Here is a 144179-nt window from a genome sequence, read left to right on the forward strand (position 1 = left end):
AGGGGATCTTTAATGGCCTAAAACCTACTTCATTATTGGTTCTTTTGGCGGAAACACCGGTGGGGCGGGTGCAGCGAGGCAGCTGGTTGCCGCCAAGGGTTGCTGGGCTAGAGACCTGCCACCGCTTTCACAAACGCGAGATCGCCTCGACCCCGTGCCCCTGGGACAGCAAAGCAGGAGACGCAGCATCCCCCCGCCCCGCGACCAAACACCTCCACTGCCACACCCCAGAATAAGCCAGACCCCTGTACACGGTGCAAGTGCATCCGGCCCGCGCGGCCGTGGAGCGGTCTGGCTGCTCCGCAGCGGGGAGGGGCGCCTGGACCCCGGGGGCAGGGAGCAGCCGGCCCCTTTAAATCTCGGGGCGGGGCGGGCTCTGAGCGCCCCGCCCCGCCGTCTCCCTAGCGATTAGAACGCACCACAGTTGGCGTCACAAGGGCCCGGGAAGGGGCTCCTCACGTGCAAAGGGGTCGCAGCCCCGCGGGCAGCAGCGCGCCATGGAGGGAGCGGGCAGTGCGGGGCGGAAGCGGGGTGGGTCCGCCGAGCCGGGGCCCGGAGAACAGCCGGCCTCGCGGGGAGCAGGGACGGGTACGTGGCCCCCGGGGCAGCGGGGTCACGGGGATGGCGCGGCCCAGCGTGACACTCCTCAGCGGGGACTGCCGGCGGGTTGTGTGTCTGGAGGTGGCCGTAGCGGAACTAGGGCGCTGGGCCCTGCGCTGTGCTCTGGGGCAGGGGGTCACAGGCCAACCGGGGCTTCCCAGCAGAAGCAGGTTTTTAAAGGCCTTTAGCTACAGCTGCTCCTCGAGCTACTCTAGATCCAGTAACCTCTGCGCTTGACTATCCTCCTGACAGCAGTGTGGAGTCCCTTGTTGGACAGGCAGAGGGGAGATCCGCCTTTCCCATTTTCCAGCTGCATCTCCCCTTTACCAACATCATCTCATTTGTAAGACTGAGCCCGAGCATGCTTCCCTTTGTTTACACCCGTGTCTCATAAAGAGCCTGGCTTATTCTTTCTGCTGCATCAGCTGGGTCAGGTAGGTGGGGATGGAGCAGTGGGTGCCACCAGCACACTGCAGCCAGCCCATATCTCCTCATTAACATTTCCAATGGCCATAGAGACAGTGACGTTTACAAAAGACAGGTTTCAGAGGGGTAGCTGTGTTAGTCTGTATCAGCAAAAATTTACAAGAAAAACCTCAGAGTAGCCTGGCTCACAGAGAGTCCTTTGGCTGGAAAAGCGATTTTCTAAAACTACCCTTTAGGACTTTCCCCAAAGATCCCTACTAGCAACCACAGCAGTACCAGCAAAACCTCATGGCCACAAGCATCAAGGACTTTGAGATTTTAAGAAAGCACCATGGATATTCAGTCTTTATCCATTGCTAAGACAGCCACAGAAACAAGTGCATATAGACAGGTATTTGGGCCTGTTACATCAGCTGCCTCCTGAGCACCCTCTTGTGGTCAAGGGTGCCTGTCACACTATCTCAATAACTTACAGAAAGACTTTTCTCTGTTCAGTGACTAGCTTAGAGACTAGTTTTATTGGCATAAAAATAAACACAAAAATATCTTATGCTGGTCATAGCCCCTCCTACCTGAGGTATGGTTTCAAACCTCCTCTGGTATCTCAGCATCTTCTCTACATTAGCAGACCACACCCAGCCCAGCCTAGCCTAGCCTAGCCTAGCTGAAGCAGCTCCCCTAGTTTGAAGGTCTGTCCCTGCAGGTTCTCTATAGCTTGCTCTGGCTTTCTGGCCCAAACTCTTCCCCTTGGTCAACAGTATCCTGCAGAAGCCTCCAACTCATTGCAACCTCTATCAGAGAGTCCTCACTCCTCTAACTCTTTATAGAGATCAGTTCCTCTGTCACACCCAATCAAGAGACTGTTAATGAGGCATAGGTGGGCTGGAGCAGTTTCCTCTTAAAAGGGCAGTCCAGTCTGTGATAGGGTCTAAAGTGTGATAGACTAAGATAATGAAATACAAGAACCGCAGAAAGTACCAGAGTTGCCCTGTCACCTCCTTTTCAATGATCTCCCAAAACAGAAAAACGAGATACGAGTCAATGGTTAGCAAGAGCCTCCTTAAGGACTCCAGGCACTCTGCAGTCCTCTCCTTGTAGGAAAATGACAGTCTTAATCAACAAGCTCAGTACTTCCCACAGGTCTTCCACCCAGCCAAGAAGAACATACAGGTTGTGACCCAAAGCAAACCCACATCATCTGAAAGTCAAGAAGAGAGCACTCAGTATTGGTCCCCTCAAGACATCACTCTGTTGCCACAGAGGCAGACCTCTCAGTCCAGATCCAACCTGGTACCTGCAAAGTAATTTGAAATTTCTTCATAGAGAAGAAAACCCTAACTCTGTAACTGAGTGGGGGCAGCTGAGATTAACAAGATTATCATCTATCCTGACCAGTCCTGCTGTGTGATACTGTTGATGCCCAGGGTGGAGAAAAATAAATGTTTTGCTTTTTGCACCGCAATGGCGGAATGTGTCAAAATAATTTCTGTTCAGACGTGGGGCATAAGACTTCTGCCCCTGATGCTCTAGCCATTGCCTCATTGTGTCATTTGTTTTATCACTTACGACATCATCTGGGGTGGGAGCTGGTTAGAAATTTCACTTGTGTTGAAATGTTCTGAGCAGCTCTAGAGTAAAGCATAGTGACTGGAGCGTGAATTGGGAGAAAGCACATGTTGGGGCCATGCCGTTGATAGCTGAAGCCAAAGAGTTATAAGAACCTGGCTTCTTGGCAAAACTTTATCCCTTTGAGTCCTTCACATGGAGTATCCTTTCTCTTCCCTCCTCCCCTGCTGTGGGGACAATAAAGAGAATGGGAGATGCTGTATACACAGCCTTAATACCCTACCTTAAAATTCTTTACCTTTCCTCTAGTCCAGCTCACATACTGGGGGGTTATGCTTGCATGTTCGGATGCATATCTTGCAGTCCAACTAGCCTGTATATATTTGCATTCAACAGATGCCAAGGAAAATAGAAAAGAAACTTCATCTTCATCCTATGAGGGGCGAAGCAGGTAAGAAAATGGAAATATAATTTTGATTTGCTTTATTCTGGGCTGAGCAGTGTTATGCAGTTGCCATACGTGATCTTAGAGCTAGCAATTCAATATTCAGCACAATATTCTACTTGGGAATCTTCTTTGCTTTCACTGGCTTCCCTCGTGCCCCACCCGTCCTTACTTATATCACCTTAGAAACATTGGGTGTTTATGAAGCTCTCCAGTGGGTCATCTAGTCCATCATTCCTTGCATCATGGCAATATTGAGGTTTTTCCCCAAAACCATCCTTGATAGGAAGATGTCTAGCATCTAATGTAGCCAAGATGATTTTGTAACCTAGGTTACACCTACCAAATGGCCTGTATAACTTTCTTAGCATAGCACTTTACATCTGTTATGACTTGTTCTTTCCTCATTGATTGTCTCCTTATCTTTAGTTACTGTCCTCCTCCCTCCAGTTCCCCACTCCCAGATTGAATAAACCTAGCTGTATCCATTTTTCCTAGGTTAGCCTTATTTCAGTCTTTGTGCTTATTCAGTCCTTGAGCCTCTGCTGAGACGATCAGTGGAGGAGGAGGGACTGTATGAATACGTCTACTAGGAACAAGACAGAGTACACTAATGTTCTTCCTAATGTGTCATTTTCTTTGTGCAAGGAGAGGGAAATTGAATTCCTTTAGTGATAAAGCCATCTATTATAAACAGTGGTCATTAGTGAGACAATAATGCTTTGCAGAGACGTCTTTCCTCTGTAAGCTGAACATACTGTCTTTTCAACTTCCTTAGCTCATCTGAAGACAGAAGTTCCACAGAGATGGAATCAGAGAGCAGCCTCCAGGATGGGGCCACAGAACAGCCAGCTCCAGGCCCAGGTACAACTATGATGTAATTCCATCCTTGCTAGAGACTGGGGTTATAATGCCTTGGGCATATAGAGGGAAGAGAAAAATCAGTGCACACAAAAAGGGAGGAGGCAGTGATCTGGAGCATGTAGGAAAAGGAAGTAAATACCTTGGGGCAAGAAGGAGAGGTGCACTGAGAAATGGGGTATAGGGTCAGAGCAATATTTTCAGTTTTAGATGCCTAAACTTTGACACCTAAATCTATATTTATGCTCCTAAATATGTAGCCTGATTTTCCAGAGGTGCTGAGCACACAAATTCTCTATTAACTTCATTTAGGTACCTAGCTACAGATTTAGGTGCCTAGCTTTAGACATTGGATGGACTGGGGCAACCACCCCAGGCTCCGTGCTTTGCAGGGCCCCACACTTTGGGATGCGGGGTTCTGGGGGACTAGCGGGAGACCTGGTGCCGGCAGCAGCAAGCAACCCAGCCCCAGCCCGCCCGCCAGCTCCCAGTGTCGCTCAGGGGAGGGGGCAGAAGCCAGAAAGAGGCGGGGTGGGGGCTTGGGGGAAGGGGTGCAATAGGGACGGGGAGTGGGGCAGGGAGCAGGGGAGGGAAGAGGTGGAGGCTTGGAGGAAGGGGTGGAATGGGGGCAGGGCCTGGGCTGGAGGGGTGGGGGTTGTCCCGGGCCCTGCACCCCCCTGTGGATGGCCCTGGCTATCGGCACCCAAATTTGAGCACTTTTGCCTCAGTAATCTGGAGCATAAAATCACTGCTCAGGTGGGGAAGGGAAGGTGGTCACCCTTCTCTGAAGCCAGAAAAAGGAGTTTACTATCATTCTCATTTAAGAAGGGGCATTTGCTCTGTTGGTTGTATTTAATTCAGTAAAAAACAAGTTTTGTTTTTAATTTACATTCATGTGAATACATAATTCTTTAGTCTTTTATAGCAGGTCAGAATTATGCTTATTACTAGTTTACAGATACAATCTAGTGTAAATACTAGTGATTTTTGTATGCTACAGGTTCCAGAGTACTAGGAGAAATTAGAAGAGAAATTTCCACATCATTAGATACATTAAGCAGGTAAGGAAGGACCCACTCCAACTCCCATTTGAACTCAGTGGAATTATTTGCATTGATTTCAACGGGAGTTAGATGAGGCTCTAGCTGAACTATTACTTCAACATAAAACTTAATTTGTTTGTATTATTGTCTGAGCTGTGGCACGCTGTAACCATTCCTGACATGGGGACTGTACAATCAGGAAGTCAATACAATCAGTACAATTAACTGTCTTCTTTGCTTTCACTCTTCTCCAGATGTTGGTCCTTCATTATATTATGATCATTTTATTGGAAAGAACCATGATCAGTCATGTAGATTTCTCTCACCCTAATTTCACAGCAAAATTGGTTATTCATCAGGAGGGGTACCTACATATTAATATTCCCAGTGATGATGATTCCACAGCTTTCCTTACTCACATATTTCATTGTGAAACTTCACAGTGGTGAAATTCTGTCCCTGATAACTTGTGTGCAACTTTTCTTGCCTTTAGTGAAAGTTCTGCACATGTATCACAGGGCAGAATTAGGCCCTTATATGAGAAAGATTTTTTCTAATATTTAACTTAAGTTTTCCCTGCTACAGTATAAGCCTATTACTGTGTGTTCTGTTCCTGTTGATTAATGAGGACAGTTATGGGGCTGTTAGAATATGGATACCTATCCACTAGGAACTACATTAGGAGTACCCATTTATTTCATCTAAATCATTAAACAGCCAGCTAAGTGTAGCATTTTGTCTTTAACAACAGGGAATCTAAATTCCTTGGGAGATGGCAAGCCATCTGACTTAACCATGGGTATTAGTAAGGCACTATGGGTAAAAAGCCTTTACCCTAAAGTCTGATCATATTGCCTTTCACCTGCTTAGATCGCCTCAAGACAAGAGTTCAGCAGAAAAGTCTGATGGGGCCACAGAACCCAGAGCCGAGACCAGCCTCCAGAAGAGGGCTACACAGCAACCAGCTCCCAACATAGGTATTGTAGAATCAAATAAATGTAGGACTGGAAGGGACCTCAAGAAGTTAATGAGTCCAGCCCCCTGAATGAGGCAGGACCGAGTAAACTTAGACCTGATAGCATTAGCGGCGCGTGAGCTCCCCCTTTGGGGAGGCTAGCCACACAGCCCTGCCCCTTCTGCCCAAGGCCCCACCCCTACCTCATGTCCGTGGGAGCCCTGAGTGTCCACCCCACCCTGTCTACCAGAGCCCTAAGTGCCCCCCCTCCCCTGCAGCCAGAGGAGCCACAGCCAAACTGCCCCCAGTGCCAGCCCACTGGCCTCCAGCTGGCTGCATAGCTGAGTTCCTGCTGGCTTGGGCACCTGCAGGGGGAGGGCAGAGCATGGGCGGAGCCAGGGCTTGGCTTAGGGGAGACTTAACCTCCCTAGCCTATTATACCCGCCGCCTATGCCTGACAGGTGGTTGTCCAAACGGTTTTTAAAAGCCTCCAATGATGGGCATTCCACAACTTCCCCAGAAGCCTATTCCAGAGCATAACTCCAACTATCAGGGTAAAGTTTTTCCTAATATCTAACCTAAATCTCCCTTGCTACAGATTAAGACCATTACTACTTCTCCTACCTTCAGTGGACATGGAGAACAATTGATCATAATCCTCTGTATTGCAACTCTTCACATATTTGAAGACTATTATCGGGTCTCCTATCAGTCTTCTTTTCTCAAGACTAAACATAACCAGTTTTTTAACCTTTGTACATAAGTCAACGTTTTCTAAACCTTTTATCATTTTGATTGCTCTCCTCTGGACTCTCCAATTTGTCCACATCTTTCCTAAAGTGTGGTGCCCTTGAATTGAACACAGTGCTCCAGCTGAGGCCTCATGAGTGCCAAGTAGACTGGGACACTTGCCTCCCGTATCTTACATACTCCTGTTAATACACCCCAGAATGATATTTTTGCAGCTGCATCACAGTGAAGACTCATACTCAATTTGTTATCCACTATAACCCCCAGATCCTTTTCAGAAGTACTATCCTCTGTCCAGTTATTTCCCATTCTATTGCTGTGCATTTGATTCTTTTCCTCATAAGTGTAGTACTTTGCACTTGTCTTTATTGAATTTCATCTTATTGATTTCAGACCAATTCTCTGATTTGTCACAGTAATTTTGAATTCTAATCCTATCCTCCAGAGTGCTTGCAACCCCTCCTAGTTTGATGTCATCTACAGGTTTTATAAGCATACTCCCCACTCCATTATCCAAGTCATTAATGAAAATATTGACTAGTACTAGACCCAGGACTGACCTGTGCACTCTCAGTTTGAAAGCGACACATTGATAACTACTCTTTGAGTACAGTGTTTCAACTAGTTGTGCACCTACCTTTTAGTAATTTCACCTAGGCTGCATATCCCTAATTTTCTTATGAGAATGCCATGTAGGACTATGACAAAAGCAGGCCCGCTGACAGCAATTCCGGGCCCCAGGGCAGAACAATCAATGGGCCCCCACGCAAGTAAACCCCACGCCTGCACGGACGCGGTCCACCTGACGCTTGGGTGGTGCTGCTCCTGTGCTGGCTGGTGCCCATTAAGCTGCCAGCTGCACTGCTGGGTGCGCTCCTCCAGCACAGACAGGGCTTCCACATGCCTGCCTGGTAGGGTTGCCAACTGTCTAATTGTGCAAACCCAAAGACCCTTGCCCCATCTCCTGCCCCGCCCCTTCCCTGAGACTATGCCCCTGTCCCACCCCTTCTCCGAGGCCCCGCCACCTGCTGACTCCATCCCCCACTCCCTTCGTCGCTCGCTCTCCCTCATCCTCACTCACTTTCACCAGGCTGGGGCAGGGGATTGTGGGTGGGAGGGGATGCAGGGCCGTCTCTAAGTCCCTATGCAGAATATGCAGCTGCATAGGCCACCATGAAATTTGGGGCACCAAATTGCCCCAAATTTCATGGTGCCCTAGGCAGCTGCGTGCTGCATATGCGGCAGCACCAGCTCCAGCAACCAGCCCTATCCCTTGGCCGGCCCCCCGCGGGCTGCGCCCACTTCAAGGGGCAGGGCCATCCCTAGGGGAGTGTGGAGCCCCGGACAACTCCCTCCACCCAGCCTGTTAGCCTTCCCCCCAGTCCACCCTGCCCCCATTCCAGCTCTTCCCCCAGCGACCCCACGCTCACCAGCAGTGGCAGGAAGCGGAACAACCCAGCCCCAGCCTGCTCCACTCCGCCAGCTCCCAGCCGCGGCACTCCGCTTCCCACCGCTGGTGATTGTGGGGAAAGGACCGGGCCCCGCACCCACTGGCGGCGGGAAGCGGAGCAACACGGCCCCAGCCCGCTCCGCTCCCCCGACCCCGGTCCCAGCCGTGTCAGTCAGGTCGGGGAAAGGACTGCCCCCCGCACTCACCGGCGGCAGGAAGCGGAGCGCCGTGGCTCAGAGCTGGCGGAGTAAAGCGAACTGGCATAGGTGCCGGCTTCATGGGTGCTCCGGGACTGGAGCACCCACAGGGAAAAATTGGTGGGTGCTCTGCACCCACCAGCAGCTCCCTGCCCCGCACCCCCCCCAGCTCACCTCCACCTCCTCTCCTGAGCGCACCGCGACTCCTTCTCCCCCTAACTCCCAGCACTTGCTGCCTCAAAAAAGCTGTTTTGCACAGCAAGCGCTGGGAGGGAGGGGAGAGGAGGGTGAACGCCGCACTCTCGGGGAAGAGGTGGGGCGGGGATTTGGGGAAGGCGTTGGAATGGGGTGGGGCAGGGGTGGAGTTGGGGTGGGCCTGGAGTATTTAATGAGGCTCGAGCACCCACCAGTGCCGGGAAAAGTTGGCGCCTATGCGGGCTGGGGCCGGGCTGCTCCACTTCCCACTGCTGCCGGTGAGTGTGAGGGGACGGGGGACCCCTTCCCCCAAGCACCCTTCTCCAAGCGACACAGCTGGGGCCAAGGTGAGAGAAGCGGAGCGGGCTGCTCCTGCCCCCCCGCTAATCCCCTGAGCCACTGTGGGCCTGTGCGGCCCCCCAAAGTGCCTCCTCACAGCTCCTGCCTCCCAGGCCCCGCAGGCCTTGAGCACAGTCTAGACCCTGGGTGGGGGAGAGCAGGTGCCCCCCTCCCCTCGGAGGGCTGGGGCTGTGTAGGGCACCCAAATAGCTAGGGATGGCTCTGGTGGGGTGCAGGCTCTGGGAGGGAGTTTGGGTGCAGGGGGGGCAGGCTCTGGGAGGGAGTTTGGGTGCAGGAGGGGTGAGGGGTGCAGGGTCTGAGAGGGAGTTGGGTAGCAGGGTCTGGGAGGTAGTTGGGGTGCGGGCTTTTGGAGGAAGTTTGGGTGTAGGGTGCAAGCTGTGGGAGGGAGTTTGGGTGTGAGAGGGGGTGTGGACTCTAGGCTGGGGCAGGGGATTTACGCTTACCTCAGGTGGCTCCCGAAAGCTATAGGCACATCCCTCTGGCAGTGGCTCCTAGGCGGGGGGTCCAGGGGGTCTCTGCACACCGCTGCCCGCATGCACCGCCCCCGCAGCTCCCATTGGCCACAGTTCCCGGCCAGTGGGAGGTGTGGTGTCAGTGCTGGGGGCAGCGCATGGAGACCCTCTTTTCCCCCAGGGGCTCAGGGTCGTGCCGGCCGCTTCCGGGAGCAGTGCGGAGCGACCATAGGCGCTGATTTCCCCTGTGCCCCGTGGGTGCTCAAACCCCCCCCCCCCCCCGCCCCTGGCCCTTCCCCTGCACCACCCTTGCTCTGCCCCAATTCCACTCCCTTTCCCCAAGTCCCTGCCCCTGCCCCGCCTCTTTACCACCTCCTCCCCCAAGCATGCCACATCCCCACTCCTCCCACTCCCTCCTGGAAAGTCCTAAGCACTGCCAAACAGCTGTTAGGCGGCAGGCGGGAAGCGCTGGGAGGGGAAGGAGTGGGGACATCGCGCTCAGGGGAGAAGGACGGGGTGGGGGTGGGAGGAGCTTGGCTGACGGTGGGTGCAGAGCACCCACTAATTTTTCCCTGTGGGTGCTCCATCCCCGCAGCACCCACGGAATCGGCGCCTATGGATGTGAGGGCAGGCAGGAAGCCTGCCTTAGCCCTGCTGTGTTGCCGGCGGCGGCAGCCAGGAGCCCCTGGGCCCTTTTAAATTGCCTGGGCCCCTGGGCAATTGCCCTCTTTGCCCCCCTTGTTGGCGGGCCTGGTCAAAAGCCTTACTAAAAATCAAGATATGTCATATCTACTGCTTCCCTCCTATTCACTGTGCCAGTAACCCTCTCAGAAAAGGAAATTAGGTTGCTTTGGCATGATTTGTTCTTGACAAATCCATGTTGGCTATTCCTGATAACCCTGTTATCCTCCGGGTGCTTACAAATTGATTGTTTAATAATTTGTTCCAGTATCTTTCCAGGTATCAAATTTAGGTTGACTGGTCTATAATTCCCAAGGTCATCTTTGTTCCTCTTTTCAAAGCTAGGTACTATGTTTGCACTTTTCCAGTCTTCTGGGACCTCAGCCATCCTCCAGGAGTTCTCAAAGATAATTGCTAACAGTTCAGAGATTACTTCGTTGAGTACCCATGAATTTCATCAGGCCTTGCCGACTTGACTATCTCTAATTTATCTAAATATTCTTTAATCTATTCTTTCCCAGCTTTGAATTCCTTCCCCCTTGTTGTTAATATTAATTGTGTTGAGTAGCTGATCACCATTAATCTTTTTAGTGAAGACTGAAGAGAAATAGGCATTAAATACCTCAGCTTTCTTCTTGTCATCAGTTATTAACTCTCCTTCTCTGCTAAGTAGAGGACCTACACTTTCCTTTGTCTTTCTTTTGCTTCTAATGTACTGAAAGAACTTCATCTTATTGCCTTTTGTTTACCTTGCTAAATGTAACTCATATTGTGCCTTAGCCTCTCTGATTTTGTCCCTACATGCTTTTCTATCCTTTTGTACTCATTAGCAATTTGCCCATGTTTCCACTTTTTGTAGGATTCCTTTTTTATTTTCAGGTCATTAAAAAGCTCCTAGAGCCATATTTCCCTCTTACTGTTCTTCCCATCTTTCCTTAGAATCAGGATAGTGTGCAGTTGTACCTTTAATAGTGCCACCTTGAGAAACTGCCAGGTCTCCTGAACTCTTTTCCCTTAGATTTTCTTCCCATGGGACCTTAACTTATCAGTCCTCTGAGTTTATTAAAGTCTGCTTTTTTGAAGTCCACTGTCCTTATTCTACTGCTCTCACTCCTTCCTTTCCTTAGAATCATACTGGAAGCTGGCACATCATCTTGAAAAAGCACCAAAACTGGCAGTATCAAAGCGCATCATTTTTCCTTGCATAGAAAGGATTACGAATAAGCATTGGTCAGAGAATAAAAGCCAGATGCATATTGCATATGCACAGTGTAACTACTGGATTTCCCACCCTTCACAATCTGATTCCGGAGAGACGTGTCCTGCCTGCCTAGTTATCTGCCCTCTGAGAGGTGCTGTCTCATTAGATAGTTGGAAAATCTAATACAATTGCAATCTTAAAAAGAACAGTGTTCCTCCCTTCCACAGTGACTTCAGGCCCAACTAGGCTATTCAGTTTAATAGTAACCCTATTTTATGTTTCATGGTCTCTGTGTATATAATGTCTTCTGCAGTTTCCACAGGATGCATGCGATGAAGTGAGCTGTAGCTCACGAAAGCTTATGCTCAAATAAATTGGTTAGTCTCTAAGGTGCCACAAGTACTCCTTTTCTTTTTGCGAATACAGACTAACACGGCTGTTACTCTGAAACCTATTTTATGTAGTTTATAAGGTCACCTGCAAAGTATCTACTCCCCATTTAGAACAAAAACACTTTCTAGTGTAGGCACAGCTTCTACTAGCAAAAGAGCATTTTTACTGCTGTAGCTTTTCATAGTTCCCCAAAGAAAACAAGCTATGCCAGCAAAAACATATTTTTCCCCAATATAATTGTGTCCAGACTCGGGCTTTTCCTGATATAAAAATGTCATAAAAAACCTCAAATCCCTAAGTGACATTACTGTACTGGCAGAAGTTTCTAGTGTCGACCAGGCTTAAATTAAAAGTCATCTGGATATAACCCTGTAGGAGATCAGATTAGATGACCACAGTGGTTCCTTCTGGCCTTGGAATCTATGAAAGTGGAAATCTAAAAACCTTCAGGGAAGCACCCATCAACAAAAGGGATCAGTGTCCCATCTATATAAATAAAGGGGATGTTGTATTAATTATGATGGAGTATATGGGCCCAACAAGTTAGAGGTATTAACATAACCTGTAACTGTTCCACAGTAAACAGTTCTAAACAAAGTTTGATATATGAGACTTTAGCCAGATCAGTACCATGGAAAACACACTAGGAAATTTATACCAAAGGTCAGAAATTTATTGATTGAAACACACAAAAAAGAAAAGAATTAAAAGAAGGCAAAAAAAATTGAAACTGAGTGATTATGCAAAACAAAGTTAGTCTTTTTAGAGAGGGAATATTGGTTCGAGTACTGTGGACTGGGATGTAGGCAGTCTTGTCTAGTAGTCAGAGCAGGAGTCAGGTCTAGAGGCCTAGCAGGCACCCAGGTTGGGGAAACAAAGCCGAGGATCAGCACCATGGTCAACTGCTAATTACCAAAGCCAGGAATCAAGTCAGAGTCAGGAATCGAAGCTGAGGGTCAGAGCCGAGGTCAGAAACCAAATGCTAGAGCTAGGGATCAAGTCAGAGACAGGACTAGTAAGTGATGGTGGAAGCGAGGTAAGGGCAGGAAATGGAGGAAAGGCAAGAATCAAGCATGGTGCATGAGCCTGGTGGGAACAGGAGTGAAAGCAGGGGTGAGGCAGAAGCCAGGAGCAGAGCAGGAATTGGAAACAGGGTTGGGTGCAGGAAGCAGGGTCCCATGGAGCCGCAACAGGAAATCACCTTGTTGCTCAAACAACTTCTTGTACCACCGTCTTGCTTAAATAGCGTGGTTGGACCAATCGGTGGAGACTGGGCGCTCCTCTAATCAGCTTCTCAGCCCACCAGGTTTCAGCGAACATTGGAAACTTCAAGGCCTGGGACACCACAGTGAGTTTTATTCTATCAAACAGTCCTCCTTGATGAGGAAGAAAGTGGCTAGTTCTGTTTAATCCTGAGTCAGGAATGATAGTCACTTTCCTGCTTTTGACCTAGAAGGGAGAGAAGAGAGATAAGATGGGGAAATATGGCTTTTGTTGATGTTCTCAGGAAAGAGGGGGCTAGTGGGTCATAAATAGGTGCTTTGGGCTGGCACATCACCCACAACAGCTGTTGCTGTGGACCTTGGCTTGCCTCCCCAGTCAGGGACATCTGATGTGGTCAGGTCCCTCTCCTTCACTCGTCCTTCTCAGGCTGAGCAGAGCTGCTTGGGCTGTCTCATCTCATTGTGCTCCAGCTGTGCCGCGCAGTTTTATTTAGGCTCAAGTGAAAAGCCAAGAGATTGGGGGATAGAAAGAGAGACAAAAGGGAGAGGAAGACAGAGCAGGATCTCTCATGTAGCAGACTAGAGTCCTTGCTGGTGCAGCGGTGGTGGTCACATGTCCCTACTATGTGCCAACATCTGGGTATCATGATGAAAAATTTCATGGCAGTGGCTGTAGCAGTGGTGGTAGTAGTCCTTCCCTGCCCTCCCAAAATTTGTTTTTAAGGGCCCCAAAAAGGGGTGATTGGCTGAAATAACTCCTCCCCTCATTATTTTGTCCAGCAGTTAGGCCTAATTTCCAGTTCCACACTCCCCTTGTTTACTAAGCATGATTTTAACATAGTCCTTCAGTTTTATCAATAGGCCTTCTTGTTTAGATTAATGTAGTCTGTCTTTCTTTTGCACATTTTCCCACAAATAGATTATTATTATTATAGGTTACGGGAACATTTAATGACCTTTCAGTTGCTTTTCACAGGTAAGCTCACAGTTAGGATAAAGTTGTAGGTGCAATTATTACAAAAGGGAGCAAGAGGGGAAGGGTTAGTAGATTCAATAAAGCAGGGAGGGGGGCAACAAGCTATCTAGAACTAGCTAACCACAGTGAATGTGTCTTACCATGTGTCCGAAGGCAACTAAGGAAGAAATTTTGTCAACCTCTTCCAAGACTTAGTTCCACAAGCAAGTCTTTGACTGAGAAACTTGTGCTCTATGATCAACCAAAAAGAACACAGGGAATGAGAGCAGACCCAACACAGCCAAGGAGGGGTTTAGGGCAAAAGATGATCATTGAAGTATTTACGTCCTCGATTTGGATGGGCTTTATAAACAGACACATAGCATATTGGCAGGCAGGGCACTGTGAGAAGGGTGGGCATAAGTGACCCTCAGTGCTAGACAAAAGGAGCCCCTGAGTAGCTGAATTCTGCTGGGATTGGAATTGCCAGGTCAGAAGCCTGGGAAGCCCAGTGAGGATAGGTTTACAGTAGGTTTAGACTGCATGCAGCAATAATAATCCCTCAAAACCGATTCAGGAGTTAGTCCTCAACACTTCATCTTTTTGATCTAAGATAACAAATGTCTGCTTTTAAGAAGCAGCTTGCTATGGAACTACCATTTAAAAATAGGATATGTTTGAGTTTGGATTTTAACACATACAGTTCTCTCTCATGTACCTAGACCAGCAGATGCACTGAAGAGTCTGTGTGTTTAATCATTTAGTATTGTTTGTATTGTATGCATTGACTAGTTTGTTGTGTTCAACAGGTACAAAAGGCCTTCCTACAATACTAGGTGGAATTAGAAGAGAAACTTCCTCTCCCTCGTTACACAAGTTAAGCTGGTAAGCACATGCAAAGTTACCACAGAACTTAATATGACTTGGTGATGGTCAAACAGGATCATGAGCTGGGAAACTTAGAACCAGTGAAGAAAGCTACTTACAAATCTCCATTGCTTTCATTGTTTTTCCTGAATATAGTTCACGCCTGCTTTTAAGATGTAGGCCTTCTCAAAGGTGTCTGACAGCCACAGAGACTGCTGTCTTCTATTTATCCACAAAGCTGGTACAGCATGGGCCATGGTAGCATGGGCTACTTTTTGAATAAGCTTCAGCCTGGATTTGGAGGGAAAGTATCTGCGAGTGAAAGGGTAGTTCATTCTCTATGTCCATCCTGTTTTGGCTTCTACTTAAATAACCAACAAGGGTGCCGATTATTTGTGCTACGTCTGTCCGGTGGTTGTTTTTGCAATGCCTGTTCACTAGGATCTGTACTAGGACCACCAACATATTTCATATACATTACTTGTTCACAGCTTTGAGCAGGCTAAAACTTTCAACTCAACTGTTGAATTCACCTCTCCAAGGTAGTAGGACAGCTGCACTATGTAGTGGAAAAGGGAAGGGCTCTATGATGCTTTTAGTCTGTAAGGCTACGTCTACACTTAAAATGCTACAGTGGTCCAGCTGCAGCTGCACCACTATAGCTCTTGAGTGTGGACGAGTGGTTCTCAACTCACGGCTCGTGGGCCTCTTGCAGCCCAATCAGCACACAACTGGGGCCCATGTGACATCCTCAGGGCCATACAGGTAGTATATATATTATGTGGATGCGGCCCATATACTGAATAGAGAGCTGCATATGCAGCCCACAATGGTGAATAGCCTGAGAACCACTGGTATAGACACTTACTGCAGCAAAAAGGAGGAGTTTTCCCATCCCCGTAATAAATCCATCTCCCCAAGAGGCGGTAGCTAGGTTAATGGAAGAATTGTTCTATCAACCTAGTGTTATCTACATGGGGACTGAGGTCATTTTAACTATATCACTCAGGAGATGGGAGGGTGGATTTTTCACACCTGAGCAACGTTGCTGAGTCGATCTAATTTTCTAGTGTAGATCAGCCCTAATTTTAGATATGATGTTATGCTTTAACTATAAATTGGATGATACAGCTGATGTGGATTATAATCTTCTGCATATGAAAGGTGTTGGAAATTAAGGGGATATGCAAGTGGATTTGCAAATTTTAACTCACTGCTGTTTAAAATAGACGATACTTAAAGCTGATCATGCTTCACCTACTGAACGTTTTTTCCTTCCCCGTGCTTGCATCTATTTTTTTGCTGTTTTTAAGTTTGCTCATGAGTCTTGGGCCCTTGGCATTGATTTATAAATCAAAAAACCTTAGATACTTAACAGGGTCTTTGCGATCAGACACAAGAAGAGAAATGTCAAATATTGGAACAGTCAGCCTTGATGGTGGAGCACAGGAATTTTAAACGCTGGTTTGGTTAATCCTGGTTTCCCAGACTTGACATCTTTCATCTCAGTTCTTACCATGGAAGACAAGAATGTGTGTGTTAAAGTATTTAATGTATAAAACAAACCTAGTGTTCATTTACTACTTAATGCTTTGAGAGAGAAACTGGTCTGAGATTTTCATAGTTTAATCTCAAAGGCCTTTTTAAGGACATTTTCATTGTCTAGTCCATTGGAGACCTTCAGAGACTGACTTGGTTGAGAGTAAGTCTATAAATCTTAGAGATAGCAAAAATATGTTTCTAGGCCTTTATTCCTTCCTACATACATGTGTGACTCTCAGTTCTAATAGTGTATTAAATACTCAAGTTGGAAAAACCTCCTGCTTGAATAGATTTTCAAAAGCAACTTCTTTGCAGCTACCATACATGATTAATTTGCAATTTGTGTTTTATACGTAGTGAAAGAAAAACATCTGATAATGTTGATCACTCAACTCATGAGAAATCTTTAGGAATTTCAGTGTCAATGCAGACAGAAACAAGCTGGATTTATGAACATATCTACAGAAAAACCGGTAAGAAATGGCTTTGCTAGTTCAAATATCTGATGCTTACTGTATAAGAGCCAACATGTATAGTAGTAATTGCACATTTATAACATTTTTTATATAAGGTGCCTAGTAACCAAGGATTTGTGTAATTCCTTATTTTACACAAGGGTAAACTTGACACAGAAGTCAAGTGCAAGGTTCTACAGCAAGTCAATGTCAGACTTGGGAACAGAACCCAGGAGAGCTCATTGCTATAACTACTAGCTAGCACTTCTTCTAAATACAACTATTCTTAAACACGTGACAGAATGTTTAGCTAGTAAGAAGAATATACAGCAGTCTGTGGGGGAATGCTCAACAGATAACAGACCTCGTTGTGTATCATATCCCTATGGAAGGTAACTTTCAAAGCCTCTAAATAGAGTTGAAAATATATGGCCTCTTTCCTTCTGCTGCTCAACTGAGTCATCCAAATTGGACCAAATGTCAGGGCTTGTCCACACTGGCAATTAACAGCACTGCAACTTTCTCGTTCAGGGGTGTGAAAAAACACCCCCCGGAACACAGCAAGTTGCAGCGCTGTAAAGAACCAGTGTAAACAGTGCCCCAGCACTGGTAGCTACGCCCCCAGCGCTGGAAGCTACGCCCCTTGTTGAGGTGGTTTTTTGGAGCCCTGGGAGAGCTCCCTCCCAGCGCTGCGACCACACAAGCTACGTTAACATGGTGCTGCAGCAGTGCTTTAGCATTGCCAGTGTGGACTGGCCCTTAGAGAGGTGGATGACTGAGGTAATAATCTCACCAAATGAGGGTCAATCCATCCTCATCATCGTATCCGCTCATTAAACTCCACACCTGAGCATAGCCATTATATGAACATACCCTCATATCTCAATGTCTGTACTTTGACCCGTCAACCTTTTACCCCTAATCGGGGATATTGCAGATTATGTATTCCTTACGCCATCCGATCCTAAACCGAACTTCACACCCCTTGATAATCGGTACGTTATTCCCTGATTACCAGAAACTTCTACGCTTAAACTCTGTACCATTCACTTTTTTAAAATATCTTAATAAAATTTTTAAATCTGTTCTTTCACTGGATCAACTCCTGTTGGTGAGAGAGACAAGCTTTCGAGCCACACAGAGCTCTTTTTCATATCTGGGAAAAAGAAAAGGAGGACTTGTGGCACTAACGAGACTAACAAATTTATTTGAGCATAAGCTTTCGTGAGCTACAGCTCCCCACTCTGAACTCTAGGGTATAGACGTGGGGACCTGCATGAAAGACCCCCTAAGCTTATTCTTACCAGCTTAGGTTAAAAACTTCCACAAGGTACAAACTTTGCCTTATCCTTTAACCCTATGCTGCCACCACCAAGCGTGTTAAACAAAGAACAGGGAAAGAGCCTGCTTGGAGACAACTTCCCCCCAAAATATCCCCCCAAGCCCTACACCCCCTTTCCTGGAGAAGGCTTGATACAAATCCTCACCAATTTGCATAGGTGAACACAGACCCAAACCCTTGGATCTTAAGAACAATGAAAAAGCAATCAGGGTCTTAAAAGAAGAATTTTAATTAAAGAAAAAGTAAAAGAATCACCTCTGTAAAGTCAGGATGGTAAATACCTTACAGGGTAATCGGATTCAAAACATAGAGAATCCCTCTAGGCAAAACCTTAAAGTTACAAAAAGACACAAAAACAGGAATATACGTTCCATTCAGCACAGCTTATTTACCATTTACCAGCCATTTAAACAAAAGGAAATCTAATGCGTTTCTAGCCAGATTACTTACTAACAAGTTCTAATACTCCATTCCTGTTCTGTTCCCTGCAAAAGCATCACACAGACAGACAGACCCTTCATGCATCCAATGAAGTGAGCTGTAGCTCACGAAAGCTTATGCTCAAATAAATTTGTTAGTCTCCAAGGTGCCACAAGTACTCCTTTTCTTTTTGCGGATACAGACTAACATGGCTGCTACTCTGATATCTGGGAAAGGTACTCAGAGCATCACAGCTAAATGCAAGGTGGACAAGATTGTTTAGCATAAATAGTTAGCACATATTGTAAGGGACCACTCAAGATAGAGTGGCCCATTAACACTTCTGCAGTCACAGGACAAAAAGAGGGGGTTAGTGAATTACAGATCTTTGTTCGGTCCGTGATTTTTAGTGTCTAGCAAAGTAATGAATTTAAGCTCCCAGGCTCATCTTTTGAAAGTGTTGTGCAGGTTTCCATTGAGGATGAGGACTGATAGTGATCACTCTATATCCGACCTATGTGAAAAGTGTGATAGGGTGTTTTTATCTTTTATCATTTTCCTGTTTGAGTTCATTTGAGAACATAGGGATTGTCTGGTTTTACTCACGTCGTTATTGGAACATTTAATGCACTGGATGACAGTACACCATATGTTGTGATATGTATGTGCAGGATCCATGGATCTTGAAAGGTATGTTGTGGGGAATGTTGATCAGTGGATATATGTCTGCAGGTTTTGCATCGTTCTGGCAGGTCTGGTGCTGATTTGAGATGGTGTGTCCTGGTCTGTCAGGGGCTTGCTTCTGATGATAAGCTTGGAGAGGTGATGGGTGGGGGGGTTGTTTGAAGGCCAGAAGTCAGGGCTCAGGAAAGATTTCTTTCAGGATGGGGTCCCCATCAAATATGGGTTTGATAATATCCCATATGGGTTCCAATGTGGGGTGATAGGTGATAACTAGGAGTGTGCAGTTGGAGTGGGTTTATGTATTGAAGCAGGTTCTCTTGAAGTATTTGGGTGGCCCATTCCATGATCCAATCTACTTCTCTGGTGGAGTGTCCTTGTTTGGTGAAGGTGATTTTGAGTGTGTTAAGGTGTATATCCCAGACTTTCTCCTCTGAGCATATTCTGTGGTATCTGAGTGTTTGGCTGTAGATCGATTTCTTGGTTTGTTTGGGATAATTACTGGATCTGTGAAGATAAGTGGGGTGATCCATGGGTTTCTTGTATATAGATATCTGTAGGGTTCCATTGTTGAAGCTGATTGTGGCATCCAGGAAGCTGATGCTGGTGTAGGAGTGTTCTAGAGAGAGTTTAATGGATGGGTAGTAATTGTTGAAGTTGTGATGAAAATCTATGAGGGAGTTCAAGCCATCTGTCCAGAGGATGAAAATATCATTGATGTATCTCAGGTATATCGTTGGTTTTGTGGTACATTTGTCCAGAAATTCTTCTTCAAGGTGGCCAATGAAGAGGTTGATACATTGGGGAGCTATCCTAGTACCCACGGCTGTCCCCATGGTTTGGACAAAGTTGTTGAATGTAAAATTGTTAGGGGGGAGGATGAAATGGATGAGTTTGGCAATGTGTTTGGGGTGGATATCTGAGGGTTGTCTATTGTCTTGTAAATATTTGAGGCAGGCAGCTCTGCTGTTATTGTGAGGGATGTTGGTGTATAGGGAAGTGACATCCATGGTGGCGAGGACAGTGTTCTGAGGCAGGTGGTTAATGTTGCAGAATTTATAGAGAAAGTTGGTTGTGTCCTGAAGGAAACTGGCTCAAAAGCTTGTCTCTATATAAAAGATATTACCTACCCACCTTGTGTCTCTAATATCCTAGGACCAACAGAGCTACAACTACACTGCATCATCCAAATGTTATCTGGACAACCACTGTTGATTGGGGTATCGTGTGCAAAAGGGCTGCTCAATTAGACTTTAACGGATACTTATTTGTAAAATCCAATACAAACACTTCGCAAGAGGAAATACTGGAGACAAGACGGAGCACTGAATGCCTGGGGCTTGTAGTCTCACAGCACCACACCGCTATATTAAAGAGAGGCCCATCCACAGAGTAGCACTCAATGTATTTTGGTATCCCTCCCTGGTGTTTCCTCTCCTCCAGCTGTGCATTCCCTGCCGCTCTTTTCTTTGACGAGATCAAACACATTGTCAAAGCTTGGCTACTGCCTATGTTGACTGTGTATTTTAATTCTAGTTCAGAGAAAGACTGAAGAGCTCAAGAAAGACAGCATTCACATTGCTTCTGCTGATGAAAATGGTAAACTGATACCCAGAGGAGCTGCTTCTGCTTTCCGTCTTGGAGGGCTGCATTCTATTCTGCACACACCAGTACCTATCGGATAGTGACAAAGGGCAGGGAACTCAGAAAAGAGAAATAAAAATGGTTTGGGATTAGAAGGACTGGCAAGATTAAAAGAACTAGAAGTGTGGCTTCTCTGAGCCATAACTGGGGGATATGGCTGGTTGCAAGGTTGTGAAGGAAGTAAATAGTAAGGTGGAAGGTGAATTATGGCACACGGAAATATAACTGAGTAATGGGATTCATTGTGATTGGATATCAGGAAAAGCTTCCGGCCAACCATTTCTATTGGATTGGGAATAGATGTCTGAGGGGAGTGGTGCAAACCCCTTCACTTGGGATATTTATGTGTGGACTAAATATAGGAAACAGTCTTGCATTGGCAGTGGACGGATTAGAAGACTTAATAGAAGTTTCCCCATCTCTAGCTTCCAGTCTCTTGCTTCTCAAGACAGCAGAGGTGGGAACTGCTTTAGACACTGTAGCCCTGATCCAACACTTCACTTAAATGCTTAACTTTAAGCAGTGAGCTGTCCTGTTGACTTCAATGGGACTATTCCTTGTTTAAAATTAAGCCCATGCTTTACTGCACATGCTTAATTACAGTATGGGATCAGGGCCCATATGTCCCTTCCCACACCAAAGCGGGGAAGGGCTCCACACTGATGGACAGCAACCCTACCAATGGTTTAGGAGCAGCGAGTTGATAAACTCCAAAGATGTTCCAGCTAGCTGGCGTGTGTTAAGGAAAGGGAAGGGGGAGAAGAGGTGTTGAAAAGCCAGGGAGGGAATTCCTCCCAAGATGCTAGGAAGAAATGCTCTCCTAGAACACAACGCCTTCCCTAATTAATTCTCATTGCTGCTATTCAGATATACATGCAGTGCTGTCACAAGACCTCAGCAGTTTAGGCGTTTTGTGCGACATGGAGGTATGGTTCTCTGGTCCCTACAATTATACATTTTATTCTTAACAATTTTCCCTCTGAAAAAGAGCTGACTCTACATTGAATTTGCTGTTTTCAAATTTAAGTTTAATGAAGACTTCATAAGACTGTTTGAGGAATCTCTGCGCACACTGTCCCATATTGGGCCACCAACTATTCTAGCATATAGGCCAGAATCATCAAGAGAAGACGTGGAGATACAGGTGATGTTTCTTTCTGCTACATGGTAATGTGTTTGGATTAACCCCCAAGAGCTGCAGGAGGGAAAAATGAAATCTATGTAAGATGCTGCCATCTGTCAAACTCAACTTGCAAGGGTTTCATTAGCAGTGAGAGGTTGTCATTCACTAGGGCATTGAAATGTGTAATCCACATACCAAAATACATTAAGACTGTGCAAGCATCCCACACTATTTCATGCTGAGGATACATTTCTAGGGCAAAATCTAGTTCTTTCACTAAAACTGAGATATACAATCTTATTTTGGTTTATGTATAATGTTCTTGGTAGTACATAGTTCTGGTTAGCCCAAAGTGGTATGTGTTTATCTAATAGAGTCTATTAGAGTTTATCTAACACTGCTTCAGAAATGAGACAGTGGCCAAGCAATCTAAATATCATTCTGTAAGGGCTGGGAGCCAGAAGCAGACAGTGTTCCACTGACCAGAGCTGCCCTTGAAACACACCTGTTCGTTTATCTGAATTTGATCCAGGGTGCTGGGACTAAGAAACACCCTGTGAAATAAATAAATAAATAAGCCACAGGGGAAGGAGGAAAAACAGTCTCTGAAAATACTTTTTGCCAGGAACCCAGGCAACAAAAAGTTTGCAGCACTGCCCAGGGTCCTCTGTCACCACTTTGCAGAAGCTAGACAGCTCTTCAAGATCCCTGATGAAATAAGTTGGATAACTTACAGTGTTTGGCAATCGCCTTAGAAAGTAAAAGTGAGCCAATAGTCTTCAAACTGTCATGCTAATCATCTCAGAAGCTTGGTTGTGCATGCATAGACTGAAATAAAGGACTTTAAAACATGGCGTTTTTGAAGGTGCCTCCTTTTCCTAGAATAGGAGGATTATAGAAACATTACATCAACGTGCAAATCCTTGTTTTCCTCTCCGACCCCCCCCATTGTAGATAGAAGAGGAATCTCTTGCAACATGTGAGTACTGTGGCAGCTTGCTGAAATTATTTCCTTCCTATGAAGAGCTTGACCCAGCCTCTGAAGATTATGAATCAGTAAGCGATTGCAAAGAGTTAACAGAGCTTCTCCATGAATCACCCCCTACTGGAGTAACACCACTGCTTTGCTTTTCAGTTTTTCTGTTGTGAGCAAAATCAGGATCTCTATGAGTACATCATTACTGAAAAAAAGATTTATGAGAATGCTAGAAATGAGTCAATCTCCATTCACCCTCATGCAGCCCACGGCAGTGAGGTGGACAGGCAGAAAGCAAGGGAGAAAGAATATCAGAGGTACCATTTGCCGGTAAAATATAGCGAACTGTGCAGTTAGTTCTTTTTGGTAACAACATTCTAACCTGGGGGAGACAATGCAGAGAAATTCAAAATATAGCAAATGGGATTAAAAAAAGAATCTGCACCAAACAGGAGGAATATATGTCAGGAAAAGTCCACAGAGGACCTGGTCAGTATGTGTTAGCACATGCCCCACTTAAACTGTCTTCTCATTGATATTAGTGATATGACATCTTTGGCTTTAGTAATCTCCAGAAAGTAAGTGAAGCCAGACTCATAATCACAAACTGACAGCGTTAAGCCCCAAATGCTTAAGCCATATTTTTCAGTGAAAAGAACAGGAGTACTTATGGCACCTTAGAGACTAACAAATTTATTTGAGCATAAGCTTTTGTGGGCTACAGCCCACTTCTTCAGATGCATAGAATGGAACATATAGTAAGAAGATATATATATACATACAGAGAACATGAAAAGGTGGAAGTAGCCATACCAATTGTAAGAGGCTAATTAATTAAGATGAGCTATTATCAGGAGAAGAAAAAAAATTTGTAGTGATAATCAAGGTGGCCCATTTAGACAGTTGACAAGAAGGTGTGAGGATACTTAACATGGGGAAATAGATTCAATATGTGTAATGACCCAGCCACTCCCAGTCTCTATTCAAACCCAAGTTAATGGTATTTAGTTTGCATATTAATTAAAGCTCAGCAGTTTCTCCTTGGAGTCTGTTTCTGAAGCTTTTCTGTTGCAAAATTGCCACCTTTAAGTCTTTTATTGAGTGACCAGAGAGGTTGAAGTGTTCTCCTACCGGTTTTTGAATGTTATGATTCCTGATCTCAGATTTGTGTCCATTTATTCTTTCAGTGAGACACTGATTTTGGATGCCTTTGGTTTTTGGGGTAACCAAACTGAGAGACACTTCGAACCCACTTGTCAAAGGTGCTGAATACTCGCAACATTGACATGAATTTGGGTTGTGAGTGCTCAGCACTTCTTAAAAGTTATATTTGGTGTGCGTATGTAATGCATATATAGCAGGCCAGGTCCTTGGTATTAAGGTGGCACTCAAGATCAATGGCAACTACCCTGCAATCCCACATTATTACTACTTAGAGAAGTCTGTTTAGAGGGATGTATTAGATTGTTTTAGCAACAAGTGATACTTCTAGCAGTAGCAATACAGAAAAAAGCCCAAACCTTTCAGGTGTGCAAGACCGCAAGATAATGAGAAAACAGTAAAAGGTTTGTCTGTTCTCTCCAAACTCCATCTCTACCTACAGTAGCAACACTTTCCAGTACCATCAATCAAATGAATTGGTGACTATAGAAATCTCGCCTTCCTTAAAGAAAGAGAAAAGCAAAATAGGATGGAGCTACAGGGAGTGGTAGAAATAGGTTAATGCCAGTACTTAGCAGTACAAATTTTATTCTTAGGGCATGGCTACACTTGCAAATGTAGAGCGCTTTGAGTTAAACCAGCCCTCATAGAGAGCAGTAGGGAAAGTGCTGCAGTCTGTCCACACTGACAGCTACAAGCGCACTGGTGTGTCGACATTTGCGGCACTGGGAGCGGTGCATTGTGGACAGCTATCCCACAGAGGACCTCTTCCCATTCTGGCACTGTGGCTTATGCGGGGGCATTCTGGGTCCTATCCCAATGCCCCATGATGCATCGGTTTGCATCCCAGCAATCCCTCTGCTTCCATCCACAATTGGCGCCATGTTTCTACTTTTTTTGTACTGCATGCTCTGTCTTCCCTTTCAGTCTGCGGGAATGAAGCTCGAACTGCTGAGGAATATGCTGACGAGTCTCGCCAGCACATCACGTTTGGCAGTCAAGTTACTCCTTAAGATCCAAAGTGACAATGAGGACTCTGACGATGATATCGATGAGAGTAATGCATAAGACACGAGATTGCTTGTGGCATTCACGGACATGCTCACTAGTGTGGAACGGCGCTTTTGGGCTCGGGAAACAAGTACTGAGTGGTGGGATCACATCGTCATGGAAGTCTGGGATGACAAGCAGTGGCTACAGAACTTTCGGATGAGAAAAGCCACTTTCATGGGACTGTGAGGAGCTCGCCCCCACCCTGCGGCACAAGGACACGAGATTGAGAGCTGCCCTGATGGTGGAGAAGCGGGTGGCTATTGCAATCTGGAAGCTGGCAGATAGCTGCCGATCGGTCGCTAACAAGTTTGGAGTGGGGAAGTCGACCGTTGGAATCGTGTTGATGCAAGTTTGCAGGGCCATTAATTGCATCCTGCTCAGAAGAACCGTGACTCCAGGTAATGTGCATGACATTGTGGATGGCTTTGCACAAATGGGTTTCCCGAACTGCAGAGGGGCGATAGATGGGACACATATTCCAATTTTGGCACCAGCCCACCTAGCCTCCGAGTACGTTGATTGGAAGGGTTATTTCTCTATGGTTCTCTAGGCGCTTGTGGATCACAGGGGGCGTTTCATTGACATTAACGCAGGCTGGCCCGGAAAGGTGCATGACTCACACATCTTTCGGAACACAGGCCTGTTCAGAAAGCTGCAAGCCGGGACTTTCTTCCCAGACCAAAAGATCACCGTAGGGGAAGTCAAAATGCCCATTGTAATCCTCGGAGACCCTGCTTACCCTTTAATGCTGTGGCTCATGAAACCCTACACAGGGAGCCTTGACAGAAGCAAGGAGTGGTTAAACAACAGGCTGAGCCGGTGCAGAATGACTGTGGAGTGTGCTTTTGGCCATCTAAAGGGCCGCTGGTGCTCTCTGTATGGGAAGCTGGACCTGGCCGATAACAGCATCCACACAGTTATATCCGCGTGCTGTACCCTCCATAACATTTGTGAGGGGAAGGGTGAAAAATTCACTCAGGCATGGAACTCGGAGGTTCAACACCTGGAGGCTGAATTTGAACAGCCAAAGAGCAGGAGTATTAGAGGGGCCCAGCACAGGGCTGCAAGGATTAGGGATGCCTTGAGGGAGCAATTTGAGGCTGAAAGCCACCAGTAATGTCTGGTGCCCTGCATGGGAGTGAAGTGCAGTGGTTCCAATGTTAGTAGGCATCTGTGTTTGCTACGTATGATGCACTGACTTGCAGTGCCTGCTGCTTTCCTGGGCTAAGGTATATTATTGTTATGCAATAATAAAGAATGTTTTCAAAGCAAAAAAATCCATTTAATGAAAAGAAAATGCATTTATTGAAAAGAAACACAACTGCTTGGGAAACAGAAAGGGCCAGGGGGTGGGGCGGGAAACGGTACAATCACAGGTTTGCATATGTCCTGTTATCATACTCAGCCTTCCTGTGTGGAGTGCTGTGCAATGAGTGCTGCTCTTCAGGATGGCTATACTGCATGGTGATGGGGGTTGAGCGCAGTGGGTAGGTGTCGTAGTTTTCAGGGCTGGGTGGTGAAGCTACAGGTGTTGGAGGCAGCTGGTGGCGATAAGAACCTGGATGTTGAGGAAAGTGGGTTGGAGGTGACATGGTGGCACAAGGGAAAGAGTTTTGGGACGAGGGCTGCGGGGGCAGGTGCGGTAGTGCTCCGCCTGCATGGCTACGAGCACCTGGATCTAGTCCGCTTGGTGCTCCATGATGCTTATCAGCCGCTCTGTGCTTTGGTGCCGGCGATTCACATTCTGCTGGCGGACCCTCCTTTCACTCTCCCGCCACTCCTGCACTTTTTGATTTTCATTAAGGGAGTGCTGCATGACTTCATGTAGCATGTCCTCTTTGCTTCTACGTGGGCTCTTCCTGATTCTTTGCAGCCTCTCGGCCGGTGATAACACGTAGGGCTGAGATCTCGAGGTTGCATCTGTAAAGGCAAAATGCAACACTTAACAGAGGCAGCATTGTTCACACCAGACAGAGCAATGATTCCCCCATACTTAAGGAGGGCAAGCACAGTCTACACAATTGCATAATTTGCCTGTCCCAAAGCGAGCGCACATAACCCCAGGGAGCTCCAAAATGGTGAATAAGCACAGGGTCAAGGGGGACTGATTGTTTCATGGCTGTACTGTCCTCTGGGTTTCTGTGCCTTGGGGAGAGCCAACAGCTGCAGGGTGCCCCTACACTGAACACTGTCCCCACATTTTCCACGGGAGTTCGTCCTGGAAGATATCTCGCTGCTGTGGGTGACCTGGGAAGCAAGGGAGGGTCTTCTACTACAATGCGGCTTCCACCCTGGCTCATATGCAGCTTGCCTGTGTGCAGCAATGGTCTCCCCGCCCCTAATGGCACAGTGGCACGGACAAGTTAGCCTGACTGGGACAAGGACCACAGTGGCTCTCCCACGAAACCTGCGCAAGTGCATTGCCCAAGTTCTGGCTGAGACCTTTGAAGAGATCACTGAGGCCGATTACTACGATGTGAGAGAGCACATCAAACCCCTATTCCGCATCTAGGCATGTATGCAGCCCTAACCCTCCTCACCCCAAGAGCCCGCACCAAATAACTTCCTTCCCAAAATAAAAGCCACATATCTCTGGTGTTTGTCCTTCCCCAAGCACCGTGACTGCCATGACTGGTTACCTTCCTCCTGGCTGCATGCATCTGGAGTGTCTTCCTCCTCCTCAGCACCCTCGCTCCTGCTTTGCTCCTCCTCCTCCTGCCTTGTTTAACTGGGCTCTGAAGTGTCCATGGTGGTCCCCAGAGTGGAGGTAGGGTCACCCCTAAGTATCGTGTCCAGCTCCTTGTAGAAACAGCAGGTCGTGGACGCAGCATCAGAGCGGCTGTTTGCCTCGCAGGCTTTGCGGTAGGCATTCCGCAGCTCCTTCACTTTAATCCTGCACTGCAGTGCGTCCCGGTCATGGCCCCTTTCCATGATGTCCCTTGATATCTGCCCAAAGGTATCGTAATTCCTACAGCTGGAGCACAGCTGGGACTGGACAGCTTCCTCCCCCCAAACACTGATGAGATCCAGCAACTCGCCATTGCTCCATACTGGGGCTCGCCTGGCGCGTGGAGGCATGGTCACCTGGAAAGATTCGCTGAGAGCACTCCACACCTGGCTGAGCAAACAGGAAGGGGATTTTCAAAATTCCCAGAGAATTTAAAGGGCGGGTCTGACGGCTGGTCACCTGAGGGCAGGGCAGTAGAGTTCAAAGTGATGACCATTGTGGGACACTTCTGCAGGCCGATCAGAGCGCACTAACAGACCAGGGCATCCACACTGGTGCCACGGCACTCCAGCAGAGGTGCATCAAACATTATTCCACTCGCTGGGGTGGAGTACCAGGAGCGTTCTAGCCGCGCAGCGCTCTACGTGCCTTGCCAGTGCGGCTGTGTCGTGAGTTAGAGCTCACTGGGTTGATTTAATGCGCTCTAACTTGCAAGTGTAGCTATGCCCTTGGAGAAGGCATTGGTAGAGCCTTTTTCCTGTCCAAGCTGAAGGCTAATAACCAGATAAATGAATTCTAGCCCTCTGCACAACTAATGAGTTATAAAAAGAGATTAGCTGGATAGTGGCATCCCCACTGCAGTATGGGCTGGTCGCTTACTGTGCATGTCCAGTTTCTTGGCCCTTAAAAGGAAGCCAAAAGCCCGTGCAAATATCTGCGCCCACTCCATAAACTTAAAGAACAAAAATAAAGTGGCAGGGGAAATGTTAAGAACATTTCTGTCCCTGAACACTCAGTTACAGTAGGAGTTCCATGCACTCCTGTAATGTAAGTATGCTGCACTATGTACCAAATTTAAAATTAAGACAAATACATTATAAACTTAGATAAAGAGAATAACCTCACAATAGCATTAAATAGCAGCCCCCCAATTATGTGTTTTGTTTCTTCCTAATCCATTCTTGCCACGGCTTGCCCAGCATTGGCTATTAGGACAGATTCTCGAGCAGGCTTTAGAAGTATGTTTAGCCAGCGTAACATACCTGAAGCTGTGCTGGATACAAAACTGCAAGAGAGAGGCCATTATTTTCTGTATTAAGAAATCTGCATAGTCTGGATAAATTCCAGTCATTCCATCTTGAAATCCAGTATTCCCACTGCCCTAGCTGTTTCAAAAGATGTTGCACATTCGAAGGCTGGGTCAGCTTGTCAAGATAACTGATGGCAGGGTAGAAGTCTTCACCGTGAAATAAAATGTGGCACACAGTCTGTTAATTTAGGGCTCATGAGACTTCACAGCCATTCAGCGCAAAATAAAACCAGATCTTCTGACTCAATCTTTTATTGGATCTCAGCCATTCTGAGCTTAGGAATTCTTTCTTTGTTTTCCAGCTCATCAGAGTTACTGGCAGAATTTTTGTTATTTTATCACCACAGTGAGTATCCTCATAAGCAAGAGAGGAAATTTCCAACTCTGCCACCATAACTCCATATTCTGTATTCTCTCTTATGTTCTGTCAGAATATCAGTTACAGAATATCAATTACAGAATCTTGCAAGATGTCAAATCTCTTCTATATAAGATGCATATTTACTAATGAGCTAAAAACTATAATGTATGCAGAGTTGGTCAAACAATCAAGTAACAGCCAAATTTTACATCATACAGTAATCTATACATGGGCCCAATTCTCCTTTTGTGCACAGATTTCATAGTGGCATCATTCTACTGGAGCCAATGGAGTTACTTGCAGTTGCATAAGTAAGAGGAGAATCAGGCCCAAATAGCCGTCAAACAGCAGCTAACTTGCATTACTATTGCAAGGACATCTGAATTGTACCTTTCAAAGCAAGATGTTTGGAATTTATGTCCTGTATGTTTTTGCTTTATAGGCAACAGGAAAGACAAATAGCAAAACAATTTGCCTTCATGGCTGCAGAGCAGGCCAGCTTCGTTGAATGTGAGTTGGATTTTTTTTATTGTTACGAACTTCAACTGAAAATTTGTGCCAGAGTTGGAACGGGTTTTCTCACTGAATGTGGATTTCAGTGCCTCCTCTCAAATTTATTATCAAGTGTGCCATGCCTTTTACGTTAAGGTGGCTCCTAGCATGAAAAAAGAAATAGGCACAGTTGTGTTACACCAGGTGGGTTCTCTCATTCAGACATCAAAGGCTTATGCTTGAACTGTTTGCTTTAATATACAATTTTACACACACACAAGCTACCTTAATAGAACATGAAGGTTGCAAAGTCAAGCCCTGAAAAGTTAGGAAATGCCAGAATTAAGATTGCCTGTGCAATCTTCATTTGGCCCCTTTGCACGTATGCATGATGACAGTCTGTAATTACGTGAGCACATACTGGTTCTTCCACAGGACCATGCTTCATTCAGTGCACAGGATGGGTGGTGCTCAGTTCATGAGAAGCTATTCAAACATTTTGTTTTATCTTCATTGTTCAATGTGTGGTCCTGGGCCTTTTTTGCTGCACATTATTCAAAGCCTCTCCTGAAGAGAGAATTACTAATTTCTTAATGGGCTCATCACTGCAGTGTCTAAGTGCTTCACAAATATTAACTTATCTTCACAAAACCCCTGTGACATGAGGGTTGGTATTATCCCCATTTTACAGATGGGGAACTGAGGCACAGAGATTAAGGTAAAAAGTATATACTTATTTGGGTCATGGTTTTTCAGTGTATTTATTATGTAGCACTTTATGTATTCAAGCACAACTCCCATTGACTTCAGTTGCAGTTGTGAGTGCTCAGCACCTCTGCAAATTGAGCCCCATGGTCTCAGGGTGAAAGGAAGAACACACAATTAGTGACCAACTGTGAAAAGTTTGATTTAAGTGACTTGCCCAGGATCACCTAGGAATGCTGTGGCAGAGGCAGGAATAGAATCCAGTTCTCCAGGACCACATTCAACTGCCTTAATCATGAGACCATCCTTCCTCTTCCTGCAATCCCCAACCTCGTTCACTAAACAGCTTCCAATTTTGGGGCAGTGGGAGGAGAGAAGAAGTAGGGGTCCTACAAAGAACAGTGTCCTTCACTGCATAACCCTGATTTATCCTCAAAGCAGGTCTAGCCTGTGCACTGAATGAGACAGGGGTCCTGTGGGGAAAAAAACATATGTGATCATGTAATTAAAGACTGTATCATAATACATATATACAAGGGCGGCAAATTAACCTTAATTCTGGCATTTCCTAACTTTGTAGTGCTTGACTTTGCAATCTTAATAATAATCATAGAATCATAGAATCATAGAATATCAAGGTTGGAAGGGACCCCTGAAGGTCATCTAGTCCAACCCCCTGCTCGAAGCAGGACCAATTCCCAGTTAAATCATCCCAGCCAGGGCTTTGTCAAGCCTGACCTTAAAAACTTCCAAGGAAGGAGATTCCACCACCTCCCTAGGCAACGCATTCCAGTGTTTCACCACCCTCTTAGTGAAAAAGTTTTTCCTAATATCCAATCTAAACCTCCCCCACTGCAACTTGAGGCCATTACTCCTCGTTCTGTCATCTGCTACCATTGAGAACAGTCTAGAGCCATCCTCTTTGGAACCCCCTTTCAGGTAGTTGAAAGCAGCTATCAAATCCCCCCTCATTCTTCTCTTCTGCAGGCTAAACAATCCCAGCTCCCTCAGCCTCTCCTCATAAGTCATGTGTTCTAGACCCCTAATCATTTTTGTTGCCCTTCGCTGGACTCTCTCCAATTTATCCACATCCTTCTTGTAGTGTGGGGCCCAAAACTGGACACAGTACTCCAGATGAGGCCTCACCAATGTCGAATAGAGGGGGACGATCACGTCCCTCGATCTGCTCGCTATGCCCCTACGTATACATCCCAAAATGCCATTGGCCTTCTTGGCAACAAGGGCACACTGCTGACTCATATCCAGCTTCTCGTCCACTGTCACCCCTAGGTCCTTTTCCGCAGAACTGCTGCCTAGCCATTCGGTCCCTAGTCTGTAGCGGTGCATTGGATTCTTCCGTCCTAAGTGCAGGACCCTGCACTTATCCTTATTGAACCTCATCAGATTTCTTTTGGCCCAATCCTCCAATTTGTCTAGGTCCTTCTGTATCCTATCCCTCCCCTCCAGCGTATCTACCACTCCTCCCAGTTTAGTATCGTCCGCAAATTTGCTGAGAGTGCAATCCACACCATCCTCCAGATCATTTATGAAGATATTGAACAAAACCGGCCCCAGGACCGACCCCTGGGGCACTCCACTTGACACCGGCTGCCAACTAGACATGGAGCCATTGATCACTACCCGTTGAGCCCGACAATCTAGCCAGCTTTCTACCCACCCTATAGTGCATTCATCCAGCCCATACTTCCTTAACTTGCTGACAAGAATACTGTGGGAGACCGTGTCAAAAGCTTTGCTAAAGTCAAGAAACAATACATCCACTGCTTTCCCTTCATCCACAGAACCAGTAATCTCATGATAAAAGGCGATTAGATTAGTCAGGCATGACCTTCCCTTGGTGAATCCATGCTGGCTGTTCCTGATCACTTTCCTTTCATGCAAGTACTTCAAGATTGATTCCTTGAGGACCTGCTCCATGATTTTTCCAGGGACTGAGGTGAGGCTGACTGGCCTGTAGTTCCCAGGATCCTCCTTCTTCCCTTTTTTAAAGATTGGCACTACATTAGCCTTTTTCCAGTCATCCGGGACTTCCCTGGTTCGCCACGAGTTTTCAAAGATAATGGCCAATGGCTCTGCAATCACAGCCGCCAATTCCTTCAGCACTCTCGGATGCAACTCGTCCGGCCCCATGGACTTGTGCACGTCCAGCTTTTCTAAATAGTCCCTAACCACCTCTATCTCCACAGAGGGCTGGCCATCTCTTCCCCATTTTGTGATGCCCAGCGTAGCAGTCTGGGAGCTGACCTTGTTAGTGAAAACAGAGGCAAAAAAAGCATTGAGTACATTAGCTTTTTCCACATCCTCTGTCACTAGGTTGCCTCCCTCATTCAGTAAGGGGCCCACACTTTCCTTGGCTTTCTTCTTGTTGCCAACATACCTGAAGAAACCCTTCTTGTTATTCTTGACATCTCTCGCTAGCTGCAGCTCCAGGTGCGATTTGGCCCTCCTGATTTCATTCCTACATGCCCGAGCAATATTTTTATACTCTTCCCTGGTCATATGTCCAACCTTCCACTTCTTGTAAGCTTCTTTTTTATGTTTAAGATCTGCTAGGATTTCACCGTTAAGCCAAGCCGGTCGCCTGCCATATTTACTATTCTTTCGACTCATCGGGATGGTTTGTCCCTGTAACCTCAACAGGGATTCCTTGAAATACAGCCAGCTCTCCTGGACTCCTTTCACCTTCAAGTTAGTCCCCCAGGGGATCCTGGCCATCCGTTCCCTGAGGGAGTCGAAGTCTGCTTTCCTGAAGTCCAGGGTCCGTATCCTGCTGCTTACCTTTCTTCCCTGCGTCAGGATCCTGAACTCAACCAACTCATGGTCACTGCCTCCCAGATTCCCATCCACTTTTGCTTCCCCCACTAATTCTACCTGGTTTGTGAGCAGCAGGTCAAGAAAAGCGCCCCCCCTAGTTGGCTCCTCTAGCACTTGCACCAGGAAATTGTCCCCTACGCTTTCCAAAAACTTCCTGGATTGTCTATGCACCGCAGTATTGCTCTCCCAGCAGATATCAGGAAAATTAAAGTCACCCATGAGAATCAGGGCATGCGATCTAGTAGCTTCCGTGAGCTGCCAGAAGAAAGCCTCATCTACCTCATCCCCCTGGTCCGGTGGTCTATAGCAGACTCCCACCACTACATCACTCTTGTTGCACACACTTCTAATCTTTTAATGTAGGTTGTGTGTAATGTCCTAGGTTTTGAAAAAAGCAAACTGAAAAAAATTCCATCATGTGGCATCATATTGTCACCCATATGGGTCATCAGCAGGGTTAGAACCTTTGGATTCACTGCACAGACCTCTGTCACTTGAGCTGAGTAACTGATAGTATTGAGGTTTGTCATCCTCTATGCAAACCAGCACAGAAGCATATAGGATATGCCCATTACCAGTGGGTTTCACAGAAATTCATTGATAGAGGAATGGTGAGATTCAGGAATCCTGAGTTTCATTCTGGGCTCTGAAAGTGACTGTGTACCAGTGTGCACAGACCCTTCTGCCCTCTGCCTCTGTCTTCTCTTGCCCACCACTGACTCCTTGTCCCAATCCCGTTCTGCTTTCCTACCCAGTCCTAGTCTCCATTCCTCTGCTCCATCATCCGAGTTTGTCTTCTTGCCCTGCCAGTCCTTTCTAATCTGTATCTCCCCTTGAATGATAATTGGGAATCATTTAAGAACACCTTACTAGGTGCCCAAAATCCTACAATTGAGGAAGAAGACCGTGCTGGTAAAAAAAACTGACCTGGTTTAGAGGAGAAGTAAAGACAGCTATGAAAAAATTATGTATAACAAAGAAAGGGAAGTAGATAGGAATGAAATAAATCAGAAGTTAGGAATTGTAGAATATTGATAAGGGAAGCAGACAGACACAAGGAGAAATCTGTGGCCAGAAGAGTACAGTTAAGGACAATAAGAATGAGTTTTTAAAACGTTAGGAACAAAAAGAATCCTGACAATGGTATTGGTCCATTACTAGATGGAAATGGAAGAATTATCAATAATAATGCAGAAAAGGCAGAAGTATTCAATAAATATTTTTGTTCTGTACTTCGGGAAAAAACAAATGATTTAATCACAGCCGGTGATAACACTCTTTTCATTCCATTTGTATCTCTGGAGCATGTTAAACAGAAGCTACTAAAGTTAGGTCCAGATAGCCAGCTCTTTTGAAATTCCTGGATGCAAGTTGAGAGCTCACTGGATTATTAATAATGCTTTTCAATAAGTGTTGGAGCACTGGGGAAGTTCCAGAAGACTGGAAGAAAGCTAATGTGCCATTTTTGAAAAGGGTAAACAGGATGACCTGGGAATTATAGGCCTGTCAACATTGATCCTGGGCAAGATAATGGAGCCACTAATAATTAAAAGAGGGTGGGTAATGTAGTAAATGCAAATCAACATGCATTTATGGAAAATAAATCCTGTCTAACTTGATATCTGTTTTTGTTGAGATTACAAGTTTGATTGATAAAGGGAATAGCATTGATGTAATATACTTAGACTTCTGTAAGGCATTTGACTTGGTATTGAATGATATTTTGATTTAAAACTAGAATGATATAAAATTAACACAGCACATAGTAAATAGATTAAAGACTGGCTAACGGTTAGGTCTCAAAATGTAATTGTAAAAGGTGAATTGTCATTGAGCGAGTGTGTTTCTAGTGTGGTGCCGCAGGGATCTGTTCTGGGCCCTACACTATTTAAAATTTTTTATCAATGTTCTGGAAGAAAACATAAAATCATCACTGAGAGCTTGCAGAAGACACAGAAATTGGGGGAGTAGTAAATAAAAAAGAGAACAGCTCGGAGGAGGGAGCATGCCCAGCGAGGACAGAATTTTCAGAGATTTTAGCTGTTAAGCTTTAGCAAGTCTCTAAAGAGACTGTGTGAATTTTTCAAATGCTTATAACTTGGGCAGATTTCCACAGGGATGGCAAAATGCACATCCTTGACACAAAGGCCATCCCTCTGCCAACTTTCAAGTCCCTGCTGCAAAGCGGGTAGGTGACAGAGCGTTTCAGAGAAAAGGTCTCAAGAATTTAACAACTTAGTTTTTCATAGCCACCTTCTCTGAAATCGCTAATCTGTTTTGGCTGAAATATTCCAAAAAATTTTCAAGCCGTGGCAGACACCCACCATGGAAAATTTCTGCTCCAAAAAGTTGAAGTTTGCAAGTTATAAGCAACTGAAAACAGGGTCTTCTAATGGGAAATGTTGGGCAAACTTAATAATACATGGTGCTACTATTGCTCCACCTATAAATATGTAACTCTTTTCTTTTCTCTATAGATTCAAAGCAACTCAAAACCATTTCCTACCAGCTCTCCCATGAGCCACCCTCCCCTGGAGGTTGGACTCTCATGCCTTATGAGACACTTGAAAGAGTAGAGAAAGAGGAAATTAACTACAGTACTACTTGTTGTGACTTTACCATTGCGGGTGGAAAGGTAACAGCTCCTGTACTTTCTCTGTGATAGATCCCCACTCTTGGGTCTGACCCTTCCAGGGTGACATTCACCTCTGTGCACAAGGCCATGCACCACTTAAGAAGGGCCTTAGTGGGACTTAAATGATGTGTAGGACTTTCACTGCCTCTGGTCATTGGGGTGAGTTTCACCCCCCAGTGTGCAATAGGCCAGCAACTCACAACACCGAGGAGTTTAGAGAGCTGGTCTCTCCACCCTCCACCATATTCTGACCCACAGTTCTGTGTCAGTTGCTTTATCAGAGATCATGGCCAGCAAAGGAGCTTCATTCATTTGCTGCTTTGCCTGCAGCCATTGAGACACTTTTAGCAACTTAAGCTTATAGTGTTTCTTGACAGTCAGAGTCTTGCTAATTTCCTTTTCTTTTTGCCTTTACCTGGTAGTCCTCTCCATCTTAGCTTATGCCTGAAATGGGAATACAGTGAAGTCCTTTTGTTGAGGAACAAAATGAGCTGTAACACGTAGCAGGGGAGTATGATCTAGTAATGAAAGCACTAGACAAGCGGTTCATGAGATCAGTGTTCTAATCCTAGCCCTTCAAACCTCTCTGTGCCTGTCTAAAGTAATTGTATGACCACCATTACCACAGTCATCTTGTAGACTTAGAAGATGTCTATACTAGCGAACTTACAGTCGCACAGCTGTACCGAAGCAGCTGTGTCGCTGTAAGATTGCTTGTGTAGCCACTCTACACCAATGGGAGAGAGCTCTCCTGTCAACATAATAAAACCACCTCCATGAGCGCTGTACGTCTGTTGGTGTAACTTATGTCACTCAGGGGTGCTTTTTCTATACTCTTGAGCAACATAAGTTATAAAGACAAAAGTGGAAGTGTAGCCATGGCCTTAGATTGTAAGGTCTTCAGGGCACAGATCCAAGTAACAGGTGGAGGGTGAGTGAAAGGAAAAAAAATCAACATCAAATTTTTTAACTCCAAGCTAGGAGCCAGGCTTTGCTGCAGTGGGTGTAATAAGGCACTAAGCTCTTAACAAGATAAACACATGAACAACTGGGAAATTGTGCCATTAATAGTGAGGTTTATGTGAAGATCCAACTCATCATTTTTTTTCTTCTTTTTAATATGTAGCTAGTGAAGCAACAGTTCTTGGAAAAATACTACAAACAAGGAGGAAAGTTCCTTACCATATTTCCAGACGGCACAGCACAATTATTGTATCCTTCACAAGGCTCATTTACCTGAGCAGTCCAGAAATTTAATCACATTTTAAAAGATTAGTTCCTTTTACCTCAGAATAACTTGATGTATCACTCACTTTTGCTATCGCAACCCAAACAAAATGATTTAGATTTTCAAGATCAACTAGTGACTTCTTAAATGGCCCCTGATTTTCAGGAAGGATTGAACATCTGCCCTGTGAAAGTCAGATCCCTTCCTAATGTCTCAAGTTAGGCACCCAAAAATGACTGCTTACGTGACAATTTAGGCTTTAAATCTTAACTAGTATTGTATGATGATAAAGGCATGTTCTACAAACGACGCCAGTCTCAATCTGAGAAGGCTGTTTCTGATTACCGGAATAACTTCTCTTTTCGCCAAGGAACTCCAGCTGCTCTAGAAGTACTAAGTGTAACTGCTGTGATAGGTTCAAGAATTGAACACTGTGCGTTCTTGACTGAGCAGTGCCTGATAATATTTCATGACAAGAGGATGTCTGTTTGGAGAACTAGACTGGATTTCTATGTAAGAGGGTGGCAGGGCAACACAATAATAGGAGCCGCTCATTTGCCCCCGCCCCTGCAGTAACAGAAGGCATGGAAATACTAATTTAGAATCAGTGGGGGATGGGGAAGCAAAGCTTCCCCAAACCTGGGAATGGCAAAGGACAAAACCTACCCTGAAGTCTTAGCTGTCACTGGGTTGATTGCTACAGAGATATCAAGAACAGACACAGTAAGCTCCTGATCCTTAATGATAGTGGGGTTACTGCCACACTGTAATGAAACTGGCTTGCATCAGGGCATACTCTATTTTAAAGCATATGCATTCAAAACAGAACAGAGCTTGGTTCGAAATAACAATACCTTTAATACCCTTAAGCATCCTAGAGCACTTTGCAAAGCCACAAGCTGGACGCTGGTCGTGCCACACTGAGGCTCCCAGTGCGCGCCCTGCAGCATGTCACACAGAGGCTCAGCGATTAGAACCTTTGTACTGTACTGACGGTTGGCCAGGGCACCAGGTAGATCTGCCACTCTCTTGGAAAGAGCACTGGGAGATCATTTACCTGCAGCTGGAGCTTCGGTCTAACAACCTCAAATGGAGTTGCACCTCTCACAGTGAAACAGCCTGCCCTGCCCGTGTAGCACTGGAGTGTCAATCATTTGGAGCAACTATGTGGCCAAGTTCACCCACAAGCTTCTTCAGGAGACGCAAGCACTTTATAACCTGAGCTATGCTGATATACCCCCACCCATGGGTGTCCATTCTTGAAAATGACTTTCAAATGGTAGATCTAAGATTAACCTTTTGGAGAAGTGTCCTATGTTTAAGAAGGAGCATGTAAAAGATACTAGAGACAGTTACAAGCCATGAATTTACAAGACATCAAGACCTGTTTAAACCCAACAGAAATAGAACATCTCCAAGTAACTGTCTAGTCCTGAAACTAGCTTTGCCATTGTCCATTTTTACCTCTAAGAGCCTCTTGTTGTTTTTCCTTTGCAGTAACATTTTTCTGACTCAGTGACACACCAGAGAGGATTTATTAAAATACTGCTCCCAAAGTGAACATGGGTTTGAGATAACTTCCCTGCCTTTGCTACCACCCCCACACCTACTCATTCCAGAGATAGAGCTATTAATTAATATTGTCAAATGACAAGATGCCATAAATGTGTATGATGCATGTTAAATCAAGTCTACCAGAGATAGCTTATCCCTGGGCTCATAAAGATACTCCTAAAGAGCAAATGTTTTCAGATTGCACCAAGTGTTTGGGGTTGTTGTTTTTTTTTGGGGGGGGGGAGGCAGGGGGGAGGGTTGGTTTTTTATTTGCATGATTATTTCTATGGGGAGGATACATCCTGACCCAGATTTCCTTACAGGGTTTCACTGCTTCCATTACAATTACACAGGTTGATTCAGTATACCCAGAACATTTTTCCAGATGTGTCCATAAGCACTGACTTTTATTTTCCTCTGTAGGTGCTCCAGCCTTCTCTGCCCTGCCCCATCCCCCGGGACCTTGCCCTCGCTCTGCCTCTTCCCACCCCTGCTCCACCCCCTCCCTGAGGCCCTGCCCACCTGCCACTCGCTTCTCTCCACCCTCCCCCAAACCCCTGCCTCAGCAGCCAATCAGCTGTTTGGCAGTACCCCCAGCCTATCTGATTGGAGTGCTGCTGAACAGCTGTGGCAGGTGGGTGCTGAGCACCCACTATTTTATTCCCATGGGTGCTCCAGTCCCGGAGTCGGTGCCCATGTATGTGTCTTTAGTGTATATTTGTTAAATGGCATTACCTGCCTCTTTGGTTACTGTTGTAAGGAATCATTTCTGTTTAAATGAGGGAACACGTTAATAGAGTCCTCCGTCCCTCACCACTCATTGCTGGTTGCATACAGACCACCTGTACACAGGGCTCCTCACAGGCTACAACAAGACATTTTTCTGGAAACCTGTAAGCAATTGCTCTTACCACCATTCATCCTCTGACATCAAGACACATTGTTGCAAGGGACTTGGCCTCTAACACCCCCTGGCGGCCATTTCCTTGGCCCAAAAATGGCCTCTCTCTGTCAGAGTCTTCTTCCTAACCTGGTCGTATCCCCAGGCCACTTAAAAGTTCAGTCCTCTCCCAACTATAATTCCACATAAATATTGAAACTAATAATTATTTTGCCCAGTTGGGTTGCACTGGAGTTCTCTCTTCTTGGCCACTAAGCCCAGGTCCTGAAAAGCATCTCCCAGGCTGGCTTCCGCCCAGTAAGTTTTCCCTCCACTCCTTCCCTTCCCTAGGAAGTGTGGTAGCTTCCCCCAAGGACAGCCCTGCTTCAACAGGCCCTGTCTCAGGACTGCCCCCACAGGAGCCTTACCTTTTCCTTGGGGGTCTCTTGCAACCTAACTCCCCCAGGGCCTTCCCCGAAAGAAAACACCTCTCCTAGGTCTCCCTCTGTTGAGCTGACAGTTCTGTGTAAGCAGTTGTCTCTCACCCCCTTAGAGCTGGGGTCAGTCATTATAATTAAGTCAGCATCATACTCAGCTGGGGGATAGCTGCCAGGGCCCAGGCAAGGCTGAGCCCAGCTTACCTTAAAAGGCCAGCCTGAGACAGAGCCCTTTGGTTAAAATGTTGGCAGCTCAGTCTCACAGGCTTTAAACAATATTCTAGCTGATGTGATAACTTTTGTATTATAAAACACTTATCAAAACTATTGAATGCTTGATAATAGGGCAGTTCTACTAGCCAAACAATGAGGCTTTGAACACCTTATCTGAGCACAGCTATCCATCTGGCAATCTGGCCATTATCGTTGTGCAAAAGCAGAGAGGTTATATTTGTATAGTACAGGAAGACAAACCAAAAAATGCAGACATCCAAGCAGTGTTTGAGTCCAGTGGCAAAGGTACTTGCTATCATCCAAACGGAACTGTATGGTACGTCCATGTAAATCACATCACCCTGGTTGTCTGGTTAGCATGTGCTGACACAGCTGTAGCTCAGCAGGGTTATTTTCCCCCTTTGTTTAAAAATGAGCATTTTAATAGCACCTTTTAAATAAATTCAAATGCCAAGCTATAGCATAGGTTGCGTGCTTTCCAACTTGAAGTTTTATTTATGTTCCGAGGCCATGATCATGCAGCCCAGTAATGTTGTGCATAAGCAAGCCCATTGAGGTGAATGGAACCACTCTTATGCTTAAAGTTAAGCACATATGAAATGTTTGCAGGATCAGGGCCCATTGTTGTAAAACATACAAAGCCAACCTAAATCACAGGTGAAGACTTAAGATGAAAACTGTAAATCCCTCTGAACTAGACGTGTAACAACCCTTGAAATGTAGAGTATTTGCAGAGCTGCATTTTGTGCACCGGGGACTCTTCCCTGGGAGCTGAGAAGCCTTGGAGGGGGATGATGTGTGGGGGAAACTGTTAACACCAATTCCACTTTTTACTCTCCACCCACACAAGCAATAAATTTGCCTAAAATACCCTACAGCAAAGTCAGTAACTGTAAAGCCCTGGAAACTGTGTAGTGAATTAAAGAGAAGAGAAAACAGTGGGGTGAAAGCCTCTCCTTTTTCTACTTCTGGGTATTTGGGTTTCAACTCTGTAAGGGACCAAAACCCCTGTGAGCAACTTTTGACTTGAATAGGAGTTGAGCATCTCTTAGGGTATGTATACACTACGGAATAAGGTCGAATTTATAGAAGTCAGTTTTTTAGAAATCGGTTTTATATATTCGAGTGTTTGTGTCCCCACAGAAAATGCTCTAAGTGCATTAAGTGTATTAACTCGGCGGAGTGCTTCCACAGTACCGAGGCAAGCGTCGACTTCTGGAGTGTTGCACTGTGGGTAGCTATCCCACAGTTCCCGCAGTCTCCGGAAATGAGATTCAAAAGTTCGCGGTTCTTTTCCTGTCTACCTGGCCAGTGCATTTCAGTTGAGAGTGCTGTCCAGAGCGGTCACAATAGAGCACTCTGGGATAGCTCCCGGAGGCCAATACCGTCGAATTGTGTCCACAGTACCCCAAATTCGACCCGGCAAGGCCGATTTAAGCGCTAATCCACTTGTCAGGGGTGGAGTAAGGAAATCGATTTTAAGAGCCCTTTAAGTCGAAAAAAAGGGCTTCATCGTGTGGACGGGTGCAGGATTACATCGATTTAACGCTGCTAAATTTGACCTAAAGTCCTAGTGTAGACCAGGGCTTAGAGGTGCTGAGTGCTTTAAACACTGTGTGAAGTCAAGCCCTTAGGGCTCTGTTTTATGACCTACCTCAGCAGGAGAAAGACTCCCACTGACTGTGGACTAGGTTTAGTAAGGGCCTGTACCTCCAGACCATTACTCGTGAGTAGTCCCTTGATTGCAGGACAGTAAAAGTTTGCAGGAGTGGGTCTACATTGTATTAGTAACAGCAAGGCATGATCTGTTATGTAAAGCACTAATTTATTTCCTTCTTGTTTAGGATAAACATAAATATTCAGGGAGGACATTATTCAGACCAAGCAGGCAACAGGGTGCGAATGTGGACCTGGCCAAGCAGTTTGATGGACTCTGTACCCCGCGTTTCATTTAAACCCATATTTATATCCTTGAACCAATATGTTGGTGTCAGGATAGTTGGACAAGACAAGATTGCGGTTTCTTTTCTTGCCAAGGGGGAACAAGCCAAATTCAATGTGGGAACAAAAGTGCAGGTACTTTAGCATACACACACACACACCCATCCCCATGGATGGCACGTCGCCTTGCCCTTAAACTTGTCTCCTTTTGTTTGGCCACAGGCAGCTTGGGCATTTTCTGTAATATGTTTGGCCATTTCCCCCACACCTCACTGGTATCATCATGGTCAATTTGTTCGTTGTCGAACCTCCGTAGAACCTCATCCTTAAGTGTCAAACTATTTTCCCTGTCCACAAACCGCAACAACTCAGCTTCTGTTCCGCACTAGCCTTTTCACACAGGAATCCATTACAAGCAATCTGTGTTGCTCTGCAATGTTCTCTCTTAGAATCACTTTACAGTCTCTCAGATTTTTTAGATTTCTTCTTCTTCTCAGGAAGTAATTGATCTGGACCCTGTTGGCCCTGCTCTTTACAAATACCCTTACAACTTTCAGCAAACATCTTTATATAAAATGAAACTTACAATTTCAGAGAAGGAGATTGAACTCAAAGGGACATGTGATATGTTTCAAAATAGAGATCATTCTGTCCCTCTATGCAGAAATTAGTCTGTCTGCAAGTTTGTGCCTATTTCCAGAATTGAACCTAAGAGCCCCTGCTAACTCCTCCCCCCCCCCAAATAGTCAATATATTGATCTGCAGCAGCCAAACGCAGCCCCTCTGTACAGATTATTCCTCTCAGAAGCACCAGTAATCTGCACTGGGAGCTATTTAGATTGTAGAGAGATGGGGAATGGATTAAATTCTTCAGAGCACCTTGTTTGTTGGAGTCAGGAAAGATGCAGGCAGAGGGGCATCTCCATCTTAATTTATTTCAAATATTTTATTTCAATCACTGAGCATTTTACCTGGTTCACATTGTTTCTAATATCACAAGCCAGCAATGAGAACAGCAAATTAAATCTTTAATTAGCAGGAGTACCGGACATGCAACCTACTACTACGAGAAAGAGAGCACCTCCCCCTCACAGGTTTGGATGGGAGAACCAGGCTTATGCTCCCATTGCTGGGTGTAGCTTTGCTTATGGGCACCTGTAGCTTGCAAGTTTTGCTCTCGTGTTTCTCTCTGCTCCTGTGAGTTTTGATCCTCGAGGAACTGTTGATTGCTGTTCTAAATATAAACATTTTATAACTCTTCCCCCACACCTTCTTTCCTTCAAAGGTAAGGCAGCCTGATGAACGTCCACCACCAAAACATGTACGCGAAGAAGACCTGCTGCTGTTTGCATGCAAAATAAAGATTCAGCGTCTGTTTGATAGACTACATGGATGTTTAAACTTCCCTTCTACTGAGCAGTGGGACAAAATCAAACCCCCTTCCTACCTTGCAACACAGGCTTTAAAATTAATGTACCTTTGTAAGAATTCTGACGTAAGTGATGATGTTGACTGTTCAATAAGAGCTATAATAAATGCACCTGTCTGAAGTCTCTAGCAGTGTGTGTGTTGCATAAAGACAATATTAGTTTAATTATTCTGAGAAATATTTGCAGCTGTGTGTGTACTGAAGAATTGCATTGTTGATACACATTCAAAAAAAGTAGCTTTTTTCCTTCTCTTACTCCAACACCTATCCAGGAGGCCAGTAACCCACCGTCCACCAAAGACAGTGCTTTCTCCCTTTAGTAGTCCCATTAGTATAAGTGGGATTATTCATGCATTATACCTGGTGGTAAGTGGTTACGGAATGGTGCCCTTCGGGATGCACTGATTTATGTTAACTGAGTCAAAGCATGCACTATTGGGGCATGAGTCAGAGATGCTGCCTTTGCTCATTTCTAATAGTGGTTGAGAGTAGAACCATTTGATCTGTATTTAAAAAAAGAACAACTGCCCCCAAACTATAAAAATAATGTTTTTAATCTGTTCATTTTCAGAAATGTAAAATTCCAGTGTGTGTGTCGCCTATATTAGAATAGTATATTTAATGCTAAGTCACAACTAGAAGGAGGTGTGCAAACAATACAGTGTATGTTTAAGGTTGTGACTAGTTAACATCAGTATTAGTAGAGAGGCGCACATAAGTGTGCTGTATTGAGTAGGAATTACACTCACCTTGTGTTAAAAAGAGAAAAGTTGGCCGGGGCTAGAGGTCTTGTTTGTTTTGTTCCCTCCTCACTGTAGTGGCTGAATCCACACAAGGATTTTGTGGACTTATCTTCACTCCCCTATCAGCAGCATGCAGAAGGGAAGCATTAATATCCCCATTTTACAGCTGGGGAATGAGGCACAGAGAGATTAAGTGACTTGACCAAGGTCTCTTGTACACAAAATGTCAATGAAAGAGCAAGGAACTGAATCCAGCTCCCTTAAGTTCCAGTCCAGTGCCTTAACCACATTCTCTGCACACCGCTAGCAACACTGCAGGCTTTCCTATTTTGTTCTTCAAGTGCATTCCTACCCTTAACTAGAAGGGATTTCTTATAGGGATGGTTCAAACTCCATATCCACCTGATTCTTGCTCCCACTGCTGAGATGACCAACAAAGATTGCCAAATGGTATTCATTCTGGTGGCCTGTGTGATATGGACACCAATCCACTGAGCACTACTTGGCTCAAGCTGAAGTCACATAAACCATCAGCCAGTCACTTGATAGGTGGCCGCAACTTTGGGCCACTGCCCTCTGACCACCGCTATATTTTAAAAGCTCAGGAATATATATTTACATATGGTAAAGCAGAATTGTGTTGTTTAGCTAATGCACAATATATTTTGATACAGAGGAAATACAGAGCCTGACTGATCTGGCTTTCACTTGGTGACAGCAGCTGGGTAGGATGACGGGTTCACTCATTCACAGAATGTGGCTGGCACAGAAAGATACGAAAGGACTTCACCAAACAAAGTAAAGATAAAGTAATAACCTGCTGCCGCTGGGTTTCTAAACAAGTGCAAATAGAGTCTCTTTGGCCCACACAGGAAATGATCCTGTGCGTAACTGCCCTTGATGAATACATAACTTCAAAAGAAGTTACTCCTGATTTACCCAGGTCTGAGCAAGAGTGCACAGCGTATGTTCAGGGTATGTTCAGGTTTATAAAACTGGTAGTAAAGTATTGCAGAGTTTAATTGTCCAAACAGAACTGTTACAGGCTATTTTTAAAAAACAATACCCCCACCATTTTGTGTCAAAGTTTTGATTTTTTTTCCCAGCCAGCTCAGCTACCTTTTACACAGAGAAGGACAAAAGGGAAAGTAGTAAATCTGGATACCAGTCAACGTGCTCCAGGTCCAGGTGGTTGGTTGGTTGTTACGCTAGAAAACTGTCAGTCTCACATTCCACTTCACTGGTGGTTCATGCAGAGCTTCTCTTCTGCTTTGGATCATGACACTGAGAAGACTATTTTGCAGGGGCTAGAACTGTTGAAGAAAGTAGTACTGGGGACTTGAACCCCAGATGAATTGGGTCTTTTAGCCTCTCCATTGGATAAACCATCAAGGGCTTGGATATTAAAGTGAACCACAGCCAGAGGCTTTACTTGGCCTTTCTTCTTGAACTTCATCAGTTTGGGCAGCTGGCTTCTTATATCTTTGCAGTACAGAGCATAGATGAGGGGGTTGATGAGGGAGTTGATTTCTCCCAGCAGGAATAAGACATCTGTAATCGGGTCAGCCAGGTTGCAGGAGTCACAAGTAGCTTGCACAAAGCCTGCAAGGTAATAAGGTCCCCAGCAGGTGGTGAAGCTGACAATCATTATAAGTACTGTCCGCAGTGCCTTGAAGTGGCGGAGGTGAGCAGTGAAGGGTTCTGCTTGCAGGCAGATGCGCCTGATTCGCTTGTGCTGCGAGTAGGCAATCCTCCCCATTGAGATGTGCAGGCAGATCATGACCAACAAGGAAGGGATGAAGATCCCAAAGCAGGTCACATATAGGTAGTCACTCTTGGCTGCATACAGGAGCCCACAGTAACCTGTGTAGTTGCTTTGCTGCAGGGAGGAAGAAATCAAAGGCATGTGCCCAAACAAGATGGAGACGGCCCACAGGATGGTGAGAGAGAAGACCACAGGTTTTTTGTTCAAGAGGGTAGGATAATAAAGGGGGCGCTTCACTGCCAAGTATCTATCCAGGGAAATCAAAAGCAAGGTGAGAATGGAGCCAATGCAAGGTGTCATGCTCATGCAGGTCCGCAAGAGACAAAAGGATAAATTCTTGTCAAAGTCTCCATCCAGAATATCATCAAGTGCCTCTGCAATGCACATCACTCCCACTAGCAGGTCTGCAGCAGCCAGGTTGAGGATGAAGATGTAGCTTCTTCTCTGCTGCTTCTTCATTAGTCTGTAGACAATCACAATTACCAGCAGGTTGGCTGAGGGGATGAAGAAGCCCAGGAGAGAATGTAACACTGCATAAAAGATGTGGCTCATCTTCCTTAGGAGGTGAGGATGGGAGACACATTGGCTCGAAGAGGCGTAACTGACTCCACAGTCTATATTGACTCCATCACAAAGAAAGCCAAGCTGGAAGGAAATGTGCAGCTGAAGTCTGGACTAAAAGAGCAGGACCCAATGCTTTCTGGGGTTTCAGCAGAAAAAAAATAAGACCTGGTGCCTTTAACTCTTGGCTGATTCTTCAAGAGACAGGTTGTTCTCTTGGAATGGCCATACTCTGTTCTTCAAGCCGCCATCAGTCTGCTGCAGTTTCCAGATCTTTCAGATTTTTCTCTTTGCCGGCAGAGATGTGCTGGGAGATGCAAAAAAAACCGAAGTCCTCAGCTGCTGGCAGCAGGAGGCTACTGGCAGAATAAACTCAATGGGTGGGAAGAGAAAGTGATTGGGGATGTTTGCTTGTTCAATCAGTTCCTGTATGTGTCTTTGACGCAGAAAGATAAGAAAGGTCTTTATCAAATAAAGCAAAGATAAATTATAACCCCTGACAGGTGTCTAGAATAAGTGCAAACTAGAAGAGTCTCCTGACCCATACAGGAAATGATCCCCCATGTATAACTGCTATTGTTAAACACACAGTGCTAATAATAGAGAGACCAGGATTTGTTCCAAAGAGGGAAATGTATCTCAGTTACTACAGAGAATCACAAAATATGCTCAGTGAGTGCTATGTGCCGAACACCAAACTAAGGTTATCAGTTAAATGGGTCTCTCAGAAATCTCTCTTCTATCGACTGTGAGAAACTCTTGGAACTATGGCAACCAATGAACATTAAACACAGTGCTTCTAAATTGAGACACAGCACCAAAATCCCAGCTAAAAACACCAAGGACAGCAGCAGCCTAGCACTAGGAAGAAGTGCCCAGCACAGCATATTGTTGTTTCAGATCTTGCATGTAACACTGACTGGAATGATAAAAAGAAGCTTCAGTGTAAAATAATTCACCTTTGTATAGCAGGCTAATCTTAGCCAAGTAACAGGAAAGTGTTATCTAGCAATGAGACTAATCACTAATAATAATACCTAACTCATCACTAGATCTCAAAGTGCTTTACAAAGGAGATCGATATCATCACCATTTTACTGATGGGGAAACTGAGGCACAACAAGGGGAAGAGACTTGCTCAAGGCCACCCAGCAGGCCAGTGGTAGAGCCAGGACTAGAACTTAGGTCTCCTGAGGCCCAGTCCAGTGATCTATCAGCTAGGCCGCACCACCGCACGCTAGGACTCTTGAATTCACCATTCACCATTGACATTTTTGCTGCCACCTAACCGAATAGGACTCCAGGCACCTAGGTTTCTGCTGATCACCATTCACAAAGCCATGAAAGTCCTAATGCCCCACATGCCCCTAATCCCACCCCACAGCTGATGTGCAGCACAGAGCCCTAGTTCAAGTGGAAATCATGGAGGCCCCAAAGCAGGCTTTTCAAACAAGGATGGGTAACACTTATCTCACCCACAGGCCCCACCCTGTAGGTGTGCTCGGAGCACAGAGACCTGTCAGACCCCACACCCAAAGGCCTGGATGCAGGCCACCAGTGAGGGGTCTGACATGTCATTCCATATTCTTTATGACAACATGCTTATGATATGAATATGCTCAACTACTTAAAATACACCTGTTATAGCTCAGAAATGTATTTCTGGTTTACAGTATAACCCAGTTTATGCGATTTCTAATGGGGGTGGGGGCAGGAAGAGAAGTTGTGCATACCCTCCTCCACATTGAGGGAGGAGATGAATTTCATATAATTTTGGGTTTATACTCCGTGTGTGTGTGTGTGTGTGGGAGGGGGTGGGAGGTGGTCATCTGGGTGCTGTGGCAAGCCCCTTAAGGTGAGCCTTCTCAGAGAGGATCTCTGTCTCTCTGTGAAACTGGGTGTGGCCCTGCCCATGTGCTTAGCTGGAAAAGGCAGGGGAGCCTAGTCCAGCAAGACCAGGTAAAAGGGGGCTCAGGCTGACAGAATAGTCTGCCTCAGGGGCACCCCAGCAAACCAGGTGACATCCCAGGGGGTCCAACCCGTCACAGGGGGCAGACCAGCACTCACACTGTAGGCACAGGGAAATGTAGGGCAAATATGAGAAAGGTATTGAGTGTGATCAGGAGATAAGACTGTTTCAACTGCTAGGGCATGTGCTACCTAAAGTGTCTGACCTAGCTTAGATGCCTAACTGCAGGAGAGCATTTGCAGCTAAGGATCCTGAGCAGACGGCTCAGCCAGGTTAGCTGCATAGGCTCCAATTCCCCTCTCCTTGGCATTTAGTTCCTGGCTAGCTTTGGCAGCTCCACACTTGGCTTGCTGGCATCTGGGGATCCCTTTCTCGCTCTCTCCACATGTTATATGAGGAGCCTAGGTGGCTAACTCAGGACTGAAGATTCCTACAGGTGGCAAGGGGAAAGAGAACCTCTGAAGTTGTGGGGAATTCCACAATTGGAGGGGAAGAGAAAGCATTTCTGGGGTACCTGCTCAGAAGGTCTGATTGGTAAAATCATTGCTAGGGGAGAAGAGTTGGTAGCCAGAGTGCAGGAGCAGTGATTAAAAGAACAGGATAAATAGTGGAATCAGGTGATAAATACCTATCACAACTATCACCAGCACACCACATCTGATGGATATGTATAATTTCATTGTGATTTATCCCCTTACTAAATCAGAACTAGCATATGAATATTCATGGTTATATATAGATGCAAGCAAGGAAACAGCATTATGTATCACCTGCACTATAATATATGTATAAATGCAGGATGACCTCTTAGAAGGAACTATAAAATCAATGAACAGAAGCCAAATTGTCCTCATTTAATGTTTTTGCACAGTGAGATTACAGAAAATGACCTTATTTATAGGGAAACAACTCAGAGAAGGAAATTAAACAAATATCCCCTCCAGTGCAGTTAAGATATAAAAGCATTTTGAAATCTCCATGAAAACATATGGTATTTTGGCCTGAGACAAGGAATGGGCCATATGTCTGATACATGTGTCGCAGATGTGACATGGTATCATTTACAGAAACCCTTTTGCCCCATGCCTCAAGCAAACATTGTCAGCATGTGTACTGCATAACCCTGGCAGCTGGTTTTGTTTACAGCTTTCCTGACTCTGGCCCACACACTTTCGAACACTCCAAATTCACAGTATTTTGAATCACCTTCAGAATAAGAAATGTGGCTGCAGGATGCTCCCAGTCATGTCATAGTTAACTGAACCTTGTTTTCTTTTTATACAGGAAAAAAACCCACATTTTTATTGAGCTCTAAAGTGCTATGCTTCCTCTGGCCCAGTAAATTAATCAGCCACAGCACCTCTCTTCGTAGGACTCTCATTGCCTAAACCATTGCTTTCAGATCTGCATAGCTATCCAGCAGCATGCATTAAGCTAGGAATAGAACAGCTGAGAGTATTATGATGTATTATTTGTATTACTCTAGTGCTTAGGAGCCCTAGTCATGGACCAGGATTCCATTGTGCTAGATGCTGTACAAACACAGAACAAAAGAATGGTTCCTGCTATCTGTCCCCAGAAATTAGGAGCACACCTGTTTGGTTCTTACATAAACCAGTATTTTGTAATACTGGAGTCTGGACTGCAGTCTGGTCATGTGAGGTAAGAAAGTGATGGATGAAGACATATGTGCCTGAATGAAACCTGTGTGAAAACCTTCCTTTCCCCTCTGCATGAGATACCCAATTCTGCACCTGTACTTTAACCAGGGTGGCAGGAAACATCCCTGAGGGAGACAGAATTTGTATCCCTTCTTTCATCACTTCCTCACCTGCCGGAACTTGCCCAAGCTACACCTCTGATCCTGTGTGTGCCCAACCTTAGAGGGGCCTGGTTTTCACTCTGGTTGATGTAGCTGGCACCAATCATGGGTCACAGATGGGCTTTGGTCTAGATACCAGGGGGCTTAATTACAAGAGATAGGACTGGGTTCAGCTCCTTCCCATGCTCTATCTAGCTAACATACATCTGTGACATCAGGTGAAGGTATCTTTAATATTTGCAGGGGGAATTAGAAGCAGTATCTGGCTGTTTGCTTCAGTGCATGTATACCCGCAATAACCACATGTGGCAGTTTCTTAATATGGTAGAGACTAGAAGGAAATGGGGAGTATTCATTTATAACAGCGCAGGGGACAAGTGCAGATGTGCTCCCAGGTTGGCTGAAGGACTATTAGCAATTTGCTAGAGTTGATTATTTGTGATGTTCATTAAAGTTGTGGCCTCATTTACTGAACAGTTTGCACTCATCAAATCATTTATACGAGGTTCATATCTTGTTATGGATTAGACATCATTTTATATATAGTCATCTTCACTTCTGTATGCCTGTACTTCACCTTCACAGAGTGAACTGGTTCACCTAAAAAAAATCCAATAATTAGTCAATTTAGCCTCTTGCCAAACATTCTATAATCATTTAGCTCGCCTTTATTACAGATTTTGATGCTAAGTCAACCAATCCAAGAAAGATATTATTTTCAGCCCTTGTTAATGACCAGTATGAGAGCTCCACTAACAGCTTTGCAAACACAGTTTTAATGGGATTTGTACCATTCCATTCTATCTAGGCAGTTCACATACAGTGTTTATCAACCTTTTAGGGACTAAAGCTTCTATCTATCTTGAGAAAATACTATTGCTTTTTCATGGTTAAACTAAGTATTGTTCATGTTCAATAAACTAAGATAAAGGATCTGATTTGGATTTCATTTACAATGATGTAAATCAGGAGAAATTACTGAAGTAATAAGAAAAGGAGGACCTGTGGCACCTTAGAGACTAACAAATTTATTTGAGCATAAGCTTTCGTGAGCTACAGCTCACTTCATCGAATTCAAGTACTCCTTTTCCTTTTGCGAATACAGACCAACGCGGCTGCTACTCTGAATACTGAAGTAATGGAAGTAAATCCAAATTTTCAGCAGTTTAATTGAGATATGAATCTGAGCCAAATATTTATCTACCATGTAATCCATAGAGCACCATCACATACTAAAAGCAGTAGAAGTGGCTTACCTGATACAGCATCAGGATGCATCCACTCACAGTTCCTTCTCTTGGTGGTTGGGTAATTTTAATACTTTCGCTCTTCTGCTACAACAATGCCCCCCACCCCCCATTTTCAGGGTAATAAGAGTCCCAAAAGCAAAATACATCCTTGACCCTCCTTAGGCCATGGAACTTTATCTCTGTGGCTTCACCAGTTGCTTTCACCAGGCTAAACAGTTGCTTGGCCTTTCCCAGGTTAGTTAGACCCTTGTTCTTTTATTCCTCAGTGCTAGCATCATAAGCCATTCTCCTCTGAGTTACAGGGGTTCCACACCAACCCTCAAAATGCATTATAAGTCCTCCCTCTGCTACACACTGCAGCTCTAGGACACTAAACTCTTAAGGACTACCACCTTCTTCCCAGAATCTGTGTCTTCCCATTTCACAGGATAACATTCCTCCACCCTCCCCCCCAAAATCTCTATATTGAGGCCTTCTCCCTAATCACTTTACAGTAGTCTTTTCCCCAGATCACCCTACAGAGCCAAGTCAGACCTCAGGTCTTCCCTCACCCCCAGTCTCTTCCCTCTAAGGTTACTGCTTTCACACCAGGCTCTGCTATCAGTCTCCTAGCACATGATCCATCTCAGTCGCTTGCTCCCTCAGGGGTTACAGCTCCCATGATTTGGGCAAAAACCAGGCACAGGTAAGGATTGGGATGGAGATGTATTTAAAAGCACAAAAGGCTTTTCAGAAAGCCTTTGACAAGGTTCATCACCAAAGACTCTTAAGCAAAGTAAGCTGTCATGGGATTAGAGGGAAGGTCCTCATGGACTGGTAACTGGTTAAAATAAAGGAAACAAAGGGTAGGAATAAATGGCCAGTTTTCAGAACGGAGAGAGTTGAATAGTGGTGTCCCTCAGGGGTCTGTACTGGTACCAGTGCTATTCAACGTATTCACAAATGATCTGGAAAAAGGGGCAAACAGTGAGGTGGCAAAATTTGCAGATAACTATCTTGAGTAGTTTTGTATGTCCCAGGCAGACTGTGAAGAGCTATAAAAGGATCTCTCAAAACTGGGTAACAAAATGGCAGATGAAATTCAATGTTGACAAATGCAAAAGTAATGCACATTGGAAAACAATCCCAGCTATACATATAAAATGATGGGGTCTAAATTAACTGTTACCACTCAAGGAAGATCTTGGAAGTCATTGTGGATAATTCTCTGAAAACATCGACTCAGTGTGCAGTGGCAGTCAAAAAAAGCGAACAGAATGTTGGGAATCATTAAGAAAGGGATAGATAATGAGACAGAAAAGATCATATTGCCTCTATATAAAACCAACATATGCCCACATCTTGAATACTGCATGCAGATGCGGCCACTCCATCTCAAAAAAGATATTAGAATTGGAAAAGGTTCATGTAAATACCTTTGAAAATCTGGGCCTTGGTGTTTCAGAGACAGAGACAAAGATTTCACTCAGTACTGCAACTTTGACTTCAATGGATTTACTCCTGATTTACACCATTCTGAGATGAGAATGAGACTTGATTTGTACCTCAAGCAGTTTACACAATAAGTGCCAGCTTCGATATTCACACTGGTATAAATCCAGAGTAACTCCCATAAGTCAGTGAAGCTACATCCACATAACATTAGAATAAATGGGCCTGATTCACCACTATGGGATGTTTTGTATCCTCATTTACACTTGTGCTAAGTGAACACCGAGTAAAAAGATTACGAAATTAGAGTTTGCCTCTTATAGTGCTATTAGAATTCTACATGCTCTTTGCATGTGGGTTCATGATAACTGATGAAGATTTCTAGGAGAACTAAAAATTAGATCCTATAAAATTGAACATTTTGGAGAAACATTATGTCAGAATAACCGGTTTCACATGAAAGATGAACTAAAACTGTAGTTCCAATGTTAAGATAACGCATAGATAAACCATACTGAGTGTTCATGTTTTTGACAGCAAATAATTAGGATCTGTAGGGGGGAAAATACTGCAAAGACCACCACAAAAACTGAAGATATGACTGAAAATTAGAACCGTTTCACAGAACTATCTTCTGAGTAAAACAAGTCACCCTGATTAAAGTACCACAAACTATTAAGGATTCTGATAACACTGTACAACTGTCTCTTAAGAAGGTGTGCATGTGACACTTCCTTTAAATGACTGCCAACATCTCTTTTCAACCACCTTTTTCTGATTGAAAACATTCTATAGAATTACTGTTTAATAGGTTTCAGTATAAATCATAAAAACAAAACTATGTGGTGAACTCTATGACCCAAGATTAAATACAGGACTGAGGCAATGGAAAAGCTGTGTGTCCATAACAAAAGCCAGTAAAAGAGGGTTATACTCTTTACATACTTAATAAACACCAGCATAGTTACCCATACACTGTACCTAACATTGTTTATAGTCTTGATCTGATAAGAAAACTGCTGAGCTCTAAGATTCTCTTTGGAAAGAGATCAACAATTATTTTAATATCAAAGTGGGAAGACTAGGTAAATATCAGAATTTTTTTGCTTGATAACTGTGTATGAAATTCATAGCCTAGCAACACACCTAAGCAGTCATATACATAGATGGAAAACAAGTAATTTCACCGAACCTGGCTGAAATATGTAAGTAATGACACTAGAAAACATTTTGATTCATCTATTTCACATGAAATTGTGTTTCACATGGGATGCTATGGGGTGGCCATGCTTATGGATCATCAGAAATACATAGTTATCCTTTAAAAAGCAAGCAAGGAGAATTTCAAATTCAGGTTATTGTATGCTGAAAGGCATACATGTGGTTTCACTGAAGAGTGGCTGGGTGGAATGTCTTGATGTTACTGCACTATTCAAATTAGTCCCTAAAAATCTTTGAGGAAGGCCCTAAAATAATTCCTATTTAAGGTGACAGATGCCTCCAGTTGATTATGGAACTCACTTTGTTTCTATTCAGACTGCCAAACTGTTAAATAGTGTCAGAAGCACCAGGTCTTAATATCCAATGGTAACATATGAAGGCAACAGGACCTGCAGGTGCTCAGCACTCTGGGAGTTAGGTGTCCAATTTTAAGTTTGACAATTCTGGATTTTTGGATGTGACAAGGGCCAGGCACATTACTGAACTTCTGCATCTTTGTAGCCAGTAGTTTCAATCACATCTCAGCACTGGATATAACTGCCTTCCTGTGACTGAGCTAAGGAGGAAATAGTGGCCGTAAAGCCATCAGAAGGAGGGTTGGGGCATTACTCTCTATAGCTGTGAACCGATCTGGGGTCTTCTCAAAGAGATCTACCGTTATGTTTGGTCCAGATCCCAAAGGCCAGCTCCCATACGTCTTAAAGGCAAACTTTGGTGATCTACAATGTCGTCTTGAAAAAACCCTTAGATAAATCTCTCTCAGGAAGTTCACTGAGCACAAAAGAGTGAGAGCCTATTGACCCCTAAATTTCCCTCCTAGAAGAACTCTATTCCAGAAAGTGGGGAGGGAACTATTTGAATAAACCTTCCTCCCACTTCCTACCCTTCTCCCTGCACCTGTTATGACCATTTGAAGAGGTGTCCCATGTAGCTAAGCAACACCTGTTAAGAGCTTTCTTGGTCTTCTGTGTACTGCTTGCTCTGGACTTTATGGCTGTGAATTCCAGTGCATATGCCACTACGCCAACCTCAGTCAGGATTCTGTAACTAATGCAGGTGCTGGTAGCCAGTGGTCACTGAGACTGTCATCTAAGTAAAGGAGTAGCTCCTGAGACAAGCAAACAGAAAACACAGGACTCCCTTCAGGTAGAAGTGGTCATGTTGCAACAGCTATAATGCTACCTTTCTCCTCAGCATGGCACCCAAAGAACCTTAGAATTGGCTTATCATCCACTTACATCTAACTGAGCACATCCACATCCTTACCTAGTCTGAATTCACTTTGTCAGCGTTCACAGAACTTGACTGGGCATACAGTCCTTTGCACTAGTCATTTCCGTATGACAGAACTATTGTATGTCTTCGTTAAACTGCACCTGTTTCCTGAAATCCGTATCTTACAATACGTTCAATAACCTTTTTTAACTACTGTGACACTGCATTCTCTCCTCTCTCCTACATGCCTCATATGTACAAAATGTCAAGAACACATAGCACTCAGCAATTTAAAAAAAACCCCACATATTACAGTATGAACTTCCCAAGGCTAAGTTAAACGTATTTGGATAACAGTCTTGTATCTCTGAGAATTCACTGAGATGGAATAGTAACAAGAAGTCAATACAAGACTAATAGCGCTCCTGTGAAGTGTACGTCTTCTAGGTTTGTTTTCAGCTCTAACTGGAAGAATCCAGTTTGATTATTCTGTGTGGTCATACTTTCACAAGTAATAAAAGTACACCAATACTTTACACAGTAAATGAAAACTCTTTATTTAAATTAATTTGCTTACTTTATATTTAGGACATATAAAGGCCCAGCTTTTCAATTCTATAGACTGGTCAAGGGAAAGCTCTTGAGCTGGCCAATACAATTTGAGAAGCAGTTGGTCTTTCAGTTTTTCTTGAAATCACAAAAGTGGTAATTACTCTGCATATAGCTTTGTTCATATAATTTATAATGCACTGTTCACTCTGCAATATATTCTAAAAAATATACAAACCTAACATAACCAAATTAGAGATGTTTGATAGGCAATTGTCTCTTTAAAACAGTTTGGGAATAAATCAGTATTCCTACAATTCTATTTTAAACTACAAAAAGAACAAATTCATATAAAATTACAACAGATTAGACAAACTTTTTCCAAGAAAAAAAGATATCAACTCAATCTTCCATTGTGTGACACATGAATATAAAACAAAAGTTACAGTTAGTAATGCCTGCATTGTTTAGCTATGAACTGGTTGACTTAACTCTTAAAAAAACCACTATACAGTATTATTGCACTCCATGACTGTGCAGTATTTGGAAACATGCCAGCACCGAAAGATGTCTTGCATTAAGGTTTTTTCAGGAGGTACAACATGACTGAAAAGAAAGCATCCAGTCTGCACTAACAGCTTGCTGTCTTCAGTACAGGCCTTCATAGGTTTCAGTCACGCTGCCTTTGGGAAAGTGTCACTTAATGGCTGAAAATACAGTGAGACAAAAACATTGTATCAGTGGACAATTAGGTCAAAACAATAAAAACCACAGTAAGTTGTTTCTATGATGCATTTGTACACACTGTTGCAAGTCTGAACATCTTCAATCCTGAACTATGGAGAAAACCTATGTGACTCCATAGCCTACTTCACCAATATTAGAAATATATACGTATAATTCAGTTAAGTGACAACTAATGGGTGTGAGGGGGACATTGTCCATAAATATATTATGCATGTAAACACTAAAAAGGGAAAGGAACTACATAGGAAGGTACAGGAGCTATAACTAGGAGTACTGGGATTAAGTTGAGGAAAGGAAAAATTACGGCTGAAAAGCAGAAAGTCTTTCTAACAGAGGAATTTGCTGCAGAATCATCTCCAGAGGGTAGTTATGGAAGATCTTTAATTGGGACATTTAGCCAAAATCTAGTTAAAGAACTAGACGAAAAAAGTGCATAGCCAGAAACAGTATAGTACAATAAAACCTGCCTTCGGCCTGGTCTACAGGAGAGTTAGATTGACGGAAGGCAGCTTACATCAACCTATGTAAGTGTCTACACTACAACAGCGCTCCTGCCGATGCAGGTCACCCACTACATCGACCTAACTCCACCTCGGTGAGAAACATAGTGCTTAGGTCAACGTAGCTAGGGTGAGACAGTTTCTGTGTAGATACCATGTTACTTACATCACCTGTTGGCTGACAGCTGGGAGCTCTGCTGCCACCTCCCAGTGAAGGATTAGAATCATAGAATATCAGGGTTGGAAGGGACCTCAGGAGGTCATCTAGTCCAACCCCCTGCTTAAAGCAGGACCAATCCCCAACCAAATCATCCCAGCCAGGACTTTGTCAAGCCTGACCTTAAAAACTTCTAAGGAAGGAGATTCTACCACCTCCCTAGGTAATGCATTCCAGTGTTTCACCACCCTCCTAATGAAAAAGTTTTTCCTAATATCCAACCTAAACCTCCCCCACTGCAACTTGAGACCATTACTCCTTGTCCTGTCCTCTTCTACCATTGAGAATAGTCTAGAACCATCCTCTCTGGAACCACCTCTCAGGTAGTTGAAAGCAGCTATCAAATCCCCCCTCATTCTTCTCTTCTGCAGACTAAACAATCCCAGTTCCCTCAGCCTCTCCTCATAAGTCATGTGTTCCAGACCCCTAATCATTTTTGTTGCCCTTCGCTGGACTCTTTCCAATTTATCCACATCCTTCTTGTAGTGCGGGGTCCAAAACTGGACACAGTACTCCAGATGAGGCCTCACCAATGTCGAATAGAGGGGGATGATCACGTCCCTCGATCTACTCGCTATGCCCCTACTTATACATCCCAAAATGCCATTGGCCTTCTTGGCAACAAGGGCACACTGCTGACTCATATCCAGCTTCTCGTCCACTGTCACCCCAGGTCCTTTTCTGCAGAACTGCTGCCTAGCCATTCGGTCCCTAGTCTGTAGCTGTGCATTGGGTTCTTCCATCCTAAGTGCAGGACCCTGCACTTATCCTTATTGAACCTCATCAGATTTCTTTTGGCCCAATCCTCCAATTTGTCTAGGTCCCTCTGTATCCTATCCCTGCCCTCCAGCATATCTACCACTCCTCCCAGTTTAGTATCATCCGCAAATTTGCTGAGAGTGCAATCCACACCATCCTCCAGATCATTTATGAAGATATTGAACAAAACCGGCCCCAGGACCGAACCCTGGGGCACTCCACTTGACACCGGCTGCCAACTAGACATGGAGCCATTGATCACTACCCGTTGAGCCCAACAATCTAGCCAGCATTCTATCCACCTTATCGTCCATTCATCTAGCCCATACGTCTTTAATTGCTGACAAGAATACTGTGGGAGACCGTGTCAAAAGCTTTGCTAAAGTCAGGAAACAATACATCCACTGCTTTCCCTTCATCCACAGAACCAGTAATCTCATCATAGAAGGCGATTAGTCAGGCATGACCTTCCCTTGGTGAATCCATGCTGACTGTTCCTGATCACTTTCCTCTCATGTAAGTGCTTCAGGATTGATTCTTTGAGGACCTGCTCCATGATTTTTCCGGGGACTGAGGTGAGGCTGACTGGCCTGTAGTTCCCAGGATCCTCCTTCTTCCCTTTTTTAAAGATTGGCACTACGTTAGCCTTTTTCCAGTCATCCGGGACTTCCCCCGTTCGCCACGAGTTTTCAAAGATAATGGCCAAAGGCTCTGCAATCACAGCCACCAATTCCTTTAGCACTCTCGGATGCAACTCGTCCAGCCCCATGGACTTGTGCACGTCCAGCTTTTCTAAATAGTCCCTAACTGCCTCTTTCTCCACAGAGGGCTGGCCATCTATTCCCCATGTTGTGATGCCCAGCACAGCAGTCTGGGAGCTGACCTTGTTCGTGAAGACAGAGGCAAAAAAAGCATTGAGTACATTAGCTTTTTCCACATCCTCTGTCACTAGGTTGCCTCCCTCATTCATTAAGGGGCCCACACTTTCCTTGGCTTTCTTCTTGTTGCCAACATACCTGAAGAAACCCTTCTTGTTACTCTTGACATCTCTCGCTAGCTGCAGCTCCAGGTGCGATTTGGCCCTCCTGATTTCATTCCTACATGCCCGAGCAATATTTTTATATTCTTCCCTGGTCATATGTCCAACCTTCCACTTCTTGTAAGCTTCTTTTTTATGTTTAAGATCCGCTAGGATTTCACCGTTAAGCCAAGCTGGTCGCCTGCCATATTTACTATTCTTTTGACACATCAGGATGGTTTGTCCCTGTAACCTCAACAGGGATTCCTTGAAATACAGCCAGCTCTCCTGGACTCCTTTCCCCTTCATGTTAGTCCCCCAGGGGATCCTACCCATCTATTCCCTGAGGGAGTCGAAGTCTGCTTTCCTGAAGTCCAGGGTCCGTATCCTGCTGCTTACCTTTCTTCCCTGTGTCAGGATCCTGAACTCAACCAACTCATGGTCACTGCCTCCCAGATTCCCATCTACTTTTGTTTCCCCTACTAATTCTTCCTGGTTTGTGAGCAGCAGGTCAAGAAAAGCTCCCCCCCCAGTTGGCTCCTCTAGCACTTGCACCAGGAAATTGTCCCCTACGCTTTCCAAAAACTTCCTGGATTGTCTATGCACCGCTGTATTGCTCTCCCAGCAGATATCAGGAAAATTAAAGTCACCCATGAGAACCAGGGCATGCGATCTAGTAGCTTCTGCGAGCTGCTGGAAGAAAGCCTCATCCACCTGGTCCAGTGGTCTATAGCAGACTCCCACCACTACATCACTCTTGTTGCTCACACTTCTAAACTTAATACAGACACACTCAGGTTTTTCTGCAGTTTCGTACCGTATCGGGGGGCAGTGATGAAGGAGAGCCTGAGCTAGGAGGCAGGGCTCCTGTCAGCCCCATGCCCGACAGCCCAAGTCCGCCGCACATGTTCATAGTGGGAACCCTCCCCTTCCTGAGGGCTGACAATCAGCCGTAGTCAATTTCACAGCATGGAACCTACTAGCCCTGAAATTTCGTTCTTGTCAGTTTCAGGGCTGCTATTATTTCACATTTGGTCTCTGGCTCCAGCTCTCATACAGGAGGCTCCAGCTGTGAATCCCTCCCAGGCTGGACCCAGAGAAGAAATGTGAAATAGCTGCAGCCGTTAAACTGACAAGAATGTCATTTTCACGGCTGGTAGGCTCCCTGCTCTGAAATTGAGCCTAGTGCCTGGCTCACAGCTAGGGTGGTCAGCCCTGGTGTGAAGGGAGTCCAGCTGTGAGTGCCCCATAATGCCCCACTGCAGTCGGTGCAAGTACTTCTGGTGAGGACATACACCACTGGCAGAAGGAGGGTACTGTGGATACTAACAAGCTGATTTAATTACTGCAGTAGCTGTAGGCCAACTTAATTTAAGTTGAGCTAATTTTGTAGTGTAGACAAGCCCTTGGGGACCACCTCTGAAGAGAGACCACCTGTCATGAGCAACTACCTGCAGAGGCCATGGACCACCAGATTAGTGTTGCTGTACAAACCTTTGAAGAGCTATTATCTCTTACAAGCAATCACTTTTGCTAACCCCCATGAGTGGTCGTTCTTGGGAGGTTTTACTGTATTATCAGATTTAGAATCCTGTTATGTTAAATCAACAAAGAAAAAGTTCTATGCTATTCCAAAACCAAAGTTTACAATCTATGTTCCCAGCAGTAAGAGAACACTTTCCAGAATCCTGCAGCACATATCCAATATGCAAAACATTATAAAGGGATTAAGATGCGTCTCTGAATAATGTGAAAGATATCGGATTTTTTTTTAAGATTATGTATCCCTCTGGTTATTGTGTTGCTTGCTAAAGGATAAGTAGGGGTTAAAGTCAGGCTTAAGTGGTTTTGCAGAACCTAAGTCAATGGCTTCATATAAAAAATAGAGGTGTCAATCCCTTTGAAGTTTGATCTCCACCATGATCTGATCAATAGGCTGGCTGGCAGGATTCACTCAGTGCAATAGCAAGAGGAGATGGAGTTGGCCTGGGTCAACCACCAAACTGAATGAGTGCTAGGCACTCTCTAAAGCTTTTGGCAATAGACTTAAATGGACAATGATTTTCACATCAAGGGCAACATTTCCTGAGTCTGTGTAATTTCCTTCATTTTATAGGCGTTTTTCCACATACTGTCATAAGGTAAATCTTTAGCTTGCATTATCATGAAGTGTTATGTAAAAGTTATATTACACTAAAATGTAGGGCTGTCAAATAATCAGTTAACTCACGTGATTAACTCAAAATTAATCGCGATGAAAAAAATTAATCGCAATTAATCACAGTTTTAATCGCCGTGTTAAACAGAATACCAACTGAAATGTATTAAATATTTCTGGATGTTTTTCTACATTTTCAAATATATTGATTTCAATTACAACACAGAATACAATGTGTACACTGCTCACTTTATGTTTTTGATTACAGATATTTGCACTATAAAAACAAGAAACAGTATTTTTCAATTCACTTCATACAAGTACTGTAGTGCAATCTCTTTATCATGAAAGTGCAACTTACAAATTAGGGGTTTTTTGTTACATAACTGCATTAACAAAACGATGCAAAAAACTTAAAAAAGTCCACTCAGTCCTACTTCTCGTTCAGCCAATCGCTAAGACAAACAAGTTTGTTTACTTTTACAGGAATGCTGCTCACTTGTTATTTACAATGTCACCAGAAAGTGAGAACAGGCATTCGCATGGCACTTTTGTTGCCGGCATTGCAAGGTATTTACGTGCCAGATATACTAAACATTTGTATGCCCCTTCATGCTTTGGCCACCATTTCAAAGGACATGCTTCCATGCTGATGACACTCAATTAACACATTTTTAAAATTTGTGACTGAACTCCTTAGAATTGTAGGTCTCTGGCTCTATTTTACCCGCATTCTGCCATAAATTTCATGTTCTAGCAGTCTTGGATGATGACTCAACACTTGTTCATTTTAAGAACAGTTTCGCTGCAGATTTGACAAAACGCAAAGAAGGTACCAATGTGAGATTTCTAAAGACAGCTACAGCACTCAACCCAAGGTTTAAGAACCTGAAGTGCCTTCCAAAATCTGAGAGGGATGAGGTATGGCACATGCTTTCAGAAGTCTTAAAAGAGCAACACTCCGCTGAGGAAACTACAGAACCCAAACTACCAAAAATAAAAATCATCCTTCTGTTGGTGGCATCTGACTCAGGCGATGAAAATGAACATGCGTTGGTCTGCACTGCTTTGGACTGTTTTCAAGCAGAACCTGTCATCAGCATGGACACGTTCTCTGGAATGGTGGTTGAAGCATGAAGGGACATATGAATCTTTAGTGCATCTGGCACATAAATATCTTGCAACACCAGCTACAGCAGTGCCATGCAAAGGCCTGTTCTCACTTTCAGGTGACATTGTGGACAAGAAGCAGGCAGCATTATCTCCTGCAAACATAAACAAACTTGTTTGTCTGAGCAACTGGCTGACCAAGATATAAGACTGAGTGGACTTGAAGGCTCTACAGTTTTACATGGTTGTATTTCTGAATGCAGTTATTTTTTCGTATATAACTCTACATTTGTAAGTTCAACTTTCACGATAAAGAGACTGTACTACAGTACTTGTATTAGGTGAATTAAAAATACTATTTATTTTGTTTTTTACAGCACAAATATTTGTAATCAAAAATATAAAATGAACTCTGTACACTTTGTATTCTATGTTATAATTGAAATCAATATATTTGAAAATGTAGAAAACATCCAAAAATATTTAAATAAATGGTATTCTAGTATTGTTTAATAGCAGGATTAATCATGATTAATTTTTTTAATCACTTGACAGCTCTACTTAAATGCTAAATTACAACTCACCTAAATAGTTTTTGGATCAGAAACTCCTGAACAGTGGCCTGACTATTCTGCTCAATTGGATCTTTGGCTTGAACAGCCATTTACCATACAATCCTTTGCATTGCTAATTAATAAGGTAGCTAGTGACTGCAGCACAAGCAAACAAAAATCACCTCTCATTCACCCACAGACTTACAAGAAGTTTTCAGTGCTGCTAGATGGGGCTATGATCGATGGTGGTGCATTGACTCCATGTGCACATTGAGTTTCATTTCATTATCAAGAATTTGGACAAGCTGCTGCATGGAAGGAAGGTGACCAGACTCCAGCTTAGACCACACTGGAACATCTAACACAAAAAAGGAAAAAAGCACACAATTAGAAGTACACCTCTACCCCAATGTAACACGAATTCGGATGTAACGCGGTAAAGCAGTCCTTCGGGGGGGGGGGGGGGAAAGGCTGCGCGCTCCAGTGGATCAAAGCAAGTTCGATATAACACGGTTTCACCTATAATGCAGTAAGATTTTTTTGGCTCCCGAGGACAGCATTATATCGGGATAGAGGTGTAGTAGGAAAACCTGTAGTCATCTAATTAGAACCAAGAAGTTTAGCAACAGTTTGGTCTTATATTCACGAAGTTATCTGGAACAAGAATCTCTGCAAGCCTTTGAATGTATTAAAATGAAGTACAGCACCCTGCATCCCAAATGATTATGGGTAAGCACTAAGCTCCTTGCTTAAAAGGCACCATAAGGATTCAGAGTCAAAAATATCCATACCCTTGCTGTCCTCAGCTACTAACAGATTCCCTCCCTCCCCCAGACATGGGTGCAGTCTAGATTTTTGGGTCTTTTAACCATAACTAAGGCTTAAATCTTGTTGGTCTGATCAGCTTTCAACTCATTTCTATCCACCTGTAATCTGTTTAAGGCTGAATGAAAAAGGTCTGTACTTGCCAAGACCAAGACAGAAGGCTGTTTATCCTGTAACACTTGGCACATTTCCTGAATAGTTTTCGTGGTCAGCAATGCCCTCAGCTATTCACTCCTGGGGGGAATTCTGCGCCACTGCACGTGTGCAGAATTCATGTTCCCCACAGATTTCTTTACTTCCTCGTAGAAAAATTACTTTCTGACAGGGAAGCGATAAGAGCAGTCACGTACCACTCCCTAGCAGCACAGATACCAGAGCAGCTGGTGGAGAGGTAAATCACTGCAGGGCGAAGGATACCCCAGCCAGTGGCTCCTACCCTGAGCTGGGATCAGCTACTAGTCCCTGCTGGGCTGGAGAGGACAGGACTTCCTCTTCCCCTGCAAGAAGAGGCTGGTGCTGTGCCAGACCCACCCCCAGAAACCTCCCCCAGCTGCACGAAGCTCAGCATCCTCCCCTGCTTCCATCACTCCTTAGCTGTGGGGGGAGAGGTCACTGTACAGAGAGCTGCTCCCCCCATCCACCCAACACCTGTACATCTGGACCTCCCATAACAGCCAAGCCCAACCCAGTACATCCAGAACCCCCTAGCCCTCCATACCCAGACCCCACCCCACTGAATCTCAATCCCTGCATCCAGACCCCCTGCTTCCAGACCCCCACCCCTGCACCCAGACCACCCTCCACTGAGATCCCTGCACTCAAACTCTGACCCTGATGCCCCACCCCCTGCACCACCACATCCAGACCCCCACGCCACTGACTGCCAACTAGCTGCACCCGTGTCCCCCCCCGCGCTGAGACCCCCATACCCAGACCACTCCACTGAACCCCAACAACCTTCACCTGGAAGCCCCTGCAGAATCCCATTGCCCCTGCACCTGGAACCCCCGCAATGAGCCTCTGAGCACCCAGATCCCCCCCACACATAGACACCCCCCCCAAACTGAGCTGCCTGCACCCAGACTGTCCCACACAGAATATTCTAGAATAGTACACAGTCAATTTTAGCCATCATGATACATTACATGTAAGCAGTCTCAAGCAGAAATGTTCCAGTGCACTCAAAACTTAAATAACCCTGAACTTCATTCTGATGCAGTTATAAAGCCAGTATAAAACCACACAGCCTTGAGTTACATGATTATAGTGGCCAGAGCCACAAAAGAAACAGGCCACTGCATTCTGCACTGCATTAAGCTTGTGGCAGGCCTGCAATGGCAGCTGTCAGTAAAATGTCACCTCCTGGTTGGATTAATGTAATAGAAAGGAATAGATAATTATTTGGAGGTCCAAATCAGAAAGGAAAGATTACAAGCTCCAGGACTGCTGCAGATGAAAATTGGCACTATTAATCCAGTAGTAGTTGCTAAGATTCCAGAAGTAGAAATAGCTCAGGTCTGAGACATATTAGCCAAGAGAAGGGACATAAACCCACAGAAGAGAAAGCAGACAACTTCCTCCCTATTTCTTCCTTGGCTGACCAGTATCACCTATGTCTTGTGACACAGTGCTTACGTAAGAAAGAGCACTCACCACTCCCAAAGGGGATTTCAGAGTAATGAGGCACTACTAAAGGAAAGCTTAAGTTTTTATTATTGTGTTTTTAAATAAGCAGTTTGAAGTCTACATGTATGTCTTGTTAGTAATCTAGTACCTCTCTTCTTTATGTTTAGTTATAAGCAGCATTTAGTTCACTTTTAAGTAATAATAAGTTTCCCCCAGGTGAGCTTCAAGATGAAAGGCAAATAAGAACCACCTTATACAACCTACAGACAGTAGTTATCCAATATGTCAAAGAGTTAACATCCACAAATTTCACAGTTAACTGCTTTATCTGATTTGCTCCCTCATTAGTTCATTTAGGAGAGGCTGGTAGCCTTGGAGAACTCTTGTAGTATATAGCATACGTATAGCGTACACAAAGCAATTCCTTCAAATAACATTCAAAACTCACCATTCAAAGTTATTTCAAATGCACCTGTTGACATACACTGGTTCTCAATCATATTGCTCAGGAAGAAAACCATCATACAAGCATAGACCTAGAACCAATTAAGAATTAGTGTGAATTTCAGAGACAATGAGGTCTTGTGAGCCATGCTACATCTTTACAAACTAAAACCTTTTCAATTGTGATCAAAGCCTTTTCAATTGTTAATTTGCACTTTCTCAAACAAGTTTATAGTCACATAATTGTTTAGTATCTTCCTTGCTTCCTAATCTAAACAGTAGTTTGTAAAACATTTTCTTGCTACTCTGGAAGTTCAATATTGAAGTAATATTGAACCACTTGATTCTTAAGGTTTCATTTTCAAGTATACTGTAAACTAAGATGTATCCACTTTAAGAAAACCATTCACATTCTGTGGAGCCAGAAGGCAGATGTACAATTTTAACCGTGTTTACATGAAAAACCAGTGAAAGGATTTATAGAAGTACTCTCCACAATAATCTGAGTAGCCAGAAACAAATATTCTCTGCCTAAATATATGGTACCTTTGATAAGTGTAAGTTAGTCATTGTACTTTTTTTCCCCCTGGCAAACCCTACTAGCATTTTCCTTCCACACCATTCTTTTAAATTCTCTTATGGCATTATACACCAAGGATCAAGTGATGCAATCTTCAGTAACATAGCATTTGGAGATTTCATAGCTAGTACATTTATTTATAGTTTTAACTTTTCATATTAAGTATTAAACACCAGTCTGTTCACATTGGTATCCAGGAACCAATGGACTTAGCATGAGAAATATTCAGACCAATAAAACTCCCAGCCATTTCTTAGTGAAGTCATTAGCAAGGTCAGGGTATTGTGCAGGACAGCTGTATCCACTACTTTGTTGGTTCAGCTTGTTTTGTCAATCAAGTACTCTAGTATTTCCATATGTTTCAATTGACTGCTAATGCACACCTACCTCACAGGTAGTTAAGTTTGAGGTTTGCTGCACCCATAATAAACTCAATATTTAAAGATGTGTCAAATTACAACAGCCTTAGGGCTTGTCTACATTGGCAATTTACAGTGCTGCAACTTTCTCACTCAGGGGTGTGAAAAAACATGCCCCTGAGTACAGCAAGTTTCCGCACTGTAAAGCACCCGTGTAAACAGTGCACCAGCACTGGGAGCCATGCTCTCAGCACTGGTAGCTACGCCTCTCGTGGAGGTGGTTTTTTTAAAGTGCTGGGAGAGCTCTCTCCCAGCGCTCTGCCGTGACTACACAAGGCATGTTAAAGAGCTGCTATGGCAGCACTTTAGAGTTGCCAGTGTAGACTAGCCCTTAAAAGCATAAACCAGATAAAGTTTGTCAATTATTATTTTTTTTAAATTAGAGGGACTCTTCAGAGTTGGAGTTAATCAATCACTTCCAAGAACAGCCAGTTTAAGAACAGAACTATTACGAAAAGAACAGTGTCATTTTAGGATTGATTTTACGGGATATTCATTTCATCAGTAACGAAAGTTTCCCTTAAAGCATGCAGGGCATATTCTACAAAAGAAGAAAGAATATTCTGAAGTTCAAATAGATATCTTGCTTTTCTAAAAAATGAATAAAAGGGTTAATAAGAAATAACTAACAAATAGCCAGGAGTTAATGCTAAAGGAAAGACAGGCGTAACACCTTAAAAAAATTAATCCATACATTTAAAAACTGTGACTCTACTCTCAGTGACTATGTAAAAATTACTCCCTACTGACTGGTAAAGACTCCCTTTGTAGCCAGTCAATGCTACAGCTTTATCTTTTGGTGCTCCTTTTACCATATTATCAGTCTGGAAAGCAAAAGACCAGCAATCAAATCTGGATCTATGACAAAAAAACCAAGCACCATTGATAGGGCCCTACCAAATTCATGGTCCATTTTGGTCAATTTAACAGTCATAGGATTTTTAAAATCATAATTTTCATGATTTCAGCTATTTAAATCTGAAATTTCATGGTGCTGTAATTGTAGGGATCCTGACCCAAAAAGGAGTGGGGGGTGGGCTGCCAGGTTATTGTAGTGGGGGTTGCACTACCCTTACTTCTATGCTGGTGCTGGCAGTGGCACTGCTTTCAGAGCTGAGTAGCTGGAAAGCGGCGGCTGCTGGCTGGGAGCCCAGCTCTGAAGGCAGAGCCACGGCCAGCAGCACCGCAGAAGGATGGCATGGTATGGTATTGCCACCCTTTCTTCTGCACTGCTGCCTGCAGAACTTGGCCCTCAGTCAGCAGCCACCGCTCTCCAGCCACCCAGATCTGAAGGCAGTACAGAAGTAAGGGTGGCAACTCCACGACCCCCCTAAAATAACCTTGCGACCCCCCTGCAACTCCCTTTTGGGTCAGGGCCCCCAATTTCAGAAACGCTGGTCTCCCCATTAAATCTGTACAGAAAGGGGTAAAAGCACACAAAAGATCAGATTTCACCACCCGTGATGCGTTTTTCATGGCTGTGAATTTGGTAGGACCGTAACCATTTGTCAAGGTTCCTTCCCCACTCTGCACTCTAGGGTACAGATGTGGGAGACCCGCAAGAAAGACCCCCTAAGCTTATTCTTACCAGCTTAGGTTAAAAACTTCCACAGGGTACACACTTTGCCTTGTCCTTGAACAGTATGCTGCTACCACCAGGAGTTTTAAAACAAAGAACAGGGAAAGAGACCACTTGGAGACATCTTCCTCCCAAAATTTCCCCCCAAGCCCTACACACCCCCTTTCCTGGGGAGGCTTGAGAATAATATCCTAACCAATTGGTTACAAAATCATCAAAGACCCAAACCCCTGGATCTTGGAACAATGGAAAAAAATCAGTCAGGTTCTTAAAAGAAGGATTTTATTAAAAAAAGAAAGGTAAAAATCATCTCTGTAAAATCAGGATGGAAAATACTTTACAGGGTATTCAGATTCAAAATACAGAGGATCTCCCTCTGGGCAAAACCTTAAAGTTTCAGAAAACAGGAATAAACCTCCCTCTTAACACAGTGAAAATTCACATAAAATAAACTAATCCGCCTTGCCTGGCTTACCTATACTGGTTGCAATATTGGAGACTTGGATTAGGATGGGTTGGAGAAGATGGATTTCTGTCTGGCCTCTCTCAGTCCCAAGAGAGAACAACCACATAAACAAAGAGCACAAACAAAAGCCTTCCCCTCCTCCACCCCTCCAAGATTTGAAAGTATCTTGTCCCCTTATTGGTCCTTTGGGTTAGGTGCCAGCCAGGTTAGCTGAGCTTCTTAACCCTTTACAGGTAGCAGGATGTTGCCTCTGGCCAGGAGGGATTTTATAGCACTGTATACAGAAAGGTGGTTACCCTTCCCTTTATATTTATGACACCATTGTAAAGAGCAATTAGAATATCCTTCCATTTGTCAAGTAAATTTAGATACTCCCTAATAAAGATTTTAGATATTTGTATCTTAAAAAACACCTGCAGTGTACAAACACTCTGAATACAGATATTGCATCAGTTTCTATACAAGTCACAATAAAGTCAGCCCCTACCACCAAAAAGTTACTTTTAAAGGAAAGGAAATGGTGTACCTTATTTTCTTGGCCCCACTGCCAGATACTTGGAGCTTGCATGCCAAAGAAAGCGAAGGGATCCTTGCCGATAATTATTAAGCCTATTAATACTAGTTTGAAGACTGACAGGAAGGATGCTATGTGTCTATCAAAAGCAAAGACATAACAGTCACTAAGGAGATTTTTAGTTAATACCGCACCACATTAGAGCCGAAATCACTCCAATTAGAATTATTTTCACACTGTATAATCAGAAATTTTATAGAAAGTAATACCACACCCATTTGTAAAATATATGGCTTTTAAGATCATCCAGAAGAGCAGAATTAGAATGTTTTTCATTTAACAAAAACATAAAACAGACATAGCATGCTGTCTGGATGTCATTTTAAAGATATATTTAACAAAGTACAAGGATAAATACAACTGATATTTGTATTTGACAGTTTGCCTAATATCTTAGGCTTGCAAATGTACTCAGTCTTATCGTATTTCAGAATAATATCTTCAATGACCGATGTGCAAATACATCCACTTGAACTGTGTTCTCTCAGTGAGTACATAAATCCCTATAACTCATCATGAGGGGGTTAAACCCACATCAGAGAACAATTTAACTTTAAAATTCTGTGTGTAAAGTCACTAAAGCTTTTAAAAATCTTCTGCAATGTTTATTTTGCCTCATTACAACTGGTAACATTTCTGCAAGAGGCAATTAGACAAGTAAGTGGTCCAGTAACCACTGCAGTACCTTTACACCAACATTAGTTTTCTAGCCTGTAAATTACTGAATACAAAAATAAAAATCATTCCATTTTCATTTATTTCCTCACCCTTCATCACCAGGTTTTAAATTATGTTTAAAGAAATTCTCCAGTTTATGATCAAGTCACAAGAAAACTAATTTTAAAATCTACTTCTCCATTCCTAGTGTAGCCTTATATATATTATGCAACATTATGTAAATATGAACAGTGAGCTACAAAAGGGATAGATGATGTGAACTAATGTCCAGGGAACAAAGGTGAATTTTGGCTACAATTAATTTAACCTACCCTCAAATATTATGATACAGACAGATGTAATTTTTTTTGTTTTTGTCAAATATTCACATAAGGATCATCTGCCAAGGGAAAATATATCTCAGTTTCTTTTCTTTAAATCTGATTTAGAAATGAGAAGGGAAATACCTTCATATGGAAACTGAAAGACTTTACAAGAGACTATTTTAATACCTTAAAAAATTAACCCACACTTTTTAAACTGTTGTTCTACTTTGAGAGATATGTACAAATTATACATACAGCCATTACAGGTTCATTCTGCTAGTTTATAAGCAGATAAGCCATATACTTACCTATATATAGGTTGCGGAAGGTAGTTTTCCCCTTCAATGCGGATGTCTGGGTACCGCTGGCTAATAACCCGCATGTACTCCTCAAACACCCGCCTGTAGCCTCAGGAAACACTAGAGGGGAAAAAAAACATTAACAACAATGTAACTTTGGACAAATGTTTATACTGACAGATCGTGAGGCACAGATTTGATATCTCTTTTTTTTGGTAATATACAAACTCTGCACAAGTCCTCATGATCATTTAGAGTGAAATACTACTTTAACAATTTTTAACCAATTAATAGACTGCGCCACAGCAAAAAAGGTATTTACACCTTACAAATGAACTCAGAAATCGATGTTCTTAAACGTTCACTTAAGAGCCTTATACTGGATCACCTTCATCAGACAGTCATACCAATCAAGATAATCATCATTCATTCAGCTGAGGCTACAGCAAAATCCTAAATTGATACTTTATCCTGCTCTCATCAGTCAATTTAAGCAGAAATATGGTTAAAGGGGTTAAGGAAGACAAAGATTGTTTTCTACTTTCAGATTTCAGCCAAAAATCTTGAATGAAGACGTCTATAAAAAGCTGTCTAGCTATTTAATACTACAATCTCTAACAGTCATGAGCTTCATACTACCAGCATAAAGAGAATATCCATTGCTGAGGTACAAATAAGCAACTTTTTTTTTTTTTGACTGATAGTACTTGGAGGAAAGTGCTCTCAATAAAGTTTCTTTTTAGTGAGAAGTGTACTACAATCATTCTCATTAAATCTCAAACATTGTTGGAAAGGCCATGGTTTTGTTATTGTCTTGGACAGTCTAGCCTATTATAAACAGCTGTACCTTCTACGAATGAAATTATCTATGCTCAGACACAGTAGTGAAAATGAAAATGACAGACAGTATGGGGGGGAGCTCTGAAAAAAGATGTTTTTAGCAGTGAACTGCCAACAAAATACAAAAATTACATCAATTTCATTAAACATGCAATGAATGCGCCCTCATCAAATAGTAAGGAGATTTAGCACAAATTATGACACCCCTCCCACACACACACTTTAGACTCTTTTATGTTTGTTTTTGTTCACTGAAACACTCCAGAGCACACATCTGAGACACCACAGGTGCCAAGAAATGCTCTTGTTGGAGCATGGAATCAACCCGTAAGGAATCAGAAGTTCCTTTTAAAAAAATATGCAATACTGCATGTTTAAATGAAGTTTTCCCATTTTATATCCATATATATATTGAAATAAATAAATGTTACAACACTATGAAATATATTAAAGAGGATCTTTTCTAAATCTAGCACCAAGTTGGGAGTTGGGGAAGCTTCCACAGTAGTTGTCACGGACATTCTGAACTGTCACAGCATAGATGGAGCCACTGTAAAGGAGTCACAGGACCCAAGTAGAAAGACCCTCTATTTTTACTTGTATGGAATGCCCCAATCATTGGCTAGCAAGAGCACTCAAAACATATTATTGAAATAACGACAGTTTTAAATATTTTGAACTGCAATTTGGCCTTGAAACATATATAAGCTAGGTCTAATGGTATTTGCTTCATAAAACTAAGTAACTATTTAAAATAGTTTAAAAAGGCAATTAAACGATTTGTTTGACAAACCAAGAAAATTTGTCATAACAGGAAAATTGTATTTGCATGCACACAATTTTACTCTGAGATTTTACTTTGAACAAAAGAACTTTCCTATAAAACTGTGATATACATTTGCATACATATACATGTTGCATTTCCAGTAATTTCAATTAAGCACGTTTCACAGACTGTCAAGGATAGGTAATTTTAGTTATATTATTCTAAAAGTGAATAGACTGATGTCAAAACAAATGTCCATTAAAAATTATTATGGAGAGAAGAATTTAGATAATGAATACAGGGTCAAACATGCTAGTTTATTCTAGTAAACTATGAAGATGCACACCTATGTCTTGTAAATGTAAAAACTGTTTCAGGTAAAATCTGATTGCATGTCTCATTAATATATGAAAATATATAGAAATAGTAAGTAAGAAAATGAAGAGCTATATTACCTTGACTAAAGTTTGTTACTTGTAGTGTTTTATAGAATCACTAGTACCAATATGAAACGACTCCATTAATTTTTATGGGCTTGGGGTGCACATTCTTGCTCCAACATGGAATATTTTCTTCCTGCTGAAATGGCATTGCATGCTGTCTCAGTCAGGCAGTGGTCCCCAAACTGTGGGGCACACCCCCACAGAGGAGCACACAGGACTGTTGGGGTGGGGTGGTGCGGTGGGGCCTAGGCCAGCCCCCACGAGGGGGCAGGAAGACAGTGCCACCCAGCCCCAAGCTGCGGCCTTGGCTCTGCTCCCGGCCCCCACTCTTGGTCTTCAGCCCCCACTCCCACCCCAGCTGCCACTCCGGTCCCAGCCCAGGGGAGCGTGGACACATTCTATTACTGGGTGGGGAGCACAAAACAAAACGTTTGGGGACCACTGCGCAGTAGGGAATGCTCGCCATGCTAATGACATTGGATGTCTACTGCTGTGAACATTGTTCACAAAGACTGGCAGCACTTGTGGAAAATTATACTAGAGACACCAGACAAAATAACTAGTTCTGATAAAACTTATGACATGTAGCTAGATTTATCTTCTCCTATCAGAGATGATCAATACTACACGAAGGTAACATACACTCTTTCCTGCATAATTTTGGTGGTGATGTAGGACAGCTCTATTTCTGATCCCGAGTATAGCTTTTGTTTGGGTTTGAAGCACTATGGAACACATCAGTATGGAATACTGTATTTAATAGATGTATCTGTTATTTAAATATTAGATGAAGTACTATTTCTGTTACTAACCCTTTGCTGATTTGTGGGAAACCATTTTGTATGCTGATAAAATGTATCTTTCACAAAGTTGTATAAACTTAGACACTTCACATCTGTTTTAAAACCAAGTATTTCAAAATTACTCCTTGACATCCTGTCAAGACATGTTTTCCCTTTCAACAGCTACCACTTTTACAAATACTTACAGATACATCACAATATCATGTTAAAATTAAGTCTAAATATTCTGTTAATGATGTGACTTTTTTAAAAAAAGAAGTTTGGCTAGAAACTCAACTGCTCATCAAATATAACATTTAATTGATGACATGTCCCCAGTATGTACAAAAAAGCGATAGGATAAAAAGTTAGTTTCAAAGGCGGAAATCTCATTTTTTGGAAATGGTCAGACTCCTTAAAATTATTGTCTACGAGCATTAGTATTACATATATGCTATATACTACCATCAATTCACAGCAGAGCTCCTAATAACATAAGCCCAAAGGTATAATGTCCTTTATGTAGTAACTAAACTTTTAGCTATTTGGCAAACCTTCTTCAACATCACTCAGAAGGAAACTATGCTCACCTTCAGGACCACCACTGCTTCTGCTCTTTCTCTACCTTCCCCATCCTCACACTTCTCCCCATTCCCTGTTTTTATGTACCCCCTCTTATCTTCACTCAGCATTTTCTCTCCTGCATCAACTCACAATTCCCACCTCCCTGTCAGATAAAATGATCCGCAATTAGACAGTTACTAAAATGAAGGGTCATCATTAATCTTTAGAGCCTACATCCCAATTGGAATAACTGAGCCAGGTAAGTGCACACCTCACAGTCATTGTCTGCAGACTCAAGACAAAACCACAGCTGTCTAAACTCTGTTCATATTTGAAAGGTTTTCTCCACAATCATGAGGGCTAGTAACTTACTTTTTAAAAATGAAAGCTCAGATCCTGCAGAATCCAGTTATGCCCTACAGATGACAACCAAGAAGTGGGGCTGGATTCTCCCCTTGAGGTGGTTGTTTAATAGCTCTGTTTTAATCTTACAGTGCCCTATGAACCCTTTCCAGAGAAATGTGTCTTCTATTAAACCAAAAGTTAGCTATTATATCATACGTAACTTCCAAACTATTGCTCAATTTCTATCAAGGACTAGAGAGAGTAAGATATTTTCTCCTTTCAATATTAACTTTATAAATGATAAAGTTCCAGCAATAGCATTAAAAAACTGAAAGTGCCTCTATGTTATTTTAAAACACTAAGGCAGCTGGGAAGGGGTTTTTTGTTGTTGTTTAATTATTTACTGTTCTGTCTCCCAGTCCCAGTTGTGATGAGTTGCTATGCGAATGTAACCACAGTACACAAGAGCAGCTTAAAAATAGTCCTGAAAAGCAGAAACATTTTTTTTTAAATTAACACTTGCTGTGAAAGGGGTTAAAAGACTACTACTAAAGATTAACCAAAACCCCCACGTTAAAAGATAGGAGTTCTTCCTTGTTACATGAATCTCTGGTATATTTTAAAGAAGCAGAGATCATAAAGGTAAGGACAAAAATGTATTCAACACTGATTCGGTTATCAGAAAAATTCATCATTAAACATTTAATGTTCAAAAGAGGTACTGCTACGGTTTTAAGACCTAAAGTATTAATTGCTTCTCTGTAGTCTTCTGATTTCTTCTAGGTATCACTTACCCAAATCCATGACTGACACCCTGATTAAAGAAATGCAAGTCATTCTGGGTCCCAACACAAACTACACTACAGATCTCAACTTTATCCATGTTATGATCTAAACCAAGTTCTTATTTGAGTCTCACTACTGTAAAGAACAACTACAACGAGAACGGGAAGGAGACATTAGACGCTACACACAAACACAAGTTAAAATATTACACAATTCAGCAACCTCAGAACGGGGGGGGGGGGTGATACGGAGCTCACAACCCCTCCCCCCAACACAAGAGAGCCTGACCGAGTCCGGTTTGACTAGCCCCCGCCTGGCAAACCTTCCCAGCAGCAGGCTGGCCACCCAAAAAGCTTGGCAATCCCTCCCTGACAGCGACCGCCCGGCGCAGTCTGGAGCCCCCTAGAGCCGCAGCGAGCAGGGCTTCTCCGGCCACCCGCCTTCGGGGGCCGGGGCTCAATCACCGGGCCCAGGGCTCCGCACAATCCGGGAAACTCTCGGGGAGGGAGGTGAGGCCCGTTCGCCGCCCGCGCTCGCCCCCAGCGGGTCTCGGGCTTGGCACAGGGAGCCCCGCCTGCGTACAGAGCGGGGGAAGAAGCGGCTGGAGGCCCCCGCCCCAGCGCCCCGCCGAGGACCGGCGCTCCCGGAACCGAGCCCGGGGCGGGGGTGGCGGACGCTGCCGGCCGCAGCCCGAGCGAGCGCGCACTTACCAGATCTGGAACTTGAGCAGCGGCCCCGTGGCGTAGGCCATGCGCAGCTTCTTAGCCGGCAGGGCCCCCTGCTCCGTCGCGGCCCGGCCCAGCCCCGCCGCCAGGAGGAACAGCAGCACCAGCGCCCGCATCGTCCCTCAGCAACAGCCCCGGCACCGGCAAATGGAGGCTGAGCACGCACCGGCCGCGAGGCGAGCGAACCCCCACCGCAAGGTCACGGGAGCAGGAAACGAAGCGCGCACGCGCAGGGCAGGACACGTGAGGTGACAGTCACTGGAGGCCCCCCCCTTCTCTCTCACACACGCCGCTGGGCGCGAGACCCTGCCCGCGCGGGGGCGCGCGCGAGGGAGGCGTTCTGCGCACAGAGCTGGGACAGGACTGGCTGCGGCCAGAGGTTTCTGCTCCAGCCACTGCTGGACGGGGGGTAGGTGGGGGTGGGGCTAGCATGTCTGGTACATAAACAATGGCCCTACCAAATTCATGGCCATGAAAAATGCCTCACAGACTGTGGAATCTGGTGTGGTCTCCCCTCGTGAAATCTGTATAGTATAAGGTAAGAGCACACAAAAGACCAGATTTCACCGGGGAAACCAGCGTTTCTCAAACTGGGGGGGGGGGTCCTGACCAGAAAGGGAGTTGCAGGGGGAGTCGCAAGGTTATTTTTGGGGGCCACAGTATTGCCACCCTTACTTCTGTGCTGCTTCCAGAGCTGGGCGGCTGGAGAGCAGCAGCTGTTGGCCAGGAGCCCAGCTCTGAAGGCAGCACCCCGTCAGCAGCGGTGCAGAAGTAAGGGTGGCAATTCCATGCCATGTCAGCCTTACTTCTGCGCTGCTGCTGGCTGCAGTTCTGCCTTCAGACTGGGCTCCTGGCCAACAGCCGCCGCTCTCCAGCTGCCCAGCTCTGAAAGCAGTGCTGCTGCCAGGAGCAGTACAGAAGTACAAGTAGCAGTACTGCAGCCCCCCCACCCCCAATAACCTTGCGACCCCGACCCTATTTGGGTCAGGACTCCTACAATTGCAATACTGTGAAATTTCAGATTTAAATTGCTGAAATCATTAAATTTATAATTTTTTAAATCCCATGACCATGAAATTGACCAAAATGGACTGTGAATTTGGTAGGGCGCTAAAAATGACCCAGCAGCACCTTCTGCTGCTTGCCAGCAGTCCTGGGGCAGGCTTGCCAAGGAGATAGTTGCAGCAGGGCTGAGCGCTGCCCGCTGGCGCTTCAGGGCGGGATTGGTTATTATTGCTGTGGATTGGGGTAGTGGCTGATGGCCCCAGTGTGCCACACACCAGCCACACACCCAACAAAAGAAGGTGCTAGTCAATGAAGCTGAAGAGCCTACAATCTAAACCAAGAGACAACAGGCAATTGGAGCAGCCAGACAGGGAACAATGGGGGATGGCTACACTTGCAGATGTAGAGCGCCGGGAGTTAAACCAGCCCTCGGAGACCACAGCAGGGAAAGCACTGCTGTGTGTTCACAATGTCAGCTGCAAGCGCAGTGGCGTGGCCACATTTATGGCACTTGCAGCAGCATTGGGAGTGGTGCATTATGGGCAGCTATCCCACAGAGCACATCTTCCCATTCTGGCACCATGGCTTGTGGGAAGGGGAAGGGAAGGGTGTGGGGCATTCTGGGTCCTGTCCCAATGCCCCGTGATGCACCGCTTCACATCCCAGCAATCCCTCTGCTTCTGTCCACATTTGGTGCCATCTTTCAACGTTTTTTATACTGCACGCTCTGTCTTCCCTTTTGGTCTGCGGGAATGGATCCTGAACTTGTGAGGAATACGCTGATGGGTCTCGCCATCATGTCACGAATTGCAGTCGAGTTACTCCTTAAGCTACAAAGTGACAGTGAGGAGTCTGACAATGATGTCGACTCGCATAACGCATACGACACAAGATTGCTTGTGGCATTCACGGACATGCTCACTACAGTGGAACGCTGCTTTTGGGCTCAGGAAACAAGCATTGAGTGGTGGGATCACATCGTCATGCAAGTTTGGAATGATGAGCAGTGGCTGCAGAACTTTTGGATGAGAAAAGCCACTTTCATGGGACTGTGTGCTGAGCTCGCCCCCACCCTGAGGCGCAAGGACATGACATTGAGAGCTGCCTTGCGGTGGAGAAGAGGCTATTGCAATCTAGAAGCTGGAAACTCCAGACAGCTACCGATCGGTTGCTAACCAATTTGGAGTGGGAAAATCGACCGTTGGAATCAGGTTGATGCAAGTTTGCAGGGCCATTAATTTCATCCTGCTCAGAAGAACTGTGACTCTGGGCAATGTGCATGAGATTGTGGCTGGCTTTGCACAAATGGGTTTCCCTAACTGCAGAGGGGCGATAGATGGGACGCATATTCCAATTCTGGCACCTGACCACCTAGCCTCCGAGTACATAAATCGGAAGGGGTATTTCTCTATGGTTCTCCAGGCGCTTGTGGATCACCGTGGGCTTTTCATGGACATTAATGCAGGCTGGCCCGGAAAGGTGCATGACACATGCATCTTTCGGAACACAGGCCTGTTCAGGAAGCTGCAAGCCAGGACTTTCTTTCCAGACCAGAAGATCACTGTAGGGGAAGTCAAAGTGCCCACTGTGATCCTTGGAGACCCCGCTTACCCTTTAATGCTGTGGCTCATGAAACCCTACACAGGGAGCCTTGACAGCAGCAAGGAGCGGTTCAACAACAGGCCAAGTCGGTGCAAAATGACTGTTGAGTGTGCTTTTGGCTGTTTAAAGGGCCGCTGGCACTGTCTGTATGGGAAGCTGGACCTGGCCGATGACAACATCCTCACGGTTATAGCCAGATGCTGTACCCTCCATAACATTTGTCACAGGAGAGGTTAAGGCTTCACTCAGGCATGGACCACGGAGGTTCAACACCTGGAAGCTGAATTTGAACAGCCAAAGAGCAGGGCTATTAGAGGGGCTGAGCGTGGGGCTGTAAGGATTAGGGATGCCTTGAGGAAGCAATTCGATGCTGAAAGCCACCAGTAATGTCTGGTGCCCTGCATGGGAGTGAAGTGCTGTGGTTCCAATGCTAGTAGGCATCTGTGTTTGCTACATATGATGCACTGACTTGCAGTGCCTGCTGCTTTCCTAGGCTACGGTATCTTTTACAAATTACAGAGGGAAACCGAAGCACACACAGCATTATATATTACAGAAAATTCCCATTTTGTCACAATCAACACAATCTTCATACTCACCTGAAAGTAGTCAGGCTAAGCAGAAGACAAGTAATCCTTTGGTCCAGCAGCTACCAAATCCCTCACCTTTTTCCCATCTAATTTTTAAGGAAGAAGTTTAAGTTGCTTACCTTCTCCTAATCTCCTGGCTGCTTCTCTGTATCAGGACTTGGGTTTGTTAGAGGAAAAAAATACACAATATGGAGGATGGGGGTTTTAACAAAATAAGCCTCTCTCAGGTGGAGTTATGCCACTCAAAGTCAGATTAACATATATGCAGATTTCATTTCCATAATTTCTACGAAAAAAATTAAATAGCAGCACTAAAATAATTGCTGAAGGCACAAATCATCTATTCAGATATTTCAAGGGAACCTGTTGGTTGTTCGGGATAATTCTAGAGATATTCCGGTATTAAGTAGGGTTGCCAGGCATATGGTTTTTGACTGGAACACCCGGTCGAAAAGGGACCCTCGCAGCTCCAGTCAGCACCACTGACCGGGCCATTAAAAGTCTGGTAAGCAGTGCAGTGGGGGCCTGGGGCTAAGGCAGGCTCCCTGCCTGCCCCGGCTCCACATGGCTCCTGCAAGCGGCTGCCAGGTCCCTGAAGTCCCTAGGCACATGGGTGGCCAGGGAGGCTCTGCCCGCTGCCCCCACCCTGAGTGCTGGCTCCGCAGCTCCCATTGGCTGGGAATTGCAACCAATGGGAGCTGTGGGGACAGCACCTGCGGGTGCGAGGGCAGCATGTGGAGCCTCCTTGGCCATCCATGCACCTAGGGGCCACAGGGACCTGGCGGCTGCTTCCTGGGAGCCACAGTAGCTGCCGCTGGGACCCTGCACCCCGAACCCACTCCTTCATGCCAACCCCTACCGCAACCTGGAGTCCCCTTCCACACCCAAACTCCTTCCCGGAGCCCACACTCCACCACATCCCAACCCCCTGCCCCAGCCCTGAGTCCCCTCCTGCACCCCAAACCCCTCATCCCCAGCCACACCCCAGAGCCCACACTGTTGACTGGATTTTATATCTTGGCCAGGGGAACCAGTCTGAGGTTCATCTCCCTACCCCACATCTCTCAACTGGTTTGTCTTTATCCCCAAAGAAAACTTACAAGGGATAAGGTGCAAAAAAAGGGACAGATTTATTAACAGGCAACAGTTAACCAAGTAAGATAAACAAGGTAAAAAACATAGGTAAAACACTAAGGACCCCTGGTTGCAACAGAAAAAGGGATCAAATATGACAGGCTTTATCTACGACAAGGTAGAGGGCTTGCAGCCCTGACCCAAGAATAAACCCAGATCAGGTCCAGTAAAGAACAATATGTTGCTTCTTTACCATCTCTTGCAGCTTGAGGAGCAGCTCCACTGTCACGACTGGCTGACCTCTGGATCCAGGTGACACGGTCAGGTACTGGTAGCAGGAACTCAGACAGGTAGATGATCACTCTGTCTTCCTCCTTTATAGGTCTTCCTCCCTGCGTCATTGTAGGTGGATGTGAGCTGAAGAATCAGGACAGCGGATGGCAGCCATCCTCGCGTGCAAGGTAAGCTACCCTCCCAACAATCCTAGTGTGGTGCTATGGCCTACCTATGATGCAGACAGCAGCATTAGCTATTTCCTAGAACAGCAGCATATGCTATCTCCAAGATGGGCAGCCCTGGCTTCCTGACAACCTAGACCTATACACTGCCCAGTTGCTGTGCAGATTACCAGTCAGGGACCTGCCAATTTCCCACCTCTGAGGGAAAAGTGTGCCAAAGCCAACAGGGGGAGGGGGAAGAAGGGTACCAAACACGGATTCCAGGTTGTTGTTACAGGAAATCCAAGATGGCACATAGGGGCTAATATGACAGGAAAAACCCGCTACAGCACCTCCAGCAGGAGCCCTCAACCCACCACCCTCCAACCCCCTGCCCCAGCCCAGAGCCGTCCCCCACACCCTGAACCCCTCATTTCTTGCCCACCTGGATCTTGCACTCCCAGCCCAGAGCCTATATCCCTCTGCACCCTGACCCCCTGTCCCAGCCTGGAGCCCTCTCCTGCACCCTAAACCCCTCATCCCCAGCCCCACCCCAGAGCCCACACCCCCAGCCAGAGCCTGCACCCCCTCCCGCGCCCCAGTGCCCTGAACCAGCCCAATGAAAATGAGTGAGGGTGGGGAAGAATGAGCGATGGAGTAAGGGGGGGATGGAGTGAGCAGGGGGCGGGGCCTCATGAAAGGGGCAGGGAAAGGGTGTTCAGTTTTGTGCAATTAGAAAGTTGGCAACCCTAGTATTGAGAAGGAGGTAGTTTTAGGTTGAAAAGAGGAACTAATGAGTGGAAGGATGGGGGTGCTGATTGTTGATTTGCTTTTTATTATTGTTTGGGTTGTTTGGATATGAAGTCTAGCAACTGTAGCTCAAAATTAAGCGGGGAGGGGGGCATTCTGTGGGAATATATACAGAAACATCACCAGAGGGAGCTCTCTCACACGTTTCAGTACCTCACACCATGGAACCTCCCTACCTTACACTCAAGGTTTTCCTTTTGGGCTTCTATAGCAGATCAGTCTTTTCCCTGAAGAGACTGGCCTGCTGTGGAGCCACCCGTCATTGCCTGGTAGGCTTCGTGCAGCTCAGAAGACCACAAACATTTTCTGCTGTGCGCAAGCCCTTAGTTATTTTTTATTGTCAAACACAAGCATAATTTAACTTTGCCAAGCCTGGAATCTGTCAGTTTTGCCCCCATCAGCAGATTACATTACTTTCAATAAACCATGTGTGTGGGGAGTGACTGGAATATGAGCATAATGCACTCACGAAAAATAGAATAGGAATTGGCTATCGTCTATTTGGCTAATAAGATGAAAGGTGACAGAAGGCTCTGTTACTACATCCCCTTCAAAACGGTTTGCTACCCATCCCTACTTCCCATCTACTTCTACAGATTTAGGGCCAGTTACTGCAACTGCATGCACACAGGCAGATCTTTGAATACTTGCACAGCTGCAATGATTTCAATAGGACTCTGCATGGGAACAGGAACTCCATACAGACTGGGGGGCAATCCACATTGCTCCAGTGGCAGGATTTGGCTCCTATTTGGATTTCATGGTGCATAAATAAATCCATATATTCCCACCCCATAAAAAACAGAAAAGGCAAAGTTAAGGCTGAGATGTTGAATTCATATTTACATCTCTGATGTTAAACAGCACTTAGCACCTTATCATGTAAAGACTTATGTATGTGAATAGTCATATTGAACTCAATCTCTTCTTAGGAATACTCATGTGCATAAAGTTAAGCATGTGCATAGGTCTCCACAGGATTGGGGTCTTATTTAGTGCCTTTCTTCCAGAGATCCCAAAGTGCTCTATCAACTTTACAAACAGATTTATATACCTTTCAGAAATTACTTTACTCAATGCAGAACCTAGAAGTCTGGTCTCACAGGCCCTTGCTCTAACCACTGGCAGTTAAAATAATTTAGGCATATTTGAGGTTCATCAGTATATGACAAGTATGATGAAAAGGGGAACAAAGAAGATCTAAGAAATTATAGCCCAGTCAGCCTAACTTTGATATCTGGAACAAATTATTAAACAAATCAATTTGTAAGTACCTAGAGAATAATAGGTTTATAAGCAATAGCCAATATGGAACAAATCATGTCAAACCAACCTAAATTCCTTTTTTGAAGGGGTTACTGGCCTAGTGGATGGGGTAAGAAGTTGTCATAAATATAAAGGGAAGGGTAAACCCCTTTAAAATCCCTCCTGGCCAGAGGAAAACTCCTCTCACCTGTAAAGGGTTAAGAAGCTAAAGGTAACCTCGCTGGCACCTGACCAAAATGACCAATGAGGAGACAAGATACTTTCAAAAGCTGGGAGGAGGGAGAGAAACAGAGGGTCTCTGTCTGTCTATATGCTGCTTTTGCTGGGGGATAGACCAGGAATGGAGTCTTAGAACTTTTAGTAAGTAATCTAGCTAGGTATGTGTTAGATTATGATTTCTTTAAATGGCTGAGAAAAGAATTGTGCTGAATAGAATAACTATTTCTGTCTGTGTATCTTTTTTGTAACTTAAGGTTTTGCCTAGAGGGATTCTCTATGTTTTGAATCTAATTACCCTGTAAGGTATCTACCTCCTGATTTTACAGAGGGGATTTCTTTACTTCTATTTACTCCTATTTCTATTAAAAGTCTTCTTGTAAGAAAACTGAATGCTTTTTTCATTGTTCTCAGATCCCAGGGTTTGGGTCTGTGGCCACCTATGCAAATTGGTGAGGCTTTTTACCAAACCTTGTCCAGGAAGTGGGGTGCAAGGTTTTGGGAAGTATTTGGGGGGAAAGACGTTTCCAAACAGCTCTTCCCCAGTAACCAGTATTTGTTTGGTGGTGGTAGCGGCCAATCCAAGGACAAAGGGTGGAATATTTTGTACCTTGGGGAAGTTTTGACCTAAGCTGGTAAAGATAAGCTTAGGAGGTTTTCATGCAGGTCCCCACATCTGTACCCTAGCGTTCAGAGTGGGGAAGGAACCTTGACAGAGGTAGACGTGACAGATCTTGATTTTACTAAGCCTTCTGACACAGTCCCACATGACATTCTCATAAGCAAACTAGGGAAATATGGTCTAGATTAAATTACTATAAGATACGTGCACAACTGGCTGAAAAACTACACAGAGAAGTTATCAATGATTCTCTTTCAAACTGAAAGGACATATCAAGTGGGTCAGGTACTATTCAATATTTTCATTAATGACTTAAATACAGGCATGGAGAGTATGCTTATAACATTTGTAGATGACCAAGCTAGGAGAGGTTGCTGGCACTTTGGAGTACAGGATCAGCATTCAAAATGACCTTGATAAATTGGAGAACTGGTCTGAAATTACAAGATGAAATTCAATATAGACAAGTTTAAAGTCCTACACTTAGGAAGGAACAATCAAATTCACAACTATACAATGGGGAATTACTGGCTACATGATATTCTTCTGAAAAGGGGTTCTAGAGGATCACAAATTGAATATGAGTCAACAATATGATGCAGTTGCGAAAAAGGCTAGTATTTTGAACCATACTAACAGGAGTGTCATTTAAGACATGGGAGGTAATTTGTACAATGCTACTCAGCACCAGTGAGGTCTCAGCTGGAGTAGTGCGTGCTGGGCACCACACTTTAGGAAACAAGTGGACAAATTGGAGAGAGACCAGAGGAGAGCAACAAAAGTGAGAAAAGGCTTAAAAACGTGGCCTATGGGGAAAGATTAAAAAAAATGGGCATATTTAGTGTGGAGAAAAGAACACTGAAGGGGGGGAGCTGATAACAGTCTTCAAATATGGCTGTTAAGGGCTGTTTTAAAGAGGATGGTGCTCAGATGGTTTCCATGTCCCCTGAAGGTAGGACAAGTAGTAATGTACTTAATCAGCAGCAACAGAGATTTAGGAAAAACTTTCTAACTATAAGAGTAGTTAAATAGGCTTCCAAGGAAGGTTGTGGAATCTGCATTATTGGAGGTTTTTAAGAACAGGTTACACAAACACCTGTCAGGGTGATATAGGTATGCTTTGGTCCTGCCTCAGTGCCAGGGACTGAACTAGATGACCTCTTGAGGTTTTTCGAGCCCTCTATTTCTATGATTCTATGCAAATAACAGCATTTAGGTGCTGAAGTTATTTCATTTCTAATATACATTATATATATTACAAAGGCAACAGTGGTGCCTTTATAGTTAAGGCTATATTTCAGTTATGTCAACGCACATTTGAAGGGAAGGGAGTTGGATGGGTATCAGCTGATAACAAAGGGTTAATGTTGAGAGCCTCATTTCACTGTGTGGAAGGAGCGGAGATCATCATGTATATGACACTACCAATCTATCAGCCAGATAGACTCCTTTTTAAAGAATCCATCCTCACAACTATTTTCAAATCCCAAGTAATGCTGCTTCAAACTTACTAGTTAACACATATTAAACTTTCTCCGGTACTATCACATGGCTGGTTATGAAGTTGCATTGCAACTGCAAAGGAGCTTGTCACTCTCAGGGTGAGTGCAGTATTTGCAATCTAATCTATCCCCTATGATATTCTAATGTACCTGCCAATGTGTTATGGGTACTTAGGTATAAGTATCCATCTATGACAGAAGCAGAATGGGATGCGGAGCCTAACATGAAAGGTGTAGGAGGGAAAACTGACTTTAGTGCAAACAAAAGAATCACTGCCTTGGAGTAGTAAAAATCTATGACCCGTAAGAAAACAAAAAAGAGGTATGTATATTTATTTCATTTCAGAGGCCCTGTTGCTTTTATTCCATGTATCCAGAGCATTAAACATAAACTGAGGCAGCAATTAATCTGAAAACTGTTTAATTCAGAGATAGCTAATTACATTCATTTGTACAAACTGTGTAGTTGACCCAACAAGAAATATTCTGCTCAGCAGTCTTAGGTTATTCTGAATTAACACAGTGACCCAGCAACTAAAGGCTATGTGTGGTCCCAGCACGATACAAACTGAGATGAGTGAGTCAGATTTTATTTTTTCCATAAACAATGTAAAGTTGTACAATCGGTAATTCAAACTCTGTTATCCTACCTAGTTTGGAACACATTTTCTTCTGTAAGAGCTACTTTCCCCCAAACAATCAGGCAGAGAGATTTTTCTGATTTCCTTTATCTAGCATAAACTAATGCCAGAGTAAGAAAGAAAGAATTCCTTTTGGTGATCTTTCTAAGGCCCCTATACTGTAATCCTTTATTCATGTGAGTGGTATTTAGTCATGTAAGCTTCACATTGGCTTCACATAAATAAGAAATTGAAGAATTGACCCTTCTGTTAATGTGTGTTCTCATCTATATATATTAGTGACGGGGCAAGGCCAGATGGCTATAGAAAAGTAGTGGGAGATAGATATATTAGCTCCAGGCTAACCAAATCCCTGGTACCAGGATAAGTGAAATGGCAGCTGCTCCAGGTCAATTAAGACACCTGGGGCCAATTAAGAACTTTCCAGAAGGCAGGGAGAATGCTAGGTTGATTGGGACACCTGAATCCAGTCAAGGGCGGGCTGAAACTAGTTAAAAGCCTCCCAGTTAATCAGGTGGGTGGGCATGTCAGGAGCTGTGGGAGGAAGTTGCGCTGTTGGAGAGACTGAGTAGTACACACCATATCAGGCACAAGGAAGGAGGCCCTGAGGTAAGGGTGAAGTGGAGCTTGAGAAAGTGAGGGCTGCTGTGGGGGAAGGAGCCCAGGGAATTGTACATGTTATATTTCTAAAAGGTCAGCTACCATAGCTGATGCTATTAGGGTCCCTGGGCTGGAGCCCGGAGTAAAGGGTAGGCCCGGGCTCCCCCCTGCTTTGCCCCCTGATTAATCACTGAGACTGGGAGACAACAGAGACTGTGCAAGGAAGGATAACTTCTCCTCACCTCCCTCACTGGCTCATGATGAAAATGGCTCAGTAGACTGTGACCCTTGTCTCTAGAGAGAGAAGGGTTACGTGGAGGATCACAGTGAGCCTCTGAGGCTACCGAAATCCGCCAAGAAATGCGGGACCTACGGAGGCAAGGACAGAGCTTTGTCTACACACACATATATATATATAGAGAGAGAGTGTGTGTGTGTGTGTGTGATGGGGTCAGGCCAGATGGCTACAGGAGAGTGGTAGAAAGTAGGTATATTAGCCCCAGGATAAGCAGGTCCCTTTTACCCTGGTAAGTGAACAGGGGTTACTCCAGGTTAATTAGGACACTTGGGGCCAATCAAGGGGCCTGCCAGAACCTGTTAAGAGCCTCCCTTCCAGCCAGATAAGGGCATGATAAGAGCTGTGGGAGGAAGGTGCGCTACTGAAGAGCTGGGCAGTGCAGATGCTGACAAGCACCAGGAGGGAAACCCCACAGGTACAGAGGCGAAGGGCAAGGGAAACCCTGCCCAGCAGGGTGAACAGCCCTTCTGGGTCCCAAGGTCTGAGGGAAGAAACCCCACCAGAGGTGAGAGACTGAATGGATGTCTTGCCTGTTCTCACCATGCCCATAGGGGTTAACAGAGACTAAGGGTCTCCCCTCCCCCTTCCCATCAAGGAGGCTGGGAGGAACCCTGCTCAGGCAAGGTGTGGACAGTAAGCCCAGGGATGTGGGGAAATTCTGAGGGAGAGAGGAATACCCTGGCTCGCTGCTAAGAGGAAGTGCAGAAACTACCGAGGTGGAGAAGGAGCTCTATCACAACTGGTGTGAGAGATGGGATTGTGACAGCGCAGTGGACTAAGCTAAAGAAAAAGGGGGGGAGGGAATTTTTCTTGTTCTCAACACAACTGACGATGTGGTGAGGGCACTAGAACAGGCCACGGTGGCCCAGCAGGAGGCCACCTGGGCCCAAGTGACAGCCCAGCAGGAATCAATGCAGTGCAGCACAAGACCAACCAATTACTTATGAGTCAGGCGACCCAGGACCTAGTCCTGCTGTGAGAGGTGATGGACCAGCCAAAAGCTCTGACCACCCCTAGCCGATGGGCCTGACGGGACACAAGCACTGAGGGCTACTGGTTATCTACCAAAGATGCTGCAGAAGACAATGTCAAGGCATAGCTCCTTACATTTGAAAGGATCATGTTGTCCGAGGCCTGGCCCCAGGACCAGTGATCCAGCATCCTCACCCCCTTTTTATGTGGGGAGGCTCAGAAAGCTTACCATGACATGCCTGCAGAAGCCGCAACCGATTATCCCCAGTTGAAAGTGGAGATCCTGGCCCGATCAGGGGTGACTGCAGCAGTGCGGCCCCAGAGGTATCACATGTGGAGATACCAACAGAACAAAGCCTCTGTGGTCCCAACTATTTAACCTTACCAACCTTGCATGGAAGTGGCTGTGATCTAAGGCCCATAGACCAGAGGATATTTTGGCTACAGACCAGTACATGAGGGAACTGCCACCAGAGCTTTGCGCATCAGTTTGCCAGAATGACCCCTCCTTCTACGACGATGGAGGTGGTCGTGCTGGTGGAAAGATGAATAATGACCAAGGAACTATCCCAACCACAACATCTGAATCAAACGACCAGCCCCTATCCTGGGTGTTCGGACGATTGAGCCAGGGAAGTCTAGGTGAAAGCCGAGAGGAGCCAAGGACCAGCCAGGAGCCACGAAGGGACGGAGCAACCTGGGCAAAGAGGACTGTGGGGCCAGGCCCCCTAGCCAAAAGAATAAAAGGGGTTCCTAGGACCACATATAGGTGTTATGAAAGAGGGGAGTTGGGGCACATAGCGTCCCAGTGTCCCAACGCCAAAGAGCCCATGCAGTGTAACGTGGGGAACTGGGCAGACCTGTGCACCCTAATCCACCTCGTGGGGTTGCAGTGACTCCACATAAACACACAAGGCCAGTGAGACTGAATGGGGTAGAGACCATGGCACTTGTGGACTCCGGGAATTCTATCACACTCATCTCGGGGAAGCTAGTGAAAAGTAGCCATAGCCAGCTAATGCAGCCCAAACATACTGGGGGTAACATGCATCCATGGGGTGGTCAATTATTACCCCACCATCCTGGTGAAGATTGAGATACAGGGGAACTTTATTGGGGTAACAGCAGGAGTGGTCCCTAAATTCCCATACCTCATACTCACATGGAGGAATTTCCCAGGATTTGGAAGCTTGCTCCCACCAGAGGGATGGGAAGAAAGGGAGGATCCCAAAGTTAATGAGTTGTCCACAGCAGAATGCCACCCCCCTCCCAACTTTCTCTGAAATATCTCAGGATCTGTTCCCCATTCCTGGGAGGGTCAGGAAGACCAAGCGGGAAAGGAGGGCCAGCTAAGGCCTTGGAAACCTGGATCCTGACCCAGGGCCAGAAGGCCGCCCTCATAGGCAGTCAGACATGGGCGGCGGATACAGAGGCTGTCACGGCGCAAGAAGGACCCGAGGCTGGTCCCAATCACAATGCCACCGAACTGGCAGAGAGGGCAGAGACAGGCCCCCTGGAACTTGGACAGGCTAGTCCCAGGAGGGAGAATTTCAGGCAGAAGACCTGAGATATTATAACATCAGGAAGGAGGTGGCTGAAATAGATGGGGTATCCATAGACAGAAAAGCCCAGGCACCAGGACCCTACTTCATGATCAAGACGGATCTCCTGTACCGGGTGATGCAGGGACAGGAAGTACAACAGCTCCTGGTGCCACAAAAGCATCAGAGGGCAGTGTTTAGCCTTGCCCACATTCACCTTTTTGGAGGACACCTAGCACGGATCCTATAAAGATTCTTCTGGCCATGAGTACATGAAGAAGTCCAGTGGTATTGCACCTCCTGCCCCGAGTATCAGCTCCACAGTTCACATCCCCACTTGAGGGCACAGTTAGTGCTTCTGCCAATCATAGGGGTCCCTCTTCCCCTTGTTATTTGGGGCCTTCAGCACATTCTGCTAATTATTGCTTTTTTTCCCCTGAATCATTTCAACTCATCTTTCCACATTTGAAATGCTTCATCCCCACTTAGGATTTCCAGTGTTCCCTGTACTAAATCCAACATGTTTCTTGCCTCCTTATGACGTTTTAACCAGTGAAGTGGGGAATGCATTCCCTAAATGTGAACTTGACAATGAACTCTCCAAATGACTATAGCCTTAGAAAAATAATTGTGATACCACCACAGGCCTGAGGGCTCTTCCAATGCAGAGATTAACCTTAGTGATGGGCTGCATATACTCCAGGTCTGTAAGGGTATGTCTACTCTGCAAAGAAAAACCTATGGTACCAAGTCTCAGAGTCTGGGTCAATTGACTCAGACTGCAGGGCTAAAATTAGTGGTGTAGACATTCAGGCTGAGGCTGGAGATGGGTCTCTGAAACCAGCAAGCAGGGAACACTAAATTGGGAGGAGAGGTAGATACGCTGGAGGGTAGGGATAGGATACAGAGGGACCTAGACAAAGTAGAGGACTGGGCCAAAAGAAATCTGATTAGGTTCAACAAGGACAAGTGCAGAGTCCTGCACTTAGGACAGAAGAATCCCATGAACCGCTACAGACTAGGGACTGAATGGCTCGGCAGCAGTTCTGCAGAAAAGGACCTAGGGGTTACAGTGGATGAGAAGCTGAATATGAGTCAACAGTGTGCCCTTGTTGCCAAAAAGGCCAATGGCATTTTGGGACGTATAAGTAGGGGCACTGCCAGCAGATCGAGGGACGTGATTGCTCCCCTCTATTCGACATTGGTGAGGCCTCATCTGGAGTACTGTGTCCAAAGAGGATGGCTCTAGCCTGTTCTCAGTGGTAGCAGATGACAGAACGAGGAGTAATGGTCTCAAATTACAGTGGGGGAGGTTTAGATTGGATATTAGGAAAAACTTTTTCACTAGGAGGGTGGTGAAACACTGGAATGCGTTACCCAGGGAGGTGGTGGAATCTCCTTCCTTAGAAGTTTAAGGTCAGGCTTGACAAAGCCCTGGCTAGGATGATTTAGTTGGGGATTGGTCCTGCTTTGAGCCGGGAGTTGGACTAGATGACCTCCTGAGGTCCCTTCCAACCCTGATATTCTATGATTCTATGTCTGACCTGCTATTTTTAGCCCCATAGCCCAAGACCATGTCAAATGACCCGGGCTCTGAGACTCGGTACCACAGGCTTTTCTTTGCAGTGCAGATATACCTTAAACCAGCAGACAGATTCACCAACCAGTGCATTCCAAATAAAACCTAAATGCTCAAGGTCAGTTCCATGTCCCTTATCTCAGAGCAGGTATATTAACAAACAGATGATGCAAAAGATTCAAAGTAATTAATACATTTAAAAGCAGAGACCTTTCCTGCTTACTACAACCTGAGGAGAAGGAACCTCTTTCCCCCTAGGTAGCCCTACCTCAATACAGAAACACACATTAAGGCTTCTCCAGTATTTCCAATCCCAAGTATTCAAAAATCATGAGTCAGGGACCATAAAAGACATGATTTTAAAAAAAAAATTTTTATTTGCCTTTGGGTTTTGACTAGGGCTGTCAAGCGATTAAAAAAACGTAATCACGATTTATCGTGCTGTTAATAGAATACCATTTATTTTAAATATTTTTGGATGTTTACTACATTTTCAAATATATTATTTTAAATTACAACACAGAATACAAAGTGTACAGTGCTAAATTTATATTTATTTTTATTACAAATATTTGTACTAAAAAAAAAACCCAAACATTTTCAATTCACCTAATACGAAATACTGTGGTGCAATCTCTATCTTTTTTGAACTTACCAATGTAGAATTATGTACAAAAAAACCTGCATTAAAAATAAAAATCTAAAATTTTAGAGCCTACAAGTCCACTCAGTCTACTTCTTGGTCCTACCTAATCACTCAGATAAACAAAGCTGGTTACAATTTGCAGGAGATAATGCTGCCTGCTTCTTGTTTACAATGTCACCTGAAAGTCAGAACTGTCCTTTGTGTGGCACTGCTGTAGCTGGTGTTGCAAGATATTTATGTGCCAGATGCACTAAAGATTCATATGTCCCTTCATGCTTCAACTACCATTCCAGAAGGCATGCTTCCATGCTGATGATGGGTTCTGCTCAACAACGAGCCAAAGCAATGCGGACCGATGCATGTTCATTTTCCTCATCTGAGTCAGATGCCACCAGCAGAAGGTTGATTTTCTTTTTTGGTGGTTTGGGTTCTGTAGTGTCCACATCAGTGTTGCTTTTTTAAGACTTCTAAAAGCATGCTCCACACCTCGTCCCTCTCAGATTTTGGATGGCAATTCAGATTCATAAACCTTGAGTAGAGTGCTGTAGCTATTTTTAGAAATCTCACATTGGTACCTTCTTTGCATTTTGTCAAATCTGCTGTGAAAGTGTTCTTAAAACGAACCTGTGCTGGGTTGTCATCTGAGACTACTATAACATGAAATATATGGCAGAATGCAGGTAAAACAGAGCAGGAGACATACAATTCTCCCCACAAGGAGTTCAGTCACAAATTTAACTGACGCTTTTTTTTTTTTTAAATGAGCATCAGCATGGAACCATGGCCTCTGGAATGGTGGTTGAAGCATGGAAAGGGCATACAAATGTTTAGTATATCTGGCATGTAAATACCTTGCAACGCCTGTTCTCACTTTCAGGTGACATTGTAAATAAGAAGCAGGAAGCAGCATCTCCCATTAATGTAAACAAACTTGTTTGTCTTAGTGATAGGCAGAATAAGTAGGAGAATTGCGTGGACTGGTAGGCTCTAAAGTTTTACACCGTTTTGTTTTTGAGTGCAGTTATGCAACCAAAAAAAAAAAAAATCTGCATTTGTTACACTTTCACGATAAAGAGATTGCACTTCAGTACTTGTATGACATGAATTGAAAATTAGTATTTCTTTTGTCTATCATTTTTACAGTGCATATATTTGTAATCAAAAATAAAGTGAGCACTGCACTTTGTATTCTGTGTTGTAATTGAAATCAATACTGAAAATGTGGAAAAACATTCAAAAATATTTAATAAATTTCATTTGGTATTCTATTGTTACAAGTGCAATTAATCGTGATTAATTTTTTTGAGTTAATCATGTGAGTTAACTGCGATTAATTAACAACCCAAGTTTTGACCCTTTAAGGTACACTTGAGTCAATTTTTTCAAGTTTTCTCTGCTATCATGAGGGATAGAAACTTTTTTTTTTAAATAAAAGCTGACAGTCTTGCATAATCACTTGTTCCTAGGAGCTTTAAGTAAAACACCAAATATCACAAGACTGGCAATAAAATGAGAGTTAGCAGCACTTCCTGAGCACTGGGTCACTCATCTCTGTTATTCCAACAAAAGACACAGGAAGCCTGGTATTTGGGTTCCTGCAGGTCAGATGCTTGCTCCTAGTTTCATGTGCTCTCTGACTACAGCTCTCAGTTTCCAAGGGCTCAAGGGCTGTAGCAGCTGCACTAGGAAAGGACCATCTCCATAACTACACTTTTTCTTAGGACATCTGTGTTAGGCAATCTTCAGAAAGGACGACTAATCTAAATTCAATAGCCCAGCCAGCCAGCCATAATGATATTTTTCCCCACAAAAGGACAATTGATAGTTCAGATTGCTAGACAAAATTCAAAACCAGACATCATGGAAAACCTCTAAACACTAAAATAATGGGAATCATGTCAGGTTACTTAATTCTGGCAGCAGCCTTAAAGGGTTAAAAATCACATGCTTACCTTGTTTATTTTAAATGTATTACCATTAGAAGTAGCACTTAAGGATACTGTAACTTAAAGATAAGCAATTCTTCTATTTTTCCAGTCTGTTTTCTGGATTTGACAGCACTTTGTGCATGGCCAGTTTTTCTGGTTGCTTGTGTGGGTATTTCACACAGCAACAGGGAAGAGAAAACCTTATAAAAAAATAGGAAAAAAGTTCAATAGAACCACAAAAAAATTGGCAGAGAAAACATAATATCCAACAGTACTGGTAACTTTTTTTTTTGGGGGGGGGAAAACTGACTAGCTTGCAAATGAACGGTTTCTTTAATACCTAGTTAAGGCATGCACACACCAACTACTGGTATTTCCTTCATTTTTAGTGTTCATAATAATCTCTCCTTTTGAATTGCTCTTAGCCCCCTTAACTGTAACAAAGATTTTCATGTGAATTAAGATTTGTTTTTCGTTAAGAGTTGTTTTATGCATTTGGGATGAAGAAGCTATAAGTTTTGACTTAGTAGAAAAGATTGACAGAGCTAAATATGGGCAGCTTGGTTAGGAAATAACTCTGTGTGATACATAAACCACTTTTGTTTTTTAAAGGGTGTTAACCACAAAGAGAGAGAGAGGAACTATGCAGCACAGCAAATAGAGGTGTAATTTTAAAAAGGAGAAATTTAAGCCACATAACAGGAAATACTTCTTTACAGACTTATTAGGATGTGGAACTGTCAGAGAACATGGTAGAAGCCCTATCACTTCAGACATTTATAACCAAATTGGTCAAACCAGGAAATGTACTGTAGAAAACAATCAGACATTGGAAAGGAGATAGAATGGATGGTCTAAACAGGTCTTTTTAATCTCCAATGTTTATGATTCACTTTGATTCCAAATTCTTATGTTCAGCACTGCCACAAGAGTGAAAGTTCCATATTTGTCTAAACAGTAATGTGATTCTTCCACTAGAGGGCAACCATTACATTTCCATTGATTGTTGCTGCATTGAGGAACTGTGAAGTCCTCTAAAACAGTGGTTTTCAACCTTTTTTCATTTGCAGACACCTAACAAATTTTGAATGGAGGTACAGACCCGTTTGGATATCTTAGACATAATCTGTGGACTTCCGCGGATCCACAGACCGCAGGTTGAAAACCACTGCTCTAAAACGAGTAATAGATTTTTGCACAAGAATTTCTATTGAACCATAATGGCTCATTTTTACACTATTCTGAAAAGTCAAGATAATTTGTTTTCAATCAAGACACAAAATCAAATAAGCTGAATTTAGTTTAAAATAAACTGTTTCTTTTCCATTTTTGGTAACAATCTCGTGTTTTTCCTTTAACAAATGTGGTAATGTACTGACACTAAACATTACAAAGCAATTATATGTCTAAATGTATGTTTAAAAAAATTACAAACAAATACATTTTTAAAATCAGATTAACTGAGGGAGACACCAGATAAATCAAAGAATTTAATTTTGCATTTATTCTTCTAACATAAAAATTTAAAAATCTTTAAATCCTTATTTTCTTCAAAACTGTTTCAGTATAAAACTGTTGACTGTTTTGTAACAAAACAAAGAGAAAACATTTACACAATGTAAATTAATAAAGTGTGATTGTGAATTGTGTAATAGAAACAAAATGTAAGGAAAGATTACTTTTTAAAGAATGGAAAATGTTATAACATCTAAACAACAATGATCAATTAGAAGGTTTGCAAGTGTGTTTCCGTGATAATTTAATGGGATATCATCAATTAAAAAAATATACTTTATATCCGATTTAAAAAAAAAAATCCTACTATTCAAGTAACATCCATGGCTCTGATCTTTTAGTCTCATCCATATGGGCAATCTCCCACCTCTATGCAGAGCAACATTGACTTCACTGAGACTCTACATTGGTTTAAGGGTCACCCATATGAATCAGATTGCACAATTAGGCCTAATATTACTATAAACGGAGAGATCATTGAATTTTCTCTCTCTCTGTTTACTTTGTGCATTTGATAGCACCTGGTGTAGAGTCAGTTTTGGTGGTTTCCTCGTATAATCTGTTTTCCTTTTTGTTTGTGTGGGTCACATACAAAAACCCAGCAAAAGGGGAAAGGATTAAAAAAAAAAAAAAAAAGGAAAATGTGATTGCAAAACTGCAACAAATTGGTATGGGGAAAGACAGGAGCAGGTATAGCAAGTGAAAATATTTCAAACTCATTTTTATAAATTTAGTAGATTTCAAGTTGATGGTATTGCAGTAACTTGGAAATGGTTGGTACATTTTACAAGTTCTGACTTGGTAACACAAAACCAACAATTTTTTTAATGTTAAATGCTCTTTATTATTGATTGCAATCCTATTATTGCATAAGGGTCACATGTACCTTAAGTTTAATAAAGCTATCAAATTGGTAGATCAACCAAAAGCCAAAAACACAAAACAAAAAAAATACTTGTTTTGATTTTTAAGCAACACCATTTTAGAACTTTGAGTGAATGTGTTTCTGGTTTTGAATGGAAGCAGGAATGACTGACTGACTGAATATACATTGTTTGATTACAATTTTGCACATGCACGGATTTTTTTTTTTTTTTTAAAGGTTAACAAATGTAGGTGTGCAGCAAATATGTAAACTTGTCCTTCCTCAGCCATCTGCAGTTGAAGGATATTCTTTGTTCTGTTCAGGTTAAAATGCACCCCATTTTGCACTGATTTTGTGTAACAATCCAATTCCTTTTCACTACTGTTTTACAAGCCTAGTTCCAAATCTTCTAGCTCCTTTAGGAGAGCCGCCTCTTTCTGAATTTTCTCCAACTAGAAAAATAACACAAGATCATACATTTTGCTTATTACACAGGAAGTAAAACAGCAATGTTTAAGTCAATAAATAATGTACATCATTGCTAATATGTAACAAATAGCAAAAAATAAGATGGCAGTAATTTAACAGCAGCAGGCATTATAAAGAATCAAAATACACAGAGGCTGATATAGTACCACATTCTGTTTTAATGTTCAAATTATGCATGCGAATTGCTAGTGTATAAAAATACTAATTTTTAAATTGAAGACTCCATATTATTGCTATTTTGGATCAGTCCATTACATACGTTGTCCACACACACACCTTACAATACAGTAATAATTCTTTGCACTTATAGTTCCTTATATCAAACATACATTCAATGTGTTTTACAAGTGTGAAAGTGTCACTGTCAACCTGAAATCTAGTGAATTCCCAAAAATGAGTTAAAACTAGGTTTAAGAACTACACTTGCCTCAGAGTGTGTCTGCCAATTTTTGTGGCTTTATAATCACATTATCCTATTTTTTTTTCCAGTTTTTCCTCTCCTTAGCACCATGTTAAAGACCCATAAAGCAACAGGGGAAATTGACAAACTACATAATGGAGATGGAGCATAGTCAATTTCACTAAGTGCTATGAAATGCAAACAAATTTAAAAAATTGAGAAAAATATTTTCCCTCATCTCTCTGCTATGGTAATCTTAGCAGAGTCTGTTGTTACTTGCCACTATACCACAGAAAGGGTTTCAAATAGACATGATTTTTAAATTCAATGTTTAGCCTCACAACGTTCCTGAGAGGTATTATCTTCATTTTACAGATGAGGAAACTGAGAGCCACAGGTTAAGATAGTTGTTCAAGGTCAGGAAGTTTGGGCCAGAGCTAGAGATAGAACTCAGTTTGTCCCAAGTATCACTTGACCACAAGACTCTCCTCTATATTCATAAAGCTTTCTATGCTCCATACTAGTCCACTTGGGGAGAAAGGATACAAAAGCCTGTTCAAGAGGTAATCGGGTTGGGTAACGCTACGGTGGAAATGCATGGAGAGATTCTGAGTATACTTCCCCACCCTCCACCAGCAGCTTCTTGTATCTGCTAAAGGGGGAATTTGTGTGAAAAAAAGGGGTCTGGCCAGCTGAAGGAGCAACAGAGTTGAGAAGTAGCCAAAGACAGCATGCTGCCATCCAAAATTTGTATACCTTATGGTAGTAAAAGCAGCATAAGTTAATGTTCTTCATCAAGCATTAACCTAATCAAGTGCTGTGTAACCCCTGAAGTGTGGGTAATGGCATAGATGGCTGCAGAAAACAAATGGTAGGCAATAAGAGTGCTGTGATGGGGAGGGACCTATAGCTGCCAATGGTGACCGAAGACATCCCGATTCCTTTGCTCCTCTGTGTGTTCTATTGGCCATGCTCCCTAGTAGTTCCTCAGCACTAGTGGCCCTGCCTCTTTAGAGATGAATTTGAGAAGAGAAACTTTACCTCTTTTTAGGTAAGTTCATTCACTTCATTTAATTTTGACATGGGAGAGAGACAGAGAGCCACACTCTTTTTGGTACTTAACCAGAATTATATTTGAAATGTACTATGGATTAGCTTCTCCCACTCAAATAGCTTCTGCTGTTCACGGAGGTGGTTTTATTATGCCGTCGGCATAGAGCATCTTCACTAAACGCGCTGCATGGTACAGCTGTGGCGCTGAACATGAAGACATGCCTTTAAGTGCATTGAAAAGTAGTATGATCCTGAATAAAAACACATGCAAGTTAGTAATACCTGGTTTTTCTCTAGCTGTTTTCCAGTAGCTGCTTGATCCTTCAGCTGCTCAATTGCTTTCAGTTTCTGTGGAAAACAGAAGTATGAGAGAGCCAAGAGAGGAACAGAAATGTTCAGTTTTCTGGGTTTCCAGTTGATCATCTTAACAGAGAAGGAGATACTCTGATGGGAAGACTTAGCAATAGAAATACATAGACTTTTCATTTATATACCTAAACCAGAATTTCACATCAACAGAAACCAAGATAACCTAACAACCTATCTTATTTTCGTCATGAATAGACCCGAGTAGAGAAACATCTATCTAGTACCGGAGGAGTTTGGAAGATTATTTTATGCATTTGAAATGTAAACACCATAAAATCTGACCCTAAAGTAGTAACAACAACAATTTAAAAGGAGGATAATTTCTTGTACTGGGAAGCTACATCTAAGATTCAGAAAGAGAACTCCTCCACTGTAAATATCCCCCTTCTCCATACATCTTTTCTCAGCATGGCTGTATTATGAACCAAAGAAAAGATGGCCTGCTGTGCAGTGCAGAAATAGGAAAACTTCTCTAGCCCTGGCCAAATGTGACTCTACCCTTGTTTGAAAGGATTTAAATCAAAAAACTCCAAAGCTGACAGAGCTACACAAGCAGTACACTTGGGTTCCTTTGTGGGCTTGGGACTGAGAAGACAGACAGACTGACTTCCTTTGTCCTCCAGTGACTCCCTCTCTGCACAGAGTTGATAGGATCTACAGGAGATACATGTCCATCAAAGGTAAACTTTATACCTTCCTGGCAGTCCTGCACTATAAACAACACCAACCCTCTCTTCCCCCAACCTCAAGTCAGAGCAGCCTTCCCAGATCCTAAATGAGACTAGGATTTGCAAAGCAAGGTTAGGAAGCTCACTTAGTTCCTTCACAAATATTGACCAGCTATATCATCTGCCCTTTTGAAGAGAGCCAGCAGTTCTTGAGAATGGAAGAGAAGAGAATGGAAAAACTACTGCAGTTCTGGACAAGTCTCAATTTTCTTTACATGCTTAGACACTATACTGACAGGCTCATTTTTAAGTGGCTACTGTTGTGCTACTTTACACTATGAGAAAGCAGAGGAGAGCAGTTGCCTGCGGTGTATGCTCTATGTACACCCTATACCTCACTGATATTAGTCATCTCCACAATCAGACTAGCCCTTCAGGACTTTCTCCAAGAGGAAACTATTCTTCATTAGAAAAATTTCTCACCTTTTTCAAATTCTTTATTTTTTTGTCTACCTCAGGGTCTCCAGATGTCACAGAAGGCAGAGTGCTGTGTGGTACATTCTGTAATGCTGGAGATGGTGTTGATTCCTGGTTCCCATCAGTTTTGGCCTCCTGTAAGTTAATAAACTTCATCTACTGTTCCTGTAAACCATTTAAACAACAGCTCTGTTGTTTTATAACATGGAAACCTAGAAAAGCTGTTGAATATTCCTCCCTTTCATTAGTCCTCTGGTGCTCTCTATTGTTTGTAAACAGTTTTCAGTTACATATTATATTATTTGAGACCGAGATCCTATCAGAAAATGTTAGCTATAATATTAGAGTTCCGATATACTGTGTCTTCTTTCTTCCCACCGAGACAGACAAGAAACATGCTTAGTATAATGAAATTGGTAGGAATGAAACTACAAATATACATCCACAAACATTTCTTATAAGAGCTGGTGGTCCATCCTCCCCACTACCAGAAAAACCAAAATCAGGTCTAATTTATGAAGCAAAAGCATTATACACTTTAGAAGGGTTTTAGTAATTGTGGAAGTTATAGAGCTAACATCAAAAGCTGAAATCTGCCATCTAGCCATAGAACAGATACAGTACAGGTAGCTGCAAAAGTACAAGCTTATTTGCTCTGCCCTGCTATCATGCCTCCACCCTGACCTATAGGAAGACCACATTTAAAGGGTGAGACAATATTTCGGTTTTCAAAACCATTCAGTCTTTTGCCTCTCACCTGAGACTGCAAAGAGTTGAGCAGAATCTTAGGGACTGGAAGGATGAAGCGTGTGATGTTTATGTGAACAGAACTGACGCTTCCAATTCATTTCACTTCACACAGACTAATGAACAACCAACCGATGGTAACAACTGTCGGTCACTATCAACCTGGGCCAATTTCAAGTGAATGACTTAAAAGGTGTATCACACGTGCCATCCAGTCCCCTGAAATTTCACACACATGGCCATGAATAGATATTACTTTTAGTGCAATCCAAAGTTTGTTACTGCAGGACTAGTCAACACATTTGCAAAAGCTAATGTCACGTTATCCTTAAGAGGGCTGACGCTAGCAGTACCTGTTTAGCAGCTTTCTTTGCTTCGTGCTTCCTTTGATTTTTAAGTGCCATCTTTGATAATGGCTTATCACTATTTCCTGGTTGTGGTTTCATGTTCTGAGGTGGCTCCTCCTCATGCTAAGGGACACATAAGATTGACATTTCTGAAATGTATGTGCCATACTTCAAAATATCCTACAAAAGAATGAAAACTCTAGAAAAACTTTTCTACGTGTTAAAGTACCACAGTTTAAAAGGTGACCTGCAAAGGACAAAAAATGGGTTTATGCCCTTTCTGCTTCTTTTGATGGTTGAAGGCACCCTGAAAAAAGTGTCACCCCCTAAAAAGATTTTCCTTTGTTTTTTACACTAGCCTTTTAGGACTTGTCTGTCCTGTCTCTCCTAGAGGCATCTATAGATGGCTGGAAAAGTACTAAAGCAAATACTAGGAATATAAAACCTGAACAATTGAGTGCGAAGGTGATTTTTAGTCAGACTGTTTAAAACTTTGCTTTTTGTTTACACTTATTTAACTCAAATGCCTGACAGATAATTGGAAGCAAAGCACTTTGTTAACAATTTTACAGTCCTGCCCCTCCAGGTAAGGGCTAAGAAAGCTCCCCCACCATTTCTTTAGTCCTTCAAGCAAAAACAGGACAGACAGAACTTGATTTTCTTTTTACATCTTAAAGAAGCAAAGATAGGAAGCTTTTTTCCCCCTTGCTGTTCATCTTAAGAAAACCCAAAACCAAACCAGGAATATACTCTGTTATTTTCTGAAAAACTAGTTTTAGCAGGTCAGACATATTAAATGCTCAAATGGGTTTAAATGTTTTCCACCCACAACTCTGATTTTTCCTCCATACAAGCTAGCAGAATGTAGTTCCCTGAATTCTGGTACAGATTGAATCTTTCTTGCTAACTCTGCTTATGCAGCACCTGTGAAGTCGGGTCCTAGTAATAACTAACTGCTGATAGAAGCCTCAAAATCAAAGCCTTCTAAAATAAAATAAGAATAAAAAACAGGTCAAGGCTGTAATCCTTAACTATACTTAGTATCTTTGCACACAAATCTACTTCTGAAAACAGAAAAAAAAAATAAAGCAACGCTAAATAAACGAGTAGATCCACATAAGGAAAACAGCTAAGCTGCAGTGGACTTGCCAAAAGTATCATTGGGTCACAAATACCCAAAGTGTACTGAAGGAGGGCAAACCACCACTCAACTACCTCAACGCTGGCTCAAGCCTGGCCAAATCTGTGTTATGTCTGACTCTAGCATGTTGGTTCATGAAAACCAGCTGAACACACCACAACTGGAGTGACAGTTTACCCACCACCCAGGCTCTCTTTGTTGTTCAGCAGCAGCAAGAGGAGGCAGCATTTGCAACTCTTTGTGCTGCTGGTCTAAGGGGCAGTTTTGTGCAGGGAAGAGGATTTGCCCCATAAAATTACAGCATTCCTAGCACATATTCCTGCAAACAGGGAGCAGATGGGGCAGTCAGTGAAACAAGCCTATTAAAAGGCAAATGTTTATTTCTTAAAATACAAAAACAAAAAACAAAAACAAAACCACCCCCCAAGATTGGTGTCATCATTTCCCAACCACTTTCCCAATTAATAAAGTACTTTGCAACCAAATTTCATGTACAAATGAAATGATGGGCCAACATAATTGAGATGAAGTTTACTTACCAGCTTGGAACTGGTTATAGGCTTGTTTCTCAAAGCTGGTGGTCTATAAGCTTGCGCAACCTTTAGCTCAGCACTTGGCAGTTCACTTGGAACTGCCTGGTAAGTTACTGCTTTTGCTGGAAATGTTCCATCTAAAAATGGCTGCCAGGAAACTTGCCATATTTCTGCATTCGGTGAGACTTCACATTGGTGTAGAACAGAGCCAGTATAATGCCAGATCTTGTACCCATTACCAACTCGTAGCCTTGGAGCACACGTAGCAGTTACAAAATGTTCCCCATCAGGGCACCAAGCAAAATATGTAGAATCTGATGCCAGTGGCTTGGAAATAAGTTTGTAGTTTTTTACATCCCATACTTCCATCTGTCCTCTGAGATTTCCAAATCCTGCTAGTACTAAGATATGTCCAGGAGAGCTGTAATAGGCAGCATTACGAGGGCCAGTTCCAAAATCAAACAAAGGATCACATTTCAGATTGAAAACAGTTGCCTTCGCAGGCATAAAACCATACACAGCACAAAACTCTGTGGAATTGGGATTCCATACTACATCATAAATGGGACCATTTTTTGCTAAAGAAAAAAAAACATATATAAATTAAGATTATGAAATCGTATCATTTACATTTGTCTAGATAAAAAACAAAAAACACGATTACAAAGCTTTCCTGAAGTCCAGTCATTCACAATTCCAGAAAAACTAACTTTTGGTAACTTTTTTTGATTTTGGTAGAAATTAATATTGCAAACCAATGTCTTATGTGGTGCAATCTCTAAATAAAACTGAGCATAACCAACATCCTCCCCGCCCACCCAATTGTGAGTTACCTCTCCTTCACTGGTCAGCATCACCACTTCTATAGTAAGAATAGTTTTTTGTGTGGAAAAATCCTTTTTGTCTCAATATTCAAGTATGATAGCTCAGAACCTTCCAAAACTAGCAGCAGTGGCCCACTGGAAACCTACAAATATCCTCTTTCATAGTTGTACAAAATTCCTGTTTCTATGCCTGCACAGTTGTGAAATACTGGACTTTAATTTGTCACCAGACTAGGAATGAGTATTGCTCAACCTGAACCTCTCACCAGTGACATTCTTTTAATGGAGTAAGTGGGCGTGCCATCTTGTTCAGGACACCCAAAACTGAGCCACTGCGTTACTCTTCTGCCTTAGCAAGAGGAGACACACTTTAAACCACAATATCAGTGAGTATCCCTAATTCCTCATATAGTGTTAATACATATATTTCACAATGATATTAATCACCAGTGTCTCACCAGCTTTCATAAAAGACCTTACTCGATACTTTTACAATACACTAATACTATATACCAGGGATTGACAACCTTTGGCACGCGGCCCGTCAGGAAAATCCACTGACAGGCTGGGCCGGTTTGTTTACCTGCAGCATCCGCAGGTTCGGCTGATCGCAGCTCCCACTGGCTGCAGTTCGCCGTTCCAGGCCAACGGGGGCTGTGGGAAGCGGCGGCCAGCAGATCCGTTGGCCCACACCGCTTCCTGGGGCCCCCATTGACCTGAACTAGCGAAACGTGGCCAGTGGGAGCTGCGATCGGCTAAACCTGAGGACGCTGCAGGAAAACAAACTGTCCCAGGCTGCCAACGGATTTCCCTGACAGGCCGCATGCCAAAGGTTGCTGATCCCTGCTATATACAATCAGTTGATTTAATTGTTTATTCTTGGGATTCAGACCCCTTCTTCTCCCCTATGGGTGTCTGGACCCTGATAATCACGAGGGAAGAACAGAAAACATTTTTGTTGCATATTTATTAAAAAATGGGGGCTGTCTGAAGCTGCTCAGGCATTTGGAACAATAGACTAAGTTATGGGGAGATGGATTAGTGGCCACAGTGCAAGTGAGGTGCTCAGTGATTAATGAAAAATGTGATTCATTACATGATTTTTACAACTATCACATGGTTATCACCGCCACATGTGGTATATATAGACATCTTTACCTATAAACTTGTACAACGTAAACTGCATTTCTAGTGCTTAAAGTAATGACTCTTAAAATAAAATGTTGACCCAGTATATCTAAAGAGCTTCAATCACTGATTCCTGTAGCTATTTTTTTTTCCATGCACACTGGAAATAGTTGTTGCAGTAACCAATTTTATAAACAAAGCAAGTCATACTTCATTTTTCCCTCCAAAGAGAATACCTACATTAGGATTATTAACTACAAAGCTTCATTTAAAAAAAATATTTGAAATATGGGGGCACACTAAGGCATCTGAAATATAAATATCAGTTGGCAAAGAGGGTATTAAGAAACACAAGCACAAGCCCTAACTGCACCAGTGAAATAGACAAGAAAGCAGGGAACCTACCAGCCTGATTCACCCTGCTGTCACCCTAAGGCAGGTTGGAGGCTCCTTCTGGGAGCAGAGCTCCCTGCTGGAAATGGGCAGCCGGGCTCCCGGTGGGGAGCGGAGAGCCCGGGGGGCAGCAGAGAGCCCGGGGGGCAGCAGAGAGCCCGGGGGGCAGCAGAGAGCCCGGGGGGCAGCAGAGAGCCCGGGGGGCAGCAGAGAGCCCGGGGGGCAGCAGAGAGCCCGGGGGGCAGCAGAGAGCCCGGGGGGCAGCAGAGAGCCCGGGGGGCAGCAGAGAGCCCGGGGGAGGAGGGCAACCAGGCTCACAGCGGGGAGCTGTGCACGGACCTGAGAGCCTGAGCTCTCAGCCCCCCACACTGCCTCTCTTAAGTTGGCGGAAGTGCTCCTCGTGAGGATGCACACCACTGACAGGAGAAGGGTAGTGTAGACATGAACCACTGCAGTAATTACTGTGGTTGCTGTAAGTCGACCTAACATAGGTCGACTTAAGTTTGTAGTGTAGACAGGCCTTCAGCCTCCCAACACTCTTGACACACAACAGTCTTTAACAGTGCAAAACAAGCCTAACCACAGTTAAGGAAAAAAAGGGAAGAAAACTATTACAGAGGAAATTTTAGGTAAACAGATTAGTGGTTTTGGTATTGAACCAGGATACTGGGATTAAACACCCTTATTTTTACAAAAAAAATATCAGTTTTAAATCTCTCAGTGTTGCCAACTCTCATGATTTTGTCATGAGTCTCATGATAATTGTTTTCCTTAAAGCCCCAGCTCCTGGAGTCAAGTGGATGTGTGATGATTTCAGCCTTCATTCTCAAAGAAAAAGTAAATTTCTAGCCCCCACAGCTGTGGAGAAAGCTTCAAAATGTGACCCCAGTGCACTCGAAAGGCTCAAAAAGCAGAAGACACATACAAAGAACACCAAATCTATCATTTTTACATAATCTCATGATTTTTGGTGAGCCTGACTCGTGATTTTTGAGCTTTTGGGGCTGGCAATATGGTCTCATCCAAAAGTTTTAGTGATTTTTCCTCCAAAATAGCAAACCTTTTTGTTTTTCAATGCTTCTTTTTACAGTACATAGGGGATATGATTAGTTTGTATGTGTACCCTTGTGGAGGGCAAGGCAGTATTAACAGTCTTATGCTTATTATGGAATGTCCTCGAAAAGAGGCGGGGCCTTCTCATGTGGGATGCTTTCATGCTTTGGTTGAACTTCAGGATAGCAAAGCATATGCCACCAAGCATGATTCAATTGAACAGTTTTTCAAGTTTCAAGAAGCAGAAGTGGAATTTTAAGTGTTTTTATTTTGAACAGTCCATCACTATTATTAAACAGAAAGGGAAGAGGTCATAGAAACTCTTATCGTGTGAGGTAACAAAATTCACTACCTTAATATCTGTTTAGTGCAGAAACATATTTGAATGACAAGCAGTAGTTCACTGTTTTCATCGAAACTGTAAGATTTTTAGCATACATTAAGTACAATTCCCAATAACAAATGACATAACACTATGTAAATGTTCAAAAGCCACTTACGTAGTTGTACAACAGCACTTTCTCCATTTGTTGCAATGTAGTGCAGCGTTTGTTCTCCATAATATGAAGCTCCTGTTTTATCAACTTCTGTACTAGCTATTACTAGCACAGCCGTAGCTATTAGGGTACAAAACATAGTAAGATTTTTTTTAAACATGCAAACCACCTAGTAATCCTGAGACTCTACATTTTATAGTCTCCACTAACAGAAACTACCATATACACAGAGAAAGAATTTTAAGTTTGGCCAGTTGTGAAATCTATAATTAAGATTATACGGACACTTTCTTTAATGATGCTTTCTTTATCACATGCTCAGAACTTTCTATCATCTTCTCCTTTTCAATTAAAATGTTCCTTTCTTGATTTTAACCCAAAGATGATCTTTTTTCATTTAAAGAGGATGGAGGAAGTGTGAGCAAAACCCATTCACTCATTTTGAATTATTCAAAGGTAAGAGTTTTTTTTAAGTGGTGTGAAGAGATTTTTTATATATGCATAACACTAACATAACTATATTAAGCTATCCGCTTGACCAAGACTAACTGTGAACTAGCATCCAGACCAGTTTACCAATAAAACAAAACAATTTTGCACATTAATAGCTTTTGTATGTATATCTATTTCACTTACGCACACACAAATAGCATATAAGCAAATATATAAGTATATAATATAAACATTGCCTTCTGTTCACATGTATATGTAATAATTGGTGGTTAGTATAAAAGTTTTACCAACATGACTTTGAAATGACCATCATTATTCATGAGTGGTAAAGCACAAAAGTGGACTATGTAGTTCATCTCAAATGTGATGTGTTTTTATGTAATTACATTTTGCAGTTTCACAAATCTAAGTGTCTAAACACAGTGGAATTGTATACATTACACACAAAAGCACACACAATACATATTATATATAAAATGAATTTTCCACATTATTAGGTGGTATCTGTGTTCATGGACTGCAAGTATGTATTAATAAAGTTTCATTAGTTATGTAAATGTGTGTCTGTGCTGTTTCAGTCTGTTGTTCGCTAGTTTTCTAGATTTTTTGACTAAACAAATGAGAGAGTACAGAAAGTAGTGTTTTAATCCCTCTTTATAAAATTTATGGAAATTATAAATAAACATATGCTCCCACGTATACACGCAAAAGTCATGAAATGTATGTTCAGATTCTTGCAGTAACTTGAATTTGCTCACATCACACGTATATGGAATATTTCAGATTATTAGTTATGATGTTAAATATACAACTGAATATAATGGGCCTGCTTCTACTCTCAGCTATTCGCAGATGATTCCAACGGACTTCAATGGGAGTTGTGTGGAAAAAGGTAGGACAAAACTAGGTCATAAAGAATATGTAGAATGGGGATTACCACACATTTTATGTAGCAATGCAAATGTATGTGGCATTTTACAAAAGAAAGTAAGGCATGTGCCTTGTCTCAAACAGATTACCCTTCCCTTTATATTTATGACAAGACTGTAAACACCATTAAAATCCCTCCTGGCCAGAGGAAAAACCCTTTCATCTGTAAAGGGTTAAGAAGCTAGGAAAATTTCGCTGGCACATGACCAAAATGACCAATGAGGAGACAAGATACTTTCAAAAGCTGGGGGGAGGGAGAAACAAAGCCTCTTTCTCTCTGTCTGTGTGATGCTTTTGCCGGAACAGAACAGGAATGGAGTCTTAGAACTTAGTAAGTAATCCAGCTAGATATGCATTAGATTCTGTTTTCTTTAAACGGCTGAGAAAATAAGCTGTGCTGAATGGAATGTAGATTCCTGGTTTTGTGACTTTTTGTAACTTAAGGTTTTGCCTAGAAAGATTCTCTATGTTTTGAATCTAATTACCCTGTAAGGTATTTACCATCCTGATTTTACAGAGATGATTCTTTTACTTTTTCTTCTATTAAAATTCTTTTAAGAATCTGATTGCTTTTTCACTGTTCTTAAGATCCAAGGGTTTGGGTCTGTATTCACCTATGCAAATTGGTGAGGATTTTTATCAAACCTTCCCCAGGAAAGGGGGTGTAGGGTTTGGGAGGATTTTGGGGGGAAAGACGTTTCCAAACGGGCTCTTTCCTGGTTATGTATCTGTTAGACGTTTGGTGGTGGCAGTGATAAAGTACAAGGGCAAAAGGTAAAATAGTTTGTATCTTGGGGAAGTTTTAACTTAAGCTAGTAAAAATAAGCTTAGGAGGTTTTCATGCAGGTCCCCACATCTGTACCCTAGAGTTCAGAGTGGGGAAGGAACCTTGACAAGTCTAAGGAACACATGACACCAGTTCAGGTACAGGAAGGATAAAGAAGCAGGATTTCTGGATGAAATGCCTTTTAAAGAAGCACGTGAAAACAGGAGATAGTATGTTCTGTGTCAACAAGAATTAGGAAATGGTGTGGTGGGATTTTCCTTTGGAGGCTGCAGTTTAACTATAACCAATTTTCTAGTCCTACATAGATATACAGGGCAGCATGAAAGAGCATGCAAAGATGAGAATGGAAGAAGAAATTATAGGGTTCAGGGGAAAGAAAGGTATGCAAGGAGTTGATGGAGCAAGATGTTTAGGAGAAAATGAGAGCAGATATAGATGGGGACGAGATTATGAAGGACAATGTGGGCAAGTTATGAGAACTTTAGTGTTTAAAATTATAACATTAATGTTCCATTAACACAAGTTTTTTGTCTTTGCATTTGACGAATACAAAAACAAAAGCAAGCAAAATAACCACACCTTGAAGTTAGTGAATATAAATATAAGAGATATTAATTTAATAGCTGCTGTACCTTTGTTATTCCAGAGCATTGTCGCCTTGTCAGCTTTAAAGAAACTTTTATTGGCCAATGCAGACTGAGAGCCACCAAAGTTAGGGTACTGATACAGTCTTACAAACGAGGGTGCACCCTTGCTTCCAGGAACATAAACAGAAACCTAAATCAACACCAATATATTAAATTAGTGATACATTGTTCTTAGGAGCACAAAGGCAGAGAAATACAATGATTTCTAAAGAAATTAAAGAAAACCAAAATATATGAATTGTGAATAAAAATTATAGGTACCTTGCTTGGCTGTGGTCCTGGTGATAACACAAAATCATTAACTTTTTGCAAATGAAGTTTATTTGCAATAGTATCTGCAAAATCACAATTACAGGAAGGTTAATGACAAAACACTTAACTCACCCTACTTAATGTACTTTTATATTATACCATTTTATGAGTGTACCCCACTGATAATACACAAGGAATGATGTACTTAACCATAAAAAGATTCTTTACTTGGCAAAAGCAGCATGATCACCACCTTTGATTATGTAGTCTCTCAGACTTGAAGTTTTTGCTAGATTTATTTCTCTTTATGATCACAGGTATGACAATTATAGGGTGTGAAATGTCTCCCTCAAACTTTGAACCCACTTGAACCAGCCTAGGGTTTTAAACGTTCTACAAACCTTGGAGGAGAAGTTCACACAGCAAGAAAGTCTTTGAACCCCCCCATGAACATACTTCATTTTCCACAATCAAAGCAAGTGGCATAGCCACCCACCTTAACTACGCTGTCTTCAGAGGAAGCACGGCCACTCCCACACATCCTGCTCCATTCTGTACAGTCTCCCCTCCTTGGATCTTTGGGGATGGGACACAGGTGATTGCTCCCCACAGCACGTTCTCTGAAAGGCCTGCTGTGAACTGATCACTCCCCTACACATAAGAATTTTCTCTGGAAGTGAATCTGCACTCGCTGCCAGTTCCTTCGCAGTAAGGCAGTGGGACGAGAGTCTCGTTTGAGCAGCTATCAGAGTGAGCTTAGTGGCAGAAGTGACAAATGATCCCACACCTTAATAGATACACCTCATATTTCCCTACCAAATGATAGGGGAGTTCCTTAGCTACCACACTAGGGATTATGGAGAACTTCTGCGTAAGCTAAATCTGGAAGTCATTGCCTTGTTCCTGGTACTATAGCTTTTGGGAGGGGTGAGATGGCACCTAACATACCTTTGAACACCCTGACTGATTTGTGCGGTCAGTGGACTGCCAACACCATAAAACCTCTGTGTGTGTGGGGAGCGGGGAAGGAGTATGGGGGAGAGAGAAAGGAACACCTAGCACCCTCCTTAGGGGGTGGCCAATAGGCAGTACAGCAGAAGTGGCCACGGTATCATGGAATTCTCTCTTGGCAGCTGGGGCTTAATTAATGTAGGTTTTCTACACCTCTCAAACAAACTTCAAGGTTCAGTTCATGAACCACCCCATTGCTAAGTAAACCCAGCAGGATTTTCACAGCCTAATAATAATCCATGTTAAATAAAAAGCTTAAAGGGTGTCTGCTCTCATAGCAGTCTCATCTCTATCTACAACAGATCATAAATGGGAAAGAACAAGAGCACAATGTAGGAAATCCCACCTGATGAGAATACAGATTTTTCTCAGGATAACCCCTTAACACCTCCCCTTTGATAAGCATTATGGAAGGTTTCTTCCACCTGGGAAGAATGGTGAAAAGCCTCCCCCAGAACACCACTAATATTACTCCGTAAACCAGTCACCAAATTGTGGGGGCTGGGGGACGAGGGAGACACACATGACTTTCACCCTAATCTTCCTTCTCCAACAAGCATGGAGCCAGAGTCTCCATGTCTCTATATCTCCAAGTTCCATGAGCTTCAGAAGAAACTGCCCCCGAATCCTAAAGCCATGTCTCCCATAAGGCAGTGTGTTACACCATTAACCCCCAAACAACTTGTGTGTCATCTACGTTTTTTCTTTTTCTCTGAATTCCTCCGTTCTACTTTCACTGTTCTCTTGTCTTCTCTTTCCCTGGCGTTCCTTTTGTTCTCTTCCATTTTCAACATTCTGTATCTCCAAACTCTCCTGGCTTCCTTCCTCCTCATCTGCTTCACTCTGCCTCAGCTTGTTCTCTTTACTTCCAAAATACCTTTGGTTAATGCTGAACTACTCTGGAAAATATCCTGGCTCCATAGTAATGTTATCACCGTAAGTGTCAATCTTCTCGTGGCTCTTTGGAACCCAAAAGAGATAAGCTGAGCACAACCCACAGAAGAAATCATGTTCTATACTGACACACATCCTTTGAACTCCACTGGGCATAGATCAATGGCCCTCTTTATCTAAAATGGGGAATTGTCTCACATTACAGAGGGGCAGTTGAGAAGTAGAAAACAAAAAATGTCAATGTGCTGAAAATATGCTAGGACGTCACAAGATCTTATTTTTTCTGGGTACCAAAAATAAAAGAGGATTTAAGCAATATTTCAGATAAAGCCAACAACATGAAAAAATCAGAAAAATGTAAAAAGGGTGAAGATAGGCAAAAGAGACATATCTAGAATGCAATGAAGCCAAATCTTAGAAATGTTTGCATACCAAAGTTGTTGTTTTCAAAGAAGTGCACTTCATTATTTACGATCCTAGCAGATATACTTTCGTCATCTGCCCAGCAAGGACACCTAAGATTTAAAAAAAAAAAAAAAAAAGACAATATAAAAATTGAAATAGGCAACATTTACTATCTCTATATTTAAAAACTACATTTCAAAACTTAAGTTTAGACCAATGCTCAAAAGAGATTCAACACTATTACAAGATTATATGAGGTTAGTGGTGAAAATATCATACAACCAGTTACTAACTGTACTATTTCCCCCCAGTTGTACAAAATGGTAGTGGATTTACTATGTTACAAACTGACTACACATGTGTACAAAGATACTAGTATAGATACTTTCAGTTTGTAGCAGACAATATTTTGAGAACCAACACAATATTAAAATCATACTTTCAAGATCAGGTTTTGAAAACTTCATTTCTCTGTAGATAATTAATACTTGAAAACATTATTTACCAATTCTGCATCTTTTTCTGGATGAAAGACTTTAAACATTTCCCAGTTTTCACATCATAAAGTTGTAGATTGGGCATGCCTGCTGTGCCATCTTTAGCAGCTGTAATAAAAAAACATAGGTTTGCAGTGGTGGCTCCAGGAGTAAGTTTAGGTCTGCTTCACTCACCATCCTATTCCACCCTAACAATGACCTTTCATGATCCTGCAAAGGGCTAAACACCCTTATGAATGTGCAAGCACCTTGCAAGATCAAGTCCTAAATTTGGCAGATTCTGACAGTATAAGGCTTTCACCTACTCCTTCTTTGGACCAGCTGCTTATTTTATGCAACCACATATCTACTTTCTCTTTAAATCTGGGAGCCATGCTCCTCCAGTTTACTGAATCTACCTTGCACTAGTGAAGCATCCAGCATTCTTCAATGCTGTGATATTCCTGATCAGTGCCTTGTAGTTAAGTATCCAAATTTATGTTTTGTTATTTGCTAAGATGTTCAAATGACTATGTCACTTCCTTTCCATTTATCAGCAAACCACAAGTTAGATTTGCTGAATGAATTAATTTTTTTATTGTATTAGCCATCTGCAACATTAAAAAGTATTTATTGCAGAGATGACTTTCCGTTATCAGCAATGGTTCCTGATTCTTCCTCCTAATTTCCAGTCTCTAAACTATTTTTCCATTCTTCATTCTGTGGTTCCTTTAGCTTCCTAGGGTGCCGTAAGCAACATTAACAGTCTCCCCTAGCATAGCCTCTAGCAGGTTTCCCCACAGAAGACAGCTCATCAATTGTAAAAGAATAAGAAGATTTTTTTTATATCCAAAATTGTTACCACAGTAGTAAATGATTTGACCATTAATAATACTACTTTGCACTTGAATTGCACTTTACCTTTTAACAGTGCAACTCAAACACTAACCAAGTTAATTTTCATCTCTGGGAGGTAGCAAGGCACTACTATTCAAATATAGTACTATTCTACAAACTAAATAGCCTCTACTTACTAATCAGATCAGCTCCCTGTGTGCATTCAGACTCCCGTCCACTGACTTGAGTAACTAAAGTAACTTTTCACTCCTGTTAGCCATGCAGAGCCAATATAGCTGAGAAAAAATGAAGTGGAGTCCATTCCATTCTGTCATGCATCAACAGAACTGATAATTGGGTTCCAGGCAACTACACCTGTGTAACCAGATTGTTACCTATGAACCTATTCTTCCACTTAGGGCATAATCTGAAGACTATTTGGCTGCAAAAGTGTAATTAAGGGTGTGACGTTGCACCACATAATGCTCTATAGAAATATGCTTATGAGTGTAAATATAACATAACTGGAATGAGTTTTATGCTAGATATTCCAAGTTACATATCTCTACAAAGGTTTTTTACCCACAAAAACTTATGCTCAAATAAATCTGTTAGTCTTTAAGGTGCCACCGGACTCCTTGTTGATTTAATCTCATTAGACTGACCTCACACTTGGTAAAGCAACCCCCATCCTTTCATGTATTTATACCTGCTCCTGTATTTTCACTCCATGCATCTGATGAAGTAGGTTCTAACCCACGAAAGCTTATACTCAAATAAATTTGTTAGTCTCTAAGGTGCCACAAGGACTCCTCGTTATTTTTGGTGATACAGACTAACACGGCTACCGATCTGAAACCAATCCACATCTGAACTTTCCTGGGAATGTGGCCTGGCTTGTAAGGAACTGAGTCATGCATGGACATGTGACTTGCTCATGTGACTCCAAAATTCCAATCTTTGAGCTGGATTCTCCGTGGGAGAGGAGAAGGGGTTTCCACCCACAAGAGGAAGTCTATTTAAGCCCCTAAAAATTCTAAATTATATCCCTTGCAATTCTGCTTCAGGTAAATGGCACTGCAAATAAGCCCCTTTGGGGGTGGAGAAGCTATCTGAAAGAAACTGGAACAAAGGACAGTAACCACAGGGATGTGAATGATTGCTGGACCCAGACTAGAAGGCAGCCAGTCTGTAAAAGAAGCTAATTGGAACATCTCTGAGGGTGTGATTTCTTCTGTAATCATTTTCCTATACTATTAGGCTTAGACTTGTGTGTTTTATTTTATTTTGCTTGGTAATTCACTTTGTTCTGTCTGTTATTACTTGCAACCACTTAAATCCTACTTTTTGTATTTAATAAAATCACTTTTTACTTAATACATACTGTGGGTTAATTAATAATATCGGGGGGCAAACAGCTGTGCATCTCTCTCTATCAGTAGAGAGTGAACAATTTATGAAAATGGATTTATTTGGGGTTTGGACCCCATTGGGAGCTGGGCATCTGAGTGGTGGAGACAGGAACACTTCTTAAGCTGTTTTCAGTTAAGCCTATACCTTTTGGGGGACGTTGTTCAGACCTTGGTTTGTGTTTGTAGCAGGCTAGCATGTCTGGCTTGAACCAGGCAGGGCACTGAAGTCCCAAGCTGTCAGGGAAAATGGGCTCAGAGGTAGTCTCAGCACATCAGGTGGCAGTTCCCAAGGGGTTTTCTGTGATCCAAGCCATCACAAAAGGACTAATTTGGATTGCACAACCTTTATGCACAAAAAAGAATGAATCCAGCGTGACAGAGTTCAGTTTTCCAGACTAGCTTTGGAGGTTAATTGTTTTTTTTCCCCCTAAGCATGCCTGATATGGAAATCATATGGGACAATAAACATGAACCCTCACAATGCCATTTTTAAAGAGTCCATTTTCAGAGTAGAGTCAGGTTTAAGGAGTAGACTTCCCAAAGGCAATACAGGAAGTCAACAGCAAAGCCCAAACTGACTAGAACTCTGAAGTTCCTCGTTTCTCCTCCCTACACTATGAGACAAGGGCACAGGAATAGAGTCACTAACCCTAGGAAAGGTTGGGGTTTTTTTAATACACGTTTTACAAATTAAGTCAAGCGCTCAGAAAATCTACCATGTGGGTAAAGTGAAAGTAAACGTTTCAAATCCTCTAAGATTTGTTCCCACATGACCACATCCACCCCCATCATCTATCACCTTTGCTTTCATAGCCATAAACTGTAAACTCTCCATGGACTCATTGCACCCATTATCTATAATACACCTATTGACCTGGCTGTTCACAACAGTCTTTTAACCTTGGCCTTCCTGTTCCCTTCCTGTGACTCTCCACAGTTGGGTCCCACTCTTTGATTTGTTCTGTCACCTAGAACCTCACCCAGCCACTCTTTAAACTCCCATGTTAAAGTCTCAGTTTCTCTTTAGCTTATGATGAACTCTTTCCATAAACACAGGTTTCAGAGTAGCAGCTGTGTTAGTCTGTATCCGCAAAAAGAAAAGGAGTACTTGTGGCACCTTAGAGACTAACAAATTTGTTAGTCTCTAAGGCGCCACAAGTACTCCTTTTCTCTTTCCATAAAGTATCTTATTTGCATGGTTATAAGCTGGTTTGAACTGTATTCTAGGGTGTCCACACATATTCTGGGAGGCATTGATCAGCGCTCACGTCTTACTCCCAGTCAGTACCTGGCCCGGACTGGGAAAGCTAATGACCCAACCAGCAGACCAAATTCAGTGATGAATCCTAGTCACATGGTACCTGAGGCACTTTGCACAAACACTAAGATGACACATATTCTCCATGTAGTATTCAGTAATTTTTTTAAAACATAGCATTTGCTCAGCAGATCAGATCACTAGTCCAGTGGCCCATACCTGATGCTTCAGAAGGCATCTTCGCTTTATTATGCACTTAACCATGCACCTGTACATGGAGTAAAACGTTTTTTCCCCCATGACATCTTTGGCAAATAGTTATGCAAATCAAGTAATGGCAAGTCTTCATGTTGACTTGAGTTGGTGCACAGTTCCCTAATGCATTTTTACAGATGGTAAAATACTCACTTGTGTAGGCCTGCCACGTTGCCAGGACATTATTCTTTGGCGAGAATTCAAGGCAAACTGCCTTTGGGAGATCAAAAGAGTGCAGTAATTCAGTGCTGGCAACATTCACAATATTTACTCTGGAACCAAGAGAGGTCATTTCAACAAAGCTTGATTAGCCTGGTTAGTCAATAGCCAGTGTCATTTCACATATGTTTGGCTCTTCTAGGTTTCTTCCACATTTGGCTAATGTAACTAAATGCAGGAGGGTTTTTTCCTTTTGTTAAATGTTGATTAAAACAAATTTTAAGACCACATATCCAAGCATACCAAAAAGTAAATTAGTAAGTAAAAATCTCAGGTCAAAAACATGTTACATACTTGGTCTGCAAAAATTTACATTCCAGCTAAAAAAATTGCCACAAAAAAACCTCTTACTGATGTTTCTGTAATGTTAAAGTTGAGTTACAAATAGACAATAGCAAGGAAGAATAGAGTTAGATCTGTAAGATACTGCATTTAATTTTTTTTGTAAGTCCAGAGAACATGTACATCACAATCAAAAAATAACTATAACAAGGTGAGATAACAGCCCTGACATTGTACGTTTGAAAACTAAAGTTTGATGGTGACCTGCATCATGTGGAATCCAAAGAACAATATACAAATAGATTCATACCCTATCCAACCCACTGCTAGACTCCAGCAACTGGAGTAAGACCTTGCTCCCCACTGTTACATGAACTGCCCCTCTTCCAGTGACAGGACTTTTCCAGCTCACTGAAACAAAGGTCATAGCACAGCGGAGAAAAACCTCAAAATGTTGAGGAATAAAATTGAGCAGAGAACAAAACATTCATCAGCATTAACAGACATTTTGTATTGTCCACTGGCCAGGTAATGAGTAAACAGAGCATTAAGAATCTTAAAATCTCAAAACTGGTTCTTATCTCCTCTTTCCATTGGTATCAATGGGCCATTACTGCAGAAAGGAATGTTTCTGAGGCATGATTTGTCATAGGAGGGCCCGAATCTGTAGTCGATAAATAAGGGGGCCTAAAATCCTCATTTTCCACCGATTTCACTAGGAACATAGGGATTTTGGTACCTAACAGCGTCTGGCCTAAAGTGCCAACTTCTTTTTAAACTACCTTGTATTGTACTGAAAATTCCACATTTGGTGGACAATCAAGTAGTTCCAAGCATTCTGAGCACCCAGAATATTTTCAAAATAATAAGACCATATACAATCATTTCCTTCTCTTGTTTTTAAAGAATTTAGCCTAGAAATCATGCTGCAACCCTATTATGCTCAAGGTCCTGGGATGAGTCCCAGAACTGGGAATTGGATATTTTTTACTGGGCAATGTGAACAGAAACAATATCACCCCCTGATAAAAGGGCATCCAAATTCCATGGTGATGGGTGCCCTATACATATATGAAATCAATAATAAATAATTCATATGCTAATTTGAAAACAAAAACCTACCACTGCAACTGGAGTACAAAAAGTGCCTTTGTAGTGTTTTCATTTATAGCATTTATGTACATTCTAAAATATATATATATCCAGATCTCATAACATCAATTAAAGAAAATCATTCATAATAAAAGTGGCACTGACTTTTCTCCATTGCACCATGCAAAGAGAGTACCATCCTTACTGAAAGCAAAAACTTTGCAGTTTTTCCCGAAGTCCCTAAAAAAACATAACAAATACACATGAATAGTCAAATATATCACACAAAAGAGGTCTCTCATAAAACAAGATGAAAAGCAATGTTACAACCAGTTTCCATGCTGCTTATAGAAATTACTGGGGAGTATTTATGTTATAACAGAGATAACAAAATCAGTCTGTGTAATTATACTTACATGCTCGGGTGGGGCAATAGTCAACTAACAAATACAAATATTATTGGTGCGTATACAAATGTAAAGCCCTCAAATACACCAATTTTCTAAGTTATTAACTTAGATTAAAATTAATTCATGATCAGACATTAGCACTCACTTTATGATTTTTTTCCAAATGAAAATTCTAGATGTATATTAAATATTTAGAAAAACAGTTTTATTTTCTGCAAAAGATGGAATGTTTAAAACAGTACCTTTGCAGTGTTGTATTCTCAGTAAAACTAGGTGGTCCAGTCACCATGTAGAATCCTTCAGATCCTCGCACTAGAAAAGAAAAGTTAAATAAACTATTACTCACTTTAAATTGGAAAAAGGTCTGAAGCTAGCTAACTTATCAATGTTGAGACTGATATTAAGATGGTGTCAGCAAAGAAAGTCCGGCTGACATGAGACAAGGTTTGGTCCACTGTGAAATCTGAATTTGAAAACTAAACTCTAAACAGAGCAAGTAAGAAATAAATATTGGTAGAAAATGGAATGTGAATTCTGCAATGTGCTGCCTTGTTTCAGCTATTATAGCCTGTCAACAAAGTAGAACAGACATCCAGATTCATTCCCAAACTATCCATTAGGAAGGGCTTTGTAGTGAATAATAATAAAAAAAAAAAATTCAGATTAGCTGACTTTCCAGAATCATTCCAAATGTTACTGAAGTCACAAAACAAATGTAAAGTGACAACACTTAAAGTCAAGTCTGATATCCCATGATATTAGAAATGCATAAGCAGTAGTTAAATATTATGTGTTTTCATAGAATATTAAAGATAGTAGGGGTTTTTTTGGTAAGTGTGGCAACTTTACATTTGTTTTGTGATTTCACCAACAAACCTGGAATTCTGACATTGTCACAGCAGTACATACATAGCATGGGAATAAATCTACACAGACACACCCCTAGGGCCCCGACCATGGGTATTCTTTCTGCTACCCAAGATCCATAAATCGGGAAATCCTGGATGCCCCCATCATCTCAGGCATTGGCACTCTTTCAGCAGGATTATCTGGCTACTTGAACTCTCTCCTCAGACCCTACGCTACCAGCACATCTTCGAGACACCACCAACTTCTTGAGGAAACTACATTGGTGATTCCTGAAAAACACCATCCTGGCCATCATGGATGTAGAAGCTCTTTACGCCAACATTCCACAGGAGGATGGCCTACAAGCGATCAGGAACAGTATCCCTGATGAGGCCACGGCACACCTGGTGGCTGAGCTTTGTGACTTTGTCCTCACCCACAACCATTTCAGATTTGGGGACAACTTATATCTTTAAGTCAGCGGCATTGCTGTGGGTACCCGCATGGCCCCACAGTATGCCAACATTTTTATGGCTGAGTCAGAACAACGCTTCCTCAGCTCTCGTCCCCTAGAGCCCCTCCTCTACTTGCGCTACATTGATATCATCATCATATGGACCCACAGGAAGGAGACCCTTGAAGAATTCCACCAGGATTTCAACAATTTCCACCCCACCATCAACCTCAGCCTGGACCAGTCCACACAAGAGATCCACTTCCTGGACACTACAGTGCAAATAAGTGATGGTCACATAATCACCACCCTATACCGGAAACCTACTGACCGCCATACTTACCTACATGCCTCCAGCTTCCATCCAGGACACATCACACGATCCATTGTCTACAGCCAAGCCCTAAAATACAACCGCATTTGCTCCAATCCCTCAGACAGAGACAAACACCTACAAGAGCTTTATCAGGCATTCTTAAAACTACAATACCCACCGGGGGAGTGAGGAAACAGATTGACAGAGCAAGATGGGTACCCAGAAGTTACCTACTACAGGACATGCCCAACAAGGAAAACAACAGAACACCACTGGCCATCACGTACAGTCCCCAGCTAAAACCTCTCCAGCACATCAGCAGCGATCTACAACCTATCCTGGAAAACGATCCCTCACTCTCACACACCCTGAGAGGCAGGCTAGTCCTCGCTTACAGACAGCCCCCCAACCTGAATCAAATACTCACCAGCAACTACACACCACACCACAGAAACACTAATCCAGGAACCAATCCCTGTTACAAACCCCGCTGCCTACTCTGTCCCCATATCTACTCTAGCGACACCATCAGAGGACCCAACCACATCAGCCACGCCATCAGGGGCTCATTCACCTGCACATCTACTAATGTGATATATGCCACCACGTGCCAGCAATGCTCCTCTACCACGTACACTGGCCAAACTGGACAGTCTCTACGTAAAAGAATAAATGGACACAAATCAGACATCAGGAATGGTAACATACAAAAGCCAGGAGGAGAACACTTCAATCTCCCTGGACATTCTATAACAGATTTAAAAGTAGCCATCCTTCAACAAAAAAACTTAAAAGACAAACTGCAGAGCTACAACTCATTTGCAAACTTAACACCATTAATTTGGGCTTGAATAGGGTCTGGAGTGGCTGGCTCACTAAAAAAGCAATTTTCCCTCTCTTGGTATTGACACCTCCTCCTCAATTATTGGGAGTGGACCACATCCACCCTGACTGAATTGGCCTTGTCAGCAGTGGTTCTTCACTTGTAAGGTAACTCCCTTCTCTTCACATGCCAGTATATTTAAGCCTGTATCTGTAATTTTCACTCAGTGCATCTGAAGAAGTGGGGCTTTTTACCCATGAAAGTTTATGCCCAAATAAATCTGTTAGTCTTTAAGGTGCCACCAGACTCCTTGTTGTTTTTGTGGATACAGACTAACATGGCTACCCCTCTGATACATAGCACCACAGTTTGGATGATATATTTATTACCTAACTACTATAGCATCCCAAACCCAGAATGTACTAAATGCATAACAGGAAAATAAAGGGGCAGGTCTCTGCCCAGAGAAATATACAATTTGAATAAACTATGTATTGATCTATTTACTACAGATCAGCAGATATACTGACATTATGATCCTTTGGAAGTTTTTGAGAATGCTACATGGATCTTTCTCTCCTTCTTAGAAAAGAATTTAGATCTATAAATTAAAACTTTTAGTCTAGACTTTGCAAATTACACTTGGACTGGTCTACAATGAACAAGTTTAAAAAAATATAAAAAGAATAATTAGAACATATTCAGCACATCCAGACCTCTTCTAAATACATTTCCTTGAAAAGTTCTTTTCATCGGTTTAAACATTATTTATCTTTTGTAAATGGTTTGTCCCTTTTCAAGTATAGATTATTTCAGATAATAGACATTATAGTCTAGCACAGTTTGCAAATTACTACAAGATCAAATCATTGCCAGAGCTATCATGTATAAATGCTTATCATGGTCTTCATAAAAATACCTTGCACCGCACTGCAAGCCCCATATCTTTGTGAACTTCCAAGTTGAAAACAATAAAAAGAATAGCAATCTTCCTCTTGTGGAGATCGAGAGAGCTAGGACAAATATTACCCCAACTCCTTTTTTAAAAAAATTACTGTATATTATTTTGATTATTTTTATAATAATTGAATTTATTCTGAGGAGAAAATAAGATTGTTACTTAATTTTTTAATTCTAAAGGTTAAAGATTAATCAAAAAGCAAAGATATTGCCTTAGTATATTCACATGAGTTGGCTACAACAGAATGAACAAAAATAACAAGTTTTGTGTTGCTTTTTAGTAGGTATCAAAACAAAATTTACTATAGGTTATCTGATAAGAGGCCCAATCCTTCTAGTTCTCCATACACTGATTTCAATGGAAGGTCCACATGCAGATGGTTTATAGAAGGGTCTGAAAGAAATATACACGGTAATATCTCTCAAAAGTTGGGAATAAAAAATTAGAATAATGTGTCTATGTCAGATTCTCTCATCAAATTCTAACATAAAAAGTTAAATCTGACCCTGTTCTAAAGGGGAAGTTGACAGCAATGAATTTAAATTAGAAACTAAAAATTGCAGAAAATTGATAAGGGAAGCAAAAGAACACAAGGAGAAACCTATGGCCAGTAAAATTAAAGACAACAAGAATGTGTTTTTGAAGTATATTAGGAACAAAAGGAACCCTAATACATAATGTTATTAGTTCTTTACTAGATGGATTTTGTAGAATTGTCAATAATAATGAAGACAAGTCAGAAGTGTTCAATAAATATTTATGCTCAGTATTTGTGAAAAAGACAGATAATGTACTTAACTCATATGATGATGAAATACTTTCTATTCCAACAGTAACTAAGGAGGATGTTAAACAGCCACTGAAGTTAGACACCTTTAAATCGTCAGATCAGGATAAATTGCACCCAAGAATTTTCAAAAAATTGGCCAATGAGCTCTCTGAACTGTTAATGTTAATTTTTAATAAGTTTTGGAACACTTACGATGTTCCAGAAGGACTGGAAGCTAATGTTGTGCCATATTTTAAGAGAGTAAACAGGATGACTTGAGTCACTGTAGGCCTGTCAGTCTGAATCTGATTCTAGGAAAAATAATGGAACAGTTTATATGGGTCTCAATTAATAAAGAATTTAAAGAGGGTATTCAAACTAATGCCAATCAATCTGGATTTATGGAAAATAAATCTGGCAAACTAATTTGATTTTTTTTATGCAATTACAAGTTTGGTTAATAAAGATAATTCTGCTGATGTAATATAAGTAGATTTCTCTAAAACATGAGACCTGGTACTGCCATTTTGATTAGGAAACTAAAGCTAACAAAATCAACATGGAATGTATTAAAGGGATTAAAAATTAGCTATCTGATAGATTTCAAAATGTAACTGTAAATGAAAACTCCTGTTCAAGGATATTGTTTCCACTGGGATCCCACAGGAATAGTTTCTCAACCCTATGTTATTTAATATTTTTATCAATAACCTGGAGGAAAACATAAAATCATTACTCATAAAGTTTGCAGATAATACAAAAATTGTGGGACTGATAAAAAAACAGAGGACAATTCACTGAAACAGAGTAGTGTGGATCACTTGCTAAGCGGGGTGCAAACAAAAAAATATGTTTTGGTGTGACTAAATATAAGGCCACACATCTGGGAACAAAAGTAGGCCATACTAATGAAAACACTTGATCACAATGGATAATCAGAAGAATGTGAGCTTCCAGTGCAATGCTGTGGCTAGAAGGTCTGATGTGATTTTTAGATGTATAAATAAGGGAATATTGAGGAGGAATTGGGAGGTTACATTATCTCTGTATTTGGCACCGATACAATTGGTATTGGAATACAGTTCTGGTGTCCACACTTCAAGAATTATGTTGGAAAAATTGGAGAGAATTAAGAAAATGGTCTGAAAATTATTAAAGGACTGGAAAATTTACCTTATATTAAGAAACTCAAAGAAGCTCAATCTATGTAGCTTTATTAAAGAGATGCTTAAGGGGTGACTTGATTACAGTCTGAAAGTACTTTAACGGGGAACAGATACTTGATAATAGATGTCTCTTCAACCTACCAATGAAAATACGTGCAGCCCGCAGTTTGCCCACCACTGGACTAGATGATCACACTGGCTCCTTCTGGCCTTAAAAATAAGTAAGTCTGACTTGCAGTGAAAATCACTCACAAATATAGCAGTTCCTCAATGGTGTCTGAAGGAGTTAAAAAAAAGTTCTACACATTTTCAATTATTTTATTCTGTTCTTCAAAAATTCTATTGATGGAATGATCTTATTTCCTCTATCATGCAGCATTTTTAAAAAAAGAATAGTTATTAAAGTTTTTACATCTTATTAATATTTGATAGTCTCATTTTTCAAATCACTTTCACACAAATATTTTTAAAAAAATCTTTAAAGGAAACTGAAAAACAACCCTTACTATGACATAATGGTCATATATATCAAATGGACAACCTGATATCAATATCTTAACATCTAATTGTGTCTACACTAGCACGTTTGTCAATAAAATTTATACCACTAATGGGTGTGAAAAAAACATCTCTCTGAGTGACACAAGTTACATTAACAGAAGCACTGGTGTGCACAGACCTATGTTGGCAGGAGGTGCTCTCCCACTGACATAGCTACCACAGCTCATTGGGGGTGGTTTAATTATGCCAACCTGGAGAGCTCTCTCCCGTGGGCATAGAGCGGCTACATGGGAGATCTTAAAACAATACAGCTGCATTGGTACAGCAGTGCATCTGTAAGGTCTCCAGTGTAGATGTGGCCTAAATCAGTGACATTTACTTCTGGGGGAATTCTGCACCACTGCGCATGCGCAGAATGTATGTCCCTCACAGAGTTCTTTATTCCCCTGCAGAAAAATGACTTTATGACATGGAAGCAAAGGGAAGCCACCAAAGCGGTCATGCAACCCTTCCCAGCAGTATGTTTTGGGTGCCCAAGGCAGCCGGCAGAGAGGTAAATCACTGTGGGGTGGGGTCAAGACTGGGAAAGACTTGGCTGGTGGCTCCTATCCTGTGCCAGGCTCAGTTCCTAGTCCCGCTGGGCTGGGGAAGATGGGACTTCCTCTTCCCCTGCACAGCATCGGAGCCGGGTCAGACTCACCCCCAGATTTCTCCACCAGCTATAGGAACTCTGCAAACTCCCACCCCCCGGCACTTCCTTCACCCATTGTTCCTCAGCTGCAGGGGGAGGGGGTCACTATACAGCGAGCTGCTCCCCCATCATCCGTCCAACTCCCATGCATCCAAACCCCCTCATACCCACCCCTCCCGCACCCAGAACCCCACATGAACGAGCCCCAACCAGCTGCACTTGGATCCCAACCCCACTGATCCCCAGTCCCCCAGCACCTGGACACCCCCATCCCCAGCCCCTCATTGAGCTCTATCCCCCCCAAACCCAGACTACCCCTGCTGAGCCCCAACCACCTTCACCTGGACTCCCCCCCCCACAGAGTCCCATTACCATTGCACCCAGAACCCCCAACAAGCCCCTGTGCATCTAGATCCTGCCCCCACTCCCGCCCCCAGATCACCCACTGACCTCTCCCATACCCAGATTGCCCCACACAGAAACCTTTCAACCCATACCAAGCCCCTCCACACTTGGATCCTGCCATGCTGAGCCTGCCTGCCCGCACCTGGCACGGAGGAGCAGGGCTCTGGGGTGTTTCTAGGGCAGGACCGGTCCTTGCACTGTATCAGGGTTGGATGCAGCCTCACCACTGAGTTCGTGTCCAGGGGAGAGGGCGGGGAGACGCATAATGATCTCCTACCTGTGTGCAACCAGTGGCCTGTGCTCCCCAATGCCATGCTGGAGCCTCCACATTTATTTTACAACATTTGCAGAATTTTAAATATTGCGTGTAGAATTTTTAATTCTTTGACGCAGAATGCCCTCCACTTCCTTGGCATCACTCTCAGAAAAAGTGAAGCACCTGTGCGAGGAGTGCTCCCTGTGCAACTTGACATTGTAAAGACCACAGGCAGTAGAGAACAGTGCAAGAGACAGATCTGACAAGGGGGCAGAAAAATCTGAACAGCTGAAATCCCCTTTACATCCAAGCAGCCAGGAGCAAAAAGTGACTCATCACTTCCAGAGGTGAGGAACAGAAGGAAAAATGCATTCCCTTCTTTCCAGGTAGCCTGGAGAGGTGGGAAAGAGAAAGACAGAAGATACTGTATTGAATGGAGTCTGAGCATACCACAACATGCAGTAAAGACAGTACTTACATGAGTCACCTTTTATGTAATGATTTCAGAACACTTTACAAACAATAAATGTAGACTCTCTGCATCCCAATGAGTTAGGGAAATATTTCCATTTACATATAGAAAAGTTGAGGCACAGAGAAGTTATGTGGCTTGGCTATGGTTACAAAGAGTCAGTATCAGAAATGGGAATAAAAACTAGGTCTCCTGACTCCCCTACACAGTGTTCTAATCACCAGACCATGCTGCTTTCCTCTTAAACATGCTCTTTAGAATACTAATATTTAACTTGGGGAACCCGCTGAGAAACATTCTTGAACTAGCAAAGTACCATATTCTGCACCTGCCAGTGTTCCTAAATAATTTTAAGGCATAGCCTGATGTAGAAAATAGCACAATGGTCTAGTCCTGAGGTAACAAATAAATTGATCACTGGGCAGGTCTACATTCAAAAGTAAAGGTCAAAATGTTCTGGTTAAGAATTAACTATGAAACACCGTCCTAGCCATTGCAGCTTTCTGGTCAATAAGCAGCAGCGAGTCCCACAGAACCCCAAGGTTCTGATTAACAAGCACTGATCAAGCTCCTCCAGCTGAAGGAACAACTATCATTATCATCAATTTCTCCAGCGGAGTACTCTACTCCACCAGCACAATCTCAGTTTTAGCAGAGAGGACAGAGTTCAGCTAACTCATCCAAATCCTGATTTCAGCTAAGCACTAAGTACACTGGGTCAATCCTATCCATCAAGTCTTATGAAATGCAGATACAGAGCTGGCTGTCATCCAAATACTGGAGATACCACAACGCATACCTCCTCACTATCTCCCCTAGCAGCCTCACATATATAATGAAAATGAGGGTAGTACACTGGAATGCTCTGGAACTCCAAATCTGAAGGCCTGGCTACAGCATTATGCTCTGTATCCTATCAAAATGAATCGAAAGGAATTTAGCTATTTCAGAACTCCATACACTCCTACTAATAATTACAGCCACATTCTAGTTACCGCTCAAGGTAAATAGTATCAAAAGCAACTCCAGATCTAACAAAGTCACATGGGAAACTCCAGGTCTGTGTAGTGTTGCACGCTGATGTAGCGCACCAAGTTAACAATACCACAGCCCCTCAAACAGCAAAACTGCTTAGGCTTAGGCGCACCACCACGTGCGAACGGCACACGTGTCACGCTGAACCCAAGACGCTGCCTTGCCACGCGAGAGTGTGGTGGGATCCCATTGGCAGGGCAGCTTGTACGGACACGGCCCCCCTCCCTGCGTACTGAGGCGCCAGGCGGAGATGGAGCGTGTGACGCTCCACAGGGCAGAGACTCAACGGCACCAAGCGCAAACGGGCCATCGCAGCCCGCGCTCGAGAAACGTGCCGGGGCCACAGGGGACACGAGGGCATGGGGGGGGGGCCGAGGGCAACCAACGCAGTGAGGCCTAGGAGAGGGAAGGAGCCGGGACACCGGGGCCAAAGCGGCAGGGAGACGATGGCCCGGCTGGGGAGGGTGCCGATGACAGGAGAGTGGGAACAGGGCAGCGGAACAGGGTTTAGCAGCGCAGGATGACTGGGAAGTTCCCCGCAAGGGGAGCGGAGCAAGCGCTGCTCCTCCGAGCGACACCTGCTCCTATGCCGCTGGCCTTAGCCATTGGCTCAGAACCCACCTGCCAAAAGCGGCGTGGAAGGCGCCATGTTGAGTCGGACACAGAACTTCTCTTTCCGGGTCAAGGGTCACCAGCAAAGACTCTAGAAAACACACGTCGCCCAGGTCTCTGATAGCGGGAACCGCCTCCTGGGCTACGTGGGTTTCTGGGGTCATGTGCTTCGAGGAAGTGCGCCTTCCTGCCTCAGATAGCCCCTCCGTTACCGTTGACCCGGAAGTAGTGGGGTAGGGCGAGCGGGTTGGACGCTCCGTGAGAGCGTAGACCTTTGCCCTTCCGGGTGGCCGCCGCCCCCCTTCCTCCCCGCAGTGCGTGTTTCCGCTGGGCGGGACGTAATCTCAGTGCTTACGCTGGCAGCGGTCTGGGAGAAGCGGGCGGCGTTGAGTGCCTGAGACCCCCCAGTCCGGCACAGACTCGGCGGTTGAGTGGCCAGGCCGGGGCGGTCGCTTCTCTCACGTCCACAGAGCAGCGGGGAGGAGTAGCCCGGGCCCCCGGCGGCGCGGGGGGAAGATGGTGGCGAAGCAGCGGATCCGGATGGCGAACGAGAAGCACAGCAAGAACATCACCCAGCGGGGCAACGTCGCCAAGACCTCGGTACGGGCGGGGGCCCCTAGCCGTGCTCTGGCAGGCGGGGGCGGAGAGTGCCCCCAGAACGGGGCCGGGGGAGCGGGTAGAAGGACCCTGTAGGTGAACTGCTTTATTCCCTCTGGGATCTGGTGGGGACCTGGCAGGGCATGGGGAGCTGTGGGGACGGAGCATGTGGGTCAGTGCGCGCCCTCAGAGCCGGGGGGGTTGGCTTGGTTGGAGGGGAGTTGGCCCTGATGCTGATGCTCTCCCTGCAGAGAAACGCCCCCGAGGAGAAGGCATCCGTGGGGCCCTGGTTGTTGGCGCTGTTCATCTTTGTGGTTTGTGGCTCAGGTAAGCGTTGCATAAGGGTCACCTCATGCTGTGCCCCCTCCATACTTGAGAGGGAGGCCAGGCCTTTCCCTGCCTGTGAGCAGCGGGGCCAGAGTCCTCTTGGAACAACTCCCAGGCCTGTGGCTGTGCCCGCTCTTCCTCTGGTCACTGGAGAAAGCCCAGCAGGTGACTGACCTTTCTTGGGGCAGGACTGAAAGGAGGTACTGATTAGTGTGCAGGTGAGATGGGTGTCCCAGATGGTGTCACTCCTCACTGCCACCCGCTGGCAAGAGTTAGAGGAACTAATTTAAATGACAAATCTTGAAAGATGCAAAAAGCCACACATAGACTTACAGGTTTTCTGTGTAGTTACTGATCTTAACAAACACAGTGGTCATCTGGAAATGACTTTACTATATAAATGAGAAAGGTATAAAAAATATTTAAAACAACCTAACGTTAGCAAGTTAGATGTGTATCTGCTAATCATATTAACTTTAGTGAGTACCTGTACGCTGTGATTGGGAATATCTTGTTAGTAGTGCACCTGTTTCGAGCTTATCAACCTTAACCTTGCTCAAGGTATGGCATTCAGCCATGCAATTTGTATTATATAACAGAGTCTAAAGGATCAAGTTACAAATCACTCAAAGTAGGGTTTTTACACTTGTATCCTTTATTGCTTTAGCACTGTACTTAACAGGGTAAAGCAGAGTAACCAATCTTTAGTGCCTACTGTTGGTTCCTAGTAATATATCTATGATTAACTTTTTAGAGAAACTTCTCTTTTCACATTAGACAGTATTTTGTTGTTTCTTTGATCAGTCTCCTTTGCTGAAAAGAGCCATATAAATAGGGGGAGCCTTAACTTTTAAGCCATTACGAATACAAAGGATATACCCTTTAAAGGGATCTCTGGCAGTTTTTTTCAAAATTGGCCATTTAAGAAAAAAACTTGTGCGCCTTCATGAATGTGTGCGATTGATGTGTCTGTTGATTCTTGCAAGTATTAACTATGATTTGTTTGGCTTATTTGGTAAGCATCACTTGTATTCATCTTTTCTTTTGCAGCTATCTTCCAAATTATTCAGAGTATCAGGATGGGCATGTGAAGGCGCTGACCTTAAACAAGTTGTTTTCATCTTCCTGTGAATTACAATGAACTGTCATTCCTAATGTTTGATACCCTGGTCTAAAAACTTAATTCATGATACTGTCCTGCTCCAGAACGATTTTCCATATTGGCCATATGTCATTCCAGGTTCCTTCACGAGTCATTCCAAGTTTTCTAGTCAATACCACAGTGCCTTGAAAAGCACCACATGTATAAAGCAATAAAATTCTATTGTTGATCTACAATCGTGGACCTACTTATTTAGTGAAGTATACATTTTTTTTGTGTAGATATGTTAAGTTGTATGCAGTGTAGGTATGTAGGAACTACTACATCTGTGTAAACACCAGTCTTGAGATCTGTTAACCCTATGTATAAATTGAACTGGTTTTATTTAAAATTGAGAAGCGGGGATTCTTTTAGTGGCTGTACTATGAATTTAAAGCACACTCAATTAAGCTGAGTGGGCTTTGTTGCATTACATTGCTTATCTAAATGGAACATCATGCGTAGCCGTCACCTAGTTTTACTATAGCATGTGGCAGTGCATTAGCGCTTATAATGGTGGAACACCTTATTCCATGCCCCTTGCAAGACTATCCTCCTAAAACAAGTGTTTGTTAATGTAAAATCAGTAGGTTTTACTTGATGAGGCTGACTAAACATGACAAGGCAACAACTGCTTCGGGAATGCTTTAGTACTAACAAGTTAAGGCATAGCAGCTGTGATAAATGCTGCTGTTGGGACTGTCAGTGTTAAACTTTTGTTGGCAGCAGTGTATAACGTGGCTGTAAATACTTCTTGAACCACTCAACCATCATACACATGCCATTTACACGCACACAATACCTCCAAAGAGAAGTAACATGTTTTCATGTGAACCAAGCTACTGGGTCCAAACCTGCCTTTGTCTCTAGCACTTAAATATTTCCCCATCAAACACCCCAGTTGCATTCAAATAACCCTAAAAATCTGATTTGACTTCCTTGTATATAAGACTGAAATTATCTTTGTGATGCAATGTATCACACCTAGTTTATTGCAGAAGTCTCTCAAAAGCGTAGGCTGTCAAACTACCTTTTGTAATAGCTAAGTCTAACTTAAAGGTGGAGTCGGTCTTCCATTGTGCACTTCTTTTGGGAAAATAAAGGTCTGTTTTTCCAGCATGTTTTTTGGGTAGAAGAAGGGGGTATTACTCAAATTTGGTTGCATTAAGAATTAACTAGAAAAATAAGCTATGCTACTTTCATAGGGATATGTTACTAACCACCTAGTGGCAGATCCTCAGCTGCGTAAGTCCACTTGAAATCAGTGGGCTTATGACAGTTTATACAGCTGAGGATCTGCCCCATAGTTTAGCCAGACAAGTTATGTTCTCTGTCCTTGGAAATTGGTATAATTTGTAAATGAGAAAGTTTGTGTACAATTGCAGTACTATTTTAAATAAATTACTTTTAAAACGTGAATTGTCTCCCTTTTAAACTTGTAGGTGCTGACCATTCCAAACTAAATCTTCTGGTTTAATGGGAAAATTAGCTCCTAATTTTTTTTGTTAGAGTTGTCAATACCTTTCTATAGTATCACTCAGAATGAATTTAAATATCAATTTTGCTGCATTTTATGTTGAACAACAGTTTATGCAAGCTTGATTAAATGAGATGTTAAGTTTTGGTTCAGTCCAGTGTGAATAATTTTTTTTATACTCTGCTGTTTAGTAGCCGAGTTGGCTGCCTCCAGCATGGTATAACAATCCCACAACAGAGTTTCGAGAAAACATGGAGTAATTGCTTATTTTTAATCAGACATGGATGATGATCTTGATGTTACTGAGCCTTATGTGGTTATAGTGAGAGCCACATAGCTTGAATGAGAAAGAAATGAGTTTATAGCTTTGAGTATCATAAATGTACTTTAACACACTATTACAGTTGGAAAATGGTAGTGTCTAGTTTCCATAAGGCTAAGTATTCTAGTTTTTCTTTAATCAAATGGATTGAAACTGTAGTCAGATTCATTCCCGACTAATACCTCGTTTTGGCTGTACAGTTACTAATGAGAAGTTTTTATACGAGTCATGTATGGTAACAATTTGGTCATTAACCCAGAAAGAGCATTGCTATGTAACTTAGAATTAATAAAAAGCGCTGTTTAAAACAGGGTTAGATTTAATAAAGCACTAGGAATTATACTCTAGGGCCTAATTTTGCATTGGCAGGGGCATGAACTAGCCAACCTAATTCAGTTTCCATCTCACTAAGTATTAAACCTTATGCTTAAATGAGAAACAGGTCTGATCATTAGAAACTATTAATAGAGCTACTAACATTATATATAAGGCCAGCTCCTTAGCTGGTGCAAAGTGGCTTAGTACCACTGATTTCAGTAGAGCTATGCAGATTTGTCAGATAAAGACCTAGTCCATGGTAGGGGCCATATTTGGTTAGCTCCAAAATGTTTCCCATAATACTGGAGCATCTCTGATTACAGTTATGAAATACATGTATAGGGCCAATCGCTATTAGTTATTTTCCTCTTTGCACCATGTCTTTTTATCCAAATATGTAAAAAATGGGACTTGTCTCATTATAGAAACTTGAAGAAAAATTAGTCTCCAAATCTTAATCATTTTGTTAGTGGTAGCTATTTGCCAACAAATATTACTTAATACAGTCAATGGGTAAGTGTCAAAGAGTCAGGCTTGCTTACACTTAAAACCCAAGCACTGCTTTCAAACTTGGATTTAGTTTTCTTTGCAAACAGATGATGTAGGGAAGTCTCAATGTTATCTAAAAATACAAAGTTTATCAAATCTTATGATGCAATATACTGGTGTAATCTAACGTAGCACAGGTAAGTACTTTGATTTTTTTTTTTAAACCATGTACTATTCTGTTAATGCAAGTCAACAGATGGTCATGTTATAGTAACTGCTTTAGAGGCAAAGGAGAACAAAGTCCTCTGCCTTATGAGTGGTCCTGAGGATATTAGTGGGATAATTAGTGAGTAAGTGAGGCAGGATTTGGTCTTATTTTGCATCATAAGCCAGTTTCCTGAATTAACTTCAGCTTGACTGCTGTATGAATTAGAATTAAATTGCAGTCAGTACATTACCTATAATAGTGTCCCTAAACCAGGCTATCACTATACCTACTGGACCAGTGCCAAGGATACATTTTCATTCAACATTTAGTATTACACTACCAATATTTTTCTTATAATACAGAATCTGCTGCAGCAATAGACTAATCTGTGAGTGAGTTTTTCTGTAATGTCTTGGAAACTATGAAACCTCCTGAAGTGATTAAATGAATAGAATTATTTCAGTTAGATTGTTGGGGGAAACCTTTGTAGAACTTACAAATTCTAATTTTTATGATTTATGTATAACTAACCCTCAATATTCATTGAATCAGCTTTTTGCTGACAGACCAGGTTAGGTATTGCACATCCTGTCTGGAAGCAGCTACACAAAGAAGTCATTAACATGGAATGACTGTGCCTTAGGAGAACAATGAACATAGCTTGGCCAAACTCCTTAATAAAAGAAACTAGTTATTCCATGAAGGGAGGTTGGAGCAATAGAAATTAGAAGCTGCTGTCAAAAATCACATATGCTCTTGGAACTATTTGACCAATGGACCAAAACTAGAAAGAGCTTATTGCAGGAGCAGAAAGAGAGGAGGATCTGGGGATCCTGACTAACCAAAAACCCAAAGGAGTCTGAATGGTGAAGCTGCCGGAGGGTGGGTTTTTACACGCAGGTTTTGTTTTTGTATGGATCTATACATCTCCGCTTTTGCCAGGAATAAAATATGTGGGTATCTAAAAAGTCACTTTCAAATCTTCTGAGTTCCTTACTGTAACTGTCTCATGTCTCCAGAACACTGAATTGGAATAGCCAAGGGGATGGAGCTCTGAGAAAGTGTTAAAGCTTTCAGGGAGGTGTGGGAGGATGGATTTCAGCACTTATCTTGGGTTGAGGGTTACTTCCTCTTTACCATATAGATGCAGCTGAATGAGATTGGGAGGAGGTCCCTCTCAGTGAGGGAGTCTTCCCCCTATTTGCATGATGGTATCTATCAATATTTTTGCATTAAAAAAAAGGATTGTAGCCACACTTTTGGGTTAATTAATGTATCCATGAAGCCAAAGCACATGGGCATATTAAAATAATGTATTTGTAATTTAGGGGTGAAGGACTCATTGCTTTCTAGTTATTGCTTGTCTGGGCTTCTACAATGCTAAACTTTTAAAGCCATAGAGATGCCAATGAAGAACAGAATCTCACATTTTTAGTTGATTTGGTGGACTTATCTTTGATAAAACAATATTCATTTCAAAATCTTAATGCATATAATGCAAAAGGAAATAAGCATTGCATCATTCTTAAATAAAACAGTTGTAGCTACATGGTGTAGCTTGCAGTTTCTCTTCTGCATTGTAGCTGTATTTTTTCTTCTTCCTGTCTTGTAGGGCTTTCCTGAAATGCAGCACAGCCGAGTTAGAGTAAATGCCACATCCAGCTGCTTTTAAAAGAAGCAGACTTCCATAATTTGATTGTGTGGCTCAGCAATGTTTGTTATAATTTACTATATTTAATGTCCTAATAGGCTGTGATATCACACAAATAAAAATTCAGAAACCTTTGTATCGCTGGAAGAAAACCACTAACATGCACCAGGCCTCGTGATAATTTACATGAGCAGGGCTCTTGTCGGAGGGGAACAGCCCTGAATGTTGGCCTGGATCCAGCTATCCTTTGTTGTTTGGTGAGTGAGAGTTATCCTCATTTTATAGTTTGAGAAACTTTGGCTGAGAAAGGTTGTGACTGGCTCAAGATGACATAGCGATCAAAGTAAGCAATAAAAAACCGTGTTGTTCTGGCTCAGTCCCCTGCTCTAACCAGCAGGAAGTACTGTTCTACAGTCACATGGAGGATATGATATAGGATAGTACCTGTGGGTTGTGGTGGGAGGAGGAGTTGGCCTCAATTCATAGGAGAAGTAGGAGTTACACTTATGTAAGGGGAGAAAGATACAGGGGAGGGGCCTTGATAGGTGTGGACAAGGGGGAAGTAAAGCAGTTTTCCAAAGTAGAGTACTAGGAATCATCCTCTAGTCCCCCTTAAGCAGTGACAAGAAGTGGGCCGGAGTAGCCTTTTCTAGGTCCTGCAATTCCTGACTCAAGCCCTTCCACCATACACTATAATACCACTTCTATGGGAAAACAATTTACATCACTTTAATAATTGTACCATATCAACAGTGACACCCAGTGGGCAGATCAGTTAATCACACAGCAGAAGTCTTCAGCAATTTGGGTAGTCATCTTTCTATAATGACAAATTAGCCCTGATTAGCAACTCTAAATAGACACTCCCAGCTTTTGATGGCAGAGCAAGAGCAGCAAGATTATCCAAGAACTTGCAGAGTGAAAACCACATATGATGAGATGAAAACAAATAGATTGTTTCCTTAATTCCTTTTTAAAAAAAAAATTTAAAAGCCAAATGTAATGAGTAAGGTATTTACATGAATACAACAATTGCTATTACCATCAGCAGGAGAAAGGAATGCCAACATGAAAGTCTCTTGTCTTAGATTTTAGCTTTTATTTTATTTTATTTTTTTTAAATCAGGGTTTCACAAATCTTTTCCTAGTGTAAACCACCACTTTGAGATCTTCTGAGGAAAAGTGCTCTCTAAGAGCTAGGTATTAATACTAAAGTATAATAGAGAAGTTGTCTCATACATGATCACTCTTTCCATTCCAGATTGTGAAAATCACTTGCAAATCCAGCCTTAATCAGATAACTTCCCTGTGACAATTACACCAATTGCTTAGGTGGAAAAACAAGATTAGAAAAGTATTCACTGTTCTCTTGTAGTGCAAAATGGCAGCTAGAAACTACGAGGAGGAGCCAGCACCATGTGACTAGCCACTGCTCCATGGACTACCACCAAATGCTCTGTGCACCACAGTTTGGGAACCTGCTTTATGTAACAAGCTTTCTAAAGGGACATTGTCAACTTGTCTTGACAAACCGTATATCCAAGGCGCTATTTCCTGGATGATGCTTTTCATATATTAGAAGAGGCTTGAATAGCTTTGTGACAGTTGGTTTTTTTTAAAATACACTGGGAAACTCTGAAAGGAGGAGATTACTGCAGGTGACTATTAATCACCATCTTGCAAATGGCAAGGTAAATATAGTTTTCACTAAACTTGAGGCCTCTGTGTTAGATGTTTGTTGTGGAGACAATTATTTCTAATGCTGTTACGCTGGGAGTAGGTTTCATTGGCCCACTGTAAAAACACATAGGGAACTAGTGGGGCAACTTTCCCTAGCAATATTAAAGGCCCCATTGGTGTGGGTGGGCAGAATTGCAGGTTCTGAGGGACAAATTCTGGGAAATTAGAGGTGTTCTTACCATGCCAACAGGTGGCCAGGGAAGAATGGCTGCCTGAGATGGCCCAGAGTAATACTGATGTGAAGCCAGGTCTCCGTGCGCAAATACCTCTGAAAATAAAGTGATGCTGAGGAAGGGTGAACTCACCATTGGCACACCCCTACAGGACTGGGCATGGCATATCCATCTCTCCTCATCTAGTGCCTCCCAACTCACAGTGGTCTGCTTCTTTGCATGACTTAGCCCTCCAGCCAGACAACATTTTAGTCGCACCCTCCTAGGGTAACAAAGTCTAACAAAAAAACAAAACAAAAAAAGTCCTGTGTCCTTATAAAAGGTCTTACCCCTGAACTTTGGGCTGCATGGCCCACATACCCTTTTCTCAGGGCATCCAGTAGTCCTTTTCCCATTCCCATGGCTGGTGGGTACGCAGGCCCATTTACCATTATGCCAGCCCACAGATCCTATAACCATCAGCCAAGGTCTGTTCCATCAGGCTCCTTGCTGCTTCCTCCCTGGACTTCTTCCTACCAAGCGTGCTAGCAGGCCTCTCCAAGTTCACCCTTCTTTCAGCACTAGGACTCACAGAACTCTCTCCTGGAATCTGCCAACAAATCCCCAAACCAAGATTACAAATTATCTTCTGCCTTTCTGGGGCTTGACCTTTCATGTCCCTTACTTAATACCTCAGTTGAATACCTCCAAGGTCTCTCTCTCCCTGGAAGTCCCCATCCTGCCTTTTTATTACAGCTCACTACCAGAGTTTACTCCACTCTGGTAGCAGCTCCAGTTCTTTCCTGGACTCCTAGCAGACTTCTCTACTTAGAAGAGATTCCTAGGGCTAACTTTCTAGGTTTTCTCCTCAATTCTCTAATCCTAGAGAGTAACTAGAGTTTCTCTTCCTTGTCCAGGCTCCCTTTCTTTATACTAACCACCTCCCTCCCTCCCAGCAGGCACTCATGTTCAAATTAGACCTGGCCCATCCCCATCCTCTAGGTACAACCAGGTATGTTAATTGGCCTCACCAGCTCCAGTTAACTCTTTCAGAGACAAGATGGGGTATTTACCCCATCACAGCTGTCTATGGTGAATTGTAGGAATGTCTGAAAAAACAAATGCCCAGTCAGAAATGCTGTTTAACAGAACTGTGTTTCAAGCGGGGCCATGGGTGAGTTATTGATATGGCTGACAAAGCTGTTCAACTCCTTGAAAAATCAGAACATGGCAATGACATTACATGTGGGTACTATCTTAGAATAACTTCTGACATGGCCCAAACCCAAGAGATGTAACACAGCCCATTCAGTAGGTTAGTCAGAGCTGATCTTGATATAAGCCTCAATAAAAGAGGATGAAAGAAAGAAGTGAGGAGAGCAGCTTCTGCATTAGGCCAAAGAGTTCTTGGAGAGTAATAAAGAGCTTGGAAGGTACCATCAAATTCAGAATCTGACTGTCCTTAAATTTGTGACCATGCTGACTTGCATTGCCAAACATCATGATACAACTATCACAACCCAGCTTCAGGACATGATAATGTTGTGACCCTGCAACTCCATTGGCAAAACGGCTCCACGGCTGTTAAAGGCTGAGTATCCTTAAGTTAAAGCACTCTTCTAGGTAATTTTACAGACTCAAATTCTACGTACTAATGGAATAATCATATGCACAGGAAAACTTAATTCCCTCCATTAGCAAATACTAAATTCTCTCCCCACTCTTATTTCTGTCTCACTGTCTCTTAGTCTCATCCCAGCCAGTTTTTATTTACGGTCAGATTTCCCTATTTCCACTAAGAAGTCCCCCTTGCAGGTTACAGGGGAGGGGACATTTACTTCCTCTCCCCCCAGGAAATCTCAGGGATAAGCACCCACATCTGAGTTTTCCACAGAGAGTAGCCCTTGAAGAAAAGATTGTGATGACAGGCAGTGCTGCTTGCAGAAATATTACCAGTGGCATAGTGTTCCAAAGTCCCTCAAAGATGAGAGTTCTTGTGCTCAGCCATTGTCCATGTTCATTTAAAAGACGGGGAAGTGAATTTTGCTGAATTAAAAACAAAACTTTTTAAGTCAATTTTTTTCCTCAGAAGATAGCAACAAACTTGGGTTGGGAGAGGAGAGGGAAGTGAGTCAAGTGGGAAACCTCCAGCTTTTCTTTTGCACTGTAGGCAGCTCTGGGAAATCTGCCACATGCTGCAAAATGCACAATTCGTTAAGGGAGTTCAAACCAGCAGCAGCAGCAACTAACCTTCCTTGAAGATCCTGGTGGACAAAACAACGGACTGATGGGCACATTCAAAGATGGATTTAATTAATGAGTGCATGTGCAGATAAAACAAGTTAGTGTCCCAGCTACAAACTGAACCAGAGAAGGGAGCAGAAAGAAACAGGAAGGTCAGATGAACAGAAAGTGACAGAGAGATATAAATGTGAGGAAGTGAGGATAGTTACAAAGAGAGATGGCTAGGGTCAAAGCAAGTGGGGACATGTAAATTTGTGAAACTAATTTCTTTCTACTTGTGTAAATGCAGTTTCTTAAATGTCCTAGGCTAATCTGATGCATTCAGTTTTAAGCTTTCTGCCAGCAGGTGGAGACAAATTAACAGCAAGTCACTTCCTCACCCTATCCGCAAAAGTCTTCCCTAAATAGCATATCTTTGTGAGAAAGGAAAGGGATTCAGAAAGGGACTGACTAACCCAGTTCAGATATGGACTCCCTCTAGTCCCATTGTTGAGTCACATGGACAATTTTTTAAATCAGGAATATCTAAAATTATATAGACCTTAATCCAGAGCTACTAGTCATAGATAGTTTCTCAGAAAAGCAGGCCATTTTATCTAAATTCCCCTCAAAATGGATTTATTCTTATTATTTATGTGTATTATCATAGCACCTAGGAGACCTAGTCATGGACCAGGACCTCATGATACCCAGTTTTATACATCCAACTTTGCATAATTTATTCTTACCCTTTCAGTTTACATATCTGTCTGACCTACGGGTTCTGTACTGGAATATCTGAGCATCGCCCAGATCAGGAGAATGGCATAGCAAAGTCCTTACAGCTATACACTGGGGATAATAATATTGACTAACCTTGGAAGTAGTTAATGCTTTAAGTATTTAAGTACTACAGCTTACCAGAATGCTCAAAAAATTTTCTAGTTTCTAGGGAAATGGAGGTTACTTACCTGTAACTGGAGGTACTTCAAGATGTGTGGTCCCTATCTGTGTTCCACATGTGTGTACACATGTACACTATGTGCCTGAGTCTGGAGATTTTTAGTAAGCAGTGTCCATTTGTCTGCACATCCGCAGTTGTTCTCATGCTCTGAACCAAAGGTATAAGGGACGGCTCAGACCAGCACCTCTCCAGTTCCTTCTTCTGCCACAAATCCAGTTATGAGCAGCAGCAGAGGGGACAGAGGGCAGGTTGTAGGCTACAGATAGAGACTATACATCTCGGAGAACCTCCAGGTACAGGTAAGTAACCTCCATTTCTTCTTTGAGTGATGGTCCTTATGTGAATTCCATACATGGGAGATTAGCAAGCAGTAGTCAAACAAGAGGTTGGTGGAAGGATGCAGAAATGATGGCTGTCTGTAATACTGCTATTCCACAAGTGTATCAGTAGTAGAAGACTGGACCAAGTGTAATATCTTGTGAAGGTGTATAAGGAGCTCCAGGCAGCTGCCCGACATACCTCCAGTAGAGGTATGTCTCACAGAGATGCAGCAGAGGTTGCTTGTGCTTTGGTGGAATGGGCCTTCATCCCCGTTGTGGGAAGGATGTGAGCTATTTGTTAACAAAGGATAATGCAGCCAAAGATCCATTTAGAAAGTCTCTGCTCAGATACAGCTTGATCTCTGTTATGGTAGCAAAAAGTCCAGGTGTCTTGCTAACTGCTTTTGTTCTTTGTAAATAAAAGTCCAGAGCTTTTCAGACTTCTAGAGAATGAAGACTTCTCTCCTCATCAGAGGCATGTGGTTTTGGAAAAATATTGATAAGTAAATGGTTTGACTCAGGTTAAACTCTGAAATTAGTTTTGGGGTGAATTCTGGGGGGGAATTCAGTTGTTGTGGGATGAATGAAGATAGTGAGGTTGTTGATAGGGAGATGAAAAGCGCTGATTGCTGCTAAGTGAATCCATAGGGAACTAACAGAGACTAGATGTTTTAAGGGTAACTAGATATTCTAGAATAGCAGGGATCCCACTCAACTTTGGCAGTGTCATGCCCCAGAGGAGAAACACTTCTACTTGGCTGAATAGCATATCTTAATAGAATCCTTCCTACTTCGGTTGAGAATAGATTGAACCACCCTGGAACATAAATGCTCTACTCCTGATGCGCATCAAAACACCAGGCTTTGAGTTGCAGTGGTCCCAGGTTGGGGTGCCTGAAGGTGCCATTGTGGAACTCTTTCTATAGCTTTGTGATGGAGAAGGGAATCCACTTTTTGATGCAGAATTTCCCTCTGAGATTGTTCGCTGAAAAGGAAGTGGGAAGGAGGTTTGTGAGTAGGGATTGACAGAAACTTGATCAGATGGATATAAGGAATAATTTTCAGTACCCATTTGTCTGTTGTTAAAGCCCTCCAGTGGTGGCAAAGCAACCTTCAAAAAACTGAAGGGCAGGATGATGTGGCATCAGTAAATAGTCACGGGTCTCACTGATCCCTTCAAAATAAATTATTTGCCTGTGGGTTAGAGTGAGGTGTGACAGGGGTGTTTCAGGAGGTGGGTACTTAGGCCTTTGTACCCTCTGTCGTTTGCATGGTGGTTCCTAGGAGCACTGGTGGTAAAATGGTTGAGGAGGAGGTCTTGCTCTGTACCGTTGCTTGTCATGCTTCCTTTTAGGGGCGGGGTTATGGTTACCCAGAGAACAAAGTTTGTCCTTGAGAGAGTGGAGAGATTCATCCATCTTTTCTTTGAACAAGTTAACTGTATCAAGGGCAGATCTTGAATAGAACTTTACACCTCTCTAGGGAAACCAGAGCATTGTAACCAGGCATCTCTCTTCATGACAATTGCCAGTTATCCCTTTGGATACGGTGTCCAGAGAATTTACTGCAGTCTGGGGAGAGGTTTTGGCCATTAATTTGCCTTAATTAAGGGATGCAACTGAGCTCTTGTCTTTCTGAGGGAGCTTGCCCTTAAAATCCAACAACTTCACATAATTAGTGAAATCCTATTTAGCTAGAAGGGTCTGATTATTTGAAACTCTAAATTGGAGACAGTGGAGAAGACCTTCTTCCATAGGAGGTTGAGCTGTTTGGCACCCTTGTCTGAGGGTGTAGTTTTGGGGTACTGAAGACTGGAGTACTTTCAGTGCCTGCTTGATCCACCAGAGAGTTGGGTGGTGGGTGAGAGAATAGAAACTCTGCTCCTTTAGATTGAACAAACTAGCACCTCTCGACCCTCTTTGTGATGGGAGCACAAGAAGCAGGAGTGTGTCAGGCTGTGTAGCTGAATTCATGACAGGCTTATTGATCAAGAGGGCCACTCACGTGGGACCCAAGGGTTGGAAGATGTTCAGCAAACTATCTTAATGCTCCTGATCCTCTTCAAGTTGTATCTGGATGGTCATCAGGCAGAGATAGTGAAGATGGGGTAACCACCTCTGGGATAAATGATTACATTGCTCCCAAAAGTGTTGGAACCATCAGTTCCTGTTCACCTTCAAGAAGGATGTTAAAAAAATTGGAGATGGCTCAGAGAAGACTCATGAGAATGATTAAAAGATGAGTATGCATGGCCTAACTGCGGTAGACTCAAGGCACTCAACCTATTTAGTTTATCAAAAAGAAGCTTAAGGGGTGACTTGAACACAGATTATAAGTACCTCAACGGGGAACCGAAATTTGATAATACAGGGATTTTCAATATAACAAGCAAAGATATAACAAGATCCAGAAGTTGAAGTTGGACAACTTGAGACTAAAAATAAGGTGCAAAATTTTAACAGTGAAGATAATCAATCATTAGAACAATCTACCAAGAGTTGTGGTGGATTCTCCATCACTAGAAATTTTAAAATCAAGATTGGATGTTTTTCTACAAGCTATTTTTTAATTTAAGCCCAACTATTGAACGTAAAGCAGGAATTAATACACGGAAGTCCTATAGCCTATATTATGAAGGAGATCAGACTAGAGGATCACAATGGGCCCTTCTGGCCTTCAAATCTATTAATCAATGACTAAAAATTTCCTGCAAACATTTGTGTTTGCCAGGCAGATGTGAACAGATACCTAATGTGTCATTGTGACATACACATGGCTATTTAGGTGCCTCTGTGTGTGTGTGTGTGTGTGTGTAAACAGATTTTCATACACACATCAGGTGATTTCACAAAATTTAGTTCTGTATGTGCATGTATGCACTTGTGCATGTCTAACTTTGCTCTGTGTTTTCAGTTCCCTGATGTATTCTTTCTGTTTCAGTGCTTCAATTATATGTCTTCTTTGAAAATATCAATCACGGAACACCTTACTTTAAATGGGCACCAGATGCCTCAGCTTCTGCATTACCCACAAATATGTGTGTGAGAAAAACCACAAAAAAATACATTTCCTGGTTGTGAAAAGCTAGGGTGCTACACACATAAATGTGCACATAGACTCATAGATGTTAAGGTCAGAAGGGACCGTTATGATCATCTAGTCTGACCTCCTGCACAACACAGGCCACAGAATCTCACCCACCCACTCCTGCAATAAAGCTCTCACCTATGTCTGAGCTATTAAAGTCCTCAAATCATGGTTTAAAGACTTCAAGGTGCAGAATATCCTCCAGCAAGTGACCTGTGCCCCATGCTGCAGAGGAAGGCGAAATGAATAGTATCCAAGAAGCAGCGGAATCTGTGGGATAATTAAATCAAAGCACTCACTAATGAGGGTTGTCACGCATCCGGTTTTCGACTGGAACACATGGTCAAAAAAGGACCCTGGTGTTAAAAGTCCGGTCAGTGGTACAACAGGGGCCTGGGCCTAAGGCAGGCTCCCTGCCTACCCCGGCTCCGCACGGCTCCTGGAAGCAGCTGCCAGGTCCTTGTGGCCCGCACATTGCCTCTAGTGCCAGTTCCGCAGCTCCCTTTGGCTGGGAACCGCGATGGAGGTGGCGCCTGCAGTGTGAGGGTGGCATGTGGAGCCTCCCTGGCTGCCCATGCGCCTAGGGGCCGCAGGGACCTGGTGGCTGCTTCGTGGGAGCCGCGGTAAGCACCGCTGAGACCCCAAGCTCCCTCCAGCACCCTAACCCCTTGCCCCAGCCCAGAGTCCCCTCCTGCACCCAAACTCCCTCACGGAGCCCACCCTGCCCCAGCCCTAAGCTCCCTCCTGCAGCCCAAACCCTTCATCCCTGGACCCACCCCAAAGCCCACACTCCCAGCTGGGGCCCTCGTGGCCCCTCGCACCTCAACCCCCTGCCCCAGCCTGAAGGCCCCTCCTTCACTCCAAATCCCTCATCCCTGGCCCCACCCCAGAGCCTGCACCCCTACCCCCAGCCTGGAGGCCCCTCCTTCACCCCAAACCCTTCATCACCAGCCCCACCCCAGAGCCCTTATCACCCCACAGCCTCCTCCCACATCCCAACCCCTTCCCCCATCCCAGTGAAAGTGAGTGAGTGAGGGGGGGATGGAACGAGCAGGGGTGAGGCCTCAGAGAAGGAGCAGGGAGGGGGTGTTCAGTTTTGTGTGATTAGAAAGTTGGCAACCCTATCACTGATTAGGATAGTCCAGTGTCCAGGACAATTAAATCCATGTTTTTTCAGCTGACACTGCCAAGAAGCTTGCCAATTATTGTCAGTTTTTCTAACGTTGGACTAAGTCCACCAGAATAAGTTCGTATCGGTCAATGAAATGCTAACTGCTAGTAACAGCGTTTAGTTACTTCTAACTTAGGCCGGATGACGCAGTGGTGTAAGGTTCCCTTTCCTAGTAGCATTCGCCTGAACCATCCAGTCTCTCTTGCTTCAAGGACATTAGCTGGAACATTATTTTCTGAGTAATCAGTTTGAAACACTCAGGCTAAACTCACGGGTCTGCCAACAGAAATGGCTGGGCTGATGGCCAAAAGGAGGAATTACAGACCAGAAAACTCTTCAAAGCCTTCTTCAAAAAGAAAAGGAGTACTCGTGGCACCTTAGAGACTAATAAATTTATTTGAGCATAAGCTTTCGTGAGCTACAGCTCACTTCATCGGATGCATGTTATCCTTACACAGAATAAGGAATACACTTCTTATTATCCATACACAGAATAAGGAATCCCCACCACTGCTTAAGTAACACAACTCAGAAGCTGACTACATTAACATTACTTTAAATAACAGTTCTAAACAGAGAAACAACTGTGCAAAAATGGTGCCTTCTTATTGAACAGATCTGCTTCGTGTGTGTGTTTTCAAGGTCAGGTCTGATGGCTTTAGTAACTAACAAGTTTTCACAGCTTTTTACTCCTGTTAGCCAAGCAGAATCAATACAGCCGAGACAGAGAAACAGAGGCTAATCCAGCTCTTGTATCATCAATAGAATTGTTAAAGTTCCAATTGCAGGGCCAAACGCTGCCCTCAGTTACACC

The 144179-nt window shown here is 43.2% G+C and overlaps 5 protein-coding genes and 1 long non-coding RNA gene across 8 annotated transcripts; 3 read left to right on the plus strand and 3 right to left on the minus strand.

Annotated features, from left to right (window-relative positions):
• The first annotated feature begins 497 nt into the window (after nucleotides 1–497).
• On the plus strand, nucleotides 498–43905 carry ERICH6 (glutamate rich 6). The gene is made up of 18 exons (XM_077827247.1): nucleotides 498–588; nucleotides 2989–3043; nucleotides 3816–3901; nucleotides 4899–4959; nucleotides 5812–5939; nucleotides 14563–14638; nucleotides 16520–16635; nucleotides 20597–20659; nucleotides 21572–21630; nucleotides 21732–21848; nucleotides 22782–22883; nucleotides 22963–23120; nucleotides 29858–29925; nucleotides 35925–36082; nucleotides 37209–37294; nucleotides 40579–40731; nucleotides 42260–42491; nucleotides 43642–43905. The coding sequence occupies exons 1-18, from the start codon at nucleotides 498–500 to the stop codon at nucleotides 43903–43905; spliced, it is 2073 nt and encodes a 690-aa protein (XP_077683373.1).
• Nucleotides 43906–45579: 1674 nt separating this feature from the next.
• Nucleotides 45580–46845, minus strand: LOC144269832 (glucose-dependent insulinotropic receptor-like). The gene has a single exon (XM_077825747.1). It carries the CDS (start codon nucleotides 46843–46845, stop codon nucleotides 45805–45807), a length of 1041 nt encoding a protein of 346 aa, XP_077681873.1. The 3' UTR covers nucleotides 45580–45804.
• Nucleotides 46846–56294: 9449 nt separating this feature from the next.
• On the minus strand, nucleotides 56295–76648 carry SELENOT (selenoprotein T). The gene is made up of 6 exons (XM_077826679.1): nucleotides 76406–76648; nucleotides 71179–71289; nucleotides 69840–69966; nucleotides 66274–66361; nucleotides 63580–63732; nucleotides 56295–57018 (listed from the first exon to the last, which is right to left on the minus strand). Exons 1-5 carry the CDS (start codon nucleotides 76534–76536, stop codon nucleotides 63608–63610), a joined length of 582 nt encoding a protein of 193 aa, XP_077682805.1. The 5' UTR covers nucleotides 76537–76648; the 3' UTR covers nucleotides 56295–57018; nucleotides 63580–63607.
• A 19435-nt stretch (nucleotides 76649–96083) lies between these two features.
• Nucleotides 96084–127381, minus strand: EIF2A (eukaryotic translation initiation factor 2A). 3 transcript variants are annotated; one of them, XM_077825672.1, is made up of 15 exons: nucleotides 127188–127205; nucleotides 119515–119574; nucleotides 118111–118180; nucleotides 117624–117698; nucleotides 116019–116137; nucleotides 112133–112232; nucleotides 111655–111737; nucleotides 109327–109400; nucleotides 109051–109195; nucleotides 106252–106368; nucleotides 102360–102931; nucleotides 100686–100802; nucleotides 99592–99720; nucleotides 98354–98419; nucleotides 96084–96581 (listed from the first exon to the last, which is right to left on the minus strand). In XM_077825672.1, the coding sequence occupies exons 3-15, from the start codon at nucleotides 118155–118157 to the stop codon at nucleotides 96516–96518; spliced, it is 1710 nt and encodes a 569-aa protein (XP_077681798.1). In that variant the 5' UTR covers nucleotides 118158–118180; nucleotides 119515–119574; nucleotides 127188–127205; the 3' UTR covers nucleotides 96084–96515. The 3 variants fall into 3 exon arrangements, with proteins under 3 accessions (XP_077681798.1, XP_077681797.1, XP_077681796.1); XM_077825671.1 differs by lacking the exon at nucleotides 119515–119574 and having other exon boundaries at nucleotides 127188–127381; XM_077825670.1 differs by lacking the exons at nucleotides 119515–119574; nucleotides 127188–127205 and adding an exon at nucleotides 125081–125153.
• On the plus strand, nucleotides 106640–114357 carry LOC144269808 (uncharacterized). Its single transcript, XR_013347043.1, has 3 exons — nucleotides 106640–106704; nucleotides 107544–107593; nucleotides 114008–114357. It is a non-coding gene; the product is annotated as an uncharacterized LOC144269808 (long non-coding RNA).
• Nucleotides 127382–127470: 89 nt separating the features above from the next.
• On the plus strand, nucleotides 127471–129440 carry SERP1 (stress associated endoplasmic reticulum protein 1). The gene is made up of 3 exons (XM_077825674.1): nucleotides 127471–127778; nucleotides 128027–128102; nucleotides 129153–129440. The coding sequence occupies exons 1-3, from the start codon at nucleotides 127695–127697 to the stop codon at nucleotides 129191–129193; spliced, it is 201 nt and encodes a 66-aa protein (XP_077681800.1). The 5' UTR covers nucleotides 127471–127694; the 3' UTR covers nucleotides 129194–129440.
• Nucleotides 129441–144179: the final 14739 nt, after the last annotated feature.

Source organism: Eretmochelys imbricata, chromosome 9 (genome assembly GCF_965152235.1).
Source record: "Eretmochelys imbricata isolate rEreImb1 chromosome 9, rEreImb1.hap1, whole genome shotgun sequence".
NCBI lineage: Eukaryota > Metazoa > Chordata > Testudines > Cheloniidae > Eretmochelys > Eretmochelys imbricata.

Excerpts from the sequence above, each read along its gene's own strand:
- LOC144269832 (XM_077825747.1), bottom strand. The coding sequence starts at position 46,845 with ATGAGCCACATCTTTTATGCAGTGTTACATTCTCTCCTGGGCTTCTTC.
- ERICH6 (XM_077827247.1), top strand. The coding sequence starts at position 498 with ATGGAGGGAGCGGGCAGTGCGGGGCGGAAGCGGGGTGGGTCCGCCGAG. Across the intron at positions 3,902-4,898 it reads ACAGCCAGCTCCAGGCCCAG|GTTCCAGAGTACTAGGAGAA; the intron begins GTACAACTATGA and ends TGTATGCTACAG. Across the intron at positions 40,732-42,259 it reads CATCCAAACGGAACTGTATG|GATAAACATAAATATTCAGG; the intron begins GTACGTCCATGT and ends CTTCTTGTTTAG.
- SERP1 (XM_077825674.1), top strand. The coding sequence starts at position 127,695 with ATGGTGGCGAAGCAGCGGATCCGGATGGCGAACGAGAAGCACAGCAAG. Across the intron at positions 127,779-128,026 it reads GCAACGTCGCCAAGACCTCG|AGAAACGCCCCCGAGGAGAA; the intron begins GTACGGGCGGGG and ends CTCTCCCTGCAG. Across the intron at positions 128,103-129,152 it reads CTTTGTGGTTTGTGGCTCAG|CTATCTTCCAAATTATTCAG; the intron begins GTAAGCGTTGCA and ends TTTCTTTTGCAG.
- EIF2A (XM_077825670.1), bottom strand. The coding sequence starts at position 125,117 with ATGGCATTGGGGAGCACAGGCCACTGGTTGCACACAG. Across the intron at positions 100,803-102,359 it reads CTATAACCAGTTCCAAGCTG|CATGAGGAGGAGCCACCTCA; the intron begins GTAAGTAAACTT and ends TGTGTCCCTTAG. Across the intron at positions 96,582-98,353 it reads AACAGCTAGAGAAAAACCAG|TTGGAGAAAATTCAGAAAGA; the intron begins GTATTACTAACT and ends TTATTTTTCTAG.